Consider the following 127,500-nt stretch of genomic DNA (forward strand, 5'->3'; position numbering starts at 1 on the left):
TGAGACCCTGAGAGCCAGGGACACAGAGAACCAGAGACACAGAGAACCAGAGACACAGAGACCCTGAGACCCAGAGACACTGAGACCCAGAGACCCAGAGACACAGAGACACTGAGAGCCAGGGACACAGAGAACCAGAGACACAGAGAACCAGAGACACAGAGACCCTGAGACACGGAGACACGGAGACACCCTGACAGTAAGACACCGAGACAGTGAGACACCGAGAGAGTGAGACATCGGGTGGGGGGAGGGGGGAGTGGGTGGAGGGGAGGGGGGGCGGGGGGGGAACGGGGTGGGGCGGGGGGAGTGGTGGGGGGCGGGGGCGGGGTTGCGAGGGGGTGGGTGAGGGGAGGGGCGGGAGGGGGGAGGGGCGGGGAGGGGGGGAGGAAGTTTGGGATAAAAACTCTCGGAAAGGGTCAATTTATTTCAAGGTTTTTTTGCAAAGTCGCTCCGAAATAACCAATATTATCTGGCCGGGTGTGAAATCGGGGTGGAAGGTTATCGTCACATCGAATGGCCCGAGACCCTCCACACGCAGCGAGTTACTGTGAGCGCAGTGACCGTTACACAGCGAGGCACAGGGGCTGTTCTCTACACAGCAAGATCCCACCAGCGACAGTGAGCTGAGCGGCCTGTTAACCCATTTCAGTTGAGGCGGTCGGGTGGGGGAGTGGGGGTGGAGGTGGGAGGGGGAGTGGGGATGGAGAGGGGTGGGGGAGGGGATGGAGGGGGTGGGGGAGGGGATGGGGGGAGGGTGGGGAGGGGATGGAGGGAGGGTGGGGGAGGGGGTGGGGGAGGGGATGGGGGGAGGGTGGGGGAGTGGGGGTGGAGGGGGGAGGGGGGAGTGGGGATGGAGGGGGGTGGGGGAGGGGATGGGGGGAGGGTGGGGGAGGGGATGGAGGGAGGGTGGGGGAGGGGTGGGGGAGGGGATGGGGGAGGGGATGGGGGGAGGGTGGGGGAGGGGATGGAGGGAGGGTGGGGGAGTGGGGGTGGAGGGGGGAGTGGGGATGGAGGGGGGTGGGGGAGGGGGGTGGGGGAGGGGGTGGGGAGGGGTTGGGGGGAGGGTGGGGGAGGGGGTGGGGAGGGGATGGGGGAGGGGATGGGGGGAGGGTGGGGGAGGGGATGGAGGGAGGGTGGGGGAGGGGGTGGAGGGGGGAGTGGGGATGGAGGGGGGTGGGGGAGGGGGTGGGGGAGGGGATGGGGGAGGGTGGGGGAGGGGATGGAGGGAGGGTGGGGGAGGGGATGGAGGGGGTGGAATGTGGTCCCGGGCGACCCAGGGGGAGGGAAACTCTTCTTCAAATAGTGGCCCCGGACATCATTAACATCGAGTCCTGGAACACAAAGGCAAGTTGCAGGAAAGAGTTGGATTGTGAGCCCAGCCGGGGGAAAAGAGGCAACGAGACACTCGGGTTAAAGAGATGGTGCTTTCCCCGATACAACACTGAGCACACTGACTGTGAGGCTCTTCGGGACATCCTGAGGTGCTGAAAGGCCCAGCAGAAATGCAAGCTCTTTCCTCTTGCTTAGTCTTTCCTCAGGAAGTCCGATGTAATCTCATTATCACCCCTCATCTCCGGCCCGGGTCTCGCTCCCTCTCTCAATCATTGCCTCCTGATGGAACCCTCCGTCTCACTCTCTCTCTCTTTTTATCTGTTCAAGTCTCTCTCTGTCTCTCTCTTTCTTTGTCTCTCTCTGTTTCTCTCTCTCTCTCTGTTTCTTTCTTTCTCTCTCTCTGTCTCTCTCTCTGTCTCTCTCTCTCTGTCTCTGTCAGTCTCTGTCTCTCTCTCTGTTTCTCTCTCTCTCTGTTTCTTTCTTTCTCTCTCTCTGTTTCTCTCTCTCTCTCTCTCTGTCTCTTTCTTTCTCTCTCTCTGTCTCTCTCTCTCTCTGTCTCTGTCTCTCTGTCTGTCTCTCTCTCTGTATCTCTGTCTCTCTCTCTGTCTCTCTCTCTGTCTGTGTCTGTCCCTGTCACTCTCTCTGTCTCTCTTTCTCTGAGCTCTCTCTCAGTTTCTCTCTCTCTGTCTCTCTCTCTCTATCTGTCCGTCCCTGTCACTCTCTCTGTCTCTGTCTCTCACTCTCTCTCTCTCTGTATCTCTCTCTCTGTCTCTCTCTCTCTGTCTGTCTGTCTCTCTCTCTCTCTGTCACTCTCTCCCTGTCTCTCTCTGTCTCTCTCTATCTCTCTCTCTGTTTCCCTCTCTCTCTCTCTCTGTCACTCTCTCCCTGTCTCTGTCTCTCTCTATCTCTCTCTCTGTATCTCTCTCTCTGTCTCTCTCTCTCTGTCTGTCTGTCTGTCTCTCTCTGTCACTCTCTCTCTCTCTCTATCTCTCTCTCTGTTTCCCTCTCTCTCTCTCTGTCTCTCTCTCTCTCTCTCTCTCTGTTTCCCTCTGATTCTCTGTTGCTCACTCCCTGTGTCTCCTCAGGTGCTCATCCTGTGTATAGGAACAGGTTCTGACCCAAACAGCTCACAGCAAGGCTGCTTATCCCGGAGTGTTGGAACAGTTAATGTCTTTGAGTGAGTGGGATGTGTGGTTAACGGAGGGACTGAGGCCAGAGGCCAGGACTTTCCTGTCCGGGAGATAAAATTAGATTCTGAACATGTTACAATCTCTCAGTAAAAAGGGCGGAAGTGGATTTGTAGCAGAAATTACACCAGCCCCAGCACCACATCTGGCAAGAGATTACTGCTGTCATCTGGAGGGATTTATCTTAACAGTAAACAATGAGTGAGAAATGGGTCGAGAGCAAAACTTTACACCGAAACCGGCAGTGTCTCCCAGCAAATATCGGTCTTTATTTTCTCTCTCTCTGTCTCTCTCTCTCTCTCTGTCCCTCTCTCTCTCTCTCTGTCCCTCTCTCTCTCTCTCTCTCTCTGTCCCTCTCTCTCTCTCTCTGTCCCTCTCTCTCTCTCTCTCTCTCTGTCCCTCTCTCTCTCTCTCTGTCCCTCTCTCTCTCTCTCTGTCCCTCTCTCTCTCTCTCTCTCTCTGTCCCTCTCTCTCTCTCTCTGTCCCTCTCTCTCTCTCTCTCTGTCCCTCTCTCTCTCTCTCTGTCCCTCTCTCTCTCTCTCTGTCCCTCTCTCTCTCTCTCTGTCCCTCTCTCTCTCTCTCTGTCCCTCTCTCTCTCTCTCTCTGTCCCTCTCTCTCTCTCTCTCTTTCTGTCTCTCTCTGTCCCTCTCTCTCTCACTGTCCCCTCTCTCTCTGTCTCTCTGTCCATCTATCTCTGTCTCACTCTCTCTCTCTGTCCCTCTCTCTCCCTGTCCCTCTCTCTCTCTCTCTCTTTCTGTCTCTCACTGTCCCCTCTCTCTCTGTCTCTCTGTCCGTCTATCTCTGTCTCACTCTCTCTCTCCGTCCCTCTCTCTCTGCCTGTTGCTCTCTTTCCATCTCTCTGTCTGTCTCTCTGTCTCTCTCTCTGTCTATCTCCCTGTCTCTCTCTCTCTCCGTCTCTCTGTTTGTCTCTCTGTCTCTCCATCTCTGTCTCTCTCTCTCAGTCTGTCTCTCTCCTTGTCTCTCTCTTTCTCTCTCCGTCTCTATCTCTGTCTCTCTCTCTCTCAGTCTGTCTCTCTCCTTGTCTCTCTCTTTCTCTCCATCTCTCTCTCTGTGTCTCTCCATAGAACCATAGAAAAGATACAGCATAGAAGGGGCCATTCGGCCCATCGTGTCCGTGCCGGCTCGAAGAACAACCAGGTGCCCATTCTAATCCCACCTTCCAGCACCCGGTCCGTAGCCCTGCAGCTTACAGCACTTTAGGTGCAGGTCCAGGTACTTTTTAAAAGAGTTGAGGGTCCCTGCCTCTACCACCAATTCGGGCAGCGAATTCCACACACCCACCACCCTCTGGGTAAAAAAGTTTTTCCTCGTGTCCCCTCTAATCCTTCCGCCAATCAGCTTAAATCTATGTCCTCTATTTCTTGAACTCTCCGCTAGGGGAAACAGGTACTCCCTGCCTACTCTATCTGGGCCTCTCATAATTTTGTACACCTCAATCAAGTCTCCCCTCAGTCTCCTCTGCTCCAAGGAAAACAACCCCAGCCTATCCAATCTCTCCTCGTAGCTGCAATTTTCAAGCCCTGGCAACATTCTTGTAAATCTTCTCTGCACTCTCTCCAGAGCAATTACGTCCTTCCTGTAAACTCCTTAAAGGGAGTGGTAAGTAGTTTTTCTTTCCTTTTTTTTCTCTTGACATTGTAGTTGTTGTTAAGCTAACTTAAGGGTTAAGTCATGGCAGGAGATCCCAGAGCCGTGTCATGTTCCTCTTGTGGGATGTGGGAATTCCGGGCTCCTTCCTGTATCCCTGATTCCTTCACCTGCGGGAAGTGTGTCCAGCTGCAGCTATTGTTTGACCGCTTGACGGCTCTGGAGCTGCGGATGGATTCACTTTGGAGCATCCGCGATGCTGAGAAAGTCGTGGATAGCACGTTCAGTGAGTTGGTCACACCGCAGATAAAAATTACTGAGGGAGATAGTGAATGGGTGACCAACAGACAGAGGAAGAGTAGGAAGGCAGTGCAGGGGTCCCCTGCGGTCATCTCCCTCCAAAACAGGTATACCGTTTTGGATACTGTTGGGGGAGATGGCTCACCAGGGAAAGGTGGCAGTGGCCAGGTTCATGGCACCGTGGCTGGCTCTGCTGCACAGGAGGGCAGGAAAAAGAGTGGCAGAGCTATAGTGATAGGGGACTCGATTGTAAGGGGAATAGACAGGCGTTTCTGCGGACGCAACCGAGACTCCAGGATGGTATGTTGCCTCCCTGGTGCAAGGGTCAAGGATGTCTCGGAGCGGCTGCAGGACATTCTGGAGGGGGAGGGTGAACAGGACTGGCAGCTCAATGTTCCAGGGTACAGATGCTATAGGAAAGATAGAGCAGGAGGTAAGAGAGGAGGGGGAGTTGCGTTCTTGATTAGGGAGAACATCACGGCAGTAGTGAGAGGGGATATATCCGAGGGTTCGCCCACTGAGTCTATATGGGTAGAACTGAAAAATAAGAAGGGAGAGATCACTTTGATATGATTGTACTACAGACCCCCAAATAGTCAACGGGAAATTGAGGAGCAAATATGTAAGGAGATTACAGACAGCTGCAAGAAAAATAGGGTGGTAATAGTAGGGGACTTTAACTTTCCCAACATTGACTGGGACAGCCATAGCATTAGGGGCTTGGATGGAGAGAAATTTGTTGAGTGTATTCAGGAGGAATTTCTCATTCAGTATGTGGATGGCCCGACTAGAGAGGGGGCAAAACTTGACCTCCTCTTGGGAAATAAGGAAGGGCAGGTGACAGAAGTGTTAGTGAGGGATCACTTTGGGACCAGTGATCATAATTCCATTAGTTTTAAGATAGCTATGGAGAAGGATAGGTCTGGCCCAAAAGTTAAAATTCTAAATTGGGGAAAGGCTAATTTTGATGGTATTAGACAGGAACTTTCAGAAGTTGATTGGGAGAGTCTGTTGGCAGGCAAAGGGACGTCTGGTAAGTGGGAGGCTTTCAAAAGTGTGTTAACCAGGGTTCAGGGTAAGCACATTCCTTATAAAGTGAAGGGCAAGGCTGGTAGAAGTAGGGAACCTTGGATGACTCGGGAGATTGAGGCCCTAGTCAAAAAGAAGAAGGAGGCATATGACATGCATAGACAGCTAGGATCAAGTGGATCCCTTGAAGAGTATAGAGATTGCCGGAGTAGAGTTAAGAGAGAAATCAGGAGGGCAAAAAGGGGACATGAGATTGCTTTGGCAGATCAGGCAAAGGTGAATCCAAAGAGCTTCTACAAATACATAAAGGGCAAAAGGGTAACTAGGGAGAGATAGGGCCTCTTAAGGATCAACAAGGTCATCTATGTGCGGAACCACAAGAAATGGGTGAGATCCTGAATGAATATTTCACATCGGTATTTACGGTTGAGAAAGGCATGGATGTTAGGGAACTTGGGGAAATAAATAGTGATGTCTTGAGGAGTGTACATATTACAGAGAGGGAGGTGCTGGAAGTCTTAACGCGCATCAAGGTAGATAAATCTCCGGGACCTGATTAAATGTATCCCAGGACGTTATGAGAGGTTAGGGAGGAAATTGCGGGTCCCCTAGCAGAGATATTTGAATCATCCACCACTACAGGTGAGGTGCCTGAAGATTGGAGGGTAGCAAATGTTGTGCCTTTGTTTAAGAAGGGCGGCAGGGAAAAGCCTGGGAACTACAGACCGGTGAGCCTGACATCTGTAGTGGGTAAGTTGTTAGAGGGTATTCTGAGGGACAGGATCTACAGGCATTTGGAGAGGCAGGGACTAATTAGGAACAGTCAGCATGGTTTTGTAAGAGGAAAATCATGTCTCACGAATTTGATTGAGTTTTTTGAAGGGGTAACCAAGAAGATAGATGAGGGCTGTGCAGTAGACGTGGTCTACATGGACTTCAGCAAAGCCTTTGACAAGGTACCACATGGTAGGTTGTTACATAAGGTTAAATCTCATGGGATCCAAGGTGAGGTAGCCAATTGGATACAAAATTGGCTTGACGACAGAAGACAGAGGGTGGTTGTAGAGGGTTGTTTTTCAGACTGGAGGCCTGTGTCCAGCGGTGTGCCTCAGGGATCGGTGCTGGGTCCGCTGTTATTTGTTATTTATATTAATGATTTGGATGAGAATTTAGGAGGCATGGTTAGTAAGTTTGCAGATGACACCAAGATTGGTGGCATTGTGGACAGTGAAGAAGGTTATCTAGGATTGCAACGGGATCTTGATAAATTGGGCCAGTGGGCCGATGAATGGCAAATGGAGTTTAATTTAGATAAATGTGAGGTGATGCATTTTGGTAGATCGAATCGGGCCAGGACCTACTCCGTTAATGGTAGGGCGTTGGGGAGAGTTATAGAACAAAGAGATCTAGGAGTACAGGTTCATAGCTCCTTGAAAGTGGAGTCACAGGTGGATAGGGTGGTGAAGAAGGCATTCGGCATGCTTGGTTTCATTGGTCAGAACATTGAATGCAGGAGTTGGGATGTCTTGTTGAAGTTGTACAGGGCATTGGTGAGGCCACACTTGGAGTACTGTGTACAGTTCTGGTCACCCTATTATAGAAAGGATATTATTAAACTAGAAAGAGTGCAGAAAAGATTTACTAGGATGCTACCGGGACTTGATGGTTTGACTTATAGGGAGAGGTTAGACAGACTGGGACTTTTTTCCCTGGAGAGTAGGAGGTTAAGGGGTAATCTTATAGAAGTCTATAAAATAATGAGGGGCATAGATAAGGTAGATAGTCAAAATCTTTTCCCAAAGGTAGGGGAGTCTATAACGAGGGGGCATAGATTTAAGGTGAGAGGGGAGAGATACAAAAGGGTCCAGAGGGGCAATTTTTTCACTCAAAGGGTGGTGAGTGTCTGGAACGAGCTGCCAGAGGCAGTAGTAGAGGCGGGTACAATTTTGTCTTTTAAAAAGCATTTGGACAGTTACATGGGTAAGATGGGTATAGAGGGATATGGGCCAAGTGCAGGAAATTGGGACTAGCTTAGTGGAATAAACTGGGCGACATGGACATGTTGGGCCGAAGGGCCTGTTTCCATGTTGTAACTTCTATGATTCTATGATTCTATAATGTGGTGACCAGAACTGCGCACAATACTCCAGCTGTGGCCTTACCAGCGTTTTATACAGTTCCATCATTACATCCCTGCTTTTGTATTCTGTACCTCGGCTAATAACGGAGAGCATTCCGTATGCCTTCTTCACAACCTTATCTACCTGTACTGCCACCTTCAGGGACCTGTGCACATGCACTCCAAGGTCTCTCCCTTCCTCTACCCCTCTCAATATATTCCCGTTTACTGCGTATTCCCTTTTACTGTTTGCCCTCCCTAAGTGCATTAACTCACACTTCTCTGGGTCGAACTCCATTTGCCACTTTTCCGCCCACTCCACCAACCCATTGATATCTTCTTGGAGTCTACAGCTATCCTCTTCACTATCAACTACACGGCCAATTTTTGTGTCGTCTGTAAATATGCCAATCATGCCCCCTACATTCAAGTCCAAATCATTAATATACACCACAAACAGCAAGGGACCCAACACTGAGCCCTGTGGCACACCACTGGAAACAGATTTCCATTCGCAAAGACATCCATCGACTTTTACCCTTTGTTTCCTGTTACTGAGCCAATTTTGGATCCAATTCGCCACATTTCCTGTATCCCATCGGCTTTTACCTTTCTGACCAGTCTGCCATGTGGGACCTTGTCAAATGCCTTACTAAAATCCATGTAGACAACAGCCACTGCACTACCCTCATCAATCCTCCTGTCACTTCCTCAAAGAATTCAATCAGATTTGTAAGGCATGACCTTCCCTGAACAAATCCATGCTGACTATCCCTGATTAAACCATGCCTTTCCAAGTGACAGTTTATCCTATCTCTCAGTATTGATTCTAATAGTTTGCCCACCACCGAGGTAAGACTGACCGGCCTATAATTGTTCGGCCTTTCCCTCGTACCCTTTTTAAACAATGGTACTACGTTTTCAGTCTTCCAGTCCTCCGGTACCTCCCCTGTATCTAGTGAGGATTGGAAAATGATCCTCAGAGCATCCGCTATTTCCTCCCTGGCTTCCCTCAATAGCCTAGAAAACAATCCATCCGGCCCTGGTGACTTATCAACTTTCAAGGATTCCAGTCCCTCTGGTACTTCCTCTCTCGTTATGTTTACCTTATCCAATATTTCACACCTCTCCTCTTTAACTACTACGTCCAGATCATCCCTTTCCTTTGTGAATATGGAGACAAAATATTCATTTAAAACCCTACCCACATCCTCTGCTTCTACACACAAGTTACCCTTATCATCCCTGATAGGTCCCACCTTTTCCTTAACTATCCTCTTGTTCTTAATGTACTGATAAAACATCTTTGGGTTTTCTTTAATCTTACTTGCTAATATTTTTTCATGCCCTCTCTTTGCTTTCCTTATTTCCTTTTTTACGTCATCCCTGTACTTTCTATACTCCTCTAGGCTTTCTGCAGTATTTAGTTTTCTGTGACAGTCATAACCTTTCTTTTTCTGCTTTATCTTGCCCCGTATACTTCGAGACAACCAGGGGGCTCTAAATTTGGCAGTGCCACCCTTTATCTTTGAGGGGACGTGTCTGCATTGTACCCGTAGAATTTCACTTTTTAGTGCCTCCCACTGGCTCGCCACTGATTTCTCCTCAAGTAGTTGTGTCCAGTCCACTTCTGCCAAATCACCTCTTAGTTCTGTAAAATTTGCCTTCCCCCAATTTAAAATGTTTACTCCTGATTACTCTGTCCTTTTCCATAATAATGCTAAAACTAACTGAATTGTGGTCACTCTCCCCAATATGGTCACCCACTGTCACTTCACCCACTTGCCCATCTTCATTTCCCAGGACTAAATCTAGAATTGCATCCCCTCTTGTTGGGCTTGTCACGTACTGGCTAAAAAAGTTCTCCTGGGCACCGATCAAGAATTTTGCGCCCTCTGTGCCCCTCACACTGTTTGAATCCCAGTTGATATTCGGGTAGTTGAAGTCCCCGACTATTATTGCCCTCTTATTTTTGCACTCGGAAATTTGCCTTCTATTTGTTCTTCTATCTCCCTTTCACTATTCGGGGGTCTATAGTTCACTCCTAGTAGTGTGACTGCCCCTTTTTTATTTCTTAGCTCAACCCATATGGCCTCGATTGATGATCCATTTAGCAGATCATCCCTTCTCACAACTGGAATTGATTCTTTAACCAATAATGCTACCCCCCCTCCTTTTTTATCATCCACTCTATCCTGCCTGAAAACTCTATATCCAGGGATATTGAGTGTCAATTATCCCCCTCTTTAAGCCAGGTTTCCGTTATACCAATGACATCATGCTGCCATGTGTCTATCTGTGCCCTTAGCTCATCTGCTTTGTTTGTAATACTCCTTGCATTGAAGTATATCCCCTTTAACCCCATCAAATTCCTGTGCTGAACTCTATTTAACCTTTGCTTCTATTGCCTTTCTGAGTCGCTAACTACGTCACTAACTGCTTTTCTACTTCGACTGAATTTGTCCTATCTGTACCTGCCCTTTGGTTCCCATCCCCCTGCCATACTAGTTTAAACCCTCCCCAACAGAACTAGCAAATGTCCCCACGAGGATATTGGTCCCAGTTCTGCTTGGGTGCAACCCGTCCAGCTTGTACAGGTCCCGCCTTTCCTAGAATCGGTCCCAATGCCTCAGGAATTTAAACCCCTCCCTCCTACACCATCTCTCAAGCCACGCATTCATCTGGTCTATTCTCCTATTTCTGCTCTCGGTCTCTCTCCCTGCGCTCTCTCTCTCTCTCTCTCTCTCACTCTGTCTCTCTCTCTCTTTCTCCGTCTCTCTCTCTCTCTCGCTCTCTCTCTCTCAACAGGAACATAGGAACAGGAGTAGGCCATTCAGCCCCTCGAGCCTGCTCCGCCATTTGATAAGATCATGGCTGATCTGTGATCTAACTCCATATACCTGCCTTTGGCCCATATCCCTTAATATCTTTGGTTGCCAAAAAGCTATCTATCTCAGATTTAAACTTAGCAATTGAGCTAGTATCAATTGCCATTTGCGGAAGAGAGTTCCAAACTTCTACCACCCTTTGTGTGTAGAAATGTTTTCTAATCTCGCTCCTGAAAGGTCTGGCTCTAATTTTTAGACTGTGCCCCCTACTCCTAGAATCCCCTCCCTCTCTCTCTCCATCTCTCTCTCCCCCTGTCTCTCTCCATCTCTCTCTCTCTCTCTCCATCTCTCTCTCTCTCTTTCTTTCTCTCCTCCCCCAGCCCGTGTTCTGTGAAATTTCTGAACATCCAACGCCCAGGAAGATAACCAGGGTTGGAGAAAGTTCCCAGTGATACGGGCGAGGGCGGAGGGGTCGGGGGGGGGGGTGAGAGAGGGGGGAGGGGCTCGAACAGAGTGAAGAGAAACAGCTGATTAAAAAATTAAACCAGGATTTTTCCAGGTGGAAAATCTAAACCCTCTCCCTCCTGATCAGGAATTGGTTCTGGGGCTGAGTGAGAGGCCAGACCTGGTCTAAATTGACAGCCAATAAACACCAACCACGAGGAGTCTAAATATCTCCGGCCTGGGGCCCACTGACTGAGAGGAGAGGCCCTGGGCATCGATCTAAAACCTCCCGCTCCGTGTCTCCCGGTCCCACACCGGGCGGTGATCTCCCGCTCCGTGTCTCCCGGTCCCACACCGGGCGGTGATCTCCCGCTCCGTGTCTCTCGGTCCCACACCGGGCGGTGATCTCCCGCTCCGTGTCTCCCGGTCCCACACCGGGCGGTGATCTCCCGCTCCGTGTCTCTCGGTCCCACACCGGGCGGTGATCTCCCGCTCCGTGTCTCCCGGTCCCACACCGGGCGGTGATCTCCCGCTCCGTGTCTCTCGGTCCCACACCGGGCGGTGATCTCCCGCTCCGTGTCTCTCGGTCCCACACCGGGCGGTGATCTCCCGCTCCGTGTCTCCCGGTCCCACACCGGGCGGTGATCTCCCGCTCCGTGTCTCCCGGTCCCACACCGGGCGGTGATCTCCCGCTCCGTGTCTCTCGGTCCCACACCGGGCGGTGATCTCCCGCTCCGTGTCTCCCGGTCCCACACCGGGCGGTGATCTCCCGCTCCGTGTCTCTCGGTCCCACACCGGGCGGTGATCTCCCGCTCCGTGTCTCCCGGTCCCACACCGGGCGGTGATCTCCCGCTCCGTGTCTCTCGGTCCCACACCGGGCGGTGATCTCCCGCTCCGTGGGGCTCAGTCCCACACCGGGCGGTGATCTCCCGCTCCGTGGGGCTCAGTCCCACACCGGGCGGTGATCTCCCGCTCCGTGGGGCTCAGTCCCACACCGGGCGGTGATCTCCCGCTCCGTGTCTCTCGGTCCCACACCGGGCGGTGATCTCCCGCTCCGTGTCTCTCGGTCCCACACCGGGCGGTGATCTCCCGCTCCGTGTCTCTCGGTCCCACACCGGGCGGTGATCTCCCGCTCCGTGGGGCTCAGTCCCACACCGGGCGGAGTGTTGAAGATGATTCATCGAGGCGTTTGCTAGTCTCTGATTTTCATGCCAATGGGTTGCGTGTGAAGACAGTGATTTGTGATCCTGAGGAGGGACCTGCCAGCAATGATTGAACATTTCCTGACTGTTTACATACTTAAAGGAAAAGGTCACCAATTCCAAAATGAATGGAATTCACTGTGTTCCATGGAAAAGACCACACTGGATCACCGAATTGAACAAGGAAGTGTAGAATCATACATACCGAACAGAAGGAGCCATTCGGCCCATCGTGCCTGTGCTGGCTCTTTGAAAGATCTATCCCGTTAGTCCCACTCCCCCCCTGCTCTTTCCCCTGCACAATTTTTCCCCTTCAAGTATTTATCCAATTCCTCTTTTTGAAAGTTATTATTGAATCTGCTTCCACCGCCCTTTCAGGCAGCGCATTCCAGATCATCACAACTCGCTGCGTAAAAAAACATTCTCCTCATCTCCCCTCTGGCTCTTTTGCCAACTGGTTTTTTGATTTGTTATTTGAACGTAGGAGCAGAAAGGAAATAGAAGGGAGTCCTTGAGCCTGGGCGACAACTAACAGTCATTATCTGGGGATTGGCCTGATTCTGAGTTCGATCTGGGGCACTAAACTGTTCTGAGCCATGTACAGTCATCAGAGATTCTCACACAGGAGCAGTCTGATGTGTTCTCACAGCCTGAGGCTGTGACACGTCCCACGATTTCCAGCCGCCTTTGCTACGTGGTCTCTCTCTCTCTCTATCTGTCTCTATGTCTCTCTGTCGCTCTCTCTCTCTCTCTCTCTCGCCCTCTGCCTGTCCGTCTCGATCACGGACCCTTACCCCGCCCGGTACTGAGGGCGACCGAGAGAGACAGAGGGAGACATAGAGAGAGTGAAAGAAACAGAGAGAGAGAGAGGGAGAGAGGCAGAGAGAGGGAGAGAGACAGAGAGGGAAAGATACAGAGAGATAGAGAGAGAGAGAGAAGGAGAGAGACAGAGAGATAGAGAGAGAGAGGGAGAGAGACAGTGAGAGAAAGAGGCAGAGAGATAGAGACAGAGACAGAGAGAGAGAGAGAGACAGAGAGAGACAGAGAGTCATGGAGAGAGAGAGGCAGAGAGATGGAGGCAGAGACAGAAAGAGACAGGGTGAGGGGACGAGGCAGAGAGACATAGAGGGAGAGAGAGAGAGGCAGACAGCTAGAAAGAGAGAGAGAGAAAGAGAGAGAGAGAGAGAGAAAGAAAGAAAGACACACAGAGAGATAGAGAGACAGAGAGACACATGGAGAGAAAGAGAGAGACCAAAAGAGAGCCAGAGACAAAGACAGAGAGAGAGAGAGAACGAGAGACAAATGCAAAATATATTCACAGAAAATATATATCTTGATGACACGTAACTTGGAAATGTAGTAAACAGTGAGGAGGATAGTAACAGACTTCAGGAGGACAGAGACAGACTGGTGAAATGGGCAGACACACGGCAGATAAAATTTAACGCAGAGAAGTGTGAAGTGATGCATTTTGGTAAGAAGAATGAGGAGAGGCAAAATAAACTAAATGGTACAAGTTTAAAAGGGAGTGCAGGAACAGAGAGACCTGGGGGTGTGTGTACACAAATCTTTGACGGTGGCAGGACAAGTTGAGAAGGCTGTTGTAAACATCGCCGCAGGCCCCAGGGATTTACAAACAGACATTTTGAGGTCTTTTGTGTTTTAAGATTTTTCTGCTGAGAACAAGCCAGCATCCCGTTTGAAAAGTGGGTGTGGCCCAGGGGTGTGTGATGGACGAGGGATTCTGACCGGCCCCCTAAGCCAATTGAGGGAAATGTCTGAGCGGGCAGAGTTCCTCTGGGAACACAATGAGCCAGGAAGGCCAACGCATTCGGTAATTGGCAGGAGATGGAGACACCGTTGTTAATCAATGTTAAACCACTTAACCCAGGACCAGGTGCGAAGTGAATCCCACTGTCAGCCATTACCACCATTGGAAATGTAGTAAACAGTGAGGAGGATAGTAACAGACTTCAGGAGGACAGAGACAGACTGGTGAAATGGGCAGACACACGGCAGATAGAATTTAACGCAGAGAAGTGTGAAGTGATGCATTTTGGTAAGAAGAATGGGGAGAGGGAAAGCAGCACCTCCTTCCCCCACTTCGCCGAACTCCCACACTTACCAAACTCTCAGCAGTTCACTCTGTGTTGTCCGCACACCGTGCTGTCGCACTGACAGGCCCCTGGATTTCTACAGTTTGTGACTCAGGTGAGTCAGGCCTGCCCCACCTTCAGGTATCAGTTTAATCTCACTAACCAATTAACTGACGACAGCAGCTCTCTCTGCTGAAGCCTGACAGAAACTTAAAAATTTAAACTTTAAAATTGAACTTAAACAGTTGAAAGCAATATGCACTAGATTTTAAAGAGATTAACCCTTAAACTCCCACACTTACCAAATTCTCAGCAGTTCACTCTGTGTTGTCCGCACATGCCGGAAATCCCAAGAAAACTAATATCGGGGACAGGGACTCGATAAAATTAACATAAGTAAAGCAACAGTAATGAAGAAAATAATAGCACTAAAGAGTGACAAATCCCCAGGACCAGATGGTTTCCATCCCAGGGTTTTAAAGGAAGTAGGTGAGCACATTGCAGATGCCCTAACTATAATCTTTCAAAGTTCTCTAGATTCAGGAACTGTCCCTCTGGATTGGAAAATTTCACATGTCACTCTGCTTTTTAAGAAAGGAGAGAGAGGGAAACCAGGGAATTATAGACCAGTTAGCCTAACATCTGTTGTGGGGAAAATGCTGGAGTCTATAATTAAGGATAGGGTGACTGAACACCGTGAGAATTTTCAGTTAATCAGAGAGAGCCAGCATGGATTTGTGAAAGGTAGGTCGTGCCTGACAAACCTGATTGAATTTTTTGAAGAGGTGACTAAAGTAGTGGACAGGGGAATGTCAATGGATGTTATTTATATGGACTTCCAGAAGGCATTTGATAAGGTCCCACATAAGAGACTGTTAACTAAGATAGAAGCTCATGGAATCGAGGGAAAAGTACGGACTTGGTTAGGAAGTTGGCTGAGCGAAAGGCGACAGAGAGTAGGGATAATGGGAAGGTACTCACATTGGCAGGATGTGACTAGTGGAGTCCCGCAGGGATCTGTCTTGGGGCCTCAATTATTCACAATATTTATTAACGACTGAGATGAAGGCATCGAAAGTCTCATATCTAAGTTTGCCGATGACACAAAGATTGGTGGCATTGTAAGCAGTGTAGATGAAAACATAAAATTACAAAGGGATATTGATAGATTAGGTGAATGGGCAAAACTGTGGCAAATGGAATTCAATGTAGACAAATGTGAGGTCATTCACTTTGGATCAAAAAAGGATAGAACAGGGTACTTTCTAAATGGTAAAAAGTTAAAAACAGTGGATGTCCAAAGGGACTTAGGGATTCTGGTACACAGATCATTGAAGTGTCATGAACAGGTGCAGAAAATAATCAACAAGGCAAATGGAATGCTGGCCTTTATATCTAGAGGACTGGAGTACAAGGGGGCAGAAGTTATGCTGCAGCTATACAAAACCCTGGTTAGACCGCACCTGGAGTACTGTGAGCAGTTCTGGGCACCGCACCTTCGGAAGGACATATTGGCCTTGGAGGGAGTGCAGCGTAGGTTTACTAGAATGATACCCGGACTTCAAGGGTTAAGTTACGAGGAGAGATTACACAAATTGGGGTTGTATTCTCTCGAGTTTCGAAGGTTAAGGGGTGATCTGATCGAAGTTTATAAGATATTAAGGGGAACGGATAGGGTGGATAGAGAGAAACTATTTCCGCTGGTTGGGGATTCTAGGAGTAGGGGGCACAGTCTAAAAATTAGAGCCAGACCTTTCAGGAGTGAGATTAGAAAACATTTCTACACACAAAGGGTGGTAGAAGTTTGGAACTCTCTTCCGCAAATGGCAATTGATACTAGCTCAATTGCAAAATTTAAATCTGAGATAGATAGCTTTTTGGCAACCAAAGGTATTAAGGGATATCGGCCAAAGGCAGGTATATGGAGTTAGATCACAGATCAGCCATGATCTTACCAAATGGCGGAGCAGGCACGAGGGGCTGAATGGCCTACTCCTGTTCCTATGACCCGTACCCCAGTGAGAGTCGGTGTGTGTGGGACCCGTACCCCAGTGAGAGTCGGTGTCTGTGGGACCCGTACCCCAGTGAGAGTCGGTGTGTGTGGGACCCGTACCCCAGTGAAAGTCGGTGTCTGTGGGACCCGTACCCCAGTGAGAGTCGGTATCTGTGGGACCCGTACCCCAGTGAGAGTCGGTGTCTGTGGGACCCGTACCCCAGTGAGAGTCGGTGTCTGTGGCACCCGTACCCCAGTGAGAGTCGGTGTGTGTGGGACCCGTACCCCAGTGAGAGTCGGTGTCTGTGGGACCCGTACCCCAGTGAGAGTCAGTGTCTGTGGGACCCGTACCCCAGTGAGAGTCGGTGTCTGTGGGACCCGTACCCCAGTGAGAGTCGGTGTCTGTGGGACCCGTACCCCAGTGAGAGTCGGTGTCTGTGGGACCCGTACCCCAGTGAGAGTCGGTGTCTGTGGGACCCGTACCCCAGTGAGAGTCGGTGTTTGTGGGACCCGTACCCCAGTGAGAGTCGGTGTGTGTGGGACCCGTACCCCAGTGAGAGTCGGTGTCTGTGGGACCCGTACCCCAGTGAGAGTCGGTGTCTGTGGGACCCGTTGCCCAGTGAGAGTCGGTGTCTGTGGGACCCGTACCCCAGTGAGAGTCGGTGTCTGTGGGACCCGTACCCCAGTGAGAGTCGGTGTGTGTGGGACCCGTACCCAATGATGTTCCGCACTCACATGCACAGACCCTCACACATGCTGACACTCACACTCACACACACAATCACACACACGGACACCACACACTCATTCACACTCAATCACTCACACACACTCATACACACACACAATGATACACACCCACACACATACACACTCAATCACACATACTCAATCACACACACACCCACACACACTGACACACACACACCCACTGACACACACACACACAGACACACACACACACCCACTGACACACACACACAAACACACACCCACACACACTGACACACACACCCACTGACACACACACACACACTGACACACACACACACACACACTCACACACACACTCACACAGACGAGCCTCACCTTAGGAAAGAGAGCATGATTGAGGCAGAGAGAGACAGAGAGAGGCGGAGAGAGACGGAGAGGCGGAGAGAGGGAAGAGGTGATAGAGCAAATATTTACAGAAAGAAAAAGTGAACGGAATTATTCAGGTGCAAGTTTAGACGTACAGTCCCAGACAGGAGTGAATCGTTCCCTTTTACCCACTGTGTACTGTACAATGTACAGGAGCTGACACTGAGACACACACGGGCCGTACAGTCCCAGACAGGAGTGAATCGTTCCCTTTTACCCACTGTGTACTGTACAATGTACAGGAGCTGACACTGAGACACACACGGGCCGTACAGTCCCAGACAGGAGTGAATCGTTCCCCTTTTACCCACTGTGTATAGTACATGTACAGGAGCTGACACTGAGACACACACGGGCCGTACAGTCCCAGACAGGAGTGAATCGTTCCCTTTTACTCACTGTGTACTGTACATGTACAGGAGACACTGAGACACACACGGGCCGTACAGTCCCAGACAGGAGTGAATCGTTCCCTTTTACTCACTGTGTACTGTACATGTACAGGAGACACTGAGACACACACGGGCCGTACAGTCCCAGACAGGAGTGAATCGTTCCCTTTTACCCACTGTGTACTGTACAATGTACAGGAGACACTGAGACACACACGGGCCGTACAGTCCCAGACATTTGATTTGATTGTTTGTTAACTGAGGCGTAAACGTAAACATACTCCCCACAGTGAGGTTCTACTCACCAGCTCCACATTGATATCTTATCTGTGGTAACGTTAGATACATGGCTTATCTGTGTTTGTGGGCAGGGATTGGGAGCAGAAAGCTGAAATTACTGCTTATGTTGTGTGCACACAGCTCAAAGCACAATGCCTAATTTTCATACTGTGCCCTCGAATCACCCACACTGTGCCCTCTAATCACCCACACTGTGCCCTCTAATCACCCGCTGTGCCCTCGAATCACCCACACTGTGCCCTCTAATCACCCACACTGTGCCCTCTAATCACCCACACTGTGCCCTCTAATCACCCACACTGTGCCCTCTAATCACCCACACTGTGCCCTCTAATCACCCACTGTGCCCTCGAATCACCCACACTGTGCCCTCGAATCACCCACACTGTGCCCTCTAATCACCCACACTGTGCCCTCTAATCACCCACACTGTGCCCTCTAATCACCCACTGTGCCCTCGAATCACCCACACTGTGCCCTCTAATCACCCACACTGTGCCCTCTAATCACCCACACTGTGCCCTCTAATCACCCACTGTGCCCTCGAATCACCCACACTGTGCCCTCTAATCACCCACACTGTGCCCTCTAATCACCCACACTGTGCCCTCTAATCACCCACACTGTGCCCTCTAATCACCCACACTGTGCCCTCTAATCACCCACACTGTGCCCTCTAATCACCCACTGTGCCCTCGAATCACCCACACTGTGCCCTCCAATCACCCACACTGTGCCCTCTAATCACCCACACTGTGCCCTCTAATCACCCACTGTGCCCTCGAATCACCCACACTGTGCCCTCTAATCACCCACACTGTGCCCTCGAATCACCCACACTGTGCCCTCTAATCACCCACTGTGCCCTCGAATCACCCACACTGTGCCCTCTAATCACCCACACTGTGCCCTCTAATCACCCACACTGTGCCCTCTAATCACCCACTGTGCCCTCTAATCACATACACCACACCCTGGTGCCTCTCCAATCTCTCACCCTGCGAGTTAACCCAGTTTCGTAGAATCGTAGAAAGATACAGTGCAGAAGGAGGCTATTCGGCCCATCGTGCCTGTGCCGGCTCTTTGAAAGATCTATCCAATTAGTCCCACTCCCCCCTGCTCTTTCCCCATAACCCTGCAAATTTTTCCCCTTCAAGTCCCAGACTCTTCCATCACCATCCCTGGGTATGTCCTGTCCCACCGGCAGGACAGACCCACCAGAGGTGGCGGTACAATGATATACAGTCAGGAGGGAGTGGCCCTGGGAGTCCTCAACATTGACTCCGGACCCCATGAAGTCTTATGGCATCAGGTCAAACATGGGCAAGGAAACCTCCTGCTGATTACCACCTACCACCCTCCCTCAGCTGATGAATCAGTCCTCCTCCATGTTGAGCACCACTTGGAGGAAACACTGAGGGTAGCAAGGGCACAGAATGTACTCTGGGTGGGGGACTTCAATGTCCATCACCAAGAGTGGCTCGGTAGCACCACTACTGACCGAGCTGGCCGAGTCCTGAAGGACATAGCTGCCAGACTGGGCCTGCGGCAGGTGGTGAGCGAACCAACACGAGGGAAAAACTTACTTGACCTCGTCCTCACCAATCTACCTGTCGCAGATGCATCTGTCCATGACAGTATTGGTAGGAGTGACCACCGCACAGTCCTCGGGGAGATGAAGTCCCGTCTTCACACTGTGGACACCATCCAACGTGTTGTGTGGCACTATCACCGTGCTAAATGGGACAGATTCAGAACAGATCTAGCAGCTCAAAACTGGGCATCCATGAGGCGCTGTGGGCCATCAGCAGCAGCAGAATTGTATTTCAGCACAATCTGTAACCGTATGGCCCGGCATATTCCTCACTCTACCATTACCAACAAGCCAGGGGATCAACCCTGGTTCAATGAGGAGTGTGGAAGAGCATGCCAGGAGCAGCACCAGGCGTACCTAAAAATGGGGTGCCAACCTGGTGAAGCTACAACACAGGACTACATGCATGCTAAACAGCGGAAGCAACATGCTATAGACAGAGCTAAGCGATTCCACAACCAACGGATCAGATCAAAGCTCTGCAGTCCTGCCACATCCGGCCAATTACCGCCCCATCAGCCTACTCTCAATCATCAGCAAAGTGATGGAAGGTGTCGTCAACAGTGCTATCAAGCAGCACTTACTCACCAATAACCTGCTCACCGATGCTCAGTTTGGGTTCCGCCAGGACCACTCGGCTCCAGACCTCATTACAGCCTTGGTCCAAACATGGACAAAAGAGCTGAATTCCAGAGGTGAGGTGAGAGTGACTGCCCTTGACATCAAGGCAGCATTTGACCGAGTGTGGCACCAAGGAGCCCGAGTAAAATTGAAGTCAATGGGAATCAGGGGGAAAACTCTCCAGTGGCTGGAGTCATACCTGGCACAAAGGAAGATGGTAGTGGTTGTTGGAGGCCAATCATCTCAGCCCCATGACATTGCTGCAGGGGTTCCTCAGGGCAGTGTCCTAGGCCCAACCATCTTTAGCTGCTTCATCAATGACCTTCCCTCCATCATAAGGTCAGAAATGGGGATGTTCGCTGATGATTGCACAGTGTTCAGTTCCATTCGCAACCCCTCAGATAATGAAGCAGTCCGTGCCCACATGCAGCAAGACCTGGACAACATCCAGGCTTGGGCTCATAAGTGGCAAGTAACATTCGCGCCAGATAAGTGCCAGGCAATGACCATCTCCAACAAGAGAGAGTCTAACCACCTCCCCTTGACATTCAACGGCATTACCATCGCCGAATCCCCCACCATCAACATCCTGGGGGTCACCATTGACCAGAAACTGAACTGGACCAGCCATATAAATGCTGTGGCTACAAGAGCAGGTCAGAGGCTGGGTATTCTGCGGTGAGTGACTCACCTCCTGACTCCCCAAAGCCTTTCCACCATCTACAAGGCACAAGTCAGGAGTGTGATGGAATACTCTCCACTTGCCTGGATGAGTGCAGCTCCAACAACACTCAAGAAGCTCGACACCATCCAGGACAAAGCAGCCCGCTTGATTGGCACCCCATCCACCACCCTAAACATTCACTCCCTTCACCACCGGCGCACCGTGGCTGCAGTGTGTACCATCCACAGGATGCACTGCAGCAACTCGCCAAGGCTTCTTCGACAGCACCTCCCAAACCCACGACCTCTACCACCTAGAAGGACAAGAGCAGCAGGCACATGGGAACAACACCACCTGCACGTTCCCCTCCAAGTCACACACCAATTAGGGATGGGCAATAAATGCTAGCCTTGCCAGAGACGTCCACATTCCAAGAACGAATAAAAAAAAAGTATCCAATTCCCCTTTTGAAAGTTATTATTGAATCTGCTTCCACCGCCCTTTCAGGCAGCGCATTCCAGATCATCACAACTCGCTGTGTAAAAAAACATTCTCCTCATCTCCCCCTCTGGTTCTTTTGCCAATTACCTTAAATCTGTGTCCTCTGGTCACCGACCCTCCTGCCACTGGAAACAGTTTCTCCTTATTTACTCCATCAAAACCCCTCATGATTTTGAACCCCTCGATTAAATCTCCCCTTAACCTTCTCTGCTCTGAGGAGAACAATCCCAGCTTCTCCAGTCTCTCCACATAACTGAAGTCCCTCATCCCTGGGACCATTCTGGTAAATCTCCTCTGCACCCTCTCTAAGGCCTTCACATCCTTCCTAAAGTGCGGTGCCCAGAGTTGGACACAATACTCCAGCTGGGGCCGAACCAGTGTTTATAAAGGATTTAGCGTAACTCCCTTGCTTTTGTACTCTGTGCTTCTATTTCTAAAGCCCAGGATCCCAGGCGTCGATCGTAGTCCCCTTATAAAATTGCTCATTTCATTCTTTGTTAAATGAGGGAGTTTTTATTTGTCCAAAGTCGATCAATTTTCATTTGAAATCATTCACACTCTAATCTCACCCGAAAATATTGATTCCAAAATATGACAGCACCTAATGTTCAAATAACAGGCTCTACCTAAGATAAAATTCATTAATGTACACACAAGGCATAAAGGGGAACGATTCACTCCTGTCTGGGACTGTACGGCCCGTGTGTGTCTCAGTCTCAGCTCCTGTACATGTGCAGTACACAGTGGGTAAAAGGGAACGATTCACTCCTGTCTGGGACTGTACGGCCCGTGTGTGTCTCAGTGTCAGCTCCTGTACATTGTACAGTACACAGTGGGTAAAAGGGAACGATTCACTCCTGTCTGGGACTGTACGGCCCGTGTGTGTCTCAGTGTCAGCTCCTGTACATGTACAGTACACAGTGGGTAAAAGGGAATGATTCACTCCTGTCTGGGACTGTACGGCCCGTGTGTGTCTCAGTGTCAGCTCCTGTACATTGTACAGTACACAGTGGGTAAAAGGGAATGATTCACTCCTGTCTGGGACTGTACGGCCCGTGTGTGTCTCAGTGTCAGCTCCTGTACATGTACAGTACACAGTGGGTAAAAGGGAATGATTCACTCCTGTCTGGGACTGTACGGCCCGTGTGTGTCTCAGTGTCAGCTCCTGTACATTGTACAGTACACAGTGAGTAAAAGGGAACGATTCACTCCTGTCTGGGACTGTACGACCTGTGTGTGTCTCAGTGTCAGCTCCTGTACATGTACAGTACACAGTGGGTAAAAGGGAACGATTCACTCCTGTCTGGGACTGTACGGCCCGTGTGTGTCTCAGTGTCAGCTCCTGTACATTGTACAGTACACAGTGAGTAAAAGGGAACGATTCACTCCTGTCTGGGACTGTACGGCCCCGTGTGTGTCTCAGTGTCTCCTGTACATGTACAGTACACAGTGGGTAAAAGGGAACGATTCACTCCTGTCTGGGACTGTACGGCCCCGTGTGTGTCTCAGTGTCAGCTCCTGTACATTGTACAGTACACAGTGGGTAAAAGGGAACGATTCACTCCTGTCTGGGACTGTACGGCCCGTGTGTGTCTCAGTGTCAGCTCCTGTACATTGTACAGTACACAGTGGGTAAAAGGGAACGATTCACTCCTGTCTGGGACTGTACGGCCCGTGTGTGTCTCAGTGTCAGCTCCTGTACATTGTACAGTACACAGTGGGTAAAAGGGAACGATTCACTCCTGTCTGGGCCGGTTTCTATCGAATTGGGAACTTGTACTTTGCTGTCTTTAGTTCAGTCCGACACTACTCATCTGCTGGAGAATTTCTGGGGACCGACAAGAAAAAGATGATTGTCTCGCTTGGCGACCTCCCTGCCGACCCCTGACCTTCTGGAACATTAGGTGGCAAGAAAGCTCAACAAGCCTTTCAGTCCAGCCGTTACCCTCAGGCGTGTCCAATCATCAAATCTTAATCATACGCTGTTTGTTAAAGGGGTAGGAATGCATCAAATATATTTCCTCAAAGCTGTCATTGCTTTGTTGTCTTAACATCAATTCTCTCCACCTCTTGTGCTAACATGTCACTTCTGCATATTTATAGTTCCCAAGAGTTTGTTGGCTATTTATAATTGGACCAAAGTGCTTCTTAACCGTTCGCCAGTTCCAATTTATATTCGTTCTTGGGGTGCGGGCATCGCTGGCAAGGCTGGCATTTATTGCCCATTGAGAAGGTGGCTGGTGAGCCGTGTTCTTGAACCGCTGGTCGCAGACTGAGTGACTCGCTGACCCACTTCAGAGGGCAGTTCAGAGTCAACCACGTTGCAGAGGGGACTGGAGTCACTTCGCAGCCAATGAAGTATTTTTTTGAAGTGTGGTCACTGTTGTAATGTAGGAAACGCGGCAAAGCCAATTTGCGCACAGCAAGATCCCACAAACAGCAATGTGATCATGTTTTTTTTAGTGATGTTGGTTGAGGGATAAATATTGGCCCCAGGACACCGGGGAGAACTCCCCCCTGCTCTTCTTCGAAATAGTGGCCGTGGGATCTTTTACATCCACCTGAGAGGGGCAGACGGGGCCCTCGGTTTAATGTCTCATCCAAAAGACGGCACCTCCGACAGTGCAGCGCTCCCTCAGTACTGACCCTCCGACAGTGCAGCGCTCCCTCAGTACTGACCCTCCGACAGTGCGGCGCTCCCTCAGTAATGACCCTCCGACAGTGCAGCGCTCCCTCAGTACTGACCCCCCGACAGAGCAGCGCTCCCTCAGTACTGACCCTCCGACAGTGCAGCGCTCCCTCGGTACTGACCCTCCGACAGTGCAGCGCTCCCTCAGTACTGACCCTCCGACAGTGCAGCACTCCCTCGGTACTGACGCTCCGACAGTGCGGCGCTCCCTCAGTACTGACCCTCCGACAGTGCAGCGCTCCCTCAGCACTGACCCCCCGACAGAGCAGCGCTCCCTCAGTACTGACCCTCCGACAGTGCGGCGCTCCCTCAGTACTGACCCTCCGACAGTGCGGCGCTCCCTCAGTGCTGACCCTCCGACAGCGCGGCGCTCCCTCAGTACTGACACTGGGGAGTGTCGGCCTGGATTACGGGGCTCAAGTCTCTGGAGTGGGGGCTCGAACCCACGACCTTCTGACTCAGAGGCGAGAGAGAGAGAGAGAGGGAGAGACCCACTGAGCCAAGGCTGACATGGGAGAGGGTATATGTTCCAGAATATTCTTTCTTATGTGAATTTTAGGCTCAACCAGGTGACCAATTTGCTTGCCAGGACTTGAAAAGACAAGAACCACAGATGTTCACAACACATCCATTCTGCCCATTGTGTCTGGACTGGCCCTTTGCAGGTCCAAAACTAATCCTGCTCTCTCATCCAAAAAATCATCCATTTTGCCCTTAAAGGATGTAACAGTCTCTCTCTCAACCACTCACTGTGACAAAGCATTTCATCTCCAACAACATCCTGCATTTATATATCGCCTTTAACGCAGTAAAACGTTCACGAGGCCCTCCAGAGGAGCGTAAATCAGACAAAATTTGACAACAAACCACAAAGGAACATAAGAAATAGGAGCAGGAGTAGGCCATTCGGCCCCTCGAGCCTGCTCCTCCATTCAATCAGATCATGGCTGATCTTCGACCTCAACTCCACTTTCCCGCCCGATCCCCAGATCCCTCGATTCCCCTAGAGTCCAAAAATCTATCGATCTCAACCTTGAATATACTCAACGTCTGAGCATCCACAGCCCTCTGGGGTTGAGAATTCCAAAGATTCACAACCCTCTGAGTGGAGAAATTTTTCCTCATCTAGAATCATAGAAAGAACCATAGAAAGTTATGGCGCAGATGGAGGCCATTCGGCCCATCGTGTCCGTGCCGGCCGAGAAGGAGCAATCCAGCTTGATCCCACTTTCCAGCTCTTGGTCCGTGGCCCTGTAGGTTACGGCTCTTCAGGTGCACATCCAAGTACTTTTTAAATGAGTTGAGGGTTTCTGCCTCTCCCACCCTCTCAGGCAGTGAGTTCCAGACCCCCACCACACTCTGGGGGAAAAAACTTCTCCTCAGCTCCCCTCTAATCCTTCTACCAATTACTTTAAATCTATGTCCCCTGGTTATTGACCCCTCTGCTAAGGGAAATAGGTCCTCCCTATCCACTCTATCTCGGCCCCTCATAATTTTATACACCTCAATTAAATCACCCCTCAGCCTCCTCTGTTCCAAAGAAAACAACCCCAGCCTATCCAATCTTTCCTCATAGCTAAAATTCTCCAGTCCCGGCAACATCCTCGTAAATCTCCTCTGCACCCTCTCCAGTGCAATCACATCCTTCCTGTAATGTGGTGACCAGAACTGTACACAGTACTCAAGCTGTGGCCTAACTAGTGTTTTATACAGTTCCAGAATAACCTCCCTGATCTTATATTCTATGCCTCGGCTAATAAAGGAAAGTATCCCGAATGCCTTTTTAACCACCTTATCTACCTGTCCTGCTGCCTTCAGGGATCTGTGCACATGCACTCCAAGGTCCCTCACTTCCTCTACACCTCTCAGTATCCTCCCATTTATTGTGTATTCCCTTGCCTTGTTTGCCCTCCCCAAATGCATTACCTCACACTTCTCCGGATTGAATTCCATTTGCCACTTTTCTGCCCACCTGACCAGTCCGTTGATATCTTCCTGCAGTCTACAGCTTTCCTCCTCACTATCAACCACACGGACAATTTTTGTTTCATCTGCACTTCTTTGACCAGTCTGCCGTGTGGGACCTTGTCAAAAGCCTTGCTAAAATCCATGTAGACTACATCAAACGCGCTACCCTCATCGACCCTCCTTGTTACCTCCCCAAAAAATTCAATCAAGTTAGTCAGACACGACCTCCCCTTAACAAATCCATGCTGACTGTCCTTGATTACTCCGTGCCTTTCTAAATGACGATTTATCCTGTCCCTCAGAATTGATTCCAATAATTTGCCCACCACCGAGGTTAGACTGACTGGCCTGTAATTACTCGGTCTATCCCTCGCTCCCTTTATAAACAATGGTACAATGTTAGCAGTCCTCCAATCCTCCGGCACCACGCCTGTATCCAGTGAAGTTTGGAAAATGATCGTTAAAGCCTCCGCTATTTCCTCCCAGGCTTCTTTTAACAGCCTGGGATACAATTCATTCGGGCCTGGCGATTATCCACTTTCAAAGATGCTAATCCCCTTAATACTTCCTCTCTCACTATGTTTATCCCATCCAATATTCCACACTCCTCCTCCTTAACTACAATCTCTGCATCGCCCCTCTCCTTTGTGAAGACAGATGCAAAGTATTCATTAAAAACCACACCCACACCTTCCGCCTCCACACACAGGTTACCTTTTTGATCTCTAATCGGCCCTACTCTTTCCTTAGTTATCCTCTTGCTCTTTATATATTTATAAAACATCCTTCGGTTTTCCTTAATTTTACTTGCTAATATTTTTTCATGCCCTCTCTCTGCTTTCCTAATTTCCTTTTTAATTTCCCCCCTGCACTTTCCATATTCCTCTAGGCTTTCTGCAGTATTGAGCTCTCGGTCTCTGACATAAACTTCCCTTTTTTGCCTTATCTTACCCTCTATGCTCCTTGACATCCAGGGGGCTCTAGATTTGGCAAGTCCTAAGTGGCCGACCCCTTATCCTGAGATTATGCCCCCTAGTTCTGGACTCTACAGCCAGGGGAAACAGCCTCTCAGCATCTACCCTGTGAAGCCCCTTCAGAATCTTACATGTTTCAATGAGATCACCTCTCATTCTTCCAAACTCCAGAGAGTATCGGCCCATTCTACTCAATCTCTCCTCACAGGACAACCCTCTCATCCCAGGAATCAATCTAGTGAACCTTCATTGCACTGCCTCTAAGGCAAATATATCCTTCCTGAGATAAGGAGACCAAAACTGTACACAGTACTCCAGGTGAGGTCTCACCAAAGCCCAGTACAACTGTAGTAAGACTTCCTTACTCTTATAGTCCAACCCCATTGCAATGAAGGCCAACGTGCCATTTGCCTTCCTAATAAGCTTGGTCAAAGAGGGAGGTTTTAAGGAGCGTCTTAAAGGAGGAGAGAGAGAGGCGGAGAGGTTTAGGGAGGGAATTCCAGAGCTTAGGGCCCAGGCAGCTAAAGGCACGGCCGCCAATGGTGGAGCGATGGAAATCAGGGATGTGCAAGAGGCCAGAATTGGAGGAGTGCAGAGATCTCGAAGGGTCTTAGGGCTGGAGGAGGTTACAGAGATAGGGAGGGGGGAGGGGAAGGTGCAGGTGGTGTTGTTCCCATGTACCTGCTACCCTTGTCCTTCTAGGTGGTAGAGGTCGCGGGTTTGAGAGGTGCTGTCGAAGAAGCCTTGGCGAGTTGCTGCAGTGCATCCTGTGGATGGTACACACTGCAGCCACAGTGCGCCGGTGGTGAAGGGAGTGAATGTTTAGGGTGGTAGATGGGGTGCCAATCAAGCGGGCTGCTTTATCCTGAATGGTGTCGAGCTTCTTGAGTGTTGTTGGAGCTGCACTCATCCAGGCAAGTGGAGAGTATTCCATCACACTCCTGACTTGTGCCTTGTAGATGGTGGAAAGACTTTTGGGGAGTCAGGAGGTGAGTCACTCGCCACAGAATACCCAGCCTCTGACCTGCTCTTGTATCCACTGTATTTAGATGGGTGGTCCAGTTAAGTTTCTGGTCAATGGTGACCCCCAGGATGTTGATGGTGAGGGATTCGGTGATGGTAATGCCATTGAATGTTAGGGGGAGGTGATTAGACTCTCCCTATAGCTATACAAAACCCTGGTTAATCCGCACCTGGAGTACTGTGAGCAGTTCTGGGCACCGCACCTTCGGAAGGACATATTGGCCTTGGAGGGAGTGCAGCGTAGGTTTACTAGAATGATACCTGGACTTCAAGGGTTAAGTTACGAGGAGAGATTACACAAATTGGGGTTGTATTCTCTCGAGTTTCGAAGGTTAAGGGGTGATCTGATCGAAGTTTATAAGATATTAAGGGGAACAGATAGGGTGGATAGAGAGAAACTATTTCCGCTGGTTGGGGATTCTAGGAGTAGGGGGCACAGTCTAAAAATTAGAGCCAGACCTTTCAGGAGCGAGATTAGAAAACATTTCTACACACAAAGGGTGGTAGAAGTTTGGAACTCTCTTCCGCAAACGACAATTGATACTAGCTCAATTCCTAAATTTAAATCTGAGATAGATAGCTTTTTGGCAACCAAAGGTATTAAGGGATATGGGCCAAAGGCAGGTATATGGAGTTAGATCACAGATCAGCCATGATCTTATCAAATGGCGGAGCAGGCACGAGGGGCTGAATGGCCTACTCCTGTTGCTATGTTCCAATGTTCCCAGGTCAGGAGGTGAGTCACTCGCCGCAGAATACCCAGCCTCTGACCTGCTCTCGTAGCCACAGTATTTATATGGCTGGTCCAGTTAAGTTTCTGGTCAATGTTGACCCCCAGGATGTTGATGGTGGGGGATTCGGCGATGGTAATGCCATTGAATGTCAAGGGGAGGTGGTTAGACTCTCTCTTGTTGGAGATGGTCATTGCCTGGCACTTATCTGGCGTGAATGTTACTTGCCACTTATGAGCCCAAGCCTGGATGTTGTCCAGGTCTTGCTGCATGCGGGCACGGACTGCTTCATTATCTGAGGGGTTGCAAATGGAACTGAACACTGTGCAATCATCAGCTGCTCAGGCATCAGACGGGTATCGTTGATCATTGAAATCCACAGAAATGAACATCGGGGGATTTCTAGAATGGGCGGCACGTTTTAAATCAAAACGTTGTCTCATTTCAACATAATTTCCACCATTTCACCATCACCTGTTTTCCATTTTACCTCTTTACAGGGTCACTCTATTAATGAGCGCCGCACTGTCGGAGGGTCAGTACTGAGGGAGCGCCGCACTGTCGGAGGGTCAGTACTGAGGGAGCGCCGCACTGTCGGAGGGTCAGTACTGAGGGAGCGCCGCCCTGTCGGAGGGTCAGTACTGAGGGAGCGCCGCGCTGTCGGAGGGTCAGTACTGAGGGAGCGCCGCACTGTCGGAGGGTCAGTACTGAGGGAGCGCCACACTGTCGGAGGGTCGGTACTGAGGGAGCGCCGCACTGTCGGAGGGTCAGTACTGAGGGAGCGCCGCACTGTCGGAGGGTCAGTACTGAGGGAGCGCCGCACTGTCAGAGGGTCAGTACTGAGGGAGCGCCGCCCTGTCGGAGGGTCAGTACTGAGGGAGCGCCACACTGTCGGAGGGTCAGTACTGAGGGAGCGCCGCACTGTCAGAGGGTCAGTACTGAGGGAGCGCCGCACTGTCGGAGGGTCAGTACTGAGGGAGCTCCGCACTGTCGGAGGGTCAGTACTGAGGGAGCGCCGCACTGTCGGAGGGTCAGTACTGAGGGAGCGCCGCACTGTCGGAGGGTCAGTACTGAGGGAGTGCCGCACTGTCGGAGGGTCAGTACTGAGGGAGCGCTGCACTGTCGGAGGGTCAGTACTGAGGGAGCGCTGCACTGTCGGAGGGTCAGTACTGAGGGAGCGCCGCACTGTCGGAGGGTCAGTGCTGAGGGAGTGCTGCACTGTCGGAGGGTCAGTACTGAGGGAGCGCTGCACTGTTGGAGGGTCAGCACTGAGGGAGCGCCGCACTGTCGGAGGGTCAGTACTGAGGGAGCGCCGCACTGTCGGAGGTGCCGTCTTTCGGATGAGTCGTTAAACCGAGGCCCCGTCTGCCCCTCTCAGGTGGATGTAAAAGATCCCACGGCCACTATTTTGAAGAAGAGCAGGGGGAGTTCTCCCCGGTGTCCTGGGGCCAATATTTTTCCATCAACCAACATCACTAAAAAAAACTGGTCATTATCACATTGCTGTTTGTGGGATCTTGCTGTGCGCAAATTGGCTGCCGCGTTTCCTGCATTACAACAGTGACCGCACTTCAAAAATACTTCAATGGGCGTGAAGTGTTTTGGGACGTCCTGAGATGGTGAAAGGTGCTGCAGAAATGCGAATTCTTTCCATTGTTGCTCTCCGTGACGCCCACGTCAATACTCACACATTTGAACCGTCCTCCCCCTCCTCTGCATGGGTGTCAGGGTGTTCAGCCTCCGAACATTCTGCCAAGTTTCTGACAGTCTCGAGCTGAGACGTTTCTCCTATCATTCCCCGACGTTGTCAGCTAGCAGAAATGTCTGTTTAAACAAATGCCCGGATATCAAGAAAAACGAGAAAGACCAGGAAAAAAACCAAAACTCAATTGAACACATTCTGCGAAAATAAACAATTCACGCTCCCTGGAGAGTTGGATCTGCTGTGATCAATAACTCAACCATCCATCTCCTCTCAAAGAGTCAGTGACTTCACCTGTTGTGAGACAGAGACACTGGGACCAGGACGATCCAAGCCGACATCCAGAGACAATCATAGATGAGGCAACGGCCAGGGTCATTACCATTGGGATGGGCTCCTCGGAGTGTTTGATGGGACAGTGTAGAGGGAGCTTTACTCTGTATCTAACCCTGTACCTGCCCTGGGAGTGTTTGATGGGACAGTGTAGAGGGAGCTTTACTCTGTATCTAACCGTGTACCTGCCCTGGGAGTGTTTGATGGGACAGTGTAGAGGGAGCTTTACTCTGTATCTAACCCTGTACCTGCCCTGGGAGTGTTTGATGGGACAGTGTCGAGGGAGCTTTACTCTGTATCTAACCCTGTACCTGCCCTGGGAGTGTTTGATGGGACAGTGTAGAGGGAGCTTTACTCTGTATCTAACCCTGTACCTGCCCTGGGAGTGTTTGATGGGACAGTGTAGAGGGAGCTTTACTCTGTATCTAACCCTGTACCTGCCCTGGGAGTGTTTGATGGGACAGTGTAGAGGGAGCTTTACTCTGTATCTAACCCTGTACCTGCCCTGGGAGTGTTTGATGGGACAGTGTAGAGGGAGCTTTACTCTGTATCTAACGCTGTACCTGCCCTGGGAGTGTTTGATGGGACAGTGTAGAGGGAGCTTTACTCTGTATCTAACCCTGTACCTGCCCTGGGAGTGTTTGATGGGACAGTGTCGAGGGAGCTTTACTCTGTATCTAACCCTGTACCTGCCCTGGGAGTGTTTGATGGGACAGTGTGGAGGGAGCTTTACTCTGTATCTAACCCTGTACCTGCCCTGGGAGTGTTTGATGGGACAGTGTCGAGGGAGCTTTACTCTGTATCTAACCCTATACCTGCCCTGGGAGTGTTTGATGGGACAGTGTAGAGGGAGCTTTACTCTGTATCTAACCCGTGCTGTACCTGCCCCGGGAGTGTTTGACGGGACAGTGTAGAGGGAGCTTTACTCTGTATCTAACCCTGTACCTGCCCTGGGAGTGTTTGATGGGACAGTGTAGAGGGAGCTTTACTCTGTATCTAACCCTGTACCTGCCCTGGGAGTGTTTGATGGGACAGTGTAGAGGGAGGTTTACTCTCTCTCGTGATCAGACATGGACTCTGGGTGGGTTCAGGGAGAGAGGGGAGAATGGGATTAGACTGGGTGGGATATTAAAGGGTACGGGGAGTGAGGGGAGAGTGGGATTAGACTGGGTGGGATATTAAAGGGTACAGGGAGTGAGGGGAGAGTGGGATTGGACTGGGCGGGATATTAAAGGCGATCGGGTACAGGAAGGACCCTCAGTGATTCAGGTAAGCAGCGACGCTGACTTGACGTCCTGAATGCTGTTTCTGTGCTGGAACGTTCCATGACTTTCGATACGTGAGATGGTGCGTGTGTGTAAAGCAGAACATTTATTTTGCAAGACATTCCAGCACATCAATCACCGAGGACATCGTTTCGTCAAGTGAAGGGGAGGTCCCAGTGAGGTGAGTCGATCTATTAACACCCACATCGTTCTCCAGGTTCATCAACACAGACACCCAAATTGGAGCTTGTTAGTCTCACTCTCTCTGACAGTTCAAACTGGCTTAACAAGCTGAGGGTTACTTTGGCCGGCTGCTGATTAAATTATTTTAAGAGCCGCACCTCATTCCAGCCCTTCGCCTCCACACCCCTTGTCTCTCAATAAGCCGACATTTAGGTAGCAATCCTCAGACTGGGAAATCAAGTCCCGTCCCCCGACTCCAGCCAGCCGTGCCTCAGTGGGCAACACTATCGTTTCGGAGTCAGAAGGTCCTAGGTTCGAGCCCCCACTCCACAGATTTGAGTCTCATAATTCAGGCTGCCACTCCCTGTGCGCTACTGAGGGAGGGCTGCACTGTCGGAGGGTCAGTACTGAGGGAGCGCTGCACTGTCGGAGGGTCAGTACTGAGGGAGCGCTGCACTGTCAGAGGGTCAGTACTGAGGGAGCGCTGCACTGTCGGAGGGTCAGTACTGAGGGAGCGCTGCACTGTCGGAGGGTCAGTACTGAGGGAACGCTGCACTGTCGGAGGGTCAGTCCTGAGGGAGCGCTGCACTGTCGGAGGGTCAGTACTGAGGGAGCGCTGCACTGTCGGAGGGTCAGTACTGAGGGAGCGCTGCACTGTCGGAGGGTCAGTACTGAGGGAACGCTGCACTGTCGGAGCGTCAGTACTGAGGGAGCGCTGCACTGTCAGAGGGTCAGTACTGAGGGAACGCTGCACTGTCGGAGCGTCAGTACTGAGGGAGCGCTGCACTGTCGGAGGGTCAGTACTGAGGGAACGCTGCACTGTCGGAGCGTCAGTACTGAGGGAGCGCTGCACTGTCGGAGGGTCAGTACTGAGGGAACGCTGCACTGTCGGAGGGTCAGTACTGAGGGAGCGCTGCACTGTCGGAGGGTCAGTACTGAGGGAACGCTGCACTGTCGGAGCGTCAGTACTGAGGGAGCGCTGCACTGTCAGAGGTGCCGTCTTTCGGATGAGACGTTAAACCGAGGCCCCGTCTGCCCCCTTGGGTGGACGTAAATTGGCAGCTGCATTTCCCACATTACAACAGTGATTACACTCCATAAAAATACCTCATTGGGATTTGTAGTAAAGTATTTTTCGACGTCCTGAGGTGATGAAGGTGTGGAGGAAATGGGAGTCTGCCTTTCTTTTTTTTTTCTCCTATCTCTGCTGGTATCCTTTGAAGTTTATTTTTTTATGTGGGGACGAGCTCTTTAACACTGGACACTTTTCCAACATCTCCCAGGTTGGTTCCCAGTCGACCTCACTGACCAACTCCGCGTGCCCACCGCAGATCCAGAGCCTCAGTGTAGATTGGTCAAATTCTCAGATGATGCGAAACTCGGGGAGGATAATGTGGTCTGGGAACTGCCAAAGAATCAGAGAAAAAAACACTTCAAAAGAACTTGCTTTTCTAGAGAGCCTTCCACACCTCAACCCATCCCAAAGCAGTTTGCTGCCAAGAAACACTTTTTGAAGTGTAGTCACTAATGTAATGTAGGAAACACGGCAGCCAATTTGACTTTCTCCCCGGTCTCACTCCCCGGTCTCTCCCCCCGGTCTCTCTCCCCGGTCTCACTCCCCGGTCTCACTCCCCGGTCTCTCTCCCCCGTCTCACTCCCCGGTCTCTCCCCCCGGTCTCACTCCCCGGTCTCTCTCCACCCGGTCTCACTCCCCGGTCCCACTCCCCGGTTTCACTCTCCCCCCTGTCTCTCCCCCCGGTCTCTCTCCACCCGGTCTCTCTCCCCGGTCTCACTCCCTGGTCTCACTCCCCGGTCTCTCTCACTGACTGACGGTCTCTCTCCCCGGTCTCTCTCCACCCGGTCTCTCTCCCCGGTCTCACTCCCCGGTCTCTCTCCCCGGTCTCTCTCACTGACTGACGGTCTCTCTCCCCGGTCTCTCTCCACCCGGTCTCTCTCCCCGGTCTCTCTCCCCGGTCTCTCTCACTGACTGACGGTCTCTCTCCCCGGTCTCTCTCCACCCGGTCTCTCTCCCCGGTCTCTCTCCCCGGTCTCTCTCCCCTATCCCACTCCCCGGTCTCACTCTCCCCCCGGTCTCTCTCCACCCGGTCTCACTCCCCGGTCCCACTCCCCGGTCTCACTCTCCTCCCTGTCTCTCTCCCCGGTCTCTCTCCACCCGGTCTCACTCCCCGGTCTCTCTCCACCCGGTCTCACTCCCCGGTCCCACTCCCCGGACTCACTCCCCAGTCTCACTCCCTGGTGTCACTCACTCACTGACCGCTGGTCTCACTCCCCGTTCTCACTCACTGACCGTTGGACTCATTCCCTGAACCCTGGACTCACTCCCTGGACACTGGACTCTCTCCCTTGACACTGGACTCACTCCTTGGACCCTGGACTCACTCCATGGACTCTCTCCCTGGACAATGGACTCACTCCCTGGACTCTCTCCCTGGACCCTGGACTCTCTCCCTGGACAATGGACTCTCTCCCTGGACAATGGACCCTCTCCCTGGACAATGGACTCTCTCCCTGGACAATGGACTCTCTCCCTGGACAATGGACTCACTCCCTGGACACGAGACTCACTCCCAGGACACTGGACTCTTTCCCTGGACTTTGGTCTCTCTCCGATGACTCTGGACTCGCTCTCTGGACTCTGGACTCGATCTCTGGACTCTGGACTCACTCTCTGGACTCTGGACTCTCTCTCTCTGGACTCTGGTCTCACTCCCTGGACACTGGACTCACTCCATGGACACTCTCCCTGAACTCTGGTCTCTCTCCCTGGACTCTGGACTCTCTCTCTGGACTCTGGACTCTCTCTCTGGACTCTGGACTCTCTCTCTGGACTCTGGACTCACTCCCTGGACACTGGACTCACTCCATGGACACTCTCCCTGAACTCTGGTCTCTCTCCCTGGACTCTGGACTCTCTCTCTGGACTCTGGACTCTCTCTCTCTGGACTCTGGACTCTCTCTCTGGACTCTGGACTCACTCCCTGGACACTGGACTCTCTCTCTGGACTCTGGACTCTCTCTCTCTGGACTCTGGACTCTCTCCCTGGACTCTGGACTCTCTCTCTGGACTCTGAACTCTCTCCCTGGACACTTGACTCTCTCCCTGGACACTTGACTCTCTCCCTGGACACTGGTCTCACTCCCTGGACACTGGGCTCACTCCAGGGACTCTCTCCCTGGACACTAGACTCTCTCCCTGGACACTGGACTCGCTCTCTGGACTCTGGACTCGCTCTCTGGACTCTGGTCTCTCTCCCTGGACTCTGGTCCCCCTCCCTGGACACAGGACTCACTCCCTGGACACTGGACTCACTCCCTGGACTCACTCCCTGGACACTAGACTCACTCCCTGGACACTAGACTCACTCCCTGGACCCTGGACTCACTCCCTGGACCCTGGACTCACTCCCTGGACCCTGGACTCACTCCCTGGACCCTGGACTCTCTCTCTGGACTCTGGGCTCTCTCTCTCTGGACTCTGGACTCTCTCTCTCTGGACTCTGGACTCTCTCTCTCTGGACTCTGGACTCTCTCTCTCTGGACTCTGGACTCTCTCTCTCTGGACTCTGGACTCTCTCTCTCTGGACTCTGGACTCTCTCTCTCTGGACTCTGGACTCTCTCTCTCTGGACTCTGGACTCTCTCTCTCTGGACTCTGGACTCTCTCTCTCTGGACTCTGGACTCTCTCTCTCTGGACTCTGGACTCTCTCTCTCTGGACTCTGGACTCTCTCTCTCTGGACTCTGGACTCTCTCTCTCTGGACTCTGGACTCTCTCTCTCTGGACTCTGGACTCTCTCTCTCTGGACTCTGGACTCTCTCTCTCTGGACTCTGGACTCTCTCTCTCTGGACTCTGGACTCTCTCTCTCTGGACTCTGGACTCTCTCTCTCTGGACTCTGGACTCTCTCTCTCTGGACTCTGGACTCTCTCTCTCTGGACTCTGGACTCTCTCTCTCTGGACTCTGGACTCTCTCTCTCTGGACTCTGGACTCTCTCTCTCTGGACTCTGGACTCTCTCTCTCTGGACTCTGGACTCTCTCTCTCTGGACTCTGGACTCTCTCTCTCTGGACTCTGGACTCTCTCTCTCTGGACTCTGGACTCTCTCTCTCTGGACTCTGGACTCTCTCTCTCTGGACTCTGGACTCTCTCTCTCTGGACTCTGGACTCTCTCTCTCTGGACTCTGGACTCTCTCTCTCTGGACTCTGGACTCTCTCTCTCTGGACTCTGGACTCTCTCTCTCTGGACTCTGGACTCTCTCTCTCTGGACTCTGGACTCTCTCTCTCTGGACTCTGGACTCTCTCTCTCTGGACTCTGGACTCTCTCTCTCTGGACTCTGGACTCTCTCTCTCTGGACTCTGGACTCTCTCTCTCTGGACTCTGGACTCTCTCTCTCTGGACTCTGGACTCTCTCTCTCTGGACTCTGGACTCTCTCTCTCTCTGGACTCTGGACTCTCTCTCTCTCTGGACTCTGGACTCTCTCTCTCTGGACTCTGGACTCTCTCTCTCTGGACTCTGGACTCTCTCTCTCTGGACTCTGGACTCTCTCTCTCTCTGGACTCTGGACTCTCTCTCTCTCTGGACTCTGGACTCTCTCTCTCTCTGGACTCTGGACTCTCTCTCTCTCTGGACTCTGGACTCTCTCTGGACTCTGGACTCTCTCTCTCTCTGGACTCTGGACTCTCTCTCTCTCTGGACTCTGGACTCTCTCTCTCTCTGGACTCTGGACTCTCTCTCTCTCTGGACTCTGGACTCTCTCTCTCTCTGGACTCTGGACTCTCTCTCTCTCTGGACTCTGGACTCTCTCTCTCTCTGGACTCTGGACTCTCTCTCTCTCTGGACTCTGGACTCTCTCTCTCTGGACTCTGGACTCTCTCTCTCTGGACTCTGGACTCTCTCTCTCTGGACTCTGGACTCTCTCTCTCTGGACTCTGGACTCTCTCTCTCTGGACTCTGGACTCTCTCTCTCTGGACTCTGGACTCTCTCTCTCTGGACTCTGGACTCTCTCTCTCTGGACTCTGGACTCTCTCTCTCTGGACTCTCTCTCTGGACTCTGGACTCTCTCTCTCTGGACTGTGAACTCACTCCCTGGACACTGGACTCACTCCATGGACACTCTCCCTGAACTCTGGTCTCTCTCCCTGGACTCTGGACTCTCTCTCTGGACTCTGGACTCTCTCCCTGGACACTAGACTCTCTCCCTGGACACTGGACTCTCTCCCCGGACTCTGGTCTCACTCCCTGGACACTGGGCTCACTCCAGGGACTCTCTCCCTGGACACTAGACTCTCTCCCTGGACACTGGTCTCTCTCCCTGGACTCTGGTCTCTCTCCCTGGACTCTGGTCTCTCTCCCTGGACTCTGGTCTCTCTCCCTGGACTCTGGTCTCCCTTCCTGGACACTAGACCCACTCCCTGGACTCACTTCCTGGACACTGGACTCTCTCTCTCTCTGGACTCTGGACTCTCTCTCTCTCTGGACTCTGGACTCTCTCTCTCTCTGGACTCTGGACTCTCTCTCTCTCTGGACTCTGGACTCTCTCTCTCTCTGGACTCTGGACTCTCTCTCTCTCTGGACTCTGGACTCTCTCTCTCTCTGGACTCTGGACTCTCTCTCTCTCTGGACTCTGGACTCTCTCTCTCTCTGGACTCTGGACTCTCTCTCTCTCTGGACTCTGGACTCTCTCTCTCTCTGGACTCTGGACTCTCTCTCTCTCTGGACTCTGGACTCTCTCTCTCTCTGGACTCTGGACTCTCTCTCTCTCTGGACTCTGGACTCTCTCTCTCTCTGGACTCTGGACTCTCTCTCTCTCTGGACTCTGGACTCTCTCTCTCTCTGGACTCTGGACTCTCTCTCTCTCTGGACTCTGGACTCTCTCTCTCTCTGGACTCTGGACTCTCTCTCTCTCTGGACTCTGGACTCTCTCTCTCTCTGGACTCTGGACTCTCTCTCTCTCTGGACTCTGGACTCTCTCTCTCTCTGGACTCTGGACTCTCTCTCTCTCTGGACTCTGGACTCTCTCTCTCTCTGGACTCTGGACTCTCTCTCTCTCTGGACTCTGGACTCTCTCTCTCTCTGGACTCTGGACTCTCTCTCTCTCTGGACTCTGGACTCTCTCTCTCTCTGGACTCTGGACTCTCTCTCTCTCTGGACTCTGGACTCTCTCTCTCTCTGGACTCTGGACTCTCTCTCTCTCTGGACTCTGGACTCTCTCTCTCTCTGGACTCTGGACTCTCTCTCTCTCTGGACTCTGGACTCTCCCTCTCTCTGGACTCTGGACTCTCTCTCTCTCTGGACTCTGGACTCTCTCTCTCTCTGGACTCTGGACTCTCTCTCTCTCTGGACTCTGGACTCTCTCTCTCTCTGGACTCTGGACTCTCTCTCTCTCTGGACTCTGGACTCTCTCTCTCTCTGGACTCTGGACTCTCTCTCTCTCTGGACTCTGGACTCTCTCTCTCTCTGGACTCTGGACTCTCTCTCTCTCTGGACTCTGGACTCTCTGGACTCTGGACACTCTCTCTCTGGACTCTCTCTCTCTGGACTCTCTCTCTCTGGACTCTCTCTCTCTGGACTCTCTCTCTCTGGACTCTCTCTCTCTGGACTCTCTCTCTCTGGACTCTCTCTCTCTGGACTCTCTCTCTCTGGACTCTCTCTCTCTGGACTCTCTCTCTCTGGACTCTCTCTCTCTGGACTCTCTCTCTCTGGACTCTCTCTCTCTGGACTCTCTCTCTCTGGACTCTCTCTCTCTGGACTCTCTCTCTCTGGACTCTCTCTCTCTGGACTCTCTCTCTCTGGACTCTCTCTCTCTGGACTCTCTCTCTCTGGACTCTCTCTCTCTGGACTCTCTCTCTCTGGACTCTCTCTCTCTGGACTCTCTCTCTCTGGACTCTCTCTCTCTGGACTCTCTCTCTCTGGACTCTCTCTCTCTGGACTCTCTCTCTGGACTCTGGACTCTCTCTCTCTGGACTCTGGACTCTCTCTCTCTGGACTCTGGACTCTCTCTCTCTGGACTCTGGACTCTCTCTCTCTGGACTCTGGACTCTCTCTCTCTGGACTCTGGACTCTCTCTCTCTGGACTCTGGACTCTCTCTCTCTGGACTCTGGACTCTCTCTCTCTGGACTCTGGACTCTCTCTCTCTGGACTCTGGACTCTCTCTCTCTGGACTCTGGACTCTCTCTCTCTGGACTCTGGACTCTCTCTCTCTGGACACTGGACTCTCTCTCTGGACTCTGGACTCTCTCTCTGGACTCTGGACTCACTCCCTGGACACTAGACTCACTCCCTGGACTCTGGACTCTCTCTCTCTGGACTCTGGACTCTCTCTCTGGACTCTGGACTCTCTCTCTCTGGACTCTGGACTCTGGACTCTCTCTCTCTGGACTCTGGACTCTCTCTCTGGACTCTGGACTCTCTCTCTGGACTCTGGACTCACTCCCTGGACACTGGACTCACTCCATGGACACTCTCCCTGAACTCTGGTCTCTCTCCCTGGACTCTGGACTCTCTCTCTGGACTCTGAACTCTCTCCCTGGACACTAGACTCTCTCCCTGGATACTGGACTCACTCCCTGGACACTGGACTCACTCCCTGGACTCTGGTCTCTCTCCCTGGACTCTGGTCTCTCTCCCTGGACTCTGGTCTCTCTCCCTGGACTCTGGTCTCTCTCCCTGGACTCTGGTCTCTCTCCCTGGACTCTGGTCTCTCTCCCTGGACTCTGGTCTCCCTCCCTGGACACTAGACTCACTCCCTGGACCCTGGACTCACTCCCTGGACACTAGACTCACTACCTGGACTCTCTCTCTGGACACTGGACTCTTTCCGTGGACTCACTCCCTGGACTCACTCCCTGGACTCACTCCCTGGACTCTGGCCTCACTCCCTGGACTCCAGTCTCACTCCCTGGACCCTGGTCTCACTACCTGGAACCTGGACTCACTCCCTTGACCCTGGACCCTGGACTCACTCCCTGGAACCTGGACTCACTCCCTGGACACTAGAATCACTCCCTGGAGCCTGGACTCTCTCCCTGGACACTAGACTCACTCCCTGGACATTGGACTCGCTCCCTGGACACTGGACTCACTCCCTGGACACTGGACTCACCCCCTGGACTCTCTCCCTGGACACTGGACTCACTCCCTGGAATCTCTCTCTGGACACTGGACTCTGGCCTCACTCCCTGGACCCTGGCCTCACTCCCTGGACTCTGGCCTCACTCCCTGGACTCTGGCCTCACTCCCTGGACCCTGGACTCACTCTCTGGACTCTGGTCTCACTCCCTGGACTCTGGTCTCACTCCCTGGACCCTGGACTCACTCCCTGGACCCTGGACTCACTCCCTGGACCCTGGACTCACTCTCTGGACTCTGGTCTCTCTCCCTGGACACTGGACTCTCTCCCTGGACTCTGGTCTCACTCCCTGGACACTGGGCTCACTCCAGGGACTCTCTCCCTGGACACTAGACTCTCTCCCTGGACACTGGTCTCTCTCCCTGGACTCTGGTCTCTCTCCCTGGACTCTGGTCTCTCTCCCTGGACTCTGGTCTCTCTCCCTGGACTCTGGTCTCTCTCCCTGGACACTAGACTCACTCCCTGGACTCTGGACTCTCTCTCTCTGGACTCTGGACTCTCTCTCTGGACTCTGGACTCTCTCTCTCTGGACTCTGGACTCTCTCTCTCTGGACTCTGGACTCTGGACTCTCTCTCTCTGGACTCTGGACTCTCTCTCTGGACTCTGGACTCTCTCTCTGGACTCTGGACTCACTCCCTGGACACTGGACTCACTCCATGGACACTCTCCCTGAACTCTGGTCTCTCTCCCTGGACTCTGGACTCTCTCTCTGGACTCTGAACTCTCTCCCTGGACACTAGACTCTCTCCCTGGATACTGGACTCACTCCCTGGACACTGGACTCACTCCCTGGACTCTGGTCTCTCTCCCTGGACTCTGGTCTCTCTCCCTGGACTCTGGTCTCTCTCCCTGGACTCTGGTCTCTCTCCCTGGACTCTGGTCTCTCTCCCTGGACTCTGGTCTCTCTCCCTGGACTCTGGTCTCCCTCCCTGGACACTAGACTCACTCCCTGGACCCTGGACTCACTCCCTGGACACTAGACTCACTACCTGGACTCTCTCTCTGGACACTGGACTCTTTCCGTGGACTCACTCCCTGGACTCACTCCCTGGACTCACTCCCTGGACTCTGGCCTCACTCCCTGGACTCCAGTCTCACTCCCTGGACCCTGGTCTCACTACCTGGAACCTGGACTCACTCCCTTGACCCTGGACCCTGGACTCACTCCCTGGAACCTGGACTCACTCCCTGGACACTAGAATCACTCCCTGGAGCCTGGACTCTCTCCCTGGACACTAGACTCACTCCCTGGACATTGGACTCGCTCCCTGGACACTGGACTCACTCCCTGGACACTGGACTCACCCCCTGGACTCTCTCCCTGGACACTGGACTCACTCCCTGGAATCTCTCTCTGGACACTGGACTCTGGCCTCACTCCCTGGACCCTGGCCTCACTCCCTGGACTCTGGCCTCACTCCCTGGACTCTGGCCTCACTCCCTGGACCCTGGACTCACTCTCTGGACTCTGGTCTCACTCCCTGGACTCTGGTCTCACTCCCTGGACCCTGGACTCACTCCCTGGACCCTGGACTCACTCCCTGGACCCTGGACTCACTCTCTGGACTCTGGTCTCTCTCCCTGGACACTGGACTCTCTCCCTGGACTCTGGTCTCACTCCCTGGACACTGGGCTCACTCCAGGGACTCTCTCCCTGGACACTAGACTCTCTCCCTGGACACTGGTCTCTCTCCCTGGACTCTGGTCTCTCTCCCTGGACTCTGGTCTCTCTCCCTGGACTCTGGTCTCTCTCCCTGGACTCTGGTCTCTCTCCCTGGACTCTGGTCTCTCTCCCTGGACTCTGGTCTCTCTCCCTGGACTCTGGTCTCTCTCCCTGGACTCTCTCTCTCTCTGGACTCTGGACTCTCTCTCTCTCTGGACTCTGGACTCTGGACTCTCTCTCTCTCTGGACTCTGGACTCTCTCTCTCTCTGGACTCTGGACTCTCTCTCTCTCTGGACTCTGGACTCTCTCTCTCTCTGGACTCTGGACTCTCTCTCTCTCTGGACTCTGGACTCTCTCTCTCTCTCTGGACTCTGGACTCTCTCTCTCTCTCTGGACTCTGGACTCTGGACTCTGGACTCTGGACTCTGGACTCTGGACTCTGGACTCTGGACTCTGGACTCTGGACTCTGGACTCTGGACTCTGGACTCTGGACTCTGGACTCTGGACTCTGGACTCTCTCTCTCTCTGGACTCTGGACTCTCTCTCTCACTCTGGACTCTGGACTCTGGACTCTGGACTCTGGACTCTCTCTCTCTCTGGACTCTGGACTCTCTCTCTCTCTCTGGACTCTGGACTCACTCTCTCTCTCTGGACTCTGGACTCTCTCTCTCTCTGGACTCTGGACTCTCTCTCTCTCTGGACTCTGGACTCTCTCTCTCTCTGGACTCTGGACTCTCTCTCTCTCTGGACTCTGGACTCTCTCTCTCTCTGGACTCTGGACTCTCTCTCTCTCTGGACTCTGGACTCTCTCTCTCTCTCTGGACTCTGGACTCTCTCTCTCTCTGGACTCTGGACTCTCTCTCTCTCTGGACTCTGGACTCTCTCTCTCTCTGGACTCTGGACTCTCTCTCTCTCTGGACTCTGGACTCTCTCTCTCTCTCTGGACTCTGGACTCTCTCTCTCTCTGGACTCTGGACTCTCTCTCTCTCTGGACTCTGGACTCTCTCTCTCTCTGGACTCTGGACTCTCTCTCTCTCTGGACTCTGGACTCTCTCTCTCTCTGGACTCTGGACTCTCTCTCTCTCTGGACTCTGGACTCTCTCTCTCTCTGGACTCTGGACTCTCTCTCTCTCTGGACTCTGGACTCTCTCTCTCTCTGGACTCTGGACTCTCTCTCTCTCTGGACTCTGGACTCTCTCTCTCTCTGGACTCTGGACTCTCTCTCTCTCTGGACTCTGGACTCTCTCTCTCTCTGGACTCTGGACTCTCTCTCTCTCTGGACTCTGGACTCTCTCTCTCTCTGGACTCTGGACTCTCTCTCTCTCTGGACTCTGGACTCTCTCTCTCTCTGGACTCTGGACTCTCTCTCTCTCTGGACTCTGGACTCTCTCTCTCTCTGGACTCTGGACTCTCTCTCTCTCTGGACTCTGGACTCTCTCTCTCTCTGGACTCTGGACTCTCTCTCTCTCTGGACTCTGGACTCTCTCTCTCTCTGGACTCTGGACTCTCTCTCTCTCTGGACTCTGGACTCTCTCTCTCTCTGGACTCTGGACTCTCTCTCTCTCTGGACTCTGGACTCTCTCTCTCTCTGGACTCTGGACTCTCTCTCTCTCTGGACTCTGGACTCTCTCTCTCTCTGGACTCTGGACTCTCTCTCTCTCTGGACTCTGGACTCTCTCTCTCTCCGGACTCTGGACTCTCTCTCTCTCCGGACTCTGGACTCTCTCTCTCTCTGGACTCTGGACTCTCTCTCTCTCTCTGGACTCTGGACTCTCTCTCTCTCTCTGGACTCTGGACTCTCTCTCTCTCTGGACTCTGGACTCTCTCTCTCTCTGGACTCTGGACTCTCTCTCTCTCTGGACTCTGGACTCTCTCTCTCTCTGGACTCTGGACTCTCTCTCTCTCTGGACTCTGGACTCTCTCTCTCTCTGGACTCTCTCTCTCTGGACTCTCTCTCTCTGGACTCTTTCTCTCTGGACTCTTTCTCTCTGGACTCTTTCTCTCTGGACTCTTTCTCTCTGGACTCTCTCTCTCTGGACTCTCTCTCTCTGGACTCTCTCTCTCTGGACTCTCTCTCTCTGGACTCTCTCTCTCTGGACTCTCTCTCTCTGGACTCTCTCTCTCTGGACTCTCTCTCTCTGGACTCTCTCTCTCTGGACTCTCTCTCTCTGGACTCTCTCTCTCTGGACTCTCTCTCTCTGGACTCTCTCTCTCTGGACTCTCTCTCTCTGGACTCTCTCTCTCTGGACTCTCTCTCTCTCTGGACTCTGGACTCTCTCTCTCTGGACTCTGGACTCTCTCTCTCTGGACGCTGGACTCTCTCTCTCTGGACTCTGGACTCTCTCTCTCTGGACTCTGGACTCTCTCTCTCTCTGGACTCTCTCTCTCTGGACTCTCTCTCTCTGGACTCTTTCTCTCTGGACTCTCTCTCTCTGGACTCTCTCTCTCTGGACTCTCTCTCTCTGGACTCTCTCTCTCTGGACTCTCTCTCTCTGGACTCTCTCTCTCTGGACTCTCTCTCTCTGGACTCTCTCTCTCTGGACTCTCTCTCTCTGGACTCTCTCTCTCTGGACTCTCTCTCTCTGGACTCTCTCTCTCTGGACTCTGGACTCTCTCTCTGGACTCTGGACTCTCTCTCTCTGGACGCTGGACTCTCTCTCTCTGGACTCTGGACTCTCTCTCTCTGGACTCTGGACTCTCTCTCTGGACTCTGGACTCTCTCTCTGGACACTAGACTCACTCCCTGGACCCTGGACTCTCTCCCTGGACACCGGACTCTCTCCCTGGACTCTGGACTCTCTCTCTCTGGACTCTGGACTCTCTCTCTGGACTCTGGACTCTCTCTCTCTGGACTCTGGACTCTCTCTCTGGACTCTGGACTCTCTCTCTGGACTCTGGACTCTCTCTCTGGACTCTGGACTCACTCCCTGGACACTGGACTCACTCCATGGACACTCTCCCTGAACTCTGGTCTCTCTCCCTGGACTCTGGACTCTCTCTCTGGACTCTGAACTCTCTCCCTGGACACTAGACTCACTCCCTGGACACTGGCCTCACTCCCTGGACTCTAGTCTCACTCCCTGGACTCTGGACTCTCTCTCTCTGGACTCTGGACTCTCTCTCTCTGGACTCTGGACTCTCTCCCTGGACACTAGACTCACTCCCTGGACACTGGCCTCACTCCCTGGACTCTAGTCTCACTCCCTGGACTCTGGACTCTCTCTCTCTGGACTCTGGACTCTCTCTCTCTGGACTCTGGACTCTCTCTCTCCGGACTCTGGACTCTCTCTCTCTCTGGACTCTGGACTCTCTCTCTCTCTGGACTCTGGACTCTCTCCCTCTCTGGACTCTGGACTCTCTCTCTCTCTGGACTCTGGACTCTCTCTCTCTCTCTGGACTCTGGACTCTCTCTCTCTCTGGACTCTGGACTCTCTCTCTCTCTGGACTCTGGACTCTCTCTCTCTCTGGACTCTGGACTCTCTCTCTCTCTGGACTCTGGACTCTCTCTCTCTCTGGACTCTGGACTCTCTCTCTCTCTCTGGACTCTGGACTCTCTCTCTCTCTGGACTCTGGACTCTCTCTCTCTCTGGACTCTGGACTCTCTCTCTCTCTGGACTCTGGACTCTCTCTCTCTCTGGACTCTGGACTCTCTCTCTCTCTGGACTCTGGACTCTGGACTCTCTCTCTCTCTGGACTCTGGACTCTCTCTCTCTCTGGACTCTGGACTCTCTCTCTCTCTGGACTCTGGACTCTCTCTCTCTCTGGACTCTGGACTCTCTCTCTCTCTGGACTCTGGACTCTCTCTCTCTCTGGACTCTGGACTCTCTCTCTCTCTGGACTCTGGACTCTCTCTCTCTCTCTCTGGACTCTCTCTCTCTCTCTGGACTCTGGACTCTCTCTCTCTCTGGACTCTGGACTCTCTCTCTCTCTGGACTCTGGACTCTCTCTCTCTCTGGACTCTGGACTCTCTCTCTCTCTGGACTCTGGACTCTCTCTCTCTCTCTCTGGACTCTGGACTCTCTCTCTCTCTGGACTCTGGACTCTCTCTGGACTCTGGACTCTCTCTCTCTGGACTCTGGACTCTCTCTCTCTCTGGACTCTGGACTCTCTCTCTCTCTGGACTCTGGACTCTCTCTCTCTCTGGACTCTGGACTCTCTCTCTCTCTCTGGACTCTGGACTCTCTCTCTCTCTGGACTCTGGACTCTCTCTCTCTCTGGACTCTGGACTCTCTCTCTCTCTCTCTCTGGACTCTGGACTCTCTCTCTCTCTGGACTCTGGACTCTCTCTCTCTCTGGACTCTGGACTCTCTCTCTCTCTGGACTCTGGACTCTCTCTCTCTCTGGACTCTGGACTCTCTCTCTCTCTGGACTCTCTCTCTCTGGACTCTCTCTCTCTGGACTCTCTCTCTCTGGACTCTCTCTCTCTGGACTCTTTCTCTCTGGACTCTCTCTCTCTGGACTCTCTCTCTCTGGACTCTCTCTCTCTGGACTCTCTCTCTCTGGACTCTCTCTCTCTGGACTCTCTCTCTCTGGACTCTCTCTCTCTGGACTCTCTCTCTCTGGACTCTCTCTCTCTGGACTCTGGACTCTCTCTCTGGACTCTGGACTCTCTCTCTCTGGACACTGGACTCTCTCTCTGGACTCTGGACTCACTCCCTGGACACTAGACTCACTCCCTAGACCCTGGACTCTCTCCCTGGACACCGGACTCTCTCCCTGGACTCTGGACTCTCTCTCTCTGGACTCTGGACTCTCTCTCTGGACTCTGGACTCTCTCTCTCTGGACTCTGGACTCTCTCCCTGGACACCGGACTCTCTCCCTGGACTCTGGACTCTCTCTCTCTGGACTCTGGACTCTCTCTCTGGACTCTGGACTCACTCCCTGGACACTAGACTCACTCCATGGACACTCTCCCTGAACTCTGGTCTCTCTCCCTGGACTCTGGACTCTCTCTCTGGACTCTGAACTCTCTCCCTGGACACTAGACTCTCTCCCTGGACACTGGACTCTCTCCCTGGACACTGGACTCACTCCCTGGACACTGGACTCACTCCAGGGACTCTCTCCCTGGACACTGGTCTCTCTCCCTGGACTCTGGTCTCTCTCCCTGGACTCTGGTCTCTCTCCCTGGACTCTGGTCTCTCTCCCTGGACTCTGGTCTCTCTCCCTGGACTCTGGTCTCTCTCCCTGGACTCTGGTCTCTCTCCCTGGACTCTGGTCTCTCTCCCTGGACTCTGGTCTCTCTCCCTGGACTCTGGTCTCTCTCCCTGGACTCTGGTCTCTCTCCCTGGACTCTGGTCTCTCTCCCTGGACTCTGGTCTCTCTCCCTGGACTCTGGTCTCTCTCCCTGGACTCTGGTCTCTCTCCCTGGACTCTGGTCTCTCTCCCTGGACTCTGGTCTCTCTCCCTGGACTCTGGTCTCCCTCCCTGGACACTAGACCCACTCCCTGGACACTAGACCCACTCCCTGGACACTAGACTCACTCCCTGGACACTAGACTCTCTCCCTGGACTCTGGTCTCTCTCCCTGGACTCTGGTCTCTCTCCCTGGACTCTGGTCTCTCTCCCTGGACTCTGGTCTCTCTCCCTGGACTCTGGTCTCTCTCCCTGGACTCTGGTCTCTCTCCCTGGACTCTGGTCTCTCTCCCTGGACTCTGGTCTCTCTCCCTGGACTCTGGTCTCTCTCCCTGGACTCTGGTCTCTCTCCCTGGACTCTGGTCTCCCTCCCTGGACACTAGACTCACTCCCTGGACACTGGACTCACTCCTTGGACACTGGACTCACTACCTGGACTCACTCCCTGGACACTAGACTCACTACCTGGACTCTCTCTCTGGACACTGGACTCTTTCCCTGGACTCACTCCCTGGACTCACTCCCTGGACTCTGGCCTCACTCCCTGGACACTAGAATCACTCCCTGGACTCACTCCCTGGACTCTGGTCTCTCTCCCTGGAACCTGGACTCACTCCCTGGACCCTGGGCTCACTCCCTGGACACTAGAATCACTCCCTGGACTCACTCCGTGGACTCTGGTCTCTCTCCCTGGACACTAGACTCACTCCCTGGACTCTGGTCTCACTCCCTGGACTCTGGTCTCACTCCCTGGACTCATTCCCTGGACTCTGGTCTCTCTCCCTGGACCCTGGACTCACTCCCTGGACACTAGACTCACTCCCTGGACTCTGGTCTCACTACCTGGACACTAGACTCACTCCCTGGACTCTCTCTCTGGACACTGGACTCTTTCCCTGGACTCACTCCCTGGACTCACTCCCTGGACTCTGGTCTCACTCCCTGGATCCTGGACTCACTCCCTGGACTCTGGACTCACTCCAGGGACTCTCTCCCTGGACACTGGTCTCTCTCCCTGGACTCTGGTCTCTCTCCCTGGACTCTGGTCTCTCTCCCTGGACTCTGGTCTCTCTCCCTGGACTCTGGTCTCTCTCCCTGGACTCTGGTCTCTCTCCCTGGACTCTGGTCTCTCTCCCTGGACTCTGGTCTCTCTCCCTGGACTCTGGTCTCTCTCCCTGGACTCTGGTCTCTCTCCCTGGACTCTGGTCTCTCTCCCGGGACTCTGGTCTCTCTCCCTGGACTCTGGTCTCTCTCCCTGGACTCTGGTCTCTCTCCCTGGACTCTGGTCTCTCTCCCTGGACTCTGGTCTCCCTCCCTGGACACTAGACCCACTCCCTGGACACTAGACCCACTCCCTGGACACTAGACTCACTCCCTGGACACTAGACTCTCTCCCTGGACTCTGGTCTCTCTCCCTGGACTCTGGTCTCTCTCCCTGGACTCTGGTCTCTCTCCCTGGACTCTGGTCTCCCTCCCTGGACACTAGACCCACTCCCTGGACACTAGACCCACTCCCTGGACACTAGACTCACTCCCTGGACACTAGACTCTCTCCCTGGACTCTGGTCTCTCTCCCTGGACTCTGGTCTCTCTCCCTGGACTCTGGTCTCTCTCCCTGGACTCTGGTCTCTCTCCCTGGACTCTGGTCTCTCTCCCTGGACTCTGGTCTCTCTCCCTGGACTCTGGTCTCTCTCCCTGGACTCTGGTCTCTCTCCCTGGACTCTGGTCTCTCTCCCTGGACTCTGGTCTCTCTCCCTGGACTCTGGTCTCTCTCCCTGGACTCTGGTCTCCCTCCCTGGACACTAGACTCACTCCCTGGACACTGGACTCACTCCTTGGACACTGGACTCACTACCTGGACTCACTCCCTGGACACTAGACTCACTACCTGGACTCTCTCTCTGGACACTGGACTCTTTCCCTGGACTCACTCCCTGGACTCACTCCCTGGACTCTGGCCTCACTCCCTGGACACTAGAATCACTCCCTGGACTCACTCCCTGGACTCTGGTCTCTCTCCCTGGAACCTGGACTCACTCCCTGGACCCTGGGCTCACTCCCTGGACACTAGAATCACTCCCTGGACTCACTCCGTGGACTCTGGTCTCTCTCCCTGGACACTAGACTCACTCCCTGGACTCTGGTCTCACTCCCTGGACTCTGGTCTCACTCCCTGGACTCATTCCCTGGACTCTGGTCTCTCTCCCTGGACCCTGGACTCACTCCCTGGACACTAGACTCACTCCCTGGACTCTGGTCTCACTACCTGGACACTAGACTCACTCCCTGGACTCTCTCTCTGGACACTGGACTCTTTCCCTGGACTCACTCCCTGGACTCACTCCCTGGACTCTGGTCTCACTCCCTGGATCCTGGACTCACTCCCTGGACACTAGAATCACTCCCTGGACACTAGAATCACTCCCTGGACACTAGACTCACTCCCTGGACTCACTCTCTGGACACTGGAATCTTTCCCTGGACTCTGGTCTCTCTCCCCGGACTCTGGACTCTCTCCCTGGACTCTGGTCTCTCTCCCTGGACACTGGAATCTTTCCCTGGACTCTGGTCTCTCTCCCCGGACTCTGGACTCTGGTCTCTCTCCCTGGACACTGGACTCACTCCCTGGACTCTCTCCCTGGACCCGGGACTCACTCCCCGGACTCTGGACTCTCTCCCTGGACTCTGGTCTCCCTCCCTTGACACTAAACTCACTGCATGGACTCTCTCCTTGGACACTGGACACTGGACTCACTCCCTGGACACTGGACTCACTCCCTGGACACTGGACTCACTCCCTGGACACTAGACTCACTCCCTGGACACTAGACTCACTCCCTAGACCCTGGACTCTCTCCCTGGACACTAGAATCACTCCCTGGACCCTAGACTCACTCCCTGGATACTAGACTCACTCCCTGGATACTAGACTCACTCCCTGGACTCTGGTCTCACTCCCTGGATCCTGGACTCACTCCCTGGACACTGAACTCACTCCCTGGACCCTGGACTCACTCCCTGGACACTAGACTCACTCCCTGGACCCTGGACTCGCTCCCTGGACCCTGGACTCACTCCCTGGACACTGGACTCACTCCCTGGACCCTGGACTTGCTCCCTGGAGCCTGGACTCTCTCCCTGGACACTGGACTCATTCCCTGGACACTGAACTCACTCCTTGGACCCTGGACTCTCCCCCTGGACACTAGACTCACTCCCTGGACACTAGAATCACTCCCTGGAGCCTGGACTCTCTCCCTGGACATTGGACTCGCTCCCTGGAGCCTGGACCCACTCCCTGGACACTGGACTCACTCCCTTGACTCTCTCCCTGGACACTGGACTCACTCCCTGGAATCTCTCTCTGGACACTGGACTCTGGCCTCACTCCCTGGACCCTGGACTCACTCCCTGGACTCTGGCCTCACTCCCTGGACCGTGGACTCACTCTCTGGACTCTGGTCTCTCTCCCTGGACTCTGGTCTCTCTCCCTGGACTCTGGTCTCACTCCCTGGACCCTGGACTCACTCCCTGGACCCTGGACTCACTCCCTGGACTCTTTCCCTGCACTCTGGTCTCTCTCACTGGATTCACTCCCTGGACACTGGAATCTTTCCCTGGACTCTGGTCTCTCTCCCTGGACTTTGGACTCTCTCCCTGGACAATGGACTCTCTCCCTGGACAATGGACCCTCTCCCTGGACAATGGGCTCTCTCCCTGGACTCTGGTCTCACTCCCTGGACTCTGGTCTCACTCCCTGGACTCTGGTCTCACTCCCTGGACCCTGGTCTCACTACCTGGACACTAGAATCACTCCCTGGACTCTCTCTCTGGACACTGGACTCTTTCCCTGGACTCACTCCCTGGACTCTGGTCTCACTCCCTGGACCCTGGACTCACTCCCTGGACACTAGACTCACTCCCTGGACCCTGGACTCACTCCCTGGACCCTGGACTCACTCCCTGGACACTAGACTCACTCCCTGGACACTGGACTCACTCCCTGGACACTAGACTCACTCCCTGGACACTAGACTCACTCCCTGGACACTAGACTCACTCCCTGGACCCTGGACTCTCTCCCTGGACACTAGACTCACTCCCTGGACACTAGACTCACTCCCTAGACCCTGGACTCTCTCCCTGGACACTAGAATCACTCTCTGGACACTAGCCTCACTCCCTGGACACTAGACTCACTCCCTGGACCCTGGACTCACTCCCTGGAAACTAGACTCACTCCCTGGACCCTGGACTCACTCCCTGGACACTAGACTCACTCCCTGGACCCTGGACTCACTCCCTGGACACTAGACTCACTCCCTGGACACTAGACTCACTCCCTGGACACTAGACTCACTCCCTGGACCCTGGACTCACTCCCTGGAAACTAGACTCACTCCCTGGACCCTGGACTCACTCCCTGGACACTAGACTCACTCCCTGGACCCTGGACTCACTCCCTGGACACTAGACTCACTCCCTGGACCCTGGACTCACTCCCTGGACACTAGACTCACTACCTGGACACTAGACTCACTCCCTGGACTCTCTCTCTGGACACTGGACTCACTCCCTGGACTCACTCCCTGGACTCTGGTCTCACTCCCTGGACACTAGAATCACTCCCTGGACACTAGACTCACTCCCTGGACTCACTACCTGGACACTGGAATCTTTCCCTGGACTCTGGTCTCTCTCCCCGGACTCTGGACTCTCTCCCTGGACTCTGGTCTCTCTCCCTGGATTCACTCCCTGGACACTGGAATCTTTCCCTGGACTCTGGTCTCTCTCCCCGGACTCTGGACTCTCTCCCTGGACTCTGGTCTCTCTCCCTGGACACTAGACTCACTCCCTGGACTCTCTCCTTGGACACTGGACACTGGACTCACTCCCTGGACCCTGGACTCTCTCCCTGGACACTAGACTCACTCCCTGGACACTGGACTCACTCCCTGGACATTGGACTCGCTCCCTGGACACTGGACTCACTCCCTGGACATTGGACTCGCTCCCTGGACACTGGACTCACTCCCTGGACACTGGACTCACTCCCTGGACTCTCTCCCTGGACACTGGACACTGGACTCTCTCCCTGGACTCTCTCTCTGGACTGAACGCGATTTTTTACCCAGCCGGCGGTGTGAAGCTGGAGTGAGCTCTCGATGTGTTAAACTCTCGGTCCCACCTGCAGCGCAGATCCAGTAACTCCCGCCCACCCCCGGGGAGATCTCGCCTCCCTCTTGGACAACATTCGCTGTTGACTCGGGTGGAATGAGAAAGTGAATCCCAGATCCGGGAGCCGTGCCCTGGCCCGGGATTGGCTGGTGTAGGAGGACAGACCAGACCCGGTCAGGTATAAAGGGTTTGCTGGGCTAACCCGGGCTCCACCCAGCCGGGAGTCTGGACTCAGGTAAGTCCTCAACTTCCATTGGGAGTGATGGAGCCGCGGGTCAGAGAGTGGCGAGATCCCAATGGGCAGGAGGGGAGGGGAGGAGGGCAGGAGGGGAGGGGAGGAGGGCAGGAGGGGAGGGGAGGAGGGCAGGAGGGGAGGGGAGGGGAGGAGAGGGGAGGGGAGGAGGGGAGGGGAGGAGGGCAGGGTCCCCCACAGTACTGGGGGGGATGTCCCAAACTCCACAGGTCCTCGCGTTGGACTCTCGCACCCGAGCGGTGCAAGGTGAGACGCTGAGAGAGAGATGGAGCGTAAATAGGGACTGAGTCTCAAACTGCATCGTAACTCAAAGCTTCGGCTCAGCTCGTTAATCACACCTCCGAATGTGAGTTCCCTCTCTCTCTGTTACCCCCTCTCTCTCCCTGTGTGTGCACCCCCTCTCTCTCCCTGTGTGTGCACCCCCTCTCTCTCCCTGTGTGTGCACCCCTCTCTCTCCCTGTGTGTGCACCCCCTCTCTCTCCCTGTGTGTGTACCCCCTCTCTCTCCCTGTGTGTGCACCCTCTCTCTCTCCCTGTGTGTGTACCCCCTCTCTCTCCCTGTGTGTGCACCCCTCTCTCTCCCTGTGTGTGCACCCCCTCTCTCTCCCTGTGTGTGCACCCCCTCTCTCTCCCTGTGTGTGTACCCCCTCTCTCTCCCTGTGTGTGCACCCCTCTCTCTCCCTGTGTGTGCACCCCCTCTCTCTCCCTGTGTGTACCCCCTCTCTCTCCCTGTGTGTGCACCCCTCTCTCTCCCTGTGTGTGCACTCCCTCTCTCTCTCCCTGTGTGTGCACCCCCCCTCTCTCCCTGTGTGTGCACTCCCTCTCTCTCTCCCTGTGTGTGTACCCCCTCTCTCTCCGTGTGTGTACCCCCTCTCTCTCCCTGTGTGTACCCCCTCTCTCTCCCTGTGTGTGTACCCCCTCTCTCTCCCTGTGTGTGTACCCCCTCTCTCTCCCTGTGTGTACCCCCTCTCTCTCCCTGTGTGTGCACTCCCTCTCTCTCCCTGTGTGCACTCCCTCTCTCTCTCCCTGTGTGTGTACCCCCTCTCTCTCCCTGTGTGTACCCCCCTCTCTCTCCGTGTGTGTACCCCCTCTCTCTCCCTGTGTGTACCCCCCTCTCTCTCCCTGTGTGTGCACTCCCTCTCTCTCTCCCTGTGTGCACTCCCTCTCTCTCTCTCCCTGTGTGCACTCCCTCTCTCTCTCCCTGTGTGTGTACCCCCTCTCTCTCCCTGTGTGTACCCCCTCTCTCTCCCTGTGTGTGTACCCCCTCTCTCTCCCTGTGTGTACCCCCTCTCTCTCCCTGTGTGTGCACTCCCTCTCTCTCTCCCTGTGTGCACTCCCTCTCTCTCTCCCTGTGTGTGTACCCCCTCTCTCTCCCTGTGTGTACCCCCTCTCTCTCCCTGTGTGTGTACCCCCTCTCTCTCCCTGTGTGTGCACCCCCCCTCTCTCTCCCTGTGTGTGCACCCCCTCTCTCCCTGTACCATATCCCTATTTGTAGCCCCTCTCCCCATCTGTACCCCCCATCTCCCTCTGTACCCCCTCTTTCTGTTTGATCCTCTCTCTCTTTGTCCCTTTCTGCCTCTCTCTGCCTGTACCTCTCTCTCTCTCTTCCCCTTCCCTCACACTCACTCTCTCACACCCTCGCTCTCCCTCTAACTAATATCATTCATACTATTGTGACCGCGATCTTTACATTGTGTCCCAGGAGCTGCTCCTGTTCCAGGTCAGTGAGAGCCCGGGAGTGACTGCTCTCCGCTTTCTCTCCGTTCCTTTCTCTCTCTCCCCCCCCCCCCCCCCCACCCCCCTCTCTTCTCTCTCCCCCTCTCTCTCTCTCTCTCTCTCTTTCCACCTTCTATCTCTCTCACTTTCCCTTTTTTCTTCCTGTCAATTTCCCATTCATTCCGAGGAGTTTATTCCACGCGGTGTTTTTGCTGCTTCGGTAAATCTCGGGGGTCTCTGTCCCCACCGGGGGGTCTGTCCCCGAAGGGGGGGGGGGGGTCTCTGTCCCCGCCGGGGGGGGGGGGGTCTCTGTCCCCGCCGGGGGGGGGGGGGCGGTCTCTGTCCCCCCACCGGGGGGGGGGGGGGTCTGTCCTCACCGGGGGGGGGGGGGGGTCTTGTCCTCACCGGGGGGGGGGGGGGGTCTGTCCTCACCGGGGGGGGGGGGGGGTCTGTCCTCACCGGGGGGGGGTCTGTCCTCACCGGGGGGGCGGGGGGGGGGGGGGGTGGTCTGTCCTCACCGTGGGGGGGGGGGGGGGGTCTGTCCTCACCGGGGGGGGGGGTCTGTCCTCACCGGGGGGGGGGGGGGGGGGGGTCTGTCCTCACCGGGGGGGGGGGGTCTGTCCCCACCGGGGGGGGGGGGGTGTGTCCCTAGTGTTACGGGAGGGTAATAATCCCCGGGCAGTCTGAAGGGGCTCCCAGTGTTACTGGAGGCTGAGTGATGGGTGGGCGAGGGGTGAGTGGGCGATGACCGAGGGGTGGGGGGTGGGGTGAGTGGGCAATGACTGAGGGGAGGGTGGGCGAGGGGTAAGCGGGCAATGACCGAGGGGAGGGTGGGCGAGGGTGGTGGGCGAGGGGTGGGCGAGGGGTGAGTGGGCAATGACCGAGGGGAGGGTGGGCGAGGGGTGAGTGGGTGGGCGATGACCGAGGGGAGGGTGGGCGAGGGGTGAGTGGGTGGGCGATGACCGAGGGGTGGTGGTGGGGTGAGTGGGCAATGACTGAGGGGAGGGTGGGCGAGGGGTAAGTGGGCGATGACCGAGGGGAGGGTGGGCGAGGGGTAAGCGGGCAATGACCGAGGGGTGAGTGGGCAATGACCGAGGGGAGGGTGGGCGAGGGGTGGGCGAGGGGTGAGTGGGCAATGACCGAGGGGAGGGTGGGCGAGGGGTGAGTGGGTGGGCGATGACCGAGGGGAGGGTGGGCGAGGGGTGGGTGGGGAATGACTGAGGGGTGGGTGGGTGGGCGAGGGGTGAGTGGGCGATGACCGAGGGGAGGGTGGGCGAGGGGTGAGTGGGTGATGACCGAGGGGAGGGTGGGCAATGACTGAGGGGAGGGTGGGAGAGGGGTGAGTGGGCAATGACCGAGGGAGGGTGGGTGAGGGGTAAGTGGGCAATGACCGAGGGGGGGGTGGTCGAGGGGTGAGTGGGCGATGACCGAGGGGTGGGTGGGCGAGGGGTGAGTGGGCGATGACCGAGGGGTGGGTGGGCGAGGGGTGAGTGGGCGATGACCGAGGGGAGGGTGGGCGAGGGGTGAGTGGGCAATGAACGAGGGGAGGGTGGGCGAGGGGTGAGTGGGTGGGCGATGACCGAGGGGTGGGGGTGGGGGTGAGTGGGCAATGACTGAGGGGAGGGTGGGCGAGGGGTAAGTGGGCGATGACCGAGGGGAGGGTGGGCGAGGGGTGAGTGGGCAATGACCGAGGGGTGAGTGGGCAATGACCGAGGGGAGGGTGGGCGAGGGGTGGGCGAGGGGTGAGTGGGCAATGACCGAGGGGAGGGTGGGCGAGGGGTGAGTGGGTGGGCGATGACCGAGGGGAGGGTGGGCGAGGGGTGGGTGGGGAATGACTGAGGGGTGGGTGGGCGAAGGGTGGGTGGGCGAGGGGTGAGTGGGCGATGACCGAGGGGAGGGTGGGCGAGGGGTGAGTGGGTGATGACCGAGGGGAGGGTGGGCAATGACCGAGGGGAGGGTGGGAGAGGGGTGAGTGGGCAATGACCGAGGGGAGGGTGGGTGAGGGGTAAGTGGGCAATGACCGAGGGGAGGGTGGTCGAGGGGTGGGTGTGTGGGCGATGACCGAGGGGTGGGTGGGCGAGGGGTGAGTGGGCAATGACCGAGGGGAGGGTGGGCGAGGGGTGAGTGGGCAATGACCGAGGGGAGGGTGGGCCAGGGGTGAGTGGGCGATGACCGAGGGGTGAGTGGGCAATGACCGAGTGGAGGATGGGAGAGGGGTGGGCGAGGGGTGAGTGGGCAATGACCGAGGGGTGGGTGGGTGATGGGTGGGTGGGCGAGGGGTTGGGATGTGGGTGAGAAACGTGGCTGATCTTCCATCTCCATTGAGTGTTCTCTATTTCAGGGATGGGCACCACGACGTTCCTGTACATTTCTGCGGCCTGTCTCTTCGGTAAGTGGCTGATCTCAAACACTGAATGAAAATCCACCAATTACTTTCAACGTCTGTTTCTGGCTGAAAAATCTCTAAATTTATCAGAAATTTCACTCCAGTGAGAAACCATCCAATTAATTAAAGGCAGCTGGGCGATGGGCAGGTGGGTGGGCGATGGGCAGGTGGGTGGGCGATGGGCAGGTGGGTGGTGGATGGGGGGTGGGTGTTTGGGGGGTGGGTGGATCTCTGGGGGGGATGGGTGGGTGGGTCCGTTGATGGGGGTGTGGGTGGTTGGGATGGGGACGGGCGGGTGGATGAGTGGGGGGCGGGGGGGTGGATGAGTGGGGGATGGGGAGGTGGGTGGGGATGGGTGGGTGGGGAGGTGGGGGATGGGGGGGTGGGGGTTGGGTTTGAGGGGGTGGGTTTGTGGGGGATGGGTGGAGGGGGATGGATGGGGGATGGGGAGGTGGCTGGGGGATGGGTGGGTGGGTGGGGGTGGGGGATGGGTTTGAAGGGGTGGGTTTGTGGGGGATGGGTGGAGGGGGATGGATGGGGATGGGGAGGTGGGTGGGGGATGGGGAGGTGGCTGGGGGATGGGTGGGTGTGGGGGTGGGGGATGGGTTTGAAGGGGTGGGTTTGTGGGGGATGGGTGGAGGGGGATGGATGGGGGATGGGGAGGTGGGTGGGGGATGGGGGGGTGGGGGATGGGTTTGAAGGGGTGGGTTTGTGGGGGATGGGTGGAGGGGGATGGATGGGGGATGGGGAGGTGGGTGGGGGATGGGGGGTGGGGATTGGTTTGAAGGGGTGGGTTTGTGGGGATGGGTGGAGGGGGATGGATGGGGGATGGGGAGGTGGGTGGGGGATGGGTGGGGGATGGGGGGTGGGGGATGGGTTTGAAGGGTGGGTTTGTGGGGGGATGGGTGGAGGGGGATGGATGGGGGATGGGGAGGTGGGTGGGGGATGGGTGGGGGATGGGGGTGGGGGATGGGTGTGAGGGGGTGGGTTTGGGGGGGATGGGGTGGGGGAATGGGGAATGGATGGGTGGGTGGGATGGGTGGGGGGTGGGGGATGGGTGTGGGTTTGGGTGGGATGGGTGGGGGATGGGGGGTGGGGGATGGGTGTGGGTTTGGGTGGGATGGGTGGGTGGGATGGGTTTGGGGGGATGAGGAGTGGGGGATGAGGGATGAGGGGTGGGTTTGGGGGGGGGATGGGCACAGCAGACATGTGACTGCAGGGTGTGGGGGGAAATGTCTCTGGGGCAACAAATCCTGATTGGCAGAAATTCCTCAGGCACCAATCAGAGACACTTTAACACTATTGGCTTATCCTGATTGCCGCAAATCTCAAACAAATCAAAATTCACGCCACCACAACCTACAGATTGGGGCAAGAACTTCACCCAATCGAAAAGCACCCCGCCGCTAGCTGCTCGTTGCGATTGGTTTGGGAACCAATAATAGAAAAGCAGTATATTATTAAAATGGAGAGAGATTGCAGAACTCTGAGGTACAGGGGGACGCTGAGAGAGACTGCTACATGGGGACACAGCTTTTCTATTCCTCCTGCCAAAGTGGACAAGTTCACATTTTCCCACATTATAATCCATCTGCCAAATTTCTGCCCACTCACTTACCCTATCTATATCCCTTTGCAGACTCCTTATGTCCTCTTCACAACTTACTTTCCTACCTACCTTTGTGTCATCAGTAAATTTAGCAACCATGCATTCAGTCCCTTCATCCAAGTCATTGATATAGATTGTAAATGCCTCAGGCCCCAGCACTGATCCCTGTGGTACTCCACTCGTTACATCTTGCCGACCTGAAAATGACCCACTTATGCTGCAGTCTGGCAGCCATGTCCTTCAGGACTCGGCCAGCTCGGCCAGTAGTGGTGCTACCGAGCCACTCTTGGTGATGGACATTGAAGTCCCCCACCCAGAGTACATTTTGTGCCCTTGCTCCCCTCAGTGCTTCCTCCAAGTGGTGCTCAACATGCAGGAGGACTGATTCATCAGCGGAGGGAGGACGGTAGGTGGTAATCAGCAGGAGGTTTCCGTGCCCATGTTTGACCTGATGCCATGAGATTTCATGGGGTCTGGGGTCAATGTTGAGGACTCCCAGGGCCACTCCCTCCTGACTGTATATCACTGTACCGCCACCTCTGGTGGGTCTGTCTTGCCGGTGGGACAGGACATACCCAGGGATGGTGATGGAAGAGTCTGGGACGTTGGCTGAAAGATATGATTCTGTGAGTATGGCTATGTCAGGCTGTGGGACAGCTCTCCCAATTTTGGCACAAGTCCCCAGATGTTAGTGAGGAGGACCTTGCAGGGTCGACTGGGCTTGTTTTGCCGTTGTCGTGTCCGGTGCCTAGTGGTCCGATGCCGGGTGGTCCGTCCGGTTTTATTCTTAATGTGACTTTCTGTAGTGAGATTTTACAACTGAGTGGCCTTGCTAGGCCATTTCAGAGGGCAATTAAGAATCACCACACTGCTGTGGGTCTGGAGTCACATATAGGCCAGACCGGGTAAGGACGGCAGGTTTCCTTCTCTGAAGGGGGTTAGTGAACCAGATGGGTTTTTACGACAATGATTCATGACTCTGGATTATTAGTCCATTAACATAACCACTATGCTACCGTATCCATAACTGCAAGACTGGGCCTGCGGCAGGTGGTGAGCGAACCAACACGAGGGAAAAACCTACTTGACCTCGTCCTCACCAATCTACCTGTCGATGACAGTATCGGTAGCAGTGACCACCGCACAGTCCTCGTGGAGACGAAGTCCCGTCTTCGCACTGAGGACACCATCCAACGTGTTGTGTGGCACTGTCACCGTACTAAATATGATAGATTCAGAACAGATCTAGCAGCTCAAAACTGGGCATCCATGTGGGCCATCAGCAGCAGCAGAATTGTATTCCAGCACAATCTGTAACCTCATGGCCCGGCATATTCCTCACTCTACCATTACCAACAAGCCAGGGGATCAACCCTGGTTCAATGAGGAGTGTAGAAGAGCATGCCAGGAGCAGCACCAGGCGTACCTAAAAATGAGGTGCCAACCTGGTGAAGCTACAACTCAGGACTACATGCATGCTAAACAGCGGAAGCAACATGCTATAGACAGAGCGAAGCGATTCCACAACCAACGGATCAGATCAAAGCTCTGAAGTCCTGCCACATCCAGTCGTGAATGGTGGTGGACAATTAAACAACTAACGGGAGGAGGAGGCTCTGTGAACATCCCCATCCTCAATGATGGCGGAGTCCAGCACGTGAGTGCAAAAGACAAGGCTGAAGCATTTGCAACCATCTTCAGCCAGAAGTGCCGAGTGGATGATCCATCTCAGCCTCCTCCCGATATCCCCACCATCACGGAAGCCAGTCTTCGGCCAATTCGATTCACTCCACGTGATATCAAGAAACGGCTGAGTGCACTGGATACAGCAAAGGCTATGGGCCCCGACAACATCCCGGCTGTAGTGCTGAAGACTTGTGCTCCAGAACTAGCTGCGCCTCTAGCCAAACTGTTCCAGTACAGCTACAACACTGGCATCTACCCAACAATGTGGAAAATTGCCCAGGTATGTCCTGTCCACAAAAAGCAGGACAAATACAATCCGGCCAATTACCGCCCCATCAGTCTACTCTCAATCATCAGCAAAGTGATGGAAGGTGTCGTCGACAGTGCTATCAAGCGGCACTTACTCACCAATAACCTGCTCACCGATGCTCAGTTTGGGTTCCGCCAGGACCACTCGGCTCCAGACCTCATTACAGCCTTGGTCCAAACATGGACAAAAGAGCTGAATTCCAGAGGTGAGGTGAGAGTGACTGCCCTTGACATCAAGGCAGCATTTGACCGAGTGTGGCACCAAGGAGCCCGAGTAAAATTGAAGTCCATGGGAATCAGGGGGAAAACTCTCCAGTGGCTGGAGTCATACCTAGCACAAAGGAAGATGGTAGTGGTTGTTGGAGGCCAATCATCTCAGCCCCAGGGCATTGCTGCAGGGGTTCCTCAGGGCAGTGTCCTAGGCCCAACCATCTTCAGCTGCTTCATCAATGACCTTCCCTCCATCATAAGGTCAGAAATGGGGATGTTCGCTGATGATTGCACAGTGTTCAGTTCCATTTGCAACCCCTCAGATAATGAAGCAGTCCGAGCCCGCATGCAGCAAGACCTGGACAACATCCAGGCTTGGGCTGATAAGTGGCAAGTAACATTCGCGCCAGACAAGTGCCAGGCATTGACCATCTCCAACAAGTGAGAATCTAACCACCTCCCCTTGACATTCAATGGCATTACCTTCACCGAATCCCCCACCATCAACATTCTGGGGGTCACCATTGACCAGAAACTTAACTGGACCAGCCATATAAATACTGTGGCTACAAGAGCAGGTCAGAGGCTGGGTATTCTGTGGTGAGTGACTCACCCCCTGACTCCCCAAAGCCTTTCCACCATCTACAAGGCACAAGTCAGGAGTGTGATGGAATACTCTCCACTTGCCTGGATGAGTGCAGCTCCAACAACACTCAAGAAGCTCGACACCATCCAGGACAAAGCAGCCCGCTTGATTGGCACCCCATCCACCACTCTAAACATTCACTCCCTTCACCACCGGCGCACAGTGGCTGCAGTGTGTACCATCCACAGGATGCACTGCAGCAACTTGCCAAGGCTTCTTCGACAGCACCTCCCAAACTCGCGACCTCTCCCACCTAGAAGGACAAGGGCAGCAGGCACATGGGAACAACACCACCTGCACGTTCCCCTCCAAGTCACACACCATCCCGACTTGGAAATATATCGGCCGTTCCTTCATCGTCGCTGGGTCAAAATCCTGGAACTCCCTCCCTAACAGCACTGTGGGAGAACCGTCACCACACGGACTGCAGCGGTTCAAGAAGGCGGCTCACCACCACCTTCTCAAGGGGCAATTAGGGATGGGCAATAAATGCCGGCCTCGCCAGCGACGCCCACATCCCATGATCGAATAAAAAAAATGCCTACTTTCTGTTCCCTGTTAGCTAACCAATCCTTTATCCATGCTAATATGTTACCCCCCTACACCATGGGCTCTTATTTTGTGAAGTAGCCTTTGATGTGGCACCTTGTCAAAAGCCTTCTGGAAATCCAAGTACAACCACAGGATCCCCTTTATCCACGTTGCTTGTTACTTCCTCAAAGAACTCTAATAAATTAGTCAAACACCATTTCCCTTTCACAAAGCCGTGTTGACTCTGCCTCATTGCATTGAGATTTTCTAAGTGCCCTGCTATAACCTCCTTAATAATAGATTCTAGCATTTTCCCTATGATGGATGTTAAGCTAACTGGCCTGTAGTTTCCTGTTTTCTGAATCCCCCCTTTCTTGAATAGAGGAATTACATTCACTATTTTCCAATCTGATGGGACCCATCCAGAATCTAGGGAATTTTGGAAAATTAATTTCAGTTGTGCGCTGCAGCTCAGTGTCTCTCGCCTCTGAGTCAGAAGGTCGTGGGTTCGAGCCCCCACTCCAGAGACTTGAGCCCCATAATCCAGGCCGACACTCCCCCAGTGGTAGCCTCTAAGGGACCTAAGTTTACTTTTGCTACTCTCTTCCTTTTTACAGATGCTCTTACAATCTGTTTATTATATTTTTTGCTAGTTTGCTCTCATAGTCTATGTTCTTACCCTTCATTTATGGAATAATTTCTTCATTTCTCGGGGAATCAAGGGATATGGGGATCGGGCGGGAAAGTGGAGTTGAGGTCGAAGATCAGCCATGATCTGACTGAATGACGGAGCAGGCTCGAGGGGCCGAATGGCCTACTCCTGCTCCTATATTCTTACGTACCGAGAGTGCTGCACTGTCGGAGGTGCCGTCTTGCGGACGAGACGTTAAACCGAGGCCCTCTCAGGTGGATGTAAAAGATCCCAGGCCCACCATTACGGAGAAGAGCAGGGGGGGGGAGTTCTCCCCGGTGTCCTGGGGCCGATATTTACCCCTCAACCAACATCACTAAAAAAACAGATGATCTGGTCATTTATCACATTGCTGTTTGTGGGATCTTGCTGTGCGCAAATAGGCTGCCGCGTTTCCTACATTACAACAGTTCAAAAGTACTTTGTTGGTTGTTAAGTACTGTGGGACTTCCTGAGGTCATGAAAGGCGCTATATAAATGCAAATTCGTTTTATTGCATTACACACCACCGCAAGGTCTGTTCAAACAAGAAAGGAGCCGTTGCACTAAATGTCTGGGATATTTTAGTCCACACGGAACTGTCTGGTTAGATGATGGGCTTCTGGTGGACAGACGGCCCTGAAAACGATGGCAGTGTCCTGTCTCTCCCGTTGGTGAGGAAAGTCCAATGTTCTCTCCCACTCCCTGATTCACTTGCATCTCGGCCTCTGTCGTGACAGGGTACTTTCTAAATGGTAAAAAGTTAAAACCAGTGGGATGTCCAAAGGGACTTAGGGGTTCAGGTACATCGATCATTGAAGTGTCATCAACAGGTGCAGAAAATAACCAATAAAGCTAATGGAATGTTGGCCTTTATATCCAGAGGACTGGAGTACAAGGGGGCAGAAGTTATGCTGCAGCTATACAAAACCCTGGTTAGACCGCACCTGGAGTACTGTGAGCAGTTCTGGGCACCGCACCTTCGGAAGGACATATTGGCCTTGGAGGGAGTGCAGCGTAGGTTTACTAGAATGATACCCGGACTTCAAGGGTTAAGTTACGAGGAGAGATTACACAAATTGGGGTTGTATTCTCCGGAGTTTCGAAGGTTAAGGGGTGATCTGATCGAAGTTTATAAGATATTAAGGGGAACGGATAGGGTGGATAGAGAGAAACTATTTCCGCTGGTTGGGGATTCTAGGAGTAGGGGGCACAGTCTAAAAATTAGAGCCAGACCTTTCAGGAGCGAGATTAGAAAACATTTCTACACACAAAGGGTGGTAGAAGTTTGGAATTCTCTTCCGCAAACGACAATTGATACTAGCTCAATTGCTAAATTTAAATCTGAGATAGATAGCTTTTTGGCAACCAAAGGTATTAAGGGATATGGGCCAAAGGCAGGTATATGGAGTTAGATCACAGATCAGCCATGATCTGATCAAATGGTGGAGCAGGCACGAGGGGCTGAATGGCCTACTCCTGTTCCGATGTGAAGCTTCAGATTGATAGAAAGAACTCCCATTTCTAGCGCGTCTTTCACCACCTCAGGACGTCCCAAAGCGTTTTACAGCCAATGAAGTACTTTTTGAAGTGTGGTCACTGTTGTAATGTGGGAAACGCAGCAGCCAATTTGTGCACAGCAAGATCCCACAAACAGCAACGTGATAAATGACCAGATTATCTGTTTTTTAGTGATGTTGGTTGAGGGATAAATATCGGCCCCAAGACACCGGGGAGAACTCCCCCTGCTCTTCTTCAAAATAGTGGCCGTGGGATCTTTTACATCCCACCTGAGAGGGGCAGACGGGGCCTCGGTTTCACATCTCATCTGAGAGATGGCACTTCCGACAGTGCGGCGCTCCCTCAGTACTGACCCTCCGACAGTGCGGCGCTCCCTCAGTACTGACCCTCCGACAGTGCGGCGCTCCCTCAGTACTGACCCTCCGACAGTGCAGCACTCCCTCTGTACTGACCCTCCGACAGTGCGGCGCTCCCTCAGTACTGACCCTCCGACAGTGCAGCACTCCCTCAGTACTGACCCTCCGACAGTGCGGCGCTCCCTCAGTACTGACCCTCCGACAGTGCGGCGCTCCCTCAGTACTGACCCTCCGACAGTGCGGCGCTCCCTCAGTACTGACCCTCCGACAGCGCGGCGCTCCCTCAGTAGTGACCCTCCGACAGTGCAGCTCTCCCTCAGTACTGACCCTCCGACAGTGCAGCGCTCCCTCAGTACTGACCCTCCGACAGTGCGGCGCTCCCTCAGTACTGACCCTCCGACAGTGCAGCGCTCCCTCAGTACTGACCCTCCGACAGTGCAGCGCTCCCTCAGTACTGACCCTCCGACAGCGCGGCGCTCCCTCAGTAGTGACCCTCCGACAGTGCAGCTCTCCCTCAGTACTGACCCTCCGACAGTGCAGCGCTCCCTCAGTACTGACCCTCCGACAGTGCGGCGCTCCCTCAGTACTGACCCTCCGACAGTGCGGCGCTCCCTCAGTACTGACCCTCCGACAGTGCAGCGCTCCCTCAGTACTGACCCTCCGACAGTGCGGCGCTCCCTCAGTACTGACCCTCCGACAGTGCGGCGCTCCCTCAGTACTGACCCTCCGACAGTGCGGCGCTCCCTCAGTACTGACCCTCCGACAGTGCAGCTCTCCCTCAGTACTGACCCTCCGACAGTGCAGCTCTCCCTCAGTACTGACCCTCCGACAGCGCGGCGCTCCCTCAGTACTGACCCTCCGACAGTGCAGCGCTCCCTCAGTACTGACCCTCCGACAGTGCGGCGCTCCCTCAGTACTGACCCTCCGACAGTGCGGCGCTCCCTCAGTACTGACCCTCCGACAGTGCAGCACTCCCTCTGTACTGACCCTCCGACAGTGCGGCGCTCCCTCAGTACTGACCCTCCGACAGTGCAGCACTCCCTCAGTACTGACCCTCCGACAGTGCGGCGCTCCCTCAGTACTGACCCTCCGACAGTGCAGCACTCCCTCTGTACTGACCCTCCGACAGTGCGGCGCTCCCTCAGTACTGACCCTCCGACAGTGCAGCACTCCCTCAGTACTGACCCTCCGACAGTGCGGCGCTCCCTCAGTACTGACCCTCCGACAGTGCGGCTCTCCCTCAGTACTGACCCTCTGACAGTGCGGCGCTCCCTCAGTACTGGCACTGGGAATGTCGGCCTGGATTCCGTGCTCAAGTCCTGGAGTGGGGGCTCAAACCCAGGACCCTCTGACTCAGAGGCGAGACTGTTACCCACTGAGTCAGGGCTGGTACCTGGTGTTGGAACAGCTGTGTCTGGAGGTGACAAAGGAATGAATAAAGTTTGCATGTAAAGAGGTGTGGCAGGTGTGGTGGGAGGGACCTGAGGTCCTGGTCCAGGTGGAGGTGAGTGGACTATGTGATCTCAGAAGCTGACATTTCATAGCATCATACAGCTCAGAAGGAGGCCATTCGGCCCATTGTGCCTGTGCCGGCTCGTTGAAAGAGCTATCCAATTAGTCCCACTCCCCCCTGCTCTTTCCCCAGAGCTCTGTAAATTTTCCCCCTTCAAGTATTTATCCAATTCCCTTTTGAAAGTTATTATTGAATCTGCTTCCACCGCCCTTTCAGGCAGCGCGTTCCAGATCATCACAAGTCGCTGCGTAAAAAAACATTCTCCTCATCTCCCCCTTTTGCCAGTTACCTTAAATCTGTGTCCTCTGGTTACCGACCCTCCTGCCACTGGAAACAGTTCCTGAAGCCCAGGATCGCATGAGCCTTTCTGTCAGCTTTCTCAACCTGCCACCTTCAAAGATTTGTGTACAACACCCCTGGGTCTCTCTGTTCCCCCACCCCCCGGGTCTCTCTGTTCCCCCACCCCCCCGGGTCTCTCTGTTCCCCCACCCCCCCCCGGGTCTCTCTGTTCCCCCACCCCCCGGGTCTCTCTGTTCCCCGCACCCCCCCGGGTCTCTCTGTTCCCCCACCCCCCCGGGTCTCTCTGTCCCCCCACCCCCCGGGTCTCTCTGTCCCCGCACCCCCCGGGTCTCTCTGTTCCCCCGCCCCCCCGGGTCTCTCTGTTCCCCCGCCCCCCGGGTCTCTCTGTTCCCCCTCCCCCCGGGTCTCTCTGTTCCCCCACCCCCCGGGTCTCTCTGTTCCCCCTCCCCCCGGGTCTCTCTGTTCCCCCACCCCCCGGGTCTCTCTGTTCCCCCACCCCCCGGGTCTCTCTGTTCCCCCACCCCCCGGGTCGCTCTGTTCCCCCACCCCCCGGGTCTCTCTGTTCCCCCACCCCCCGGGTCTCTCTGTTCCCCCTCCCCCCGGGTCTCTCTGTTCCCCCACCCCCCGGGTCTCTCTGTTCCCCCACCCCCCGGGTCGCTCTGTCCCCGCACCCCCCGGGTCGCTCTGTTCCCCCACCCCCCGGGTCGCTCTGTTCCCCCACCCCCCGGGTCGCTCTGTTCCCCCACCCCCCGGGTCGCTCTGTTCCCCCACCCCCCGGGTCTCTCTGTTCCCCCACCCCCCGGGTCTCTCTGTCCCCCACCCCCGGGTCTCTCTGTCCCCCACCCCCGGGTCTCTCTGTCCCCGCACCCCCCGGGTCTCTCTGTTCCCCCACCCCTCGGGTCTCTCTGTTCCCCCCACCCCTCGGGTCTCTCTGTCCCCGCACCCCCCGGGTCTCTCTGTTCCCCCACCCCCCGGGTCTCTCTGTTCCCGCACCCCCCGGGTCTCTCTGTCCCCCACCCCCGGGTCTCTCTGTTCCCCCACCCCCCGGGTCTCTCTGTCCCCGCACCCCCCGGGTCTCTCTGTCCCCGCACCCCCGGGTCTCTCTGTCCCCGCACCCCCCGGGTCTCTCTGTTCCCCCACCCCCCGGGTCTCTCTGTCCCCCACCCCCCGGGTCTCTCTGTTCCCCCACCCCCCGGGTCGCTCTGTCCCCACACCCCCCGGGTCGCTCTGTCCCCGCACCCCCCGGGTCGCTCTGTTCCCCCACCCCCCGGGTCGCTCTGTCCCCGCACCCCCCGGGTCGCTCTGTCCCCGCACCCCCCGGGTCGCTCTGTCCCCGCACCCCCCGGGTCGCTCTGTCCCCGCACCCCCCGGGTCGCTCTGTACCCGCACCCCCCGGGTCTCTCTGTCCCCGCACCCCCCGGGTCTCTCTGTCCCCGCACCCCCCGGGTCGCTCTGTCCCCGCACCCCCCGGGTCTCTCTGTCCCCGCACCCCCCGGGTCTCTCTGTCCCCGCACCCCCCGGGTCTCTCTGTCCCCGCACCCCCCGGGTCTCTCTGTCCCCGCACCCCCCGGGTCTCTCTGTCCCCGCACCCCCCGGGTCTCTCTGTCCCCGCACCCCCCCGGGTCTCTCTGTTCCCCCACCCCCGGGTCTCTCTGTTCCCCCACCCCCCGGGTCTCTCTGTCCCCGCACCCCCCGGGTCTCTCTGTCCCCGCACCCCCCCGGGTCTCTCTGTTCCCCCACCCCCCGGGTCTCTCTGTTCCCCCACCCCCCGGGTCTCTCTGTCCCCGCACCCCCCGGGTCTCTCTGTCCCCGCACCCCCCCGGGTCTCTCTGTTCCCCCACCCCCCGGGTCTCTCTGTTCCCCGCACCCCCCGGGTCTCTCTGTCCCCGCACCCCCCGGGTCTCTCTGTCCCCGCACCCCCCGGGTCTCTCTGTTCCCCGCACCCCCCGGGTCTCTCTGTCCCCGCACCCCCCGGGTCTCTCTGTCCCCCACCCCCAGGTCTCTCTGTCCCCGCACCCCCCGGGTCTCTCTGTTCCCCCACCCCCCGGGTCTCTCTGTCCCCGCACCCCCTTTAAAATTGTACCATTTAGTTTATTTTGCCTCTCCTCATTCTTCCTACCAAAGTGCCTCACTTCACACTTCTCTGTGTTAAATGTTATCAGCCGTGTGTCTGCCCATTTCACCAGTCTGTCTCTGCCCTCCTGAGGTCTGTAACTATCCTCCACATTGTTTCCTACATTCCCGAGTTTCGTGTCATCTGCAAACTTTGGACGCAACACCCCAGCTGAGGCCTAAGCAGTGATTTATAAAGGTTTAGCATTCCTGCCATATTCCCTCTTCAATTGACTGTGCGACTCGCTAACACATCCCTCTTCACTCACCGCAGGGGCCTGCACCGCTGGACATGTGGGCAAAGAATTTGTCACCACTTTTATGCAGAATTATATTCCCCGCTACGGCCGCCCCAAGTTGGAACTGGTTATCAACTCATACGAGGCGTCCACATCAGTGACGGTCACTGTGAACAAAAGCAACTTCAAGAAGTTGCTGTTACTGGGGAAAGGGGAGACAGCTTCGGTCCAGGTGCCCAACGGCAGTGAGATCCATGGCACCTCCTGTACCTCTCAAACGGTAATCGTGAAGTCAGATAAGAGCATCTCAGTTTCCTCCTTCAACAACAAACCCCGGACGGTAGACGCCTCAGTGGTTTACCCGGTGCCTGACCTGGGGACCGAGTATTATGTCTTCACTCCGCCCACTGGACCCTGGAGGTTGATGAAGGAGTTTGCCATCACCAATACTGACCGGGCAAACACGGCACAGGTCTACCTGACCCAAGCAGTTTCGTTCCAGGGAAGGCTTTACCGTTCAGGCTCGACGGTGGAGATCTCATTGGAGCCCTATGAGGGTGTCCAGTTCCAAAGCACTCAGGACCTTACAGGCTCCAGGGTGGTGGCCAAACTCCCGGTGGCTGTGATGTCTGGGCACGCGTGCAGTTCCTACCGCTACAGATGCAACCACGTGTACGAGCAGCTGCCGCCCGTGAACAGGTGGGGCAACTCTTTCATGGTGGCCCCCACCTCTGTGCAGGACAGATATGATCTGGTTTATCTGCTGGCCTCCCAACCCACTGAGGTCCAACTGTGCAACAACCAAGGAGCCAAGAGTCTCAAGGCTGGGAAGTCCATCTCTTTCAGGGTGAATCGCAACACACCCATCTGCATCACCGCCACGAAGGGGATCCTGGTGATGTTTTACAGCCCTGGTGGTCACAGCCGGGATGGCATACGTTTTGACCCGTTCCTAATGAACATCATGCCCACCGATCAGTTCGCCAGCTCCTACACCGTCCGTGGCATCAAGGGTTTCAGCAACTACATCAGCATCATAGCCAAAAGCTCGGCCACCGGCCGGCTGAAGCTAGACAACCACGAGCTACCGGCTGGGATAAGGTGGCAGGGCATAACAGGAACCGAATACTCCTGGGTGGACTTCACAGTAGGCAAGGGAGAGGAGAAGCACGTGGTTCAGGGAACGTCGGGGGAGCTTTTTGCCCTCTACAAGTACGGCATCGCCAACATGAACGCCTATGGCTGTCAGGGGAGTGCGGGCGGCGGTGCGGTTACAGGTAAGGAGATGCCACTGCCATCGGTGGGCTGAATGCTACTTGTACCCTTGTTGTGTCCCTCGTGACAGTGCTGCCAAGGCACAGGGTCCTGCCCAGGTGAGTCTCAGCAACGATTCTCGTCTCAGGAGGCGTCTGAGGATCTGAGACGGGCGAGGGGGAAGCTGGGTAGGGGAATTGGCATAATCTGTACAATGGATTACAATATAATCCGTACCCTCACAACCCAACCCATCGTATCTGTATCCAACCCTGTACCTGCCCTGGGAGTGTTTGATGGGACAGTGTAGAGGGAGCTTTACTCTGTATCCAACCCTGTAGCTGCCCTGGGAGTGTTTGATGGGACAGTGTAGAGGGAGCTTTACTCTGTATCCAACCCTGTAGCTGCCCTGGGAGTGTTTGATGGGACAGTGTAGAGGGAGCTTTACTCTGTATCTAACCCTGTACCTGCCCCGGGAGTGTTTGATGGGACAGTGTAGAGGGAGCTTTACTCTGTATCTAACCCTGTACCTGCCCTGGGAGTGTTTGATGGGACAGTGTAGAGGGAGCTTTACTCTGTATCTAACCCTGTACCTGCCCTGGGAGTGTTTGATGGGACAGTGTAGAGGGAGCTTTACTCTGTATCTAACCCTGTACCTGCCCCGGGGAGTGTTTGATGGGACAGTGTAGAGGGAGCTTTACTCTGTATCTAACCCTGTATCTGCCCTGGGAGTGTTTGATGGGACAGTGTAGAGGGAGCTTTACTCTGTATCTAACCCTGTACCTGACCCTGGGAGTGTTTGATGGGACAGTGTAGAGGGAGCTTTACTCTGTATCTAACCCTGTACCTGCCCTGGGAGTGTTTGATGGGACAGTGTAGAGGGAGCTTTACTCTGTATCTAACCCTGTACCTGCCCTGGGAGTGTTTGATGGGACAGTGTAGAGGGCCTTACTCTGTATCTAACCCTGTACCTGCCCTGGGAGTGTTTGATGGGACAGTGTAGAGGGAGCCTTACTCTGTATCTAACCCTGTACCTGCCCTGGGAGTGTTTGATGGGACAGTGTAGAGGGAGCCTTACTCTGTATCTAACCCTGTACCTGCCCTGGGAGTGTTTGATGGGACAGTGTAGAGGGAGCTTTACTCTGTATCCAACCCGTGCTGTACCTGCCCTGGGAGTGTTTTGAGCCTGACCCTAGAGGCCCACAGTAAGAATGTTTCCCCAGGGTTTAACCCTTTCAGAGCAGAATCCTCACCAAAAACATGAGAGGAGCAGAGCGGTGGGTCGGGGGCCGATGCGACTCTCCGAACGGTTGGGATGTAAGATCGGGAAACCCTCCTCATCCCCTTCCTCTGCTTCACCGCAGATCCGTGCGCCAGTGTGAAATGCAGGAGCAAGGAGCTTTGCGTCGTGTTGCAGGGCAGTGCTGTGTGCAAGGCTGAGTCCAGTGCAGTGTGCTGGGCGTGGGGTGACCCCCATTACCACACCTTCGACGGGGTGAACTTTGACTTCCAGGGCACCTGCACCTACACCATCGCCAAGAGCTGCGGAGCTGACTCCTCGCTGCCTTCCTTCGACATCGAGGCCAAGAATGACAACCGAGGAAGTACTCGAGTGGCCTACGTCAAGTTGGTGAACATCGAGGTCTATGGCTTCAAAGTGACTATCGCAAAGTACGAATATAGCCAAGTCAGAGTGAGTTTGCCTTGTGTTTCTATTCCCTCGTTGTCTCGAGACGGGCTGAGGGGCGCGGGGTGAAATTGGTCTTGGAAGGTATCACCGAATGGCCGGTAGTGAAACAACAACTTGCATTTATATAGCGCCTTTAACATCCCGAGGCGCTTCACAGGAGCGTAAATCAGACAAAAATTTGACACCGAGCCGCATAAGGAGAGATTAGGACAGGTGACCAAAAGCTTGGTCAAAGAGGGAGGTTTTCAGGAGGAGATACGGAGGGTGGGAATTCCTGAGCTCAGGGCCCAGGCAGCCGAAGGCATGGCCGCCAATGGTGGAGCGATTAAAATCGGGGATGTGCAAGAGGCCAGAATTGGAGGAGAGCAGAGATCTCGGAGGGTTGTAGGGCTGGAGGAGGTTACAGAGATAGGGAGGGGACAGAGAAAAGAGAAGACTGAGGGGTGACCTGATGGAGGTCTTTACAATTATGAAAGGGTTTCGATAGGGTAGACATAGAGAAGATGTTTCCACTTGTGGGGGAGACCAGAACTAGGGGGCCATAAATATAAGATAGTCACTAATAAATCCAGTAGCGAATTCAGGAGAAACTTCTTCACCCAGAGAGTGGTGAGAATGTGGAACTCGCTCCCACAAGGAGTAGTTGAGGTGAATAGTGTAGATGGATTTAAGGGGAAGCTGGATAAACACATGAGGGAGAAAGGAATAGAAGGATATGGTGATAGGGTGAGATGAAGTAGGGAGGGAGGAGGCTCGTGTGGAGCATAAACACCGGGATCGACCAGTTGGGCCAAATGGCCTGTTTCTATGTGATTCGATGTGATAATGGGACCGTCCAGTCAACCAGACCGAACTTTAGAAGTTCAGTTGAGACCCAGTGCTTTGAGGGGACGGAGGGAGTAATAATATTTATGGTGTTGCTTTTCTCTCCCGATCCAAGATCAATGGAATCAGGACCAACTTGCCCCTCACCCTCCATGACGGAAAGGTCAACTTGTACCAAAGTGGGGCCTACGTCATCATCGAAACAGACTTCAGCCTGAAGGTGACATACGACTGGAACCACCACCTGGTGGTAACGGTGAGCAGCAGCTTCTACGGGAGCACGTGCGGCCTCTGCGGGAACTACAACGGAGACGCGCGCGATGACTTCAGGACGCCCAAGGGCGCCGCCGTGTCCAATGCCCTTGACTTTGGCAAGAGCTGGAAGGTGGCCGATGGTGACATCTTCTGCTGGGACAACTGCAACGGCGTCTGCCCGACCTGCGACGGCAGCAACCAGAGGAAATACGAGGGCCCCTCCTACTGCGGCCTGCTGAGTAAAGCCGACGGCCCCTTCAGGGATTGCCACGCCAAGATCGACTCCAAACCCTACGTCAACAACTGCGTCTACGATGTGTGTCTCTCCAAAGGTCTCCAGACCCTCCTGTGCCAGGCTATGAAAGCCTACGCTGAGGTGTGTCAGAGGGAAGGGGTCAAGATTTATGACTGGAGGACACCGTCCAAATGCCGTGAGTATTCAATTGAGAACATCCGTTTTCCGTTTTTCAGTCGGCGCTGCCAACCGTCAGCTGGTCGACCGGGTGATGGGATTTATAATCCAGTTGTTTGAATTACATGGAATTTACAGCACAGAGACAGGCCATTCGGCACAAATATTCCATGCTCCCATCCCTGCTTCACCTCATGTATTATAGAATCATAGAATGATATAGCACAGAAGGAGGCCATTCGGCCCGTTGTGCCTATGCTGGCTCTTTGAAGGAGCTATCCAATTAGTCCACTCCTCCCCCCGCCCGGTCCTTCCCCATAGCCCTGCAAATTTTTCCCCTTATCCAGCTAATTATTCGAAACTTGGTCTGATAATCGAGTTGAGAAACAGATTCGATTGGAACGAGTGACGCCTGGGCCAGTCCTGTGAGCGACCCCATTATCTGCACTCGGAAACGCCTTGTTTTGGAATGGTGGAAATTCCAGCACAGAAGGAGCCCGTTCGGCCCATCGCGCCTGTACCGGCGAGAGTCAGTGCCTTCGGGGGAATGGAAATTGATAAGGGGGAGATGGGAATTGATGAGGGGGAGATGGGAATTGATTGGGGAGAGATGGGAATTGATAAGGGGGAGATGGGAATTGATAAGGGGGAGATGGGAATTGATTGGGGAGAGATGGAAATTGATTGGGGAGAGATGAAAATTGATTGGGGGAGATGGAAATTGATTAGGGGGAGATGGGAATTGATAAGGGGAGAGATGGAAATTGATTGGGAGAGATGAAAATTGATTAGGGGGAGATGGAAATTGATTGGGGGAGATGGAAATTGATTAGGGAGGAGATGGGAATTGATTGGGGAGAGATGGGAGTTGATGAGGGGGAGATGGGAATTGATGAGGGGGCGATGGGAATTGATGAGGGGGCGATGGGAATTGATGAGGGGGAGATGGGAATTGATGAGGGGGCGATGGGAATTGATGAGGGGGCGATGGGAATTGATGAGGGGGAGATGGGAATTGATGAGGGGGAGATGGGAATTGATGAGGGGGAGATGGGAATTGATGAGGGGGAGATGGGAATTGATGAGGGGGAGATGGGAATTGATGAGGGGGAGATGGGAATTGATGAGGGGGAGTTGGATGAGACGCCAAAGTGAGCTGTGGGTTTTACAGTAGTGTGTCATGTCTCAGATGTCCTACCTAACCCTGGGATTACCGATCACAGATAATCTTTTGCCTTTCAGCCCTGCCCTGCCCAGAGAACAGTCACTATGAAGCCTGCGGGAGTTCCTGTCCAGCCACCTGCACCGACCCCTCCGCCGGGTCCAAGTGCACGAAGGTCTGCGTGGAGTCGTGCTTCTGCGACGCGGGCCATGTGCTGAGCGCGGGGAAGTGCGTCCCCACCAAGAGCTGCGGCTGCACCCACCAGGGCCGCTACTACAAGCCGGGCGAGAGCTTCTGGGGCGACGAGGGGTGCCAGAGCCGGTGCCAGTGCGACCCGCTGAGCAAGGGGGGTGACGTGCGCCTCCCACCGCTGCAAGGCGAAAGAACAGTGCAAGGTGGTGAAGGGGGTGAGAGGGTGCCACCCAGTGGGCTACGGGACCTGCTCGGCCATTGGTGACCCCCACTACAAGACGTTTGACGGACGCAAGTACGACTTCCAGGGAACCTGCGTCTACAAGTTCTCCTCGCTCTGCGCCAAGGACAGGGACCTGGTCCCCTTCGATATCCAGGTCCAGAACGAGCACCGAGGCAGCAGAGTGGTTTCGTTCACCAGGCTGGCCTGGATCGTTGTCTACGGGCAGACCATTGTCATCACCAGGGATTATGTTGGCAAAGTGATGGTATGTCGCAACTCACCGGGGCGGAATGGGAGTGGGGGGGGGGGGGCCGTGCCTTTCAGCCACAAAAGGTTGCCTTTATACAGCACCTTTAACGTAGCAAAACGTCCCGAGGAGCTTCGCAGGTCACTAAATGGCGTCCGTACTAAACGGTGAGACTCCAGCAGAATCCCCGCTGTATTTAAAAATTATCACCCTCGTGTTCAAATCCCTCCATGGCCTCTTCGCTCCCCCCCCCCCCCCGCCTCTCCCTGTCTCTGTAACCTCCTCCAACCCTCCGAGATCTCTGCGCTCCTCCAATTCTGGCCTCTTGTCCATCCCCCGATTTCCATCGCTCCACCATTGGCGGCCGTGCCTTCAGCTGCCTGGGCCCTAAGCTCTGGAATTCCCTCCCTAAACCTCTCCGCCTCTCTCTCCTCCTTTAAGACGCTCCTTAAAACCTCCCTCTTTGACCGAGCTTTTGGTCACCTGTCCTAATATCTCCTGATGTGGCTCGGGGTCAGATTGTGTCTGATTTTCGCTTCCGGTGAAGGTTAACACTTTTTATATAAGCAAGTTATTGTTGTCATTGAGGCAGTGCGTCAGGATTCACTCCTGTAGCTGGCAGTAAGGGACAATGTACAAGTTTGGCAAATTGTGCGGGGGGATAAATATTAAAGCCAGAAAGCTCTGGGACGCGAGCCTGCCGCTGGGTAACACGTCCATTGTGTGCGATCTGACAGGTGAACGGAATCCTGGTGAACCTTCCCCACCACATCGACACGGACAAAATCACCATCTACAGGAGTGGCCGAGGAGCCAGGCTGGAAACGGATTTCGGGCTGCGGGTGACCTACGATTGGCGAACGCGGATCACGGTCACCCTCCCCAGCACCTACGCCGGAGCCGTGTGCGGGCTGTGCGGGGACTTTGACGGGAAGCGGGATAACGACCTGAAGACGAGCAGCGGGGGGCTGACCTCCAGCCCGGCCAAGTTCGGAGAGAGCTGGCAAGTGGACACCACCCCGGGCTGCGTCCACGAGTGCCAGGGCAAGTGCCCGCAGTGCGACATCGTGGCCAAGCGCCGCTACGAAGCCGCAGAGTTCTGCGGCAAGATGGTGGACGGCGGCGGGCCCTTCCGGGACTGTCGGGGCCGTCTGGACCCCAAGGGGTACTTTGATGATTGTGTCTATGACGCCTGCGTCTACAAGGGCCACCAGACGGTGGTCTGCCAGGCAGTGGCCAGCTACGCAGCTGCTTGCCAGGACATCGGGCTGACCGTCTACCAGTGGCGAAGCAAAAAGTTCTGCCGTAAGTACCGGGGGGGCGTAACTACTCCGATCTATACAGCTCCTATAACGTAGTGAAAGGTCCCCACGGTGCAGGAGGGAGGGAGAGAGACATGGGGAGAGGGAGAGAGTCATGGGGAGAGGGAGAGAGACATGGGGAGAGGGAGAGAGGGACATGGGGAGAGGAAGAGAGACATGGGGAGAGGGAGAGGGAGAGAGACATGGGGAGAGGGAGAGAGACATGGGGAGAGGGAGAGAGACATGGGGAGAGGGAGAGAGGGACATGGGGAGAGGAAGAGAGACATGGGGAGAGGGAGAGGGAGAGAGACATGGGGAGAGGGAGAGAGACATGGGGAGAGGGAGAGAGACATGGGGAGAGGGAGAGAGACATGGGGAGAGGGAGAGAGACATGGGGAGAGGGAGAGAGACATGGGGAGAGGGAGAGAGACATGGGGAGAGGGAGAGAGACATGGGGAGAGGGAGAGAGACATGGGGAGAGGGAGAGAGACATGGGGAGAGGGAGAGAGACATGGGGAGAGGGAGAGAGACATAGGGAGAGAGACATGGGGAGAGGGAGAGGGAGAGAGACATGGGGAGAGGGAGAGGGAGAGAGACATGGGGAGAGGGAGAGGGAGAGAGACATGGGGAGAGGGAGAGGGAGAGAGACATGGGGAGAGGGAGAGGGAGAGAGACATGGGGAGAGGGAGAGGGAGAGAGACATGGGGAGAGGGAGAGGGAGAGAGACATGGGGAGAGGGAGAGAAAGAGTTAGTTGGGGAGAGAGAAAGAGAAAAGGGGAGGGAGAGAGAAAGATATGAGGAGAGAGGGAGTCTGAGGATTGCGAGTTGTTCCTCCAGTTGACTCGGTGTGAAATTCCAGTCATGAAATGAGCTGATTGAAAGCAGTGGACTGAGGCCCAGTCTGCGTGTTTGTATTTTTGCAGCCCTGGCGTGCCCTGAGAACAGCCATTACGAAGTGTGCGGGACGGGATGCCCAGCCACGTGTGCCAGCCTGACGGAACCAGAGGGGTGCAGTGCGCCGTGCAGCGAGGGATGCCAGTGCGACGACGGCTACGTCCTGAGCGGGGAGCGGTGCGTGCCCCTGGCTCAGTGCGGCTGCGTCTACGGCGGGGCCTACTACAAATCGGGCGAGGCGTTCTTCCCCGGCAGGCAGTGCGGCGAGCAGTGCACGTGCGAGGAGGGAGGGGCCGTGCGGTGCCACAGCATCAAGTGCGGAGACTACGAGGAGTGTAAGGTGGTGAACGGGGTGCAAGGGTGCCACGCGGTCGGTGTCGGGAAGTGCTCGGCCGCTGGAGACCCCCACTACCTCTCGTTTGACAACGTGGCCTTCGATTTCCAGGGGACCTGCACCTACACCCTGGCCCGGGTCCGAAAGGACGAGGAACGGTTGCCCAAATTCACGGTCAACGTGGAGAACGAAAGCTACGGCAACGGCAAGGTGTCGGTCACCAGGCTGGCGGAGGTGGAGGTGCACGGTCACAAGCTGATTCTGGAGCAGAAAGTCCGCTGGAAAGTGAAGGTAAAAAAAAAATGGCGGGCACTTCCTTCAACTCCCGGTCCCAGATCTGCTCGCTGGCAGCTGTCCTGAACCCTAAAGAGATTCCAATCCCTACAGAAGGACCCGATCCTTTGGGAACAACTCGCTCAGGGTGCCCGAGGAATAGAATGGGAGGAGGCCGTAACAAGGAGGGTCGATGAGGGTAGCGCGTTTGATGCAATCTACATGGGTTTTAGCAAGGCTTTTGACGAGGTCCCACACGGCAGACTGGTCAGGAAAGTAAAAGCCCATGGGATCCAAGGGAAAGTGGCAAATCGAATCCAAAATTGGCTCAGTGGCAGGAAGCAAAGGGTAATGGTCGACGGGTGTGACTGGAAGGCTGTTTTCGGTGGGGTTCCACAGGGCCAGGTCCCTTGCTTTTTGTGGTATATATTAATGATTTAGATTTAAATGTAGGGGGCATGATTAGGGAGCTTGCAGATGATACAAAAATTGGTCATTTGGAGGAAAGCTGTAGACTGCAGGAAGGGCTCAACGGATCGGTCAGGTGGGCAGAAAAGTGGCAAATGGAATTCAATCCTGAGAAGTGTGAGGTAATGCATTTGGGGAGGGCAAACAAGGCAAGGGAGTACACAATAAATGGGAGGATACTGAGAGGTGTAGAGGAAGTGAGGGACCTTGGAGTGCATGTCCACAGATCCCTGAAGGTAGCAGGACAGGTAGATAAGGTGGTTAAGAAGGCATACAGGATACTTTCCTTTATTAGCCGAGGCATAGAATATAAGAGCAGGGAGGTTATTCTGGAAATGTATAAAACACTAGTTAGGCCACAGCTTGAGTACTGTGTACAGTTCTGGTCACCACATTACAGGAAAGATGTGATTGCACTGGAGAGGGTGCAGAGGAGATTTACGAGGATGTTGCCGGGACTGGAGAATTTTAGCTATGGGGAAAGATTGGATAGGCTGGGGTTGTTTTCTTTGGAACAGAGGAGGCTGAGGGGAGATTTAATTGTGTATAAAATTATGAGGGGCCGAGATAGAGTGGATAGGGAGGACCTATTTCCCTTAGCAGAGAGGTCAATAACCAGGGGCCATAGATTTAAAGTGATTGGTAGAAGGATTAGAGGGGAGCTGAGGAGAAGTTTTTCACCCAGAGGGCGGTGGGGGTCTGGAACTCACTGCCTGAGAGGGTGGGAGAGGCAGAAACCCTCAACTCATTTAAAAAGTACCTGGATGTGCACCTGAAGAGCCGTAACCTACAGGGCCACAGACCAAGAGCGGGAAAGTGGGATTAGGCTGCCCAGAACTGAACACAGTATCTCCAGATGGGGTCTAACCAGAGTTCTGTACATCTGAAACATGACTTTTCCCCTTGGTATTCTAGCCCCCTCGAGATAAAGGCCAACATCCCATTCGCATTTTTGATTGATTTGTGTACCTGTCCGCTAGTTTTAAACATTATTCAGGCTGTTGCCTCGCCCGCCCCACACGTCTAAAGACTCTGGCATATGAGACCATCGATGAAACACCAATTTATATGTGGTCATTGGTTAGGTGCCAACTCTGGAAGGACATATTCTTGGGAGGTTTCATCACATGACCTCCTGCCCCCAGCCGCCCCGCCCCCACACTCCCGCCATTGGTCACCTGACATGTCCATCCTCCCTACGCCAATCGGAAAGCGAATCGGCACTTCATTATCCGATTGGACGATTCCTCATTGTCAGTCAACCAGTCCCTCGGTCCGATATTTTTATAACTAAAGAACAAAAGTGTTTGAAGAAAGTGACCATTTCCTGTTTTTTTTAACGCCCCAGTGATTTTCCTCCCGAGGTTCTGCTCTCAGCACAGTCCTGGAGATTAGTCTTCAATTCCTGAGAGACTCCAGGACAATCCTGGAGGGTTTGGCGACCCCCTTGGTTCCTTACTCAGGTCTCCAGGAGTTGGAGGTGATTGAATGTCGAAATTGGAGCTGAGATCCATTTGGGCTTGATTGGGTTATTTGCTTGCAGATCAACGGAATCCTGACCAATCTGCCCCTGACGGTCGACGGCGGCAAAATCTGGGTCTACCAGCACGGAAACAAGGCGGTGATAGAGACGGACTTTGGCCTGGTGGTCACCTACGACCTGACTTACTACGTGGTGGTGACGGTCCCTGGTAACTACAGGGGGAAGATGCAGGGCCTCTGTGGGAACTTCAACGGCAAGAAGACAGACGAGTTCACGCTCCGCGACGGTGCGACGACGAAGGACGTGACGGTTTTCGGCAAGAGCTGGAGCGTCTTTGTCGAGGGGGCCAAGTGCAACAACGGCTGCGGCAACCAGTGCCCGGTTTGCGAGCCCAAGAAGTTGGCCATCTTCCAGAAGGACAATTACTGTGGCTTCTTCTACGTAGCCAACAGCCCCCTCAAAGCCTGTAAAGAAGTGATCGATCCCAAGCAGTTCTACCTCAACTGCCTCTACGATACTTGCCAGTCGAACAGCAACATCCAGGTGCTCTGTGACAGCATCCAGGCTTATGTGTCGGCCTGTCAGGCCCAGAACGCCAACGTGAAAGGCTGGAGGAGCGAGACCTTCTGTCGTGAGTATCAACAAAATATCATCACTGCGGTTTGTTGCTGTCCGAAGATCTCTCAAACCTCAAGAGGGCTTTGAAACTCTTTGTTCCGCGTCACCCAACCATTGGCGGCCGTGCCTTCAGCTGCCTGGGCCCTAAGCTCTGGAATTCCCTCCCTAAACCTCTCCGCCTCTCTCTCTCCTCCTTAAAACCTACCTCTTTGACCAAGCTTTTGGTCACCTGTCCTAATATCTCCTTAATGTGGCTCGGTGTCAAATTTTGTGAAGCACCTTGGGACGTTTTACTACGTTAAAGGCGCTGTAGAAATGGGAGTTGTTCTTTTTCAGGGCTGGTGATACCACTGAAGTACTCGATTATCATGTTCTATCATCCTTTAACCTCTGGTCATGGCACTTGTGCTAATGAATGGAATTATTTAGTAGAATATAGGATTTACTCAAACAATGGGCAATATACAGATCGGCCATGATCCAACTGAACGGTGGAACAGGCTCAAGGGGCTGAATGGCCTCCTCCTGTTCCAATCACGGGCTGATTGAGTGTCTCCCAATGAGAGATAAAAGCTCACCCCAATTAACATCAACTACGTATATCCCAGCAAACTGAACCAACTCCAGACACAATGTACAGGGTTAGCTGGTTGTCTATCTCGATGGTTCGGGCGGGTCTCCAAGATCCTACGGCATTATTGGAAGAGCAGCAGCAGAGTCCTGGGGGCAACTCCCTCCGCCCCCCCCCCCCCTGCCCAGATTAAATGGGCATTCACTTCAGGGCAGTTTGTGGGATCTTGCTGTGTGGAAAATGGCTGCGGTGTTTGCCCACAAGACGATAAGTCACTGTACTCGGTAATTTGGAGGCCCTCTGAGCCATTCCTGAGCAAGCTATGTTAGAATAGAATCACAGAAAGGTTACAGCACTGAAGGAGGCCGTTCGGCCCAGTGAGCCCGTGCTGGCTCTTTGTAAGAGCAATCCAGCTAGTCCCACTCCCCCGCTCTTTCCCTGTAGCCCTGCAAATTTTTTCTCTTCAAGTATTTATCCAATTCCCTTTTGAAGGCCATCATTGAATCTGCCTCCACCACCCCCTCGGGCAGTGCATTCCAGATCATAACCACTCGCTGTGTAAAAAGTTTTTCCTCATGTCACCTTTGGTTCTTTTGCCAATCACCTTAAATCTGTGTCCTCTGGTTACCGACCCTTCCGCCGTAGAATCATTGGGCCAAGTCTTTGTCGTCCTTTACAGCCGATGGATCCTCTTCTCCCATTTCCCCCAGGACATTCTTCAACCCCTTCACTTCCTTAACCCGTTTTTGTTTTGTTTTGTGTCACAGCGATGAAGTGCCCAGTGAACAGCCACTACGAGATTTGTGCTGACACCTGTGAAACTACCTGTGCTGGGCTCACCGACCTGACCAAGTGCCCAGACACCTGCTCCGAGGGATGCCAGTGCGACGATGGCTTCTTCTTGGATGGCGACCAATGTGTTTCCATCGATGGATGTGGTTGTTTTGAGAATGGGCGGTATTACAAGGTTAGTATCACGGGGCGAACCCCTCGTCATCGGGGCGAACCCCTCGTCATCGGGGCGAACCCCTCGTCAACGAGGCAAACCCCTCGTCAACGGGGCAAACCCCTCGTCATCGGGGCGAACCCCTCGTCAACGAGGCAAACCCCTCGTCAACGGGGCAAACCCCTCGTCATCGGGGCGAACCCCTCGTCATCGGGGTGAACCCCTTGTCAACGGGGCAAACCTTCGTCAACGAGGCAAACCCCTCGTCAATGAGGCAAACCCCTCGTCATCGGGGCAAACCCCTCGTCATCGGGGCGAACCCCTCGTCAACGGGGCGAACCCCTCGTCATCGGGGCGAACCCCTCGTCAACGGGGCGAACCCCTCGTCAACGGTTTCCCCTACAGCGCCCGTTTGCATGGCAACCCACCTGTTATTTGCTTCACATTAGAGGGATATCAGACATGACGTGACTCAGTGGGTCTCTCTCTCTCTCACTCTCGCCTCTGAGTCAGAAGGTCGTGGGTTCGAGCCCCCACTCCAGAGACTCGAGCCCCATAATCCAGGCCGACACTCCCCAGTGTCAGTACTGAGAGAGCAGGGGCGTTCTCCCCGGTGTCCTGGGCCGAATATTTATCCCTCAACCAATACCACTGATCAGTATCTCATTGCTGTTTGTGGGATCTTGCTGTGCACAAGTTGGCTGCCACGTTTCCGACATTACAACATATTGTAATATTGTACTGCCGATATCGACAGACCCCCGGGGGACCCCCTGCCGATATCGACAGACCCCCGGGGGACCCCCTGCCGATATCGACAGACACCCGGGGGACCCCCTGCCGATACTGACTCACTCCTGGGGGACCCCCTGCCGATACTGACTCACTCCCGGGGGACCCCCTGCCGATATCGACAGACCCCCGGGGGACCCCCTGCCGATATCGACAGACCCCCGGGGGACCCCCTGCCGATATCGACAGACCCCCGGGGGACCCCCTGCCGATATCGACAGACCCCCGGGGGACCCCCTGCCGATATCGACAGACCCCCGGGGGACCCCCTGCCGATATCGACAGACCCCCGGGGGACCCCCTGCCGATATCGACAGACCCCCGGGGGACCCCCTGCCGATACTGACTCACTCCTGTTTGTCTCCTCCACAGCCGGATGAAGTTACCATCCAGACGGGGTGTAAGGAGAGGTGCACGTGTACCCTGGCAGGCCTGTTCTGTGAAGAGATCTCCTGTGCGAGCGACAAGAAATGTGACATTAAAAATGGAGTCTTGGGATGTCACAACAAGGGTAGGGTTCAGTATCGAGACCAGCCGTTCCCCTCCGCGTCCGCCTCACGGAGGTCCCAGCACCAGGTCAATCCCAGGTGGGCGAAAACTGCCCACCGTCTCGGTGGGATTGACAATCAGAGAGCACAGGGCCTGATTTACCACCCTGGACCCTCACGTCTCGACCCAGTGCTGGGTCGGGCGGTGTGTGACAGACCTGGCCCCCCGACTGTTTTCTGAGGTTCGGCTTGTGGGGGAGGTCTCGGTTATGGAGGGAGCAACCCCGAATTTGGGGCTTGCTCACGGTAAGTGGGGGGGGGGGCGGAGAGGGGACTCCAGAGCCTGATGGGAAGGCAGCCCATCTTACTGGCAGTGCCTGTTCTGGCAGCTATCAGCGGCCAAACCTTCAGAAGGTCGTGGGTTCGAGCCCCCGCTCCAGAAACTTGAGCCCCATAATCCAGGCCGACACTCCCCAGTGTCAGTACTGAGGGAGCGCCGCACTGTCGGAGGGTCGGTACTGAGGGAGCGCTGCACTGTCGGAGGGTCGGTACTGAGGGAGCGCTGCACTGTCGGAGGGTCCGTACTGAGGGAGCGCCGCACTGTCGGAGGGTCAGTACTGAGGGAACCCTGCACTGTCGGAGGGTCAGTACTGAGGGAACCCTGCACTGTCGGAGGGTCAGTACTGAGGGAGCGCCGCACTGTCGGAGGGTCAGTACTGAGGGAGCGCCGCACTGTCGGAGGGTCAGTACTGAGGGAGCCCTGCACTGTCGGAGGGTCGGTACTGAGGGAGCGCCGCACTGTCGGAGGGTCAGTACTGAGGGAGTGCTGCACTGTCGGAGGGTCAGTACTGAGGGAGCGCCGCACTGTCGGAGGGTCAGTACTGAGGGAGCGCCGCACTGTCGGAGGGTCGGTACTGAGGGAGCGCCGCACTGTCGGAGGGTCAGTACTGAGGGAGCGCCGCACTGTCGGAGGGTCAGTACTGAGGGAGCCCCGCACTGTCGGAGGGTCAGTACTGAGGGAGCGCCGCACTGTCGGAGGGTCAGTACTGAGGGAGCGCCGCACTGTCAGAGGTGCCGTCTTTCGGATGAGACATTAAACCGAGGCCCCGTCTGCCCCTCTCAGGTGGATGTAAAAGATCCCACGGCCACTATTTTGAAGAAGAGCAGGGGGGAGTTCTCCCCGGTGTCCTGGGGCCGATATTTATCCCTCAACCAACATCACTAAAAAAACAGATGATCTGGTCATTTATCACATTGCTGTTTGTGGGATCTTGCTGTGCGCAAATTGGCTGCCGCGTTTCCCACATTACAACAGTGACCACACTTCAAAAAAAGTACTTCACTGGGTGTAAAGCTCTTCGGGGACGTCCTGTGGAGATGATAGGCGCTGCAGAAATGCAAACCTTTCTCTCTTTCGATACGAGCCGGTGAGCCCGGTCAGGGAGTTTGAAGCTTTCTGTTTTATTGAGTCTGTGTGTGTGTTGCGTTCTGTCCCGTTCAGACCCGTGCAAAGCAGCAAATTGCCGAGTGAAGGAGACGTGCAAGGTGGAGAAGGGGGCAGCGGTGTGTGTCCCCCAGTACACCGGGACCTGCTGGGCCTGGGGAGACCCTCACTATCACACCTTCGACGGTCTTAACTTTGACTTCCAAGGCACCTGCACCTACGTCGTAGCTAAGACCTGCGGCTCCGACGCCAACTTAATCCCCTTCAAGGTCGAGGCCAAGAACGACGCCCGAGGCAACACGGCCGTGTCCTTCGTCAAACTGGTGCACGTCTACGTCTACGGCTACAAGATCTCCATTCACAAATCCGAGACGGGCCGAGTCAGGGTGAGGCTGTCACACACTGTGGGGTGGGACGCTCGCGTGAGATCGTTAACATGTGACGCGGTCCGACTGTCGATCAATAACCGATAGGGAGACACAGATAAACATACTGTCATCACCCGCAACTCACTGGCATCGTTTTCCAGGGACAGGAAACATAGCAGTGGACAGGACAGTGTAGAGGGAGCTTTACTCTGTATCTAACCCTGTACCTGCCCTGGGAGTGTTTGATGGGACAGTGTAGAGGGAGCTTTACTCTGTATCTAACCCTGTACCTGCCCTGGGAGTGTTTGATGGGACAGTGTAGAGGGAGCTTTACTCTGTATCTAACCCTGTACCTGCCCTGGGAGTGTTTGATGGGACAGTGTAGAGGGAGCTTTACTCTGTATCTAACCCTGTACCTGACCCTGGGAGTGTTTGATGGGACAGTGTAGAGGGAGCTTTACTCTGTATCTAACCCTGTACCTGACCCTGGGAGTGTTTGATGGGACAGTGTAGAGGGAGCTTTACTCTGTATCTAACCCTGTACCTGCCCTGGTAGTGTTTGACGGGACAGTGTAGAGGGAGCTTTACTCTGTATCTAACCCTGTACCTGCCCTGGGAGTGTTTGATGGGACAGTGTAGAGGGAGCTTTACTCTGTATCTAACCCTGTACCGGCCCTGGGAGTGTTTGATGGGACAGTGTAGAGGGAGCTTTACTCTGTATCTAACCCTGTACCTGACCCTGGGAGTGTTTGATGGGACAGTGTAGAGGGAGCTTTACTCTGTATCTAACCCTGTACCTGACCCTGGGAGTGTTTGACGGGACAGTGTAGAGGGAGCTTTACTCTGTATCTAACCCTGTACCTGCCCTGGGAGTGTTTGATGGGACAGTGTAGAGGGAGCTTTACTCTGTATCGAACCCTGTACCTGCCCCTGGGAGTGTTTGATGGGACAGTGTAGAGGGAGCTTTACTCTGTATCTAACCCTGTACCTGCCCTGGGAGTGTTTGATGGGACAGTGTAGAGGGAGCTTTACTCTGTATCTAACCCTGTACCGGCCCTGGGAGTGTTTGATGGGACAGTGTAGAGGGAGCTTTACTCTGTATCTAACCCTGTACCGGCCCTGGGAGTGTTTGATGGGACAGTGTAGAGGGAGCTTTACTCTGTATCTAACCCTGTACCTGCCCTGGGAGTGTTTGATGGGACAGTGTAGAGGGAGCTTTACTCTGTATCTAACCCTGTACCCATTGCCTTATGCCGTGTTGTTTGCTGATCGATACGTACCTCTGCTGATCGTGAGCAATCATCTTGAAAATTCCCCCTGGTTTGTGCAGATTGATGACGTCCGAACAAGTCTCCCCGCGACGCTCGAAGACGGTAAACTGCGTCTCTACCAGAGCGGGGCGTTCGCTGTCTTGGAAACGGACTTTGGCCTGAAAGTGTTGTACGAGTGGAACTCGTATCTGATCATTTACCTTCCGAGCAGCTACTTCAACAACATGTGCGGGCTGTGCGGTAACTTCAATGCGAAGCTGGGTGACGAGACGGTCACTCCGAATGGAACCACTGTGACATCCATCGTGGACTGGGCCAAGGGCTGGAAGGTCTTTGACCACGACCTGTTCTGCTGGGACAAATGCCGGGGCTACTGCCCGACCTGTCCCGACGACAAGCGGAGCTTGTACCAGAGCGAAAAGTACTGCGGCTTGCTGAAAACCGTCTTCCGCCAGTGTCACGTCAAGGTCGAACATTCCCCGTTCTTCGACAGCTGCGTGTACGACGTCTGCCTCCACCAGGGCCTGAAGAGCATGTTCTGCCAGGCTCTCAACGCCTACGCCACGGAGTGCCAAAAGGCGGGCGTCACCGTAAAGGGATGGCGCAAGGCAGCGTCCTGCCGTAAGTAGGGCGGGAGGGTCCGCCTCGACACGCCAAGGGCGGGGGGGAAGGGGGGTTGAGGCAATTCATTGGAGAGCGGGACGCAGAGGCATCTTCTCGTCCAGTGCGAGAGCGCAGGCGGTGAGATTCGTCGCCACACAGCGGGCGTTGGTGAATCTGCCAGTCGGCTTGTACGCCCAGAGCAAAAGAATGTGGGCAGAATGTGAAACTGGCAGCGAATTCACCATCTCCTCTTTACCACTAATGCCCAAGGTGATTTTCACCCTCTGTCTCCGCCCCCCCACCCCCCCCCCCCCGCAGAGAGTCTGGTCGTCCCCCAAGTCTATTACAGGTAGAAAACCGGGCACCCCCAAAGGTTCCGTGGGGAGGTGACCCCTCTCCGGTGTGCGACTGAGTTGCACAGAGCAGGAAGGACACAGGGTCCATACCCAGTGTGTGGGACCCGTACCCCAGTGAGAGTCGGTGTGTGTGGGACCCGTACCCCAGTGAGAGTCGGTGTGTGTGGGACCCGTACCCCAGTGAGAGTCGGTGTGTGTGGGACCCGTACCCCAGTGAGAGTCGGTGTCTGTGGGACCCGTACCCCAGTGAGAGTCGGTGTCTGTGGGACCCGTACCCCAGTGAGAGTCAGTGTCTGTGGGACCCGTACCCCAGTGAGAGTCGGTGTCTGTGGGACCCGTACCCCAGTGAGAGTCGGTGTGTGTGGGACCCGTACCCCAGTGAGAGTCGGTGTGTGTGGGACCCGTACCCCAGTGAGAGTCGGTGTCTGTGGGACCCGTACCCCAGTGAGAGTCGGTGTCCGTGGGACCCGTACCCCAGTGAGAGTCGGTGTGTGTGGGACCCGTACCCCAGTGAGAGTCGGTGTGTGTGGGACCCGTACCCCAGTGAGAGTCGGTGTCTGTGGGACCCGTACCCCAGTGAGAGTCGGTGTCTGTGGGACCCGTACCCCAGTGAGAGTCGGTGTGTGTGGGACCCGTACCCCAGTGAGAGTCGGTGTGTGTGGGACCCGTACCCCAGTGAGAGTCAGTGTGTGTGGGACCCGTACCCCAGTGAGAGTCAGTGTCTGTGGGACCCGTACCCCAGTGAGAGTCGGCGTCCGTGGGACCCGTACCCCAGTGAGAGTCGGTGTGTGTGGGACCCGTACCCCAGTGAGAGTCGGTGTCCGTGGGACCCGTACCCCAGTGAGAGTCAGTGTGTGTGGGACCCGTACCCCAGTGAGAGTCGGTGTGTGTGGGACCCGTACCCCAGTGAGAGTCGGTGCCTTTTTGGGATTGATACAGGGCTGCAGGGAGAGAATGGGGCAGTGGGATTAGCTTGGGAATAGCGAAGGGTTGGCACAGACACGACGGGCCGAACGTCCTCCTCCTCCTGTGGTTCTGTATAAACGGCAGCTGTTACCATGAGGCCCATGTGTTGATTCTGCTTGAGTATTATTATTGGCTTGGTCCGTGATGGAGCAGGATCACTTGTCGCTCTCTGACTATCTCTCTGACTCAGCCTGAGACTCAGTCTGTCTCTGGTCTCTCCACAGCCTACGAGTGCCCTGAAAACAGCCACTACGAGGAATGTGGGAGTGCCTGTTCGCCGACCTGCGAGGACCCGTCCGCTCCGGCTCGCTGTACCCAGCCCTGCGTGGAGAGCTGCCGGTGCAATGCAGGCCACGTGTTGGTGGATGGAAAGTGCGTGCCGTCCAAAGCTTGCGGCTGCACCCACCTGGGTCTCTACTACAAGCCCAACGATAAGTTCTGGGCAGAGGGGAAGTGCCGCGTCCAGTGCGTCTGCGACCCTGCCTTGAAGATGGTGATTTGCAACGAGGCCCGTTGCAAAGCCGGCGAGCTGTGCGCCACGGTCGATGGCGTCCGAGGCTGCTTCCCGGCCAGCTACTCGACCTGCTCCGCCTCCGGGGACCCGCACTACACCACATTTGACGGGGTGAAGTTCGATTTCATGGGCACCTGCATCTACAAGCTGTCGGGCCTGTGTTCCAAAGACCCCGATCTCACCCCCTTCGAAGTCCGCGTGCAGAACAATCACCGAGGCAACAACGCGGTCTCCTACACCAAGGTGGTCACGACCGAGGTCTTTGGGGTCACCATCACTTTCAGTGTGGTCGAACCAGGCAGGATCATGGTAAGTGCCCAGACTTTGCTGCACAAATCCTCGGGACGAACGGGTATTTCATGGTCATTGTTTGAGATTCCCGATGTTCAACGTTTCTCGGAGGAGAGGGTTGAGTGGCTTTGATTGGGGGACAAAGAGAGAAATGAAGAGGCCAATCACAATCACCACAGGACTCAACCCCACCTACTCACCGTCTCCCCCAACCCCACCCTCTCCCCATCTCCCCACTCAACTCCACCTACTCACCCTCTCCCTCAACTCCACCTACTCACCGTCTCCCCCAACCCCACCGTCTCCCCATCTCCCCACTCAACCCCACCTACTCACCCTCTCCCTCAACTCCACCTACTCACCGTCTCCCCCAACCCCACCGTCTCCCCATCTCCCCACTCAACTCCACCTACTCACCCTCTCCCTCAACTCCACCGACTCACCCTCTCCCTCAACCCCACCTACTCACCCTCTCCCTCAACTCCACCTACTCACCGTCTCCCCCAACCCCACCGTCTCCCCATCTCCCCACTCAACTCCACCTACTCACCCTCTCCCTCAACTCCACCGACTCACCGTCTCCCCCAACCCCACCGTCTCCCCATCTCCCCACTCAACTCCATCTACTCACCCTCTCCCTCAACTCCACCTACTCACCCTCTCCCTCAACTCCACCTACTCACCGTCTCCCCCAACCCCACCGTCTCCCCATCTCCCCACTCAACTCCACCTACTCACCCTCTCCCTCAACTCCACCTACTCACCGTCTCCCCCAACCCCACCGTCTCCCCATCTCCCCACTCAACTCCACCTACTCACCCTCTCCCTCAACTCCACCGACTCACCGTCTCCCCGTCTCCCCATCTCCCCCAACCCCACCGTCTACCCATCTTCCCCAACCCCACCGACTCACCGTCTCCCCATCTCCCCCAACCCCACCTACTCACCGTCTCCCCGTCTCCCTCAACCCCACCGTCTCCCCATCTCCCCGTCTCCCACAACTCCACCGACTCACCCTCTCCCCATCTCCCTCAACTCCACCTACTCACCGTCTCTCCATCTCCCTCAACCCCACTGACTCACCGTCTCTCCATCTCCCTCAACCCCACCGACTCACCCTCTCCCCATCTCCCCCAACCCCACCTACTCACCCTCTCCCCATCTCCCCCAACCCCACCTACTCACACTCTCCCCGTCTCCCCCAATCCCACCGACTCACCGTCTCTCCATCTCCCTCAACCCCACCGACTCACCCTCTCCCCATCTCCCCCAACCCCACCTACTCACCCTCTCCCCATCTCCCCCAACCCCACCTACTCACACTCTCCCCGTCTCCCCCAATCCCACCGACTCACCGTCTCCCCATCTCCCACAACCCCACCTACTCACCCTCTCCCCGTCTCCCTCAACCCCACCTACTCACCCTCTCCCCGTCTCCCTCAACCCCACCGTCTCCCCATCTCCCACAACCCCACCTACTCACCCTCTCCCCGTCTCCCTCAACCCCACCGTCTCCCCATCTCCCCCAACCCCACCGACTCACCGACTCACCGTCTCCCCCAACCCCACCGACTCACCGACTCACCGTCTCCCCCAACCCCACCGACTCACCGACTCACCGTCTCCCCCAACCCCACCTACTCACCGTCTCCCCGTATCCCTCAACCCCACCGTCTCCCCATCTCCCCCAACTCCACCTACTCACCGTCTCCCCATCTCCCTCAACCCCACCGACTCACCCTAACCCTAACCCTAACCCTAACCCTCCCTCAACCCCACCTACTCCCCGTCTCCCTCAACCCCACCTACTCACCGTCTCCCCATCTCCCTCAACTCCACCTACTCACCCTCTCCCCATCTCCCTCAACTCCACCTACTCACCGTCTCTCCATCTCCCTCAACCCCACCGTCTCCCCATCTCCCTCAACCCCACCTACTCCCCGTCTCCCTCAACCCCACCTACTCACCCTCTCCCCATCTCCCCCAACTCCACCTACTCACCGTCTCTCCATCTCCCTCAACCCCACCGTCTCCCCATCTCCCCCAACCCCACCTACTCACCTTCTCCCCATCTCCCTCAACCCCACCATCTCCCTCAATCCCACCTACTCACCATCTCCCCATCTCCCTCAATCCCACCTACTCACCATCTCCCCATCTCCCTCAACCCCACCTACTCACCTTCTCCTCATCTCCCTCAACCCCACCGACTCACCTTCTCACCATACCCCTCAACTCCACCGAGTCACCCTCTCCCCATGTCCCTCAACCCCACCTACTCACCTTCTCCCCATCTCCCCCAACCCCACCTACTCACCCTCTCCCTATGTCCCTCAACCCCATCTACTCACCTTCTCCCCATCTCCCTCAACCCCACCTACTCACCTTCTCCCCATCTCCCTCAATCCCACCAACTCACCTTCTCGCCATATCCCTCAATCTCACCTAACCACCTTCTCACCAACTCCCTCAATCCCACCACCCACCTTCCACACTCCCGGTGCCACTACTGAGGGAGCGCCGCACTGTCGGAGGGTCAGTACTGAGGGAGCGCCGCACTGTCGGAGGGTCAGTACTGAGGGAGCGCTGCACTGTCGGAGGGTCAGTACCGAGGGAGCGCCGCACTGTCGGAGGGTCAGTACTGAGGGAGCGCCGCACTGTCGGAGGGTCAGTACTGAGGGAGCGCCGCACTGTCGGAGGGTCAGTACTGAGGGAGCGCCGCACTATCGGAGGGTCAGTACTGAGGGAGCGCCGCACTGTCGGAGGGTCAGTACTGAGGGAGTGCTGCACTGTCGGAGGGTCAGTACTGAGGGAGCGCCGCACTGTCGGAGGGTCAGTACTGAGGGAGCGCCGCACTGTCGGAGGGGCCGTCTTTCGGATGAGACGTTAAACCGAGGCCCCGTCTGCCCCTCTCGGGTGGATGTAAAAGATCCCACCCCACTATTTTGAAGAAGAGCAGGGGGGAGTTCTCCCCGGTGTCCTGGGGCCGATATTTATCCCTCAACCAACATCACTAAAAAAACTGGCCATTATCACATTGCTGTTTGTGGGATCTTGCTGTGCGTAAATTGGCTGCCGCATTTCCTACATTACAACAGTGACCACACTTCAAAGAGTGCTTCATTGGCTGTGAGATGTTTCAGGACATCCTGAGGTGGTGAAAGGCACGATAGAAACGGGAGTTCATTCTTTTTTCAGGTGAACGGATTCTTCGTCGCTCTCCCGTATTACTTCGAAACCGACCGGATCTCCGTCTACAAAAGCGGCTGGGCGGCTGTGCTCCAGACAGACTTCGGCCTCAAGGTGACCTTTGACTGGCAGAGTTACGTCACCGTCACGCTGCCCGGCACCTACTCGGGCGCGGTCTGCGGCCTCTGCGGCAACTACGACGGGAGCGGCAAGGACGAGCTGCGCCTGCCCGACGGACGGGTCGCCAAGGACGTAGACGCTTTCGGAGACGGCTGGAAGGTGGCGAGCGGCCCAGGCTGCGTCTCGGGCTGCGTCGGGCCGTGCCCCGTGTGCGACGGGAGCAAGTACGGCCGAGACGCCTTCTGCGGCAAGATCCGGAGCAAGACGGGGCCCTTCAGGGACTGCCACAAGGCCGTTGACCCAGCCCTCTTTTTCAACGATTGCCTTTACGACCTGTGCCAATACCAGGGGCGACAGAAGCCCCTCTGCGATGTCCTCAGCGCCTACACGGCTGCCTGCCAGGAGGCCGGGGTGAAGGTCTACGAGTGGAGGAGCAAGGAATTTTGCAGTAAGTGGAATCTGCGGAGTCGCTGGGAGCGCGTCGAAGGGGTTTCAATGGGTGGAAGAGTCTCAGCGTTACTTAGAATTACATGGAGTGTACAGCACGGAAACAGGCCGTTCGGCTCATCTGGTCTATCCCGGTGTTTATGCTCCACACGAGCCTCCTCCCTCCCTACTTCATCTCACCCTATCACCATATCCTTCTATTCCTTTCTCCCTCATGTGTTTATCCAGCTTCCCCTTAAACCCATCTACACTATTCACCTCAACCACTCCTTGTGGGAGCGAGTTCCACATTCTCACCACTCTCTGGGGAAAGAAGTTTCTCCTGAATTGCCCATTGGATTTATTAGTGACTATCTTATATTTATGGCCCCCTAGTTCTGGTCACCTCCTCTAGGTCTACCCCATCGAACACTTTCATAATTTTAAAGACCTCTATCAGGTCACCCCTCAGCCTTCTCTTTTCCAGAGGAAAGAGCCCCAGGCCTGTTCAGTCTTTGTTGACATCAGGAGCATCACTGCCGAGAAGGACAAGGATAGCAGGTGCATGGGAACACCATCTCCTGCACGTTCCCCTCCCAGACACACACCATCCCGACTTGGCCAATTCTGGCCTCTTGCCCATCCCCCCGATTCCCATCGCTCCACCATTGGTGGCCGTGCCTTCAGCTGCCTGGGCCCTAAGCTCTGGAATTCCCTCCCTAAACCTCTCCGACTCTCTCTCCTCCTTTAAGACGCTCCTTAAAACCTACCTCTTTGACCCAGCTTTTGGTCACCTGTCCTAATATCTCCTTATGTGGCTCGGTGTTAAATTTTGTTTGATAATCGCTCCTGTGAAGCCCCTCGGGACGTTTTACTACGTTAAAGGCGCTATATAAATGCAAGGTGTTGTTGTCATAACCGTTGTTGGGTTGAAATCCTGCAACTCCCCACGACAGCATTGAGAGAGCACCTTCACCATCGAGCGTCCATCGGCTGGAACCCGGGGGTGGGGTGCTGGGAGGTGGGAGGTCATGTGATGAAACCGTACGTCCAACCCCACCTGCAGGCACTCATTCAGTGGGTCTCTCTCCCTCTCTCTCCCCCTCTGAGTCAGAAGGTCGTGGGTTCGAGCCCCCACTCCAGAGACTTGAGCCCCATAATCCAGGCCGATACTCCCAGTGCCAGTACTGAGGGAGCGCCGCACTGTCGGAGGGTCAGTACTGAGGGAGCGCCGCACTGTGGGAGGGTCAGTACTGAGGGAGCGCCGCACTGTCGGAGGGTCAGTACTGAGGGAGCGCCGCACTGTCGGAGGGTCAGTACTGAGGGAGCGCCGCACTGTCGGAGGGTCAGTACTGAGGGAGCGCCGCACTGTCGGAGGGTCAGTACTGAGGGAGCGCCGCACTGTCGGAGGGTCAGTACTGAGGGAGCGCCGCACTGTCGGAGGGTCGGTACTGAGGGAGCGCCGCACTGTCAGAGGGTCAGTACTGAGGGAGCGCCGCACTGTCGGAGGGTCAGTACTGAGGGAGCGCCGCACTGTCGGAGGGTCAGTACTGAGGGAGCGCCGCACTGTCGGAGGGTCGGTACTGAGGGAGCGCCGCACTGTCGGAGGGTCGGTACTGAGGGAGCGCCGCACTGTCGGAGGGTCGGTACTGAGGGAGCGCCGCACTGTCGGAGGGTCGGTACTGAGGGAGCGCCGCACTGTCGGAGGGTCGGTACTGAGGGAGCGCCGCACTGTCGGAGGGTCAGTACTGAGGGAACGCCGCACTGTCGGAGGGTCGGTACTGAGGGAGCGCCGCACTGTCGGAGGGTCGGTACTGGTTGCGAGTTTAAAGAAAGATGGCACCTGCGACAGTGCGGCGCTCCCTCAGCACTGACCCTGGGAGTGTCGGCCTAGATTTTGTGCTCAAGTCTCTGGAGTGGGGTCTCGAACCCAGGACCCTCTGAGGCGAGAGAGGGAGAGGGAGAGAGACTGCAACCCACAAGGAAGTTCCTTCTCTCCGTTGAGCTGTTTTTTTTTCTCTGCCTCATTCTGTCGGTTCTCTGAGCTCCCTGTCTTGTGTTCCCCCCCCACCGCCCCCCCGCCCCCCGCTCCCCCTCTGCAGGTCCCTCTTGTCCAGTCAACACCCACTACGAGCTGTGTGGATCGGGCTGCCCGGCAACCTGCTACAGCCTGACCTCCCCGGAGGGCTGTCGGGCCCCGTGCAAGGAGAGCTGCGAGTGCGACAATGGCTCCATCCTGAGCGGGGACCAGTGCCTCCCCCTGTCCGAGTGCGGCTGCGTTTACAAGGGCGGTTACCGCAAGAAGGGAGAGGTCTTCTACCCGAGCGGCCTTTGCAAGGAGAAGTGTACCTGTGAGGGGGGCGGAGAGGTGCAATGTCTCCAGTCCGCCTGCGGGGCCAATCAGGTGTGCAAAGTTGCCGGTGGGGTCCAGGGCTGCCACCCTGCCAGTTACGGCAAGTGCGTAGCCTCCGGTGACCCCCACTACATCTCCTTCGACGGGCGAACCTTTGACTTCCAGGGCACGTGCACCTACACGCTGGCCAAGGTGGTGCTGCCGACGGCCGACCTGGTCGATTTCAACGTCCAAGTGGAGAACGAGAAGTGGGGCAATGGGAAGGTGGCGGTGACCAGGCTGGTGGTGGTGGAGATTTACGCACACCGATTCTCGATGGAGCAAGGGGTGAAGTGGAAGGTCAAGGTGAGTCTGTTGGACCGGTGGGGTGGGGTGGGCTCCTGGGGTTATCATTGTTTTCAGATCTTCACGCTCTTCCCTTGGAGAATGGGGTGAAGTAGGGGAGGGAATGGCCCGAATCATCTCTGTACCGGCCGATGGTGGGGGGTTTTGTGGGCCCCCATAACCAGGACGATGGTGGGTGGGGGTCACTCACACCCGCCGGACATCAGACTCCCGCTGGACGTCAACCCGGAATTCAGAGCCGGAGCTCCGGTCTCCACTCCCCGGGACTGTCTGGAGCTCCGGTCTCCGCTCCCCGGGACTGTCTGGAGCTCCGGTCTGCACTCCCCGGGACTGTCTGGAGCTCCGGTCTCCACTCCCCGGGACTGTCTGGAGCTCCGGTCCCCGGGACTGTCTGGAGCTCCGGTCTCCACTCCCTGGGACTGTCTGGAGCTCCGGTCTCCGCTCCCCGGGACTGTCTGGAGCTCCGGTCTCTGCTCCTCGGGACTGTCTGGAACTACGGTCTCCACTCCCCGGGACTGTCTGGAGCTCCGGTCTCCGCTCCCCGGGACTGTCTGGAGCTCCGGTCTCCGCTCCCCGAGACTGTCTGGAGCTCCAGTCCCCGGGACTGTCTGGAACTTCAGTCTCCACTCCCCGGGACTGTCTGGAACTCCACTCCCCAGGACTGTCTGGGGCTCCGGTCTCCGCTCCCCAGGACTGTCTGGAGCTCCACTCCCCGGGACTGTCTGGAACTCCACTCCCCAGGACTGTCTGGGGCTCCGGTCTCCACTCCCCAGGACTGTCTGGGGCTCTGGTCTCGGCTCCCCGGGACTGTGTGGGGCTCCGGTCCCCGGGACTGTCTGGAATTCCGGTCTCTGCTCCCCGGGACTGTCTGGAGCTCCGGTCTGCACTCCCCGGGACTGTCTGGAACTCCGGTCTCCACTCCCTGAAACTGTCTGGAGCTCCGGTCTCCGCTCCCCGGGACTGTCTGGAGCTCCGGTCTCCACTCCCTGAAACTGTCTGGAGCTCCGGTCTCCACTCCCCGGGACTGTCTGGAACTCCGGTCTCCACTCCCTGAAACTGTCTGGAGCTCCGGTCTCTGCTCCCCGGGACTGTCTGGAGCTCCGGTCTCCACTCCCCGAGACTGTCTGGAACTGCGATCTCCACTCCCCGGGACTGTCTGGAACTCCAGTCTCCACTCCCCGAGACTGTCTGGAGCTCCGGTCTCTGCTCCCCGGGACTGTCTGGAGCTCCGGTCTCTGCTCCCCGGGACTGTCTGGAGCTCCGGTCTCCGCTCCCCGGGACTGTCTGGAGCTCCGGTCTCCACTCCCCGAGACTGTCTGGAACTGCGATCTCCACTCCCCGGGACTGTCTGGAACTCCAGTCTCCACTCCCCGAGACTGTCTGGAGCTCCGGTCCCCGGGACTGTCTGGAACTCCGGTCTCCACTCCCCGAGACTGTCTGGAGCTCCGGTCCCTGGGACTGTCTGGAACTGCGATCTCCACTCCCCGGGACTGTCTGGAGCTCCGGTCTCCACTCCCCGGGACTGTCTGGAGCTCCGGTCTCTGCTCCCCGGGACTGTCTGGAGCTCCGGTCTCCACTCCCCGGGACTGTCTGGAGCTCCAGTCTCCACTCCCCGGGACTGTCTGGAGCTCCGGTCTCCACTCCCTGGGACTGTCTGGAGCTCCGGTCTCCGCTCCCCGGGACTGTCTGGAGCTCCGGTCTGCACTCCCCGGGACTGTCTGGAGCTCCGGTCTCCACTCCCCGGGACTGTCTGGAGCTCCGGTCCCCGGGACTGTCTGGAGCTCCGGTCTCCACTCCCTGGGACTGTCTGGAGCTCCGGTCTCCGCTCCCCGGGACTGTCTGGAGCTCCGGTCTCTGCTCCCCGGGACTGTCTGGAACTGCGATCTCCACTCCCCGGGACTGTCTGGAGCCCCGGTCTCCGCTCCCCGGGACTGTCTGGAGCTCCGGTCTCCGCTCCCCGGGACTGTCTGGAACTACGGTCTCCACTCCCCGGGACTGTCTGGAGCTCCGGTCTCCGCTCCCCGGGACTGTCTGGAGCTCCGGTCTCCGCTCCCCGGGACTGTCTGGAGCTCCGGTCTCTGCTCCCCGGGACTGTCTGGAACTACGGTCTCCGCTCCCCGGGACTGTCTGGAGCTCCGGTCTCCGCTCCCCGGGACTGTCTGGAGCTCCGGTCTCCGCTCCCCGGGACTGTCTGGAGCTCCGGTCTCTGCTCCCCGGGACTGTCTGGAGCTCCGGTCTCTGCTCCCCGAGACTGTCTGGAGCTCCGGTCTCCGCTCCCCGGGACTGACTGGAGCTCCGGTCTCCACTCCCCGGGACTGTCTGGAGCTCCGGTCCCCGGGACTGTCTGGAGCTCCGGTCCCCGGGACTGTCTGGAGCTCCGGTCTCCACTCCCCGAGACTGTCTGGAGCTCCGGCCCCCGGGACTGTCTGGAGTGGTGTTCAAACCCTGAACCTCTGCCTCAGAGGTGGGAATGCTCCCACTGAGCCTAAGGCTGGCTCCAGCTGAGTTTATGTACTCTGTCTGATACTCTGTGTGTGTTGGGAATTCCACTGTATTTCTGTGCGAGGCAGCGCGGAGCTTGTATCCTGTCATTTGTCATTTGTCAACCAATCCAATGTGACCAATGCCCCCGGTGCAGGAGTGGGCAGTGTTGCCTCGACTCATAAAACTGTAATGTCACAAATAGATCCAGCCTTTCAGTGCAGACATTGTGCTGGAAACAATCTCGATCTCGACCGAAGGCACCGATGTGTGTTGCTGCTAACAGGCCGGTGTTAATGAGGTAGAGAGTGAGCAGCCGCAGCCCACTGCGAGTGGCAGGGAGACAGCCCAACACTGACCCTGATAGTCTTGTGACACAAGTTATACTCGGAGATCAGACATCTATCTCCCCCTCCCCAGCCCAGGGTAAAGAGATCAATTGTAACTCCCCAATCACTGCCCCCTTGCTGACGTCAATTAACTCAACACTGCTCCGTGTCTCTCGGTCCCACACCGGGCGGTGATCTCCCGCTCCGTGTCTCCCGGTCCCACACCGGGCGGTGATCTCCCGCTCCGTGTCTCTCGGTCCCACACCGGGCGGTGATCTCCCGCTCCGTGTCTCCCGGTCCCACACCGGGCGGTGATCTCCCGCTCCGTGTCTCCCGGTCCCACACCGGGCGGTGATCTCCCGCTCCGTGTCTCCCGGTCCCACACCGGGCGGTGATCTCCCGCTCCGTGTCTCTCGGTCCCACACCGGGCGGTGATCTCCCGCTCCGTGTCTCCCGGTCCCACACCGGGCGGTGATCTCCCGCTCCGTGTCTCTCGGTCCCACACCGGGCGGTGATCTCCCGCTCCGTGTCTCCCGGTCCCACACCGGGCGGTGATCTCCCGCTCCGTGTCTCCCGGTCCCACACCGGGCGGTGATCTCCCGCTCCGTGTCTCTCGGTCCCACACCGGGCGGTGATCTCCCGCTCCGTGTCTCCCGGTCCCACACCGGGCGGTGATCTCCCGCTCCGTGTCCCACAGTCCCACACCGGGCGGTGATCTCCCGCTCCGTGTCTCCCGGTCCCACACCGGGCGGTGATCTCCCGCTCCGTGTCTCAGTCCCACACCGGGCGGTGATCTCCCGCTCCGTGTCTCCCGGTCCCACACCGGGCGGTGATCTCCCGCTCCGTGTCTCCCGGTCCCACACCGGGCGGTGATCTCCCGCTCCGTGTCTCTCGGTCCCACACCGGGCGGTGATCTCCCGCTCCGTGTCTCTCGGTCCCACACCGGGCGGTGATCTCCCGCTCCGTGTCCCACAGTCCCACACCGGGCGGTGATCTCCCGCTCCGTGTCTCTCGGTCCCACACCGGGCGGTGATCTCCCGCTCCGTGTCTCTCGGCCCCACACCGGGCGGTGATCTCCCGCTCCGTGTCTCTCGGTCCCACACCGGGCGGTGATCTCCCGCTCCGTGTCTCCCAGTCCCACACCGGGCGGTGATCTCCTGCTCCGTGTCCCACAGTCCCACACCGGGCGGTGATCTCCCGCTCCGTGTCTCTCGGTCCCACACCGGGCGGTGATCTCCCGCTCCGTGTCTCCCGGTCCCACACCGGGCGGTGATCTCCCGCTCCGTGTCCCACAGTCCCACACCGGGCGGTGATCTCCCGCTCCGTGTCTCCCGGTCCCACACCGGGCGGTGATCTCCCGCTCCGTGTCTCAGTCCCACACCGGGCGGTGATCTCCCGCTCCGTGTCTCCCGGTCCCACACCGGGCGGTGATCTCCCGCTCCGTGTCTCCCGGTCCCACACCGGGCGGTGATCTCCCGCTCCGTGTCTCTCGGTCCCACACCGGGCGGTGATCTCCCGCTCCGTGTCTCCCAGTCCCACACCGGGCGGTGATCTCCTGCTCCGTGTCCCACAGTCCCACACCGGGCGGTGATCTCCCGCTCCGTGTCTCTCGGTCCCACACCGGGCGGTGATCTCCCGCTCCGTGTCTCTCGGTCCCACACCGGGCGGTGATCTCCCGCTCCGTGTCCCACAGTCCCACACCGGGCGGTGATCAATCATCTCTCATTCAGCGGGTGGACACCATCTTGGTTGATGCTGAATTATCTGACTTGATATTTGCTTATTTAACTCGCAATAAGGAGGGGGTTCTGACCCTCGGGTATCTTGTTAATTTGCTTCCCTTTCTTTGCTAGGTTGACGGAGAATTCTTTCACCTGCCCTTCCAATTACGCTGTAAGAGAGTAAAAGTGACCCAGGAAGGGAACAAAATTGTTCTGAAGACAGCGTCTGGTCTGCAGGTGATGTACGACACGGTGTATTATGTGGCAGTGGAGGTCCCCAGCACTTACAGGGGTAAATTGGGAGGGCTGTGCGGAAACTACAACGGGGAAAAGACGGATGAGTTCACCCTCCCCAACGGGAAGAAGGTGACTGACGCGACTGAGTTTGGGTCGAGCTGGAAGGTGTTTGTTCGAGGAGCCCAGTGCAACGACAGCTGTGGAGACAAGTGCCCCAAGTGCGACACCAACAAGAGATCCTTGTACAGCAGAGATAACATGTGCGGTTTCATCAAGGCAGCCAAAGGACCATTCGCTGAGTGTTATAAGGTGGTCAGCCCTGACCGTTTCTTTGACAATTGTTTGTACGACTTGTGCCAGGCCGTTGGCCGGACTGAGGAGCTCTGTCTCAGCCTCCAAGCCTACGCCACTGCCTGTCAAGCTGCTGGTGTTCAGATCCAGTCCTGGAGAGGCAAAGACTTCTGTCGTAAGTATGAGATCCCTCGGGGTGGGGAGAGGGAGAAGCCTGCTGGTGAAATATTTCCTTTTATCTTCGAGACGTAGTCCCCCCGCAAACCGTTTATCAGTCCAGCGTGACTCGTAGCCCTTCCACTGTGAGCTGAGCTGAGCGAGCTCTCATCGCCCCTCCTCAAGGGCGTGGGGTCCAGGGGCAGCCTCGACTCTGAGCCCTAGAGGGGGAACGAGCAAATTATTCCAGTCTTCTCCTTGCCAGACCCAGAGCAGGAGAGACTGGACAGCGGTCAGCAATGGGAGGAACTGGCTAATTCTTACTATCTCCATCCTCCCCCCCCCCCTCCCCCACTCCTTCCCCAACTCGAAGGGGCGGGGGGACTTAGGCGAGCTGTGGAGCCCAATCATTTCCCAGGCTCAACTCAGCGACCTCGACACATACTGGCCATGTGGTGCTGGGCCAAAGCTGACCAGGGACAGGCAGCAAATGGGCCGACATGTTGTTCAAAGTCTTCATACAGAGTCAACGTTCACTCCATAGCAACAAAGAGAGGCTATCGGGCCCAACAGTAGATCTTTTTAACTGATGAACCCCACCTTCTCCCCATCTCCCTCAATCGCACCTACCCACCTTCTCCCCATCTCCCTCAATCCCACCTACCCACCTTCTCCCCATCTCCCTCAATCCCACCTACCCACCTTCTCCCCATCTCCCTCAATCCCACCTCCCCACCTTCTCCCCATATCCCTCAATCCCACCTACCCACCTTCTCCCCATCTCCCTCAATCCCACCAACCCACCTTCTCCCCACCTACCCACCGTCTCCCCATATCCCTCGACCCCACCTACCCACCATCTCCCCATCTCCCTCAATCCCACCTACCCACCTTCTCCCCATCTCCCTCAATCCCACCTTCTCCCCATCTCCCTCAATCCAACCAACCCACCTTCTCCCCATATCCCTCAACCCCACCTACCCACCGTCTCCCCATATCCCTCAATCCCACCTACCCACCTTCTCCCCATCTCCCTCAATCCCACCTACCCACCTTCTCCCCATCTCCCTCAATCCAACCAACCCACCGTCTCCCCATATCCCTCAATCCCACCTACCCACCTTCTCCCCATCTCCCTCAATCCAACCAACCCACCTTCTCCCCATATCCCTCAACCCCACCTACCCATCGTCTCCCCATATCCCTCGATCCCACCTACCCACCTTCTCCCCACATCCCTCAATCCCACCTACCCACCGTCTCCCCATATCCCTCAATCCCACCTACCCATCTTCTCCCCATCTCCCTCAATCCCACCTACCCACCATCTCCCCATCTCCCTCAATCCCCCCTCAATTGAGAAACAGATCTAATTTACACTGTCCTCTTCGCTGCCATTTCCTGGAGGTTTATTTCAGAACCTGATCTCCGACCTCCCTCCCTACTGCCAACTCCCTTCATTTTAAACTCGTGTCACTTGGGATTCGAGCCCTTCACGACGAGGAACAATTCCCTTCCATCGATTTTCTCCCCGAGTTCCCTTCAGCGTCGTCAAAACTCTGCTTATCCTGAGTAACCTTGCCTTGTCTCTGTTCTGGCTTTGTAACGATATCCTCCTTTTTTGCCGGGGGGGGCAGCTCTCTCCTGCCCGGCCCACAGCCACTACGAGCTCTGTACCGATACCTGCGAGTCCACCTGTGCTGAAATCATCGATCCCGTGTCCTGCGACACCACGTGCTCCGAGGGCTGCCAGTGTGATGCTGGGTTCGTCTTCAGTGGCGACAAGTGCATTCCCATAGACACCTGCGGCTGCATCTATCAGGAGAGATACTTCCAGGTACCAGTCTACATCTTTATTATTGGGAATCCCAAAAGACCAAAGCCCAGAGTGTAGGGCACCAGGGGAGCAACTGTGTAGAGGGAGCTTTACTCTGCATCTAACCCTGTACCTGCCCTGGGAGTGTTTGATGGGACAGTGAAGAGGGAGCTTTACTCTGTATCTAACCCGTGCTGTACCTGCCCTGGGAGTGTTTGATGGGACAGTGTAGAGGGAGCTTTACTCTGTATCTAACCCTGTAACTGCCCTGGGAGTGTTTGATGGGACAGTGTAGAGGGAGCTTTACTCTGTATCTAACCCTATACCTGCCCTGGGAGTGTTTGATGGGACAGTGTAGAGGGAGCTTTACTCTGTATCTAACCCTGTACCTGCCCTGGGAGTGTTTGATGGGACAGTGTAGAGGGAGCTTTACTCTGTATCTAACCCTGTACCTGCCCTGGGAGTGTTTGATGGGACAGTGTAGAGGGAGCTTTACTCTGTATCTAACCCTGTACCTGCCCTGGGAGTGTTTGATGGGACAGCGTAGAGGGAGCTTTACTCTGTATCTAACCCTGTACCTGCCCTGGGAGTGTTTGATGGGACAGTGTAGAGGGAGCTTTACTCTGTATCTAACCCTGTACCTGCCCTGGGAGTGTTTGACGGGACAGTGTAGAGGGAGCTTCACTCTGGTATCATCCTTATGAATCTTTTTTGTACCTTCTCCAGTGCCTCTATATCCTTTCTGTAATATGGAGACCAGACCTGTGCTCAGTGCTCCAAGTGTGGTCCGAATGTTTCTGTGCTGTACATTCGATCTGATTCGATGTAATCTTACAGGCGTGTTACCTGATGTTGGGTTTGCTGTATTTAATTGCGTTGTACTTTTGTTTTTCAGGCCGGTGAGAGCATCTTCAGGTCGGACTGCGGGGAGAATTGCACATGCTACGCCACAGGTGCCGTGCTGTGCGAGAAGTCCAAGTGCCCGGCCCCCGAGGTCTGCCAGCTTCGGGACGGGGTGCGCGGCTGCTACAGGAAGGAGGCGGCCTGTTCGGTCAGGGACGGCCGGGAGCTGAGCACCTTCGACGGTTCGGCCGGCCGGGTCCAGAAGGCGGGAGCTTACGAGCTGGCCTCGGTTTGCAACGCCAGCTCGGTGTCCTGGTTCAGGCTGCTGGTGGACTTCAGGCCCTGCGGCGGGAAGGGGAAGCTGGGGGCAGCGGCCGTCTACGCCTACTTCGAAGGTGCCTTCATCATCGTGACGGAGGAGGCGAGCATCTGGGTAAGACCAAGACCCTGAGACACCGCGGCGGGCACCGGCTCGCATTCTTCTGCGGTGCATATCTCCGTTAATATTTTTTCCAAGCAAGGAGCCAGTGTTTGCAAGAATAGTTCCATCCAGCAGAGAACGTAGAGAGTGACAGGGGCAGTGCCCCCTGCAGAGAGTGACCCTGGCAGAGAAGGCAGAGAGTCACCCTTGGTTGACGCCATGGCGCCCAGACAGCTGGTCCCTACCGATTGCCCCGTGCAGTTTGTTGGGTGATGGGATGAGCTGACCGTTGGCAGGATTGGTACCCGCTGCAGGGCATCTACCAACAGGGCCCGGGGAATCCTGCGGAAAGGTTGAGGGGGCACAACTTTCACACTAGTACATCTCATTGCTGAATTCCCATGTGGTCCTGGGGGACGAATTTATCAAATCAGAGTCTGTGTGTTTGAGCCCAGGAGGCTCATAAACATTCTGATCTTTTTCTCTCTCTAACCCGTGGGCACTGAGGACCATTGTACCGCAGACACCCATCCTGGGCGACATCAGCAAGCTCGGATCGGGCATGGGACCTGGGCCCTTCCCGCTCCGTGTCTCTCGGTCCCACACCGGGCGGTGATCTCCCGCTCCGTGTCTCTCGGTCCCACACCGGGCGGTGATCTCCCGCTCCGTGTCTCTCGGTCCCACACCGGACGGTGATCTCCCGCTCCGTGTCTCCCGGTCCCACACCGGGCGGTGATCTCCCGCTCCGTGTCTCTCGGTCCCACACCGGGCGGTGATCTCCCGCTCCGTGTCTCTCGGTCCCACACCGGGCGGTGATCTCCCGCTCCGTGTCTCTCGGTCCCACACCGGGCGGTGATCTCCCGCTCCGTGTCTCTCGGTCCCACACCGGGCGGTGATCTCCCGCTCCGTGTCTCCCGGTCCCACACCGGGCGGTGATCTCCCGCTCCGTGTCTCTCGGTCCCACACCGGGCGGTGATCTCCCGCTCCGTGTCTCTCGGTCCCACACCGGGCGGTGATCTCCCGCTCCGTGTCTCTCGGTCCCACACCGGGCGGTGATCTCCCGCTCCGTGTCTCTCGGTCCCACACCGGGCAGTGATCTCCCGCTCCGTGTCTCTCGGTCCCACACCGGGCGGTGATCTCCCGCTCCGTGTCTCTCGGTCCCACACCAGGCGGTGATCTCCCGCTCCGTGTCTCCCGGTCCCACACCGGGCGGTGATCTCCCGCTCCGTGTCTCTCGGTCCCACACTGGGTGGGCACATGCATTTAGACTATGGAAGACTCCCCATGATTAAAGCAGAAAGCTGGATTCCAAACTAACTGTGAGGTTAATGATTAATTAATTGATTAATTGATGATGGATTAATTTGATCAATGATTGATTAATTGATGATGGATTGATTGATGATTGATTTGATCGATGATGGATTGATTTGATGATGGATTGATTGATGATTGATTTGATCGATGATGGATTGATTGATGAAGATTTGATTGATTTGATCGATGATTGATTGATGATTGATTTGATTGATGGATTGATTAATGATTAATTTGATCGATGATGGATTGATGGATTGATTTGATGAGGGATGGATTGATGATTGATTTGATCGATGATGGATTGATTGATGAAGAATTGATTGATTTGATCGATGATTGATAATTGATTTGATTGATGATGGATTGATTGATGAAGAATTGATTGATTTGATCGATGACGGATTGATTGATTTGATCAATGATGGATGGATTGATTTGATCGATGATGGATTGATTGATGATTGATTTGCTCGATGATTGATTGATTAATTTGATGATGGATTGATTGATTGATTTGATCAATGATGGATTGGTTGATTGATTTGATCGATGATTGATTGATTTGATCGATGATTGATGGATTGATGATTGATTTGATGATGGATTGATTGATAATTGATTTGATCGATGACGGATTGATTGATGATTGATTTGATGATGGATTGATTGATTTGATGAATGATGGATTGATTGATAATTGATTTGATCGATGATGGATTGATTAATGATTGATTTGATGATGGATTGATTGATGATTGATTTGATCGATGATGGATTGATGATTGATTTGATGATGGATTGATTGATGATTGATTTGATCGATGATGGATTGATGATTGATTTGATCGATGATGGATTGATTGATTGATTTGATCGATGACGGATTGATTGATGATTGATTTGATCTATGATGGATTGATTGATGATTGATTTGATCGATGATGGATTGATTGATGATTGATTTGATCGATGACGGATTGATTGATGATTGATTTGATGATGGATTGATTGATGATTGATTTGATCGATGATGGATTGATTGATGATTGATTTGATCGATGATGGATTGATTGATGATTGATTTGATCGATGATGGATTGATTGATGATTGATTTGATCAATGATGGATGGATTGATTGATTTGATCGATGATGGATTGATTGATGATGGATTTGATCAATGATGGATGGATTGATTGATTGATTTGATCAATGATTGATTGATTTGATCAATGATGGATTGATTGATGATTGATTTGATCGATGATTGATGGATTGATGATTGATTTGATCAATGATTGATTGATTTGATCGATGATGGATTGATTGATGATTGATTTGATCAATGATGGATGGATTGATTGATTTGATCGATGATGGATTTGATCAATGATGGATTGATTGATTGATTTGATCGATGATGGATTGATTGATTTGATTGATGATTGATTGATTTGATCAATGATGGATTGATTGATTTGATTGATGATTGATTGATTTGATTGATGATGGATTGATTGATTGATTTGATCAATGATGGATGGATTGATTGATTGATTTGATTGATTTGATCAATGATGGATTGATTGATTGATTTGATCAATGATGGATGGATTGATTGATTGATTTGATCGATGATGGATTGATTGATTTGATTGATTGATTTGATCAATGATGGATTGATTGATTGATTGATTTGATTGATGATTGATTTGATCAATGATGGATTGATTGATTGATTTGATCGATGATTGATTTGATTGATGATTGATTGATTTGATCGATGATTGATTGATTGATGATTGATTGATTTGATCGATGATGGATTGATTTGATTGATGATTGATTGATTTGATCGATGATTGATTTGATTGATGATTGATTTGATTGATGATTGATTGATTTGATCGATGATTGATTTGATTGATGATTGATTGATTTGATCGATGATTGATTTGATTGATGATTGATTGATTTGATCGATGATTGATTGATTTGATCGATGATGGATTGATTTGATTGATGATTGATTGATTTGATCGATGATGGATTGATTGATTGATTTGATCGATGATTGATTTGATCGATGATTGATTTGATTGATGATTGATTGATTGATGATTGATTGATTTGATCGATGATTGATTTGATTGATGATTGATTGATTTGATCGATGATTGATTTGATTGATGATTGATTGATTTGATCGATGATGGATTGATTGATTGATTGATTGACTGATATGCCCCGGGGCAGTGACAGATTATCTCGGGTCTGTAATACCATCTTTTCTTGACCCAGGTGAATGGACACCCACTGAAGAAAGACCAATTCCCGTTCAAAGCCACCTCCAAAGTGACGATCAGTATTGAGGCGGGCGCAGTGATTCTGGACCATACCTCCAAAGTCCGGGTGCGGTTCGGTGGATTCAGTGATCTCACATTGACCGTGGGCGACACATTCGATAACCAGCTGTGCGGTGCCTGCGGCAACTTTGACGGCAACAGCAAAGGTGGGCTGAGGCTTCCCGATGGGAAGGTCACTACTGACATCCAGAAGTTCTTCAGGGCATGGCTGGCGAAGGAGTTCTCGAGCTGGTGAGTCTCCCTGGCAGTAACTCACGGCAGTACCGATCGGTGCCTGCGTAAAGCTGGAGTCATCCACTCTCTCTGTCTGTGTCTCTCTCTCTTCACCTCTCTCACTTTCTCTCTATCCCTCGACCTCTCTCTCCAGCTCTCTATCCCCTCCCTCTCTCTGTCTGTTTCTCTTTCCCCTCTCCCTTCTCTCTCTGCCTCTCTCCCTCTCCTCTCTCTCTCTCTCCCTCCCCCTCTCTCCCCTCCTTCTCTGTCTGCCTCGCTTCCCTCCCTCTCTCTCTCCCTCCCTCTCTCTCCCTCCCTCTCTCTCCCTCCCTCTCTCTCTCTCCCTCCCTCTCCCTCTCTCTCTCTCTCTCCCTCCCTCTCTCTCCCTCCCTCTCTCTCCCTCCCTCTCTCTCCCTCCCTCTCTTTCCCTCCCTCTCTCTCCCTCCCTCTCTTTCCCTCCCTCTCTCCCCTCCCTCTCCCTCTCCCTCTCTCTCTCCCTCTCCCCTCTCTCTCCCTCCCTCTCTCTCCCTCCCTCTCTCTCCCTCTCTCTCTCTCTCTCTCTCTCCCCTCCCTCTCCCTCTCTCCCTCCCTCTCTCTCCCTCTCTCTCCCTCCCTCTCTCTCTCTCTCTCTCTCTCCCCTCCCTCTCTCTCTCTCTCTCTCTCTCTCCCCTCCCTCTCCCTCTCTCTCTCTCTCTCTCTCCCCTCCCTCTCCCTCTCTCTCTCTCTCTCTCCCCTCCCTCTCCTTCTCTCTCTCTCTCTCCCTATTTTTGGGGACTGATTCTCTATCCTCACTCTTCTCTGTGTGCTCCCTGATGACCTCACCCCCCACCAGCTGATCCTACGGGTTGTAACTAATTATTCGGCGGTGAAAACATGTCAGGGAGGCCGATGGTGCAGGTGGTGTGTTCAGAGTCTGTGTAATCAACGGGAGTCACTTTCATTTCCCCATCATTGAATTACATCGAGTCTACAGCACAGAAACAGGCCATTCGGCCCAACTGGTCTATCCCGGTGTTTATGCTCCACACGAGCCTCCTCCCTCCCTACTCCCTCTCACCCTATCACCATATCCTTCGATTCCTTTCTCCCTCATGTGTTTATCCAGCTTCCCCTTAAATCCATCTACACTATTCACCTCAACTACTCCCTGTGGGAGTGAGTTCCACATTCTCACCACTCTCTGGGTAAAGAAGTTTCTCCTGAATTCCCTATTGGATTTATTAGTGACTCTCTTATATTGATGGCCCCCTAGTTCTGGTCTCCCCCCACAAGTGGAAACATTATCTCTACGTTTACCCTATCGAACCCTTTCATAATCTTAAAGACCCAGTGGAAGGAAATCACACGCCTGATTCCCATTCCATTGGGATCCTGTTAGATTCCTGTCCGGGCAGTGAAGGTGAAAATTACTTCCAAATATCTTTAAACTGTCAATTCTACAGTTCTAACGCAGTGATTCCCACCTTTTTTTGGTTTTCAGTTTAACTTAAGAACTATCGACTTGTCTCAAGACATCGGCTTTTTGAAGATGTAACAAGATGTGTCTCATTGCTGTTCATTCCAATTCTCTCTACCACGATGAATGTTTCTCAACTTAATCAAGTAAAGTGCCTTAAACTGTTGCTGTGATGTGAGGGAGCATGTGGGGCTGATCGTACTGTATATTTCAAACCAAATTAAATCACATGATTGCACTGGTTCAACAACAATGCGTCTTCAAGTTTTTTATACACATAGAGGGATATCACACGGCCCCGGGAGATACAGAGAGGGATATCGCACGGCCCCGGGAGATACAGAGAGGCCCAGGAGATACATAGAGGGAAATCACACGACCCCGGGAGATACATAGAGGGATATCACACAGCCCCGAGAGATACAGAGAGGGATATCACACGGCCCCGGGAGATACAGAGAGGCCCAGGAGATACAGAGAGGGATATCGCACGGCCCCGAGAGATACAGAGAGGGATATCGCACGGCCCCGAGAGATACAGAGAGGGATATCACACGGCCCCGGGAGATACAGAGAGGGATATCACACGGCCCCGAGAGATACAGAGAGGGATATCGCACGGCCCCGAGAGATACAGAGAGGGATATCACACGGCCCCGAGAGATACAGAGAGGGATATCACACGGCCCCGAGAGATACAGAGAGGGATATCACACGGCCCCGAGAGATACAGAGAGGGATATCGCACGGCCCCGAGAGATACAGAGAGGGATATCGCACGGCCCCGAGAGATACAGAGAGGGATATCACACGGCCCCGAGAGATACAGAGAGGGATATCGCACGGCCCCGAGAGATACAGAGAGGGATATCACACGGCCCCGGGAGATACAGAGAGGGATATCACACGGCCCCGAGAGATACAGAGAGGGATATCGCACGGCCCCGAGAGATACAGAGAGGGATATCGCACGGCCCCGAGAGATACAGAGAGGGATATCGCACGGCCCCGAGAGATACAGAGAGGGATATCGCACGGCCCCGAGAGATACAGAGAGGGATATCGCACGGCCCCGAGAGATACAGAGAGGGATATCGCACGGCCCCGAGAGATACAGAGAGGGATATCGCACGGCCCCGAGAGATACAGAGAGGGATATCGCACGGCCCCGAGAGATACAGAGAGGGATATCGCACGGCCCCGAGAGATACAGAGAGGGATATCGCACGGCCCCGAGAGATACAGAGAGGCCCAGGAGATACAGAGAGGGATATCGCACGGCCCCGAAAGATACAGAGAGGGATATCGCACGGCCCCGGGAGATACAGAGAGAGATATCGCACGGCCCCGGGAGATACAGAGAGGGATATCACATAGTCCTGAGAGATACACAGAGAGGGAATTAGACTGGGTGGGATATTAAAGGGTACGGGGAGTGAGGGGGAGAGTGGGATTAGACTGGGTGGGATATTAAAGGGTACAGGGAGTGAGGGGAGAGTGGGATTAGACTGGGTGGGATATTAAAGGGTACGGGGAGTGAGGGGGAGAGTGGGATTAGACTGGGTGGGATATTAAAGGGTACGGGGAGTGAGGGGAGAGTGGGATTAGACTGGGTGGGATATTAAAGGGTACGGGGAGTGAGGGGAGAGTGGGATTAGACTGGGTGGGATATTAAAGGGTACGGGAGGGTGAGGGGGAGAGTGGGATCGTACTGTGCTGCTCGTAGTGAAAGCGGCACTGACTGACTGCCCTATCCTGGTGCTGTAACAGCAGACCTGGCCAGTGCAGGGGACCCCGGGTCAGCCAGACTGCCACGAGCAGCCACATGGGGGAAGCCTGCGATTAAAGTCTCGCTGCAGGACAGACCTGTAGGTAAATGCTCGACAAGTGCATTGCAGGTAATTGGAAGCCAAGTTCTGCACAGGAAGATCCCACAAACAGAAATGAGATGAATGGCCAGTTACTCTGTTTTTGGTCGTGTTGGCTGAGTGATAAACACTGGTCAGGACATCGAGTAGTCTACCTGAGAGGGCAGACGGTTTAATGTCACATCTGAAAGACGGCACCTCCGATCGTGCAGCATTGCCTCCGTCTAGAGGACGTGGGGTTTGAACCTACGATCTGGTGACACGGGTAAGAAAACTATAACCTGAACCAAGCTGACAGCTCCAGGCCAGGGCCACACGAGGGAGAGACCAGCAAGCAGCAGACTATATCTTCAGCCTCTTATCCATTTGGGGTATCATCCCATCTACACGCTCAACATTCCCGATTAACCAAGAATGAACGGACACAAAGGCTCGGCCGAGCAGACGATGGGGGAGAGTCTACGAGATCCGTAGCGGCTGAGAGACATGATTAAATCAGAGACTCGCCGGGGGTTGGGGGCTGTAGGGAGGGTCAAAGCTAAGGGACCGAAGAAACAATGCAAGTTCCGATGGGAGAGTTGGGGTATCAGAGGGAGGGGTTTCGATGGGAGAGTTGGGGTATCAGAGGAAGGGGTTTCGATGGGAGGGATGGGGTATCAGAGGGAGGGGTTTCGATGGGAGAGTTGGGGTATCAGAGGGAGGGGTTTCGATGGGAGAGTTGGGGTATCAGAGGGAGGGGTTTCGATGGGAGAGTTGGGGTATCAGAGGAAGGGGTTTCGATGGGAGAGTTGGGGTATCAGAGGGAGGGGTTTCGATGGGAGAGTTGGGGTATCAGAGGAAGGGGTTTCGATGGGAGAGTTGGGGTATCAGAGGGGAGGGGTTTCGATGGGAGGGTTGGGGTATCAGAGGGAGGGGTTTCGATGGGAGGGTTGGGGTATCAGAGGGGAGGGGTTTCGATGGGAGGGTTGGGGTATCAGAGGGAGGGGTTTCGATGGGAGGGTTGGGGTATCAGAGGGAGGGGTTTCGATGGGAGAGTTGGGGTGTCAGAGGGAGGGGTTTCGATGGGAGAGTTGGGGTATCAGAGGGAGGGGTTTCGATGGGAGAGATGGAGTATCAGAGGGGAGGGGTTTCGATGGGAGAGTTGGGGTATCAGAGGGAGGGGTTTCGATGGGAGAGTTGGGGTATCAGAGGGAGGGGTTTCGATGGGAGAGTTGGGGTATCAGAGGGAGGGGTTTCGATGGGAGAGATGGAGTATCAGAGGGAGGGGTTTCGATGGGCTGATTGGCCTTTTCTCATCCTATGAGGTTAACAAAACCTGAAAAAAAATGATCCTGCACAAAAACTAAGCAAGTTTGCAAAGAAAGATTAAAAATGTGCCTCTCCTCTTGGATCTGGTGGCCGTGTTGGTTGGGCAGATTGGACTTCCCCTTCATCCTGTGGGAGATGGGCCCGTCCATACCCACCAGTCCTGTGAAGTCATTCTGCCGCAGCCTCCAAGAGCACACCCTGGAAATTCATGCTACCGTTTGCACTCCAAGTGATTCCGCCCTCCACCCGGACCCAGACTCGGTCGCCTTTGGTGAGGGACAATATTACAGTCATTGACGATGTCTGAGCCTCGTTGTTTGCCAGTATGCTGTGCAGATAGCTGATATCTTCTCCATTCTTCACAAGATGCGCTGCTGTATTCCTTGCATGCTGCTGACCGAGCAGTGAATAAGTGAAGTAATAGAAGCCGGGGACTGTTGCGGTGAAGGTTCCAGACGAGGCATTGTAAGCAGACCTTTGGTTGACGACAATTACATCGTATATGACCGGATTCTGGTTCTGGGGATGCTTACCGTTGGAAACCTTGGCGTGGAAAATAACAGTCGACTTATCTGGAGGCAAAGAGAGTGGGGGGGTGGCATGAGAGTACGAAACAGCCAGGGTACGACAGGGCGAATGACGGACGAGCTCAAACTTCGGCACGGTTTAAGGGATGGGCCCCAAAGATCGCGGGTTACGGGCGGATCGCGCGCGCTGGGATTCGTGGGGTGAACGGAGAAGGCAGCGGGACTGGGCGTTTGGTGCGTGGGGGGAATCGTCTGTATCGCTCCCTCCCGCTCCCCCTCTCCCACCCGATGACCGGGCAACGCCAACCAGGTCTTGCCCCCACCCCACCTTCCGGAGACTGTGCGGTGCCCCCTCCGACACGGGCCGCGTAAAGGATTGTCCAACCCGATCTCTGGGTGCCCAGGCCCGCTGGCGATCCACCTCACTCGGACTGCCCGACCCCAGATAGTCCCAGTAAGGCAGAGGGAGGGGGAACACTGAGTGTAAGAAATCCCCTCTCCTTGGTCCCCAATCCCACCCCCCCCCGCTTCTGTGTCGGTGGACTTGTTCGGGGGAGGCACGAGGCTCTGCCCTCCAGGAAAGGCCACTGGAAACCCCGGCTTGAGGTGGAGACCCCGGCACATCCAGGTACCAGGGAGGTTCCAGCCATCCCAGCAGCCTCCCACCAGGGGCGGCAACGGCCCAGAAAATCCGGGATTTGACGGGGAACGGTAGCCAGGAATTGGCTTCCCCTTTAGGGAGTTCCAACATGGTGGCCTGGTGCGATTGGGAGTGCGGAGGGCGTGACCTTTCCCCCCTCTCACGCCACGTGTAAAGGGATCAGTTGGCTTCCACCCGCAGATTTCAGGGGGGCGAAAGGGGGGAAAGTGGCGGGGGGGCCAGCCGCAAGGTGCAGCCTCAGTGGATCGCATCGTACCCGCTCGCTGCTGCCCTGAAGGAGTTATGAGCACTGCCGGTAAAATCATAGACTCTTACAGACAGGAGGAGGCCGTTCGGCCCATCGTGCCTGCGCCGGCTCTTTGAAGGAGCTGTCCAATTAGTCCCACTCCCCTCTACTCTTTCCCCAGAGCCCCTGCAAATTTTTCCCCTTCCAGTATTTATCCGATTCCCCTTTTGAAAGTTATTATTGAATCTGCTTCCACCGCCCTTTCAGGCAGCGCATTCCAGATCAGAACAACTCGCTGTGTAAAAAAACATTCTCCTCATCTCCCCTCTGGTTCTTTTCCCAATTACCTTAAATCTGTGTCCTCTGGTTACCGACCCTCCTGCCACTGGAAACAGTTTCTCCTTATTTACTCTATCAAAACCCCTCATGATTTTGAACACCTCGATTAAATCTCCCCTTAACCTTCTCTGCTCTAAGGAGAACAATCCCAGCTTCTCCAGTCTCTCCACATAACTGAAGTCCCTCATCCCTGGTCCCATTCTGGTAAATCTCCTCTGCACCCTCTCCAAGGCCTTGACATCCTTCCTAAAGTGCGGTGCCCAGAATTGGACACAATACTCCAGCTGAGGCCTAACCAGGGTTTTATAAAGGGTTTAGTATAACTTCCTTGCTTTGTACTCAAGGCCTCTGTTTATAAGGCCCAGGGTCCTGTATTTTCTTACTTACGTTTTATGAGTTTGGCCACCTGCTCTTCCAAATGGTTGACCTTCTGCTTCAAGGCATCGATCTCCTGTGTTTTATCAATGGCGTCTTTTATTTTCTGAACAGTTATCTGAAACAATTGGAAAATCCTGTTTTCAGTGGCCCATCCACTGTGTAGCAGGTACATAGAAGGACTCGGCTCTAAAACCATGAAACTGTAAGGCCCTCCCCGCAGCCCGGCCGACCTTCCTTGTGGATACCAAGCGTCTGAACCTTTGCTGCTTTGTTAGGTGCCAAACCTGGCCCAGTGGGTAACTCCCTCACTCTGTGTCAGAGGGTCGTGGGTTCGAGCCCCCACTCCAGAGACTTGAAGACAAAATCCAGGCCGACGCTCTCCAGTGCAGTACTGAGGGAGTGCCGCACTGTCGGAGGGTCGGTACTGAGGGAGCGCTGCACTGTCGGAGGGTCAGTACTGAGGGAGTGCTGCACTGTTGGAGGGTCGGTACTGAGGGAGCGCCGCACTGTCGGAGGGTCGGTACTGAGGGAGCGCCGCACTGTCGGAGGGTCGGTACTGAGGGAGCGCCGCACTGTCGGAGGGTCGGTACTGAGGGAGCGCCGCACTGTCGGAGGGTCGGTACTGAGGGAGCGCCGCACTGTCGGAGGGTCGGTACTGAGGGAGCGCCGCACTGTCGGAGGGTCGGTACTGAGGGAGCGCCGCACTGTCGGAGGGTCGGTACTGAGGGAGCGCCGCACTGTCGGAGGGTCGGTACTGAGGGAGCGCCGCACTGTCGGAGGGTCGGTACTGAGGGAGCGCCGCACTGTCGGAGGGTCGGTACTGAGGGAGCGCCGCACTGTCGGAGGGTCGGTACTGAGGGAGCGCCGCACTGTCGGAGGGTCGGTACTGAGGGAGCGCCGCACTGTCGGAGGGTCGGTACTGAGGGAGCGCCGCACTGTCGGAGGGTCGGTACTGAGGGAGCGCCGCACTGTCGGAGGTGCCGTCTTTTGGATGAGACGTTAAACCGAGGGCCCCGTCTGCCCTCTCAGGTGGATGTAAAAGATCCCACGGCCACTATTTTGAAGAAGAGCAGGGGGGAGTTCTCCCCGGTGTCCTGGGGCCAATATTTATCCCTCAACCAACATCACCAAATAAACTGATGATCTGGTCATTTATCACATTGCTGTTTGTGGGATCTTGCTGTGCGCAAATTGGCCTCCGCGTTTCCCACATTACAACAGTGAGCACACTTCAAAAAAAGTACTTCACTGGGTGTAAATCTCTTTGGGGCGTCCTGAGGTGGTGAAAGACCCTGTAGAAATGCGAGTCTTTCTTTTTATACGATCAATGACAGACAGGGAAAGACCCTCTGGTCTGTCCAGCCTGTCCCACACAACTGGGGTACCTCGTGTATCACAATGCACAGACTCCCCACCCCGCCCGAAACCGTGTGATCTCCCGGGAGAGGCGAGAAACCAGATTTAAAAACCCAGGCCAGTTGTTGGACGGGGGGTCAAAAGTCGGGAAAACTCCTCTCCGATTGGGGAAAGGCATCGTCCAACATCCAAACTGGTCCTTCCCTTACGTAACTTGTAAGCGTCACGAAGTGAAACTATTTGTTTCCGGGGCTCTGATGAGGATGGCCACAGGGTGTCAGTGCTGTGGGGACCTCTTATAACATCCACAGTCACGGTGAGTGCGGTCACGGGCCCAACACACAGCAATGCGACATGAACAGCCCTGATGGGTGGACGTGCCTGTTTGTACGAGACTCTTACCTGAGATAACGCAGGACAGTCGTCCGATGTTACGGTCCAGAAGTTGCAGTGACAGAGCAGCGCGCAGAGCCAGATCATCTGACAAACACAGGAATAAAACAGCAAGAGGGGAAAAACACAGTGTGAAACCCGGCATTCACATTCACTGCAAAAAAATCAAACACTCGCCCCGTCAAGATCAAACTCCTCGGGTAGATTTTATACCACAGGACGGTGTAGTGTGGTCTGCGAGATTGCAGTCTCTCTCGTTCTGTCATTCTCTCTCCCTGTCTCTCTCATTCTCTGTCTCCATCTGTCTCTCTCTGTCATTCTCTCTCTCTCTAACTCTCATTCTCTCTCTCTCCTTGTCTCTCTCTCTTTCTCTCTCTCTCTCTGTCTCTCTCATTCTCTCTCTCTGTCTCTCTCTGTCATTTGCTCTCTCTCTCTCTCTCTCTCTCTCCCTGTCTCTCTTTCTCTCTCTCTCTCTGTCTCTCTCATTCTCTCTCTCTCTGTCTCTTTCTCTCTCTCTCATTCTCTGTCTCTCTCTGTCATTCTCTCTCTCTGTCTCTGTCTCTCTCTCTCTTTCTCTTTCTCATTCTCTCTCCCTGTCTCTCTCTCATTCTCTCTCTCCCTGTCTCTCTCTCTCATTCTCTCTCTCTCTGTCTCTTTCTCTCTCTCTCTCTGTGTCTCTCTCTCCCTGTCTCTCTCTCATTCTCTCTCTCTCTGTCTCTTTCTCTCTCCCTGTCTCTCTCATTCTCTGTCTCTCTCTGTCATTCTCTCTCTCTGTCTCTGTCTCTGTCTCTCTCTCTCTCTTTCTCATTCTCTCTCCCTGTCTCTCTCTCATTCTCTCTCTCTCTGTCTCTTTCTCTCTCTGTCTCTCTCTGTCTCTCTCTCCCTGTCTCTCTGTCTCTCTCTGTCATTCTCTCTCTCTCTCTCTCTTTCTCTCTCTCTGTCTCTTTCTCTCTCTCTCATTCTCTGTCTCTCTCTGTCATTCTCTCTCTCTGTCTCTGTCTCTCTCTTTCTCTTTCTCATTCTCTCTCCCTGTCTCTCTCTCATTCTCTCTCTCCCTGTCTCTTTCTCTCTCTCTCTGTGTCTCTCTCTCCCTGTCTCTCTCTCATTCTCTCTCTCTCTCTGTCTCTTTCTCTCTCCCTGTCTCTCTCATTCTCTGTCTCTCTCTGTCATTCCCTCTCTCTGTCTCTCTCTCTTTCTCTCTCTCTCTGTCTCTTTCTCTCTCTCTCTCTCTCTTTCTCTCTCTCTCTCTCTCTCCCTCTCTCCGAGTACCTCTAAGCTCTGGTTAGGAAGGAACAGTCTATTTCCCTAATGAATCCAGTCAGCCAGAATGTGAAACCATGAAAGTAGAATTACATTTAATGGCAATGCATTCCTTTAGGTAAAACTTACCTTCCCCATGTCAGACATTTTCACTTCCACGAGTTTTCAGGGACAGTGTGTGGTCATTTATTCTTTCTCCTCCTCGGTTCAGATGAGTTGCCTGTGACCTTTTGCTGATGTTTCTAATATAGCGGAGAGAGAAGGTGAGATTTAGAAATCAGACCAAAGTCCACCGAGAAATGAACTCAACGAGCGAGAACAGCAAATAAAGTATTTGTAACCTTGATTAAACTTTACTCAATGTCCTTATTCTGCTGCTGTTAAAAGAACAAACTTGCATTTATATAGAACCCTATCACATCCTCAGAACTCCCCATCTCAACCAATCGATTACCATTCCTACATCACAACAGTGACGACCCTTCAAATCGTGCATTGGGACCTCCTGAGGCAGTGAAAGGCGCTATATAAATGCAAGCTCTGTCTTTTTTTGAAGTGCAAAACACTGGCCAATTTTTACAGAGCAAGATCCCACATACAGCATTGAGATAAATAACTGAAGGTTTTGTTGGTCGATGGAGGAAAGTTGGCCCAGGTCAGTAGGAGAACTCCCTGCTCTTCTTCTGACTGACCCTCCGACAGTGCGGCGCTCCCTCAGTACTGACCCTCCGACAGTGCGGCGCTCCCTCAGTACTGACCCTCCGACAGTGCGGCGCTCCCTCAGTACTGACCCTCCGACAGTGCGGCGCTCCCTCAGTACTGACCCTCCGACAGTGCGGCGCTCCCTCAGTACTGACCCTCCGACAGTGCGGCGCTCCCTCAGTACCGACCCTCCGACAGTGCGGCGCTCCCTCAGTACCGACCCTCCGACAGTGCGGCGCTCCCTCAGTACCGACCCTCCGACAGTGCGGCGCTCCCTCAGTACCGACCCTCCGACAGTGCGGCGCTCCCTCAGTACTGACCCTCCGACAGTGCGGCGCTCCCTCAGCGCTGACCCTCCCACAGTGCGGCGCTCCCTCAGTACTGACCCTCCGACAGTGCGGCGCTCCCTCAGTAATGACCCTCCGACAGTGCGGCGCTCCCTCAGTACTGACCCTCCGACAGTGCGGCGCTCCCTCAGTACTGACCCTCCGACAGTGCGGCGCTCCCTCAGTACTGACCCTCCGACAGTGCGGCGCTCCCTCAGTACTGACCCTCTGACAGTGCGGCGCTCCCTCAGTACTGACCCTCCGACAGTGCGGCGCTCCCTCAGTACTGACCCTCCGACAGTGCTGCGCTCCCTCAGTACTGACCCTCCGACAGTGCGGCGCTCCCTCAGTACTGACCCTCCGACAGTGCGGCGCTCCCTCAGTACTGACCCTCCGACAGTGCGGCGCTCCCTCAGTACTGACCCCCCGACAGTGCGGCGCTCCCTCAGTACTGACCCTCCGACAGTGCGGCGCTCCCTCAGTACTGCGCTGGGAGTGTCGGCCTGGATTATGTGCTGGGAGTTATTTATTCCAGACTGCAGCACTGTGCACTGCATTGACTATCTCTGAGATGGTGCAGGGGATTCACCAATACAGAAACACGTTGGGGCGAAGTACACAGAAGGATGTCCCTAACGGCAGTCCGACGAATGGCCAATTAATCGATTTATCGGTGGTGTTCGACGAGGGCTTCTGTGGAAATTGCAGGCACATGTACAATACTGAGCCCTGCTGACAGTGGACCGCAGCCTCCAAATTTCTCGGGTTAGCTCAAAGTCAATGAGCATCATTTCACTTCCAAAAATCATCTTCTTACTTCTGCTGAAACCATCATGGCCATCTCTCCTTGACTGTCTGGAAAATCTTCCAGCGTCGATGATGATGAGCGCGAAGGGGTTAAATACACAAACAATCACCCGCCAGAGCATCACGGAAGCCCATTCCTTGCATGGACTCTTATTTCTCTTGTCGCAATTATTTGGGGCCTGACAAGCCTCCCGGTTGGAATCTCACCATCAGTAACTGTCGGGAGGGCCTGAAGAGTAAATAGGAATTACTCACTGCATTAATTCCTGTTACCAAAGAGTTGTACAGAATCATACAGAATCCACCCAGGAGGAGCTACAATAAAAATCTGCATTTATATAGCGCCTTTAACGTAGTAAAACGTCCCAAGGCGCTTCACAGGAGCGATTATCAAACAAAATTTGACACCGAGCCACATAAGGAGATATTAGGACAGGTGACCAAAAGCTCGGTCAAAGAGGTAGGTTTTAAGGAGCGTCTTAAAGGAGGAGAGAGAGAGGCGGAGAGGTTTAGGGAGGGAATTCCAGAGCTCAGGGCCCAGGCAGCTGAAGTCACGGCCGCCAATGGCGGAGCGATGGGAATCGGGGATTGTGACAAGGCCAGAATTGGAGGAGCGCAGAGATCTCGGAGGGTTGGAGGAGGTTACAGAGATAGGGAGGGGAGTGAGGGCCACGGAGGGATTTGAACAGGAGGATGAGGATTTTAAAATCGAGGCGTTCCCGGACCGGGAGCCGATGTAGGTCAGCGAGCACAGGGGGTGATGGGTGAACGGGACTCGGTGCGGGTTAGGATACGGGGGGAGCAGAGTTTTGGATCAGTTTGGGAGAGTCTCTCAGGGAAATATTTCTTTGTGTTGATAACATTGCGGTGATGTCAACATGTGCACAGATAAACCTCATCGGGACGTGTCTCAGAGGTTCCTCTCAGGGTAATGCTTTATTACAATTTGTCAAAATCCAACTGGCCCAAGGCTTGGAGGAGACATTCTGAATCAGAATATTGTGCAATTTTGACTTTATTTTGGGGTAAAGAAAGTCCTTTCCACTGTATCTGAGGTAAATATTGCACAGGAGTCTTGTTTATATTTGGTGCAATGTCCAGATTGCTCAAGGCTGCTTTAATCGAACGTCGGTTAAACATTGAATCATAGAAAGGTTACAGCACGGAAGGAGGCCATTCAGCCCATCGAGTCCGTGCCGGCTCTGTGCAAGAGCAATCCAGCTAGTCCCACTCCCCCGTCCTTTCCCCGTAGCCCTGCAAAGTTTTTCCTTTCAAGTTCTTATCCAGTTCCCTTTTGAAGGCCATGATTGAATCTGCCTCCACCACCCCCTCGGGCAGTGCATTCCAGATCCTAACCACTCGCTGTGTAAAAAAGTTTTTCCTCATGTCGCCTTTGGTTCTTTTGTCAATCACCTTAAATCTGTGTCCTCTGGTTCTCAACCCTTCCGCCAATGGGAACAGTTTCTCTCTATCTACTCTGTCTGGACCCTTCATGATTTTGAACACCTCGATCAAATCTCCTTGCGACCGTCTCTGTTCCAAGGAGAACAACCCCAGCTTCTCCAGTCTATCCATGTAACTGAAGTCCCTCATCCCTGGAATCATTCTAGTAAATCTCCTTTGCACCCTCTCCAAGGCCTTCACATCCTTCCTAAAGTGCGGAGCCCAGAACTGGACACAATACTCCAGTTGTGGCCGAACCAGTGTTTTATAAAGGTTCATCATGACTTCCATACTTTTGTACTCTATGCCTCTATTTATAAAGCCCAGGATCCCGTATGCTTTTTTAACTGCTTTCTCAACCTGCCCTGCCACCTTCAACGATTTGTGCACATTTACCCCCAGATCACTCTGTTCCTGCACCCCTTTTAGAATTGTGCCCTTTAGTTTATATTGCCTCTCCTCATTCTTTCTACCGAAATATATCACTTTGCATTTTTCTGCATTAAATTTCATCTATCACATGTCCACCCATTCCACCAGTCTGTCTATATCCTCTTGAAGTCTATCACTATCCTCCTCACTGTTCACTACACTTCCAAGTTTTGTATCATCTGCAAATTTGGAAATTGTGCCCTGTACCCCCAAGTCCAAGTCATTAATATATATCAAGAACCCTGACCCTAACATAAATTGGAGTTTCTAATTTCTTGTGAAGTACAAAAAGTTGGATTTATAAATAAGTGGGACTGTTTGATGGTGGTACAGGACTCTGGGCTGCACCTCAACCAGCCAGTGACAGTTAGACGTGCCCGGGTTATGCCCATTCTAAAATACCGGCTAAGTTCTAGTGGATCTGGGCTGCTGGTGTAAGATGGACCTTTCACCCAAAGTGATGCCAGTGTGAAAACAGCGGGATAATGAGGGCCACAGAGCTGTTCCAGCAATCCTGCCATTTACACCCGAATTGTACCTGACTTAAGGGATAGAATTGAAAAGCAGAGAAGTTATGTTGAACTTGTATAGAACCTTGGTTAGACCACACTTGGAGCACTGTGTACAGTTCTGGTCTCCATATACCTTGGTTAGACCACACTTGGAGCACTGTGCACAGTTCTGGTCTCCATATACCTTGGTTAGACCACACTTGGAGCACTGTGCACAGTTCTGGTCTCCATATACCTTGGTTAGACCACACTTGGAACACTGTGCACAGTTCTGGTCTGCATATACCTTGGTTAGACCACACTTGGAGCACTGTGCACAGTTCTGGTCTCCATATACCTTGGTTAGACCACACTTGGAGCACTGTGCACAGTTCTGGTCTCCATATACCTTGGTTAGACCACATTTGGAACACTGTGCACAGTTCTGGTCTCCATATTCCTGGGTTAGACCACACTTGGAGCACTGTGCACAGTTCTGGTCTCCATATACCTTGGTTAGACCACACTTGGAGCACTGTGCACAGTTCTGGTCTCCATATTATAAAAATGATAAAGAGGCACTGGAGAAGGTGCAAAAAAGATTTACAAGGATGATACCAGAACTGAGAGGTTATAACTATCAGGAAAGACTGAACAGGCTGGGATAATGGGTTGCATGGCGTAAGGGATATTGGTGCATGGTGAAGGGATAATGGCGTATGGTGAGGGGACGTTGGTGCACGGTGACGGATATTGGTCCAAGGTGAGGGTATATTGGTGCACGGTGAGGGATATTGGTGCACGGTGAGGGGATATTGGTCCAAGGTGAGGGTATATTGGTGCACGGTGAGGGATATTGGTCCAAGGTGAGGGTATATTGGTGCACGGTGAGGGATATTGGTGCACGGTGAGGGGATATTGGTGCACGGTGAGGGAGATTTGTGCACGGAGAGGCAGATTGGTGCACGGTGAGGGATATTAGTGCATTGTGAGGGGAGATTGGTGCACGGTGAGGGATATTGGTGCACTGTGAGGGGAGATTGGTGCATGGTGAGGGATATTGGTGCACGGTGAGGGGAGTTTGGTGCAGGATGAGGGATATTGGTGCAGGGTGAGGGATATTGGTGCAGGGTAAGGGAGATTGGTGCACGGCGAGGGGAGATTGGTACACGGTGAGGGATATTGGTGCAGGGTGAGGGGATATTGGTGCAGGGTGAGGGATATTGGTGCACGGTGAGGGATATTGGTGCACGGTGAGGGAGATTGGTGCACGGTGAGGGATATTGGTGCAGGGTGAGGGAGATTGGTGCACGGTGAGGGAGATTGGTGCACGGTGAGGGATATTGGTGCACGGTGAGGGGATATTGGTGCACGGTGAGGGATATTGGTGCACGGTGAGGGGATATTGGTGCACGGTGAGGGGATATTGGTGCACGGTGAGGGAGATTTGTGCACGGAGAGGCAGATTGGTGCACGGTGAGGGATATTAGTGCATTGTGAGGGGAGATTGGTGCACGGTGAGGGATATTGGTGCACTGTGAGGGGAGATTGGTGCATGGTGAGGGATATTGGTGCACGGTGAGGGGAGTTTGGTGCAGGATGAGGGATATTGGTGCAGGGTGAGGGATATTGGTGCAGGGTAAGGGAGATTGGTGCACGGCGAGGGGAGATTGGTACACGGTGAGGGATATTGGTGCAGGGTGAGGGGATATTGGTGCAGGGTGAGGGATATTGGTGCACGGTGAGGGATATTGGTGCACGGTGAGGGAGATTGGTGCACGGTGAGGGATATTGGTGCACGGTGAGGGATATTGGTGCAGGGTGAGGGAGATTGGTGCACGGTGAGGGAGATTGGTGCACGGTGAGGGATATTGGTGCACGGTGAGGGGATATTGGTGCACGGTGAGGGGATATTGGTGCACGGTGAGGGGATATTGGTGCACGGTGAGGGATATCGGTGCACGGTGAGGGATATCGGTGCACGGTGAGGGGATATTGGTGCACGGTGAGGGATATGGTGCACGGTGAGGGATATTGGTGCACGGTGACGGATATTGGTCCAAGGTGAGGGTATATTGGTGCACGGTGAGGGATATTGGTGCACGGTGAGGGGATATTGGTCCAAGGTGAGGGTATATTGGTGCACGGTGAGGGATATTGGTCCAAGGTGAGGGTATATTGGTGCACGGTGAGGGATATTGGTGCACGGTGAGGGGATATTGGTGCACGGTGAGGGAGATTTGTGCACGGAGAGGCAGATTGGTGCACGGTGAGGGATATTAGTGCATTGTGAGGGGAGATTGGTGCACGGTGAGGGATATTGGTGCACTGTGAGGGGAGATTGGTGCATGGTGAGGGATATTGGTGCACGGTGAGGGGAGTTTGGTGCAGGATGAGGGATATTGGTGCAGGGTGAGGGATATTGGTGCAGGGTAAGGGAGATTGGTGCACGGCGAGGGGAGATTGGTACACGGTGAGGGATATTGGTGCAGGGTGAGGGGATATTGGTGCAGGGTGAGGGATATTGGTGCACGGTGAGGGATATTGGTGCAGGGTGAGGGGATATTGGTGCACGGTGAGGGATATTGGTGCACGGTGAGGGAGATTGGTGCACGGTGAGGGATATTGGTGCACGGTGAGGGATATTGGTGCAGGGTGAGGGAGATTGGTGCACGGTGAGGGAGATTGGTGCACGGTGAGGGATATTGGTGCACGGTGAGGGGATATCGGTGCACGGTGAGGGAGATTGGTGCACGGTGAGGGAGATTGGTGCACGGTGAGGGGATATTGGTGCACGGTGAGGGATATCGGTGCACGGTGAGGGATATCGGTGCACGGTGAGGGATATCGGTGCACGGTGAGGGATATCGGTGCACGGTGAGGGGATATCGGTGCACGGTGAGGGATATGGTGCACGGTGAGGGATATTGGTGCACGGTGAGGTGATATTGGTGCACGGTGAGGGATATCGGTGCAGGGTGAGGGGATATCGGTGCACGGTGCGGGATATCGGTGCAGGGTGAGGGATATCGGTGCAGGGTGAGGGATATCGGTGCAGGGTGAGGGATATCGGTGCACGGTGAGGGATATCGGTGCAGGGTGAGGGATATCGGTGCAGGGTGAGGGATATCGGTGCAGGGTGAGGGATATCGGTGCAGGGTGAGGGATATCGGTGCAGGGTGAGGGATATCGGTGCAGGGTGAGGGATATCGGTGCAGGGTGAGGGATATCGGTGCAGGGTGAGGGATATGGGTGCAGGGTGAGGGATATCGGTGCAGGGTGAGGGATATCGGTGCACGGTGAGAGATATCGGTGCAGGGTGAGGGATATCGGTGCAGGGTGAGGGATATGGGTGCAGGGTGAGGGATATCGGTGCAGGGTGAGGGATATGGGTGCAGGGTGAGGGATATCGGTGCAGGGTGAGGGATATGGGTGCAGGGTGAGGGATATCGGTGCACGGTGAGGGATATCGGTGCACGGTGAGGGATATGGGTGCACGGTGAGGGATATGGGTGCAGGGTGAGGGATATGGGTGCAGGGTGAGGGATATCGGTGCAGGGTGAGGGATATGGGTGCACGGTGAGGGGAGTTTGGCGCCATGGCCACGGGACCACGTGATTCTTTTCCGGGCGGTTTTTTTCCGTTGGCCGCTCGCGCCTCAGTTCGAAGATTTGAAAAGTGCGCATGCGCGGATGGCCGCGGAGCTGCGCCTGCCGTTTCGTTTAAAAACAAAACACAGAAGGTTTGACTTTGAACAAAAGAAAAATCCGGAGTTTGTGTTTTGGGGTAAAAGACCCCCGGGGGAGGGGGAGAGAGGATCCGCCGGCCCGGGGAATTTAATTTATGGTTTAAAGGCGGCGGTCACGTGGGAGCGGGAGATGACGTCACCGCGCCCGGACCGTGAGCGGGAAAAAAACAGGCGGCGGAAAATCGGGGGGAAAAGTGAGAGAATCGGGGGGTAAAAATAGAGAGAGAGAGAATGGGGGGTAAAAATAGAGAGAGAGAGAATGGGGGGTAAAAATAGAGAGAGAGAGAGAGAGAGAATGGGGGGTAAAAATAGAGAGAGAGAGAGAATGGGGGGTAAAAATAGAGAGAGAGAGAGAATGGGGGGTAAAAATAGAGAGAGAGAGAGAATGGGGGTAAAATAGAGAGAGAGAGAGAATGGGGGGTAAAAATAGAGAGAGAGAGAGAATGGGGGGTAAAAATAGAGAGAGAGAGAGAATGGGGGGTAAAAATAGAGAGAGAGAGAGAGAGAGAATGGGGGGTAAAAATAGAGAGAGAGAGAGAATGGGGGGTAAAAATAGAGAGAGAGAGAGAATGGGGGGTAAAAATAGAGAGAGAGAGAATGGGGGGTAAAAATAGAGAGAGAGAGAGAGAGAATGGGGGTAAAAATAGAGAGAGAGAGAGAGAGAGAATGGGGGGTAAAAATAGAGAGAGAGAGAGAATGGGGGTAAAAATAGAGAGAGAGAGAATGGGGGTAAAAATAGAGAGAGAGAGAGAATGGGGGTAAAAATAGAGAGAGAGAGAGAATGGGGGGTAAAAATAGAGAGAGAGAGAGAATGGGGGTAAAAATAGAGAGAGAGAGAGAATGGGGGGTAAAAATAGAGAGAGAGAGAGAATGGGGGGTAAAAATAGAGAGAGAGAGAGAATGGGGGGTAAAAATAGAGAGAGAGAGAGAATGGGGGTAAAAATAGAGAGAGAGAGAGAGAGAATGGGGGTAAAAATAGAGAGAGAGAGAGAATGGGGGGTAAAAATAGAGAGAGAGAATAGGGGGGTAAAAATAGAGAGAGAGAGAGAGAATGGGGGGTAAAAATAGAGAGAGAGAGAATGGGGGTAAAAATAGAGAGAGAGAATGGGGGGTAAAAATAGAGAGAGAGAGAATGGGGTAAAAATAGAGAGAGAGAGAATGGGGGGTAAAAATAGAGAGAGAGAGAGAATGGGGGTAAAATAGAGAGAGAGAATGGGGGGTAAAAATAGAGAGAGAGAGAATCGGGGGGTAAAAATAGAGAGAGAGAATGGGGGGTAAAAATAGAGAGAGAGAGAATGGGGGTAAAAATAGAGAGAGAGAGAATGGGGGTAAAAATAGAGAGAGAATGGGGGTAAAAATAGAGAGAGAGAGAATGGGGGGTAAAATAGAGAGAGAGAGAATGGGGGTAAAATAGAGAGAGAGAGAATGGGGGTAAAAATAGAGAGAGAGAGAGAATGGGGGTAAAAATAGAGAGAGAGAGAATGGGGGTAAAAATAGAGAGAGAGAATGGGGGGTCAAAATAGAGAGAGAGAGAATGGGGGTCAAAATAGAGAGAGAGAGAATGGGGGGTAAAAATAGAGAGAGAGAGAATGGGGGGTAAAAATAGAGAGAGAGAGAATGGGGGGTAAAAATAGAGAGAGAATGGGGGGTAAAAATAGAGAGAGAGAATGGGGGGTAAAAAAAGAGAGAGAGAGAGAATGGGGGGTAAAAAAAGAGAGAGAGAGAATGGGGGTAAAAGAAGAGAGAGAATGGGGGGTAAAAGAAGAGAGAGAATGGGGGGGGGAAAAAGAGAGAGAATGGGGGGGAAAAAGAGAGAGAGAATGGGGGTTAAAAAAAGAGAGAATCAGGGTAAAAAAAGAGACAGAGACCTGGGGGTGATGGGGAGGGAGAGGGACAGAGACCTGGGGGTGACTGTGGGGGGAGGGAGAGAGAGACCTTGGGGTGACTGGGGGGGGGGAGGGAGAGAGAGACCTGGTTGGTTGGGGGGGGGGGGTAGAGAGAGAGAGAGACCTGGGGGTGACTGTTTGAGAGAGAGAGAGACCTGGGGGTGACTGTGTGAGAGAGAGAGAGACCTGGGGGTGACTGAGAGAGAGAGAGAGAGAGACCTGGGGGTGACAGACAGAGAGAGAGAGAGAGAGACCTGGGGGTGACTGTGAGAGAGAGAGAGAGAGAGACCTGGGGGTGACTGTGTGAGAGAGAGAGAGAGAGACCTGGGGGTGACTGTGAGAGAGAGAGAGAGAGACCTGGGGGTGACTGTGAGAGAGAGAGAGAGAGACCTGGGG

At 54.6% G+C, this 127,500-nt stretch overlaps 4 protein-coding genes across 4 annotated transcripts in view; 2 read left to right on the forward strand and 2 right to left on the reverse strand.

The window, feature by feature from the left end:
* Window positions 1-39,587: 39,587 nt before the first annotated feature.
* Window positions 39,588-44,445, reverse strand: LOC137306158 (sodium/hydrogen exchanger 9B1-like; the record flags this gene model as incomplete). The annotated part of the gene is made up of 3 exons (XM_067975216.1): window positions 39,588-39,641; window positions 43,957-44,061; window positions 44,383-44,445. Coding segments are annotated over 3 exons (222 nt in total), but the record flags the coding sequence as incomplete, so codon positions are not given.
* A 12,437-nt stretch (window positions 44,446-56,882) lies between these two features.
* Window positions 56,883-109,206, forward strand: LOC137306257 (IgGFc-binding protein-like). Its single transcript, XM_067975411.1, is given in 21 exon segments — window positions 56,883-56,930; window positions 68,665-69,906; window positions 71,248-71,576; window positions 72,514-73,084; window positions 74,308-74,575; window positions 74,577-74,907; window positions 75,627-76,194; window positions 77,115-77,710; window positions 79,704-80,274; window positions 81,600-81,799; window positions 82,943-83,081; window positions 84,560-84,888; window positions 86,201-86,762; window positions 88,291-88,889; window positions 92,070-92,628; window positions 94,709-95,304; window positions 99,968-100,538; window positions 102,157-102,356; window positions 103,231-103,611; window positions 107,220-107,515; window positions 108,978-109,206. Coding segments are annotated over 21 exon segments (8,964 nt in total). The 5' UTR covers window positions 56,883-56,884; the 3' UTR covers window positions 108,988-109,206.
* LOC137306263 (complement C1q subcomponent subunit C-like) lies at window positions 109,196-117,552 on the reverse strand. Its single transcript, XM_067975426.1, has 4 exons — window positions 117,399-117,552; window positions 116,019-116,096; window positions 114,270-114,375; window positions 109,196-112,701 (listed from the first exon to the last, which is right to left on the reverse strand). The coding sequence occupies exons 1-4, from the start codon at window positions 117,414-117,416 to the stop codon at window positions 112,298-112,300; spliced, it is 606 nt and encodes a 201-aa protein (XP_067831527.1). The 5' UTR covers window positions 117,417-117,552; the 3' UTR covers window positions 109,196-112,297.
* A 7,791-nt stretch (window positions 117,553-125,343) lies between these two features.
* haus5 (HAUS augmin-like complex, subunit 5) overlaps window positions 125,344-127,500 on the forward strand; it is a 30,689-nt gene continuing 28,532 nt past the window's right edge. Inside the window, exon 1 of the mRNA XM_067975417.1 lies at window positions 125,344-125,412. The gene's annotated coding sequence lies outside the window, so the exon portion shown is untranslated. The remainder of the gene's footprint in view (window positions 125,413-127,500) is intronic.

The sequence above is a fragment of the Heptranchias perlo genome, chromosome 42, assembly GCF_035084215.1.
Source record: "Heptranchias perlo isolate sHepPer1 chromosome 42, sHepPer1.hap1, whole genome shotgun sequence".
Classification (NCBI taxonomy): domain Eukaryota; kingdom Metazoa; phylum Chordata; class Chondrichthyes; order Hexanchiformes; family Hexanchidae; genus Heptranchias; species Heptranchias perlo.

Excerpts from the sequence above, each read along its gene's own strand:
- LOC137306263 (XM_067975426.1), bottom strand. Across the intron at positions 114,376-116,018 it reads ACTGTCCTGCGTTATCTCAG|ATAACTGTTCAGAAAATAAA; the intron begins GTAAGAGTCTCG and ends CAATTGTTTCAG. Across the intron at positions 112,702-114,269 it reads GGTGGCCAAACTCATAAAAC|ATAAGTCGACTGTTATTTTC; the intron begins GTAAGTAAGAAA and ends CTTTGCCTCCAG.